At 43.9% G+C, this 110,213-nt stretch overlaps 2 protein-coding genes and 4 pseudogenes across 2 annotated transcripts; 4 read left to right on the forward strand and 2 right to left on the reverse strand.

Moving 5' to 3' along the window:
* Positions 1–4,321: 4,321 nt before the first annotated feature.
* Positions 4,322–5,266, reverse strand: LOC140897235 (olfactory receptor 5V1-like; annotated as a pseudogene).
* Positions 5,267–29,208: 23,942 nt separating this feature from the next.
* On the reverse strand, positions 29,209–29,988 carry LOC140897236 (olfactory receptor 10A5-like; annotated as a pseudogene).
* Positions 29,989–37,236: 7,248 nt separating this feature from the next.
* Positions 37,237–38,016, forward strand: LOC140897237 (olfactory receptor 10A7-like). The gene has a single exon (XM_073309627.1). It carries the CDS (start codon positions 37,237–37,239, stop codon positions 38,014–38,016), a length of 780 nt encoding a protein of 259 aa, XP_073165728.1.
* A 15,989-nt stretch (positions 38,017–54,005) lies between these two features.
* Positions 54,006–54,956, forward strand: LOC140897238 (olfactory receptor 11A1-like; annotated as a pseudogene).
* Positions 54,957–84,584: 29,628 nt separating this feature from the next.
* LOC140897239 (olfactory receptor 5V1-like) lies at positions 84,585–85,512 on the forward strand (annotated as a pseudogene).
* A 10,734-nt stretch (positions 85,513–96,246) lies between these two features.
* LOC140897240 (olfactory receptor 5V1-like) lies at positions 96,247–98,340 on the forward strand. The gene is given in 5 exon segments (XM_073309629.1): positions 96,247–96,285; positions 97,515–97,747; positions 97,749–97,884; positions 97,886–97,982; positions 97,985–98,340. Coding segments are annotated over 5 exon segments (861 nt in total).
* The last annotated feature ends 11,873 nt before the right edge of the window (positions 98,341–110,213 follow it).

The raw sequence follows: 110,213 nt of genomic DNA on the forward strand, positions 1-110,213 counted from the left end.
TTGGATGAGTTCTCTAACCACTGGGATAAAGTTTATGAAGGAAGTTGCCTTCCCTTCCCTTCTCCCCACCCTAGCTATTCTGTGTGGAGTTAGGCGTGGTATCAGATTGGGCCCTGCAGGCCAGATAGGAATGGCAATGCCTATCACCACCCGGTGGAAGCAGCATGCTGGGGCTTAGGCATGAGACAAGAGTCCAGGTGTCTGCTTGACGCAGCAGTGTGCATGCTCGGAAGCGTAAGTACCTAGAGGACTTTCACAGCAAAAATGTAGGTGTTGCATGTGTTTAGGCACCTACAGAGTTGGGTGGCAGCCAAGTGTGTGTGTGTGTGTGGGGGGGATATGGATCACACCAGTGCCTAAAATCCTTGGTCACCTACATCCCTTTTTTGGATCTGGATGCATGTGTCTCGAAGATAATTGCTAGAAAACATGGCTGCCATTAATGGCCTGAAGGGACATTTAGCCTGGGATTCCCAAAGGAGGCTAACACTTAGGCCCCATTGAATATTCTATCCTTACAATTATCTTCCAAATTGCTGTGTACTGCCCTGAGCAATTCTTCCCTTATTAATATCTAGGGGCAAGATTTTACACAACAGCAGCAACATCTTTGTCCTCATTCAATTATGATTCTTTGCGTTGTGACAGTGACAAAAAATCCCCATCAGCATCAGGGGCCCATTGTTCTGGCCACTATACAAATATATAACAGGACATAGTCCATTATTACACGTATTACACTAGTGCCTAGTTGCCCCAATTCAGAACAGGACCCTGTTGTGCTGGACAAACACATAGGAAGAAACACTTTCTACCCCAAGCTGTTAATAATCTAAATAGCCAAGACAAAGGTTGAGGGGGAAACTGGCACAGAGAGAAAGTCACTGTCTCTAGGCCACAGAGCTGGTCAGTAGCAGAACCCAGGAGTAGAAGCTAGGTCTTCTGTGTTCTATTTACTAGACCACACTGTATCTTAATAAATGTTGCTTCAAGCAAGTCACACAATAGGCCATTTGTAGCACAGACGAAAGACTGTAAGAATTGGATCAGGCCCTAAGTAGACAAAGAATTAAAATATATCTAGGTATGCTTCTGGAATACTGTTCCCATTTCTGGTGCCCACAATTCAAGAAGGATGTTGATAAATGAGAGCAGGTTCAGAGAAGAGTCACGAGAGGGATTAAAGGAATGGAATATGTGGTGTATACTGATAGACACAAGGAGCTCTGTCTATTTAGTTGAAGAAAAAAGATTAAGAGGTGACTTTATTACAGTCTACGTGTATCTACACAGGGAACACATATTTAATAATGGGATAGTCTATCTGTTAGAGAAGGGTGCAACATGATCCAATGGCTGGAAGTTGAAGCTAAACAAATTCAGACTAGTAGAAGTAAAATGTAAGATTTAATAGAGAAAGTAATTAACCATTGGGACAATATACCAAGGGTTATGGAATTTCTGAATCTAGATTGGATGACTTTCTAAAAAGATCTGCTCTAGGAATTATTTTGCGTCTGAAGCTGAACAAATCACAGAGATCTGTTAAAGTCATGGATTCCATGACATCCATGACCAAATTGTATAGTTAGTCTAGATGTCCCAATTTTATAGGGACAGTCCTGATTTTTGGGTCTTTTTCTTATATAAGCTCCTATTACCCCCCACACTCTGTCCTGATTTTTCACACTTGCTGTCTGGTCACCCTAGCTTAGTCATTAGTTCCTTTAAATATAATGATACTATCCTCAGTTGCCCACGTATCCATATATTAGCTCTCCTCTATTACAACTTTCACTTTTAGCATCTCTCTTACATTAAGCCACAGCCTAAGACCTACTTCATAATTACCTATTGGTTAACGAATGACATTTATTTGCTCTCTTATGCGTAAGCCTGACCAAAACTTGCAAACAAAACTCTCAGTGCCCACTAACATAATCAATCCCACGCTCAGCGATAGGGCTGTCAATGTTTCTGTCAGTCCCTGGAAATGAGCTGAAAATCTCTGGCCTCATGGTGGGTGGATCCCCAGGCCACAATCCCTTTCCTGGTGTCTAGCCCCTCCTCCTCAGGAAGTGGAGGTGCTTCCTACCCCAGGTGGGCAGTGGTGGATGTCCCAGCTAGGACTGGTCTACGGGGCTTTAATTCCTTACTCCAATGGTTAGGCTTGAGAGGAACCGCTGCTCTGGTTGTTGCTAGGTGGACTCTCCTTCCTCCCACTGGCTGACCTCAGGGAATGAGTGGAAGTTTCAAAAGCATCTACATTGTTAGGAGCACAAGTCCCATCACCTGTCAATGGCAGTCCTCCTCCTGACTCACGGAAGAACTTTTGAAAACCCCACCCTACATCACTCTAACTCCACTAACCTCTCCATTCACTTCAATTCAGTTACTCTGGATTTAGACTGGAATACACTGAGAAGCTAGTTTCTGACCCAGAGCTACTTAGCCTCTGCTTAAGATTTCTGCAGCATTCATCAAGATGCTCCTTTCTTCCCTTCAAAGGAGAGGTGCTAAGATACAACATATGGTATTCACAGAACGAACAGAATTTGAGCTCCATTTCTTCTCTTCAGTTGGTTGATGGTTTCCACCTAGACAAGTCTACGCATTTGTCTGGCACCTGCTTCCTTTATTGTAATATCCAGTCCCCTATTTCAGCACCTAACACCTTTAGGAAGTATGTGTTTGTGGTTAAGGCCCTGGAGTAATACATGCTTGCTAAACCCAATCTAACCTTGACCTTTTTCCTTGTGTAGATGCAGGGTAAAATCATGTCACTTGATTTATCTGGTTGACTTACAGCTAGGCTAAGAATCAGGCTAAAGTTTGGGTTTACTAAACATGCCTTCATTCAAACTAAACTCAGCCCCTTTCTGAAGCCAGTCCAAGTCCCAAGCATTGGGTCTTTTCACGTGATGATTTTCCAGTTCAACACCACTCAAACCCCAAAGCTTATATTGATTTAAGTAGAAATAAATCAAGTATGGATATCAATTTCATGAGCCAGATCCTCAGCTGGTGTAAACTGAGATAGTTCCTTGAAAGACAACTGAGCTATATCTATTTACGTCACAGAAATTTTGGCCTTAGAAGCTGTTTACACTAGTGCTTTTATTTAGACTAAATCGATTGCCAGTTGTGTACCCGTGTCAACCAGTTGCATGAACAGAATAGATAGTCCAGTCCTTGCAACTTTTGATATATATTATAATTTTATTTAAAATGATAAAATCTTGATATGGTTACATTCAGAGGTGAGCTGGAGCCAGTTCGCACTGGTTCGCTAGAACCGGTTGTTAAATTTAGAAGCCCTTTTAGAACTGGTTGTTCCGCAAGGGACAACCAGTTTTAAAAAGTCTTCTAAATTTAACCGGCCAAAAGTGGCACCTTAGGTGCCGACTCCATGGGTGCTCCAGCCCTGGAGCACCACCGCCAGCTCCCTGCCCCACCCCCAGCTGCAGCTCACCTCCGCTCCACCTCCTCCCCTGAACACGCCACCTCACTCTGCTTCTCCGCCCCCACCCCAGGTTTCCTGCAAATCAGCTGTTGGCTCGGGAAGCCGGGGCAGGCTGAGAAGCAGGTGGCGGCTTTGCACTCAGGCCCAGGGAGGCAGAGGTGAGCTGGGGCGGGGGGGGCGAGGAAGGCCACCCATGCTGCAGCAGGTAACTGGGGGGCGGCACCACTCACCTCCGCCAACCTCGGCCTGAGCGGGAAGCTGCTGCCTGCTTCTCAGCCGTCCCCGGCTTCCCACCAAATAGCTGATTCGTGGGAAGCCGAGGGAGGGGGCGTGGTGAAGCAGAGCGGGGCGGTGCATTCAGGGGTGGAGGCGGAGCGGAGGTGAGCTGGGTCCGGGCACGGGGTGGGGCAGGGAGCTGCCAGTGGGTGCTTTGCACCCACCAAATTTTCCCCAGGGGTGCTCCAGGGCTGGAGCACCCACGGAGTCGGTGCCTAAGGTGCCACTTTTGATGTGATCAGTGGGGGGAGTGGCCGCTCCCCCTGCTCCCCCCACACCACCCCTAGCTATGCTCCCTCACCCCTAGGAGCCAGAGGGACCTGCCGGATGCTTCCTGGGAGCTGCCCCAGGTAAGCTCTGCCGGGACTCCCCACTTTGCCCCCCAGCAGGCCCCTGTGGCTCTTAGGGGTGGGGTGGGCACCCACTACGGTGGCCCACGAGACCCTCCTGCCTAGTTCTGGGGGCAGTCAGGGGACAGGGGGGGTGGATGGGGCAGGAGTCCCGGGGAGCGGGGGTGGGCAACGACCCCATCGTGGGGTGAGGAGGGAACTGGTTGTTAAGATTTTGGCAGCTCATCACTGGTTACATTACATGAGATACTTGAATTTTCCCTAATATTCTTGCCATAGCTGTTTTCATATCTTTATTTTTCAAACTGTAGATGATTGGGTTTAACATGGGGGTCAAAATGCTGTACTGAATGGAGAAGAGTTCATCTAGAACCAGGGAAGAGACTGAGCTGGGTTTCATGTACTGGGAAAGAGCTGTCAGAAACAATAAACCCACCACAATGAGTTGGGAGCTGCAGGTAGAGAAGGCTTTACGTTGTCCCTCTATGGAATGCATCTGGAAGATAGTGGAGATGATGTAAATATAGGAGACCAGAGTAAGGAGGAAGGAGCTGAAACCAAATATCACTGCAGAAGAAAGAAGAACTGTTTTATTGGTGAAGGTCACAGTGCAAGATAGTTGTCGTTGCGGAGGAAGCTCACACCTGAAATGTCTGATTTTACTGGGCCCACAGAAGTGCAACTTTGACACTGGGACAGTATTTACCAGTGAATATAAGAGCCCCACTGTCCATGAACCATGCACCAATTGGCTGCTGACTCATTTGTTCATGGTCCCCGCATAATGCAATGGGTGACTTATGGCAGCATATCGGTCATAAGCCATCACTGAGAGTATGAAAACTTCAGTACCAGATGAGAAGAAGATGATGAACATCTGGGCAATTTAGCCACTGACAGAAATGGTTGTGTGCTTTGTCTGGAAATTTACCAACATCTCAGGGACAATGGCTGAGGAATAACAAATATCAACAAAGGCCAAATGAGACAGGAAGAAGTACAATGGAGTGTTGAGGAGAGGATCTACCCTTATCACCAGCATGATCATCATGTTCCCCACCAGGGTGATTAGGTAAATAATTAAAAACACCAGGAAGAGGAAAATTTAGAGTTGTGGGTCATTCGAAAGTCCCACAAGAATGAACTCAGTCACACTGGTTTGGTTTTCCATTCACATTTAGTGACCTGTAAGAAGAGAAAAAGAAAATAAATTAACCAATAACAGGTTTATGGAAATGCCGAGAGAGAAAGAGAGAGAGAGAGAAAATACCCAGGTGATATTTTGAAAGCCAACTGGACTTAGATGCACAAATTCACATTTCTAATTCAGCACTCTAAGTTGGATAAAAATTAAATGGGTCCTATTCCATGTAGTTTTACACAGGTATTTTCTTTAATTACACAGAGATCAACACCTCGTCCATCTTGTCTCAAACATTTCTCATGTATAACCTCCTGCATAACCCTTTCTTCTAAACATATCCTATCTCATCCATCCTGTGCACTGCGTTAGGGTACAGGTTGAAAAATATTAAAGTATTAAGAAGCAAAATTGAAAAATACTTTCCAGTCAGTGCTGTGTTCGTCCAGATAAATTTGTAAAAGTGGCATAGTGAATATTTGTTTCAATTGTCTGTCAGTGATTGGTATAAATAGATCTCATAACTCTTGTGTTACTCTAGCTTTACCCCAGAATGACTACAATGATTTAAGTAGAATTATCCCATCAGAAAAGTGGAGTGGGCAATGGTGAATTGAGTCCCATATGTGACAGGTTTGCAAGTCAAAGATTTTTTTTTCCAAAATCAGGAAGCGTTCTCTCCTTCTAGCATAATGTTCTAGGCCAAGATTTGTAAAGTAGGTGGTGATTTTGATTTTTTCAATTTTTGGATTGTTAACTTGAGAAACTTCAGCACCCTGGTCTGAAAATCACACGTTATTAAAGTATCTAAAACCTAAGGCACTCAACACCTTCCCCATCAGCAATACAGGTTCATCAGACCAAATTCTGACACCTATATGACCCCATTCTCTACCCACAATCAAACCTGTGTAACCCTATTGACTTCTAAAATCAATCTCAATGCAAATTAGTAGATTTTGATTGATGACACACAAGAGGGAGATTTCAGAGTAGCAGCCATGTTAGTCTGTATTCGCAAAAAGAAAAGGAGTACTTGTGGCACCTTAGAGACTAACCAATTTATTTGAGCATAAGCTTTCGTGAGCTACAGCTCACATCCGATGAAGTGAGCTGTAGCTCACGAAAGCTTATGCTCAGATAAATTGGTTAGTCTCTAAGGTGCCACAAGTACTCCTTTTCTTTTTACAAGAGGGAGAAGAATTTATCTCGAACTCCCTTAGCATCACTGTCTCTCGGTCTCATTTTTGGTCGGTAACCTCAGCAGATGCTAAGAGATTGGAGATGAAGTGAGCTGAAGGACAGGATTAGTTGAAGAGTAAGTGTCATTGTTACATAAGCAAATTGCAGAATAGAACAGCACTTCACAGCCCATTTCACTGAACAGGATCTGCATGGATAGACCCCTACACCCATGCGGAGTCCCAATGAGGTAAATGGGGTTCCTCACAGATACAGGAGTCCATTCATACAGATCTGATTGCAGCACCAGGGCCAAAACCCGTTGTTCTGTGACCAGGTATGAATGCCTCTCAAAGCGCTCTGTTTAGAAAATTGATTATGAAAATCCTCAGCACACACATATGAAAATCCTCAGCACACTTACTAACAAAAGCAACCATGCATTCATCCTATTACAGTCATTGTCTTCCCTTCCATTCACAGCAGAGAATACCATTTCTCATCATGTCCTAACTTGGACTGTAAACTCTTCAGGATAGAGCATTTGCCTTTTGAATAGTCCCTAAAGCCATACTGATGACACTGCACAAATAGTAGTCATTTCTTATAAATGATTGACTAACTTTTAAACTTGGGTGCCCACAGCTAGGCATTGAAACCTGCATTTAGGCAACAAAAAAAAACAAACAAACAAACAAACAGAAAACAAAGAAAACAGGCAAACCCTCAACAGATTAGTTTTTTTTTTGTTTGTTTTTTTGTTTTTTTTACAAAATTTCCTTGAAAAAACAGCTGTCCATTTTTGACCAGCCCTGAGTATTATTACTTGTGTTGATGGTGGCAATTTGGAAACTGGCTGTTTCCAACATGCTTTTTGAGTTGCCCTAGATTAGAAACATTTTAGGAGCAAGTTCTAAATCCTTGTGCCATTCACTTCCATGATAAAAATTCCCATTGACAGAAATAAGATTTGACCCTGTGTGCTCAGACAAAGCAGGCTTCTTGTAAAGCGCTTTTGGATCTGCTAACAGAGAGTGCTAGACAAGATCTAATTACTTCCGGATTCTATACTGTCTTGTACCTTGTGTAGTGACTCACAGCTACATAAACTGGATCCAGAGGCGAGTGAAAATGATCAAAGGGATAGAATGCAAGCCATGTGAGCAAAGGCTAAAGGAACTGGGTATGTTTAGTTTAGAAAAGACAAGATTAAGGTGGGCAAGATAGCGATCTTCAAATACTTGAAAGGCTGTTCTCTTTTTCCACAGAGGGCAGGACAAGAGGCAATGGGCTCAAACTACAGCATAGCAGATGTAGATTAAATATCAGGAAAAACTTCCTAACTGTAAGAACAATAGAACAGGCTGGCTAAGGAGGTTGTGGAAGCTCCTTCACTGGAGGTTTTCAAAAGGAGGCTGCATAGCCACCTGTCTTGGATGGTTTAGACACACCAAATCCTGCATCTTGCCAGGGATTAGCCTAGATGACCCTTGTGGTCCCTTTTAAGCCTATGGGTCTATGATTCTATACAAAGCACAATCAAATCTGAATGTTATCATTTTCCACCCATTTTGTTCTGAGTATGCACAGGAATAAATTCTGTGGTAGAAGCTTGAAGGCAGGACAGACACAATGATTCAGATTCTCAGGTCAATGGAACTGCACCAATTTACACCAGCGGAGGAATCTGCCCAATATATTTACTGAAATACTTGGTGTGCATAAATGTCTGCTCACCAAAAAAGTAAATCCTGTCTTGATGATTTCTCTCGACTTGTTATCAAACTTCTGTGACACAATCACTGTGTCCTAACTGTGGGGACTAGTACTATAAAGCATGAGTGAATTGGTAAGTAGAAAGATAACTTGCCTACAATGTGATAATAATCAGCCAAGGGTGTGTGTTTTGGCTACATTTTCTGAAGCAAATAGAAGGACAGTGAAAGCATCTAATTTAGGACCTGATCCAAAGCGTTCTATATAAGTTTGTTCTGTCTTTCTTTGCTGTACTACCCCTCTGAGATAATCTCTTCATTATAAAAGAAAATTTGCTTATATTTTATGGTTTCTAATCTTTGGCCTTTAATTTTTCTGCATTCCTTTTCAAGAAAGCTTGTCATTTCCTGCCCAAATAACCAGAGAAAGAAAAGGTTATTACCCAGTTTTACAGACATGAAACTCTGATACATAAAGAAGGCAATTACAGGACAAGACAAACTTTCCCTAGTAGGAAGAGGTCTGTCTCAGAATCAGAAGCCCTTTGCCAATAAATCCAAGGATATCTGTCCAAGAATCTGCAGGCTGCTGCCTTGTCTGGCTCTGATGGTTTTTGTTATACTAGGTGGCCATTTTTTGTGTGTATTACATCATAAGAACATAAGAACGACCATACTGGGTAAGACCAATGGTCCATCTAACCCAGTATCCTGTTTTCTGACAGTGGCCAATGCCAGGTGCTTCAGAGGGAATAAACAGAACCGGTAATTATCATGTGATCCATCCCCTGTTGCCCATTCCCAGCTTCTGCCAAACAGAGTCTAGGGTCACTCTACTAGTGTTACATTCCTGCCCATCCACCCTGTAGTGGGGCAGGTGCCCCACTCCCTCAGAACAGGGGTTACAAGGAGTCCTGGAGAGGGATGTGTCTGGGCAAAGCTGAGTGGGGAAGCAGCCACAGCTGTGGCCAGCTCATTCAGGGCCCAGCTGGCCCTAACTAATCTAATTGCCTTCTATGACGAGATAACTGGTTCTGTGGATGAAGGGAAAGCAGTGGACGTGTTGTTCCTTGACTTTAGCAAAGCTTTTGACACTGTCTCCCACAGTGTTCTTGCCAGCAAGTTAAAGTATGGGCTGGACGAATGGACTATAAGGTGGATAGAAAGCTGGCTAGATTGTCAGGCTCAGCGGGTAGTGATCAATGGCTCCATGTCTAGTTGGCAGCTGGTATCAAGTGGAGTGCTCCAAGGGTCGGTCCTGGGGCCAGTTTTGTTCAATATCTTCATAAATGATCTGGAGGATGGTGTGGATTGCACCCTCAGCAAGTTTGCAGATGACACTAAACTGGGAGAAGAGGTAGATATGCTGGAGGGTAGGGATAGGATACAGAGGGACCTAGACAAATTGGAGGATTGGGCCAAAAGAAATCTGATGAGGTTCAACAAGGACAAGTGCAGAGTCCTGCACTTAGGACGGAAGAATCCAATGCACCGCTACAGACTAGGGACCGAATGGCTAGGCAGCAGTTCTGCAGAAAAGGACCTAGGGGTTACAGTGGATGAGAAGCTGGATATGAGTCAACAGAGTGCCCTTATTGCCAAGAAGGCCAATGACATTTTGGGATGTATAAGTAGGGGCATTGCCAGCAGATCAAGGGACATAATCGTTCCCCTCTATTCGACATTGGTGAGGCCTCATCTGGAGTACTGTGTCCAGTTTTGGGCCCCACACTACAAGAAGGATGTGGAAAAATTGGAAAGAGTCCAGCGGAGGGCAACAAAAATGTTTAGGGGACTGGAACACATGACTTATGAGGTGAGGCTGAGGGAACTGGGGATGTTTAGTCTACGGAAGAGAAGAATGAGGGGGGATTTGATAGCTGCTTTCAACTACCTGAAAGGGGGTTCCAAAAAGGATGGCTCTTGAATGTTCTCAGTGGTAGCAGATGACAGGACAAGGAGTAATGGTCTCAAGTTGCAGTGGGGGAGGTTTAGGTTGGATATTAGGAAAAAACTTTCACTAGGAGGGTGGTGAAACACAGGAATGCATTACCTAGGGAGGTGGTGGAATCTCCTTCCTTAGGAGTTTTTAAGGTCACGCTTGACAAAGCCCTGGCTGGGATGATTTAATTGGGGATTGGTCTTGCTTTGAGCAGGGGGTTGGACTAGATGACCTCCTGAGGTCCCTTTGAACCACGATATTCTATGATACTATGATTCTTATAAGAGGGCTGTGGGCCAGGAGCTTGAAGGAGGCTCTGTCTAGCTGTAGAGAAAAAGGACCTGGCTGCCTGGGAGACCAAGGTACCTAAAGTAGAGCTGGGTAGGGCTGGGGGAAGGCAAGAGGAGCTGGGGAACTCCAGCCTCGTAAACCCCTAGGCTGTGGGCCTTGTTAAAGGCCCAAAAAGGGACTACTGGAGCAGTGCTGGGGAATCGGTTAAGAAGAGCTGGGGAGCTTCAGCCTGGCAACTCCCCAGACTGCAGGCCTTGTGCAGGGCCTAACACAGGTACTGGGGTTGCAAAGGTGCAGCCTGGGGTTAGGCAGAGCCAGCTGGTCCAAAACCCCCTTGCCAATGATGAGTGGCCATTACAGACTGCAGTCTGCGCCAGTGAACGGGGGCAAGGTGATGACTGGCAGCAGCCACTGAGGCAAGGTGGGGTTTAGAGGGTTGAGGGTTCCGCTGGGAGGGGAAACCCAGAGTAAGGGGGTACTGCTGGGGGCAGAACCCTGAGGGAAAGAGGCACCGGGGTCCGGGAGGGCAGCAGCAATTGAGACACAGGCCTAGTGGGTGCTCCATTTGCTGGAAAGAGCTAATTCCCAGACAACCAGCAGGAGGCGCTGCAGTAGTGAGTCCTCGCTTCACTACACTCACGAATCGCCATTCATGGACCTATCCTCCATGAATTTATCTAGTTCTTTTTTGAACCCTGATATAGTGTTGGCCTACACAACATCCTCTGGCAAAGAGTTCAACAGTTTTTCTTTTTGTTGTGTGAAGAAATATTTCCTTTTGTTTTAAACCTGCTACCTGTTAATTTCATTGGGTGACCCCTAGTTCTTGTGTTATGAGAAGTAGTAAACAACACTTCCTTATTTACTTTCTCCACACCAGTCATGATTTTATAGACCTCTCTCATATTTCCCATTAGTCATCTCTTTTCCAAGTTGAAAAATCCCAGTCTTATTAATCTCTCCTCATGTGGAAGCTGTTCCATACCCCTAATCATTTTGTTATCCTTTTCTGTACCTTTTCCAACTCTAATATATTGTTTTTGAGATGGGGCAACCAGGTCTTCATGCAGTATTCAAGATGTGGGCATACTATGCATTTATATAGAAGCAATATATTTTCTGTCGTATTATCTATCCCTTTCCTAATGATTCCCAACATTCTGTTAACATTTTGCCACCTCTGTACATTGAGTGGATGTTTTCAGAGAACTATCCACAATGATTCCAAGATCTCCTTCTTGAGTGGTGTCAGCTAATTTAGACCCCATCATTTTATATGTACAGTTGGGATTGCATTTTCTGATGTGCATAACTTTGCATTTATCAAACATTAATTTAACACATACGGATTGGCTTTGCAGTCCTGATTGGTTCCTGACTTCTCAGGCTGAGGATCTGCAGACCCATATAGATTCTCAGCATTTTTCAAGATAAGATTCAATATTCACAGATATATTTTCTATATGCCCACAACAGACTAAAGAGGAGTAAAATAAGAGGGAGCTCACCAATCTTCCATAAAGAGATCACGGACATTCAGAATTTTAGTGCACACTCCCCAACATAGATAAATAGACTGATTGTGAGACCATATACTGAACAGCGCTTTAGTCAGTTTATGATACTGAAGTTAATGGAACTATTGTGGGAGGAAAGTACTAGTTGAATTGAATGTTATCACAGTGTAGCTCTGAGAGATGAATCTCTCTCTCTATCCCTAAACGCATCTATCTAGTTAATATCTCCCTCCCTCTGTCTCCTTCTCTCTCTTTCTCACTCTGTCTCACCAGTACAATATGTAAGAATGTCAGCTACATTTTACCCTGAAAAGTCAGTTCCTGCCAGTTGAGGGGGGGCATACGTGGGTGTTGATCTAATTTATATATTTCCCTCTCTGCCCCTCTCATTTTGGAAAATAAAATCCTTTATTTTTCTGGCTCTAAGAGCAAGAGTTAATTACTTCTGGGAGTCTGAATACTTTCTGGTTTCCTCTGGGACAAGTATCTCTTGTGTAGAAAGCTAACAGTGTTCTGGGTGAATAATGAATGAGTATTTTGCAATGGGTAATATGACAGACCCAGAAAGCTCAATCTGCTTTAATTTATTGATTCATTTCTAGATACTGAACTAGATCCTTAGATAATGTAAATCACTGCCACTACAGTGAAGTCAATGGCCCTACACTGGATTACACCAGCTGAGTCTTTGGCCCATGTTTCTATTAAAAATTATGCATTATCACAGGGAATCTGCTCTGGGTAGTGGACACTGGTTGTGAGGTAAGACAGTGCTATTATTTCCCATTTACAGATGGAGATTTGGGCCTCATGATGGATAATCAGCTGAACATGAGCTGCCAGTGTGATGCTCTGGCTGGAAGAGCTAATGCAATCCCAGGATGCATAAACAAGTGAATTTTGAGTAGGAGTAAGAGGTTATTTTAATTCTATATTTGATACTTTTGGGAACACTGTCCAGTTTTGGTGCCCACTATTTGAGAAGGATGTTGATAAATTTTAGAGGGGTGAGAGAAGAGCTACAAGAATAACTAAAGTATTAGATTTCAGAGTAACAGCCGTGTTAGTCTGTATTCGCAAAAAGAAAAGGAGTACTTGTGGCACCTTAGAGACTAACCAATTTATTTGAGCATGAGCTTTCGTGAGCTACAGCTCACTTCAATCGGATGCATATCGTGGAAACTGCAGCAGACTTTATATACACACAGAGAATATGAAACAATACCTCCTCCCACCCCACTGTCCTGCTGGTAATAGATCACTTTAGATAAGCATCAAGTTGGGCCATTTCCAGCACAAATCCAGGTTTTCTCGCCCTCCACCCCCGCACACAAATTCACTCTCCTGCTGGTGATAGCCCATCCAAAGTGACAACTCTCCACACAATGTGCATGACAATCAAGTTGGGCCATTTCCTGCACAAATCCAGGTTCTCTCACCCCCCCAGCCCCCTCCCAAAAACCACACACACAAACTCACTATCCCGCTGGCAATAGCTCATCCAAAGTGACCACTCTCCCCACAATGCGCATGATAATCAAGGTGGGCCACCCCCAGCACAAATCCAGGCCTTCTCACCCCCCCCACCTCCATACACACACAAACTCACTTTCCTGCTGGCAATAGCTCATCCAAACTGACCACTCTTGAGACCACTTTTGAGAGTGGTCAGTTTGGATGAGCTATTGCCAGCAGGAAAGTGAGTTTGTGTGTGTATGGAGGTGGGGGGGGTGAGAAGGCCAGGATTTGTGCTGGGGGTGGCCCACCTTGATTATCATGCGCATTGTGGGGAGAGTGGTCACTTTGGATGAGCTATTGCCAGCGGGATAGTGAGTTTGTGTGTGTGGTTTTTGGGAGGGGGGTGGGGGGGTGAGAGAACCTGGATTTGTGCAGGAAATGGCCCAACTTGATTGTCATGCACATTGTGTGGAGAGTTGTCACTTTGGATGGGCTATCACCAGCAGAAGAGTGAATTTGTGTGTGGGGGGGGTGGAGGGCGAGAAAACCTGGATTTGTGCTGGAAATGGCCCAACTTGATGATCACTTTAGATAAGCTATTACCAGCAGGACAGTGGGGTGGGAGGAGGTATTGTTTCATATTCTCTGTGTGTATATAAAGTCTGCTGCAGTTTCCACGGTATGCATCCGATGAAGTGAGCTGTAGCTCACAAAAGCTCATGCTCAAATAAATTGGTTAGTCTCTAAGGTGCCACAAGTACTCCTTTTCTTTTTGTAAAGTATTAGAAAACATGCCCTATAATGAAAAACTCAAGGAACTCAATCTATTTATCTTAACAAACAGAATATTAAGGGGTGACATGATTACTGTCTATAAGTACCTACATGGTGAAGAAAAATGTAATTGTGTCACCAGGAAACCCAGGTGCCATTTCTTGCCAAATCTGTAGCTGAACATTGACAAATTCATAGCTGCGAACCAGACCAGCTCACCTGCATGCTAAAAGTTCAAGATAGGTGTTAGACTTGTAAAGATATGTTTAGACTCTATAAAATGCTTGTCAGTTGCTGCCTGTATTAGTCTTTCTTGTAATGTTTTCATCTGGTGCAATAAGGGAATATATAAGTTTTGCTTTTTAATTGTGAAGCTAGCCAGGCTGAGTGGTTCCCCCACTCATCAAGAGGGACAATCAGACTATGTGAGCCATTGTAGGACAAAGATTTGTTGATTGCCCCATCCACCCATGAAGATGTTATGTGAAGGAGATCTCTTCTTATCAGTTTGAATTCTGGAGGAAGGGCATATAAAGATGCTCACAAAAAGAAATGGTTCTTTTTGCTGTTTGGACTCTTACAATGGCTAGAGTTAAGGAACAACAAGCAGAGACCCCCAGGGTCAGCCTAGCTCTAAAAAACATTCAGTGGACAGTTTACTACATCTCTATCACCTTTTGGAACCACAGACTGTTACTCACCTGTGCCTATATGCTGCCTCCTTTAACCTGTAAATAACTCATTTCTTTTTCCTAGCTAATAAATCCTTAGTTTACTATAGGATCGGCTGCTAGTGTTGTCTTTGGTGCGAGATCTAACATACAAATTGATCTGGGGTAAGTGACTGGTCTCTTGGGACTGGGAGCAACCTGATTATTTTCTGATTTTTGGTGTAAGTGATCATTTATCACTAAGTCCAGCTTGCCTGGTTAGGAAGATATACTGGAGTGCCCAAGGGGACTGTCTGTGACTCCGTGACAAGATGCTTAGAGTGATATGGGAGTTCAATTTGTTACTGGATTGGTAAAATGTAATTCTGGAACACACCACCAGTTTGGGATGTCTGCCCTGGTTGCACTCATGGTTGTGAACTACTCCAGACAGCATGGCAATGAGCTCTTCAGTCTAGCAGAGAAAAGTCTAACAGATCCAATGGCTGGAAGTTGAAGCTAGACAAATTCAGACTGGAAATAAACACATAATTTTTTAACAGTGAGAGTAGTTAAACACTGGAACAATTTAGCAAGGGTGGTGGTGGATTTTTGCTCACTGACAATTTTTAAATCAAGATTGGATGTTTATCTAAAAGATCTGATCTATCAATTATTCTGAAGAAGTTCTATGGCCTGTGTTACACAGAACATTGGACTAGATAATGAGAATGGTACCTTCTGACATTGGAATCTATGAATTTGAGCCAAAGAGAGGATCAATGACATGTGCTGCTTCCTGTAACTATGTTGCTGCTATTCCCTGGGCCACTTCCCATATATCCCCTTCCTCTTACCCCTTACCTCAGGGCTGAAGTTCTTCCTCATAAACTGCCAATGTCACCAGCACCCATCTTCTGGCACACCCTTGAGCTCCAGGCACCAGCCAGGAACACCTTTCTCGCTCATCTGGTCCCTGCCAGGGACTGACTCACTCAGGTCCTGCAGCTCCTTTTATCTGAGCCTGCTGAGCTTTGATTGGTTGCTTCCCTGCAGTCTTTCTAGGCAGTCCTGGAAGACCCACCTTCACTGCTCCTCTTCTGGGGCAGGGTGTAGTAGGACTGCAAGGCTCCAGCAGGGGGCCTCAAATTCACCAAACACAACTGTCTGCAGAATTATTTCTTCATATAATGCATAGGGTCACATATGGCAGTGTAGCGGTCATAAGCCACCTCTGCAAGAATGAAAACTTTGGCACCAAAGAATAAAGAACATCTGGGTGTCACCATGCCTCAGTGGGTCACAGCTGAGAATACCAGATTCAGGACAAACTGCTGAGAAATAGGGTAGACAGACCACAAATTGGTGGTTATTCTATCATTAGATATACCAAACCAGTAACATAAGTAAACTTCTATCTCACCACATTGGTTAACAAGAAGTCAAAAATGCAGTCTCCTTAGGCATTCCAGCCCCTTTTTCACCATCCAGACACTAGACTTTATGATGAGTGGTGACTGAAAACCAATTTAATCAAACAAAGGTTTCTTCTGATCTCAAGAGATCAGCCACATAGCCAGCTCAATATAGAACTCAGATCTTACCCAATAATCATGCTGCTGCCAATCCATTAGTAACTAAAATCTAAAGGTTTATTAAGAAAAGAAAAGTAGAACAGAGTTAATGGTGTTAATATATCATATACATACAATAATGGCAATATTCTTATATCAGGTTTATAGCAGTGATGTTATAGACTCGTGACTTGTAAAGTCTCTGGTAATTTCCAAAAGATTGGAAGGTCCTCAGTCCATAGTCCAAGATACTCCTTTGAATTGTAAATTCACAGTCCAGAGACTCAGAGCAGGAAAGAGGCAAAATGGAGTCATTCCAGGAGTCTTTTATACCCTTTGCCATGTGCATGGAGATTTTCCATTTCAAACAAAGTTCACAGTCTCAGCTGGTGGAAAGTTACTGTCCTAAGATGGAATCCAGGGTGACATGAGCATATCACATGTCCTTACATGCTTTGATGACTCACAGGGGCAGCCATTACCCATATACTTGCTAAGAGTCCACAGGAAAGGCTCTGTAGACAGGCTCCCTGCGCAGCATGAATTTCTTCAATTGTCCATTGTTAGAGGGAAATGTCCTTAATGGGCCATAAAGCTTGAATAGTCCATTCACAATGAGCTGGTGAAACTGGATGTAAACTAACTTGTGGGGGTTACCCCAGGAACAAACACATTTGAGATACAGACGTGAAGCCAAACTTCATAACTTCAGATATAGGGATGATACATGGTGTCAAGGTTCCTTCCCCACTCTGAACTTTAGGGTACAGATGTGGGGACCTGCATGGAAGACCCCCTTAGCTTATTCTTACCAGCTTAGGTTAAAAACTTCCCCAAGGTACAAACTTTGTCTTGTCCTGGAACCGTATGCTGCCACCACCAAGCGTTTAAACAAAGAACTGGGAAAGAGCCCCCTTGGAGACATCTTCCCCCCAAAATATCCCCGCAAGCCCTACACACCCTTTCCTGGGGAGGGCTTGATAAGAATCCTCATCAATTTGTACAGGTGAACACAGACCCTTGGATCTTAAGAACAATGAAAAATCAATCAGGTTCTTAAAAGAAGAATTTTAATGAAAGTTAAATGAAGTTTAATGAAGTTAAAAGAATCACCTCTGTAAAATCAGGATGGTAAATACCTTACAGGGTAATTAGATTCAAAACACAGAGAATCCCTTTAGGCAAGTTACAAAAAGATACAAAAACTGGAATATACATTCCATGCAGCACAGCTTATTTTACCAGCCATTAAACAAAAGGAAATCTAATGCATTTCTAGCTAGGTTACTTACTAACTTAACAGGAGTTGTGAGTCTGCATTCCTGATCTGTTCCCGGCAAAAGCATTACACAGACAGACAGAAGCCTTTGTTCCCCCCACTCCAGATTTGAAAGTTTCTTGTCCCCTCATTGGTCATTTTGGGTCAGATGCCAATGGGGTTATCTTAGCTTCTTAACCCTTTACAGGAGAAAGTATTTTGCCTCTGGCCAGGAGGGATTTTACAGCACTATATACAGAAAGGTGGTTACCCTTCCCGTTATATTTATGACACATGGATTTAAACAGGATCATCTTATTTAGAAAAATATAACTTTTGCATTGACACCTTACATGATATACTGTGTACAAGATTTGTTGCAATTGTATAACAGTGGCAATTTCAGTGATGTAAATGGTCATATTCAATAATACAGCATCACACGCCACTTCTTTATTTTAAAAATCTATCATTTTTACAGCATACACACCATGGCAAATTCAACCTCATTAACATGCTTGCACACATCAGTAAATGACATAAAATGCATGTCTAATACAGTATGTATACACACATTACATTACTGTACATAATAATATAATATATAGAGCAGTCTAAACAAGTCACTGTCCTTATGAAATTTTAGTTTGTACCGATTTCACTCATGCTTTTTCTGTAGCCTGTTGTAAAACTAGGCAAATATCTAGATGAATTGACGTACCCCCTGGAAAACCCCTGCATACCCCCAGGGGTACCCATACCCCTGGTTGACAACCGCTGCTCTATACCACTTACCTAGACAGCAATTCACTTCTAGAAACTTCTTCCTTCTGTCTTCCTTCACTCGTGGGACAAGAAGGATCTCAGAAATGATTGCTTAGACATTTTTCTTCTTCAGCACACTTCCCAGTTACTTGAACTCACCTGCTATCTGTGAGATATCTTGAGATGCAGTGTCACTGGCTCTTTTATGGATCCTTGCCTGTTGACTTCAGCAACCTATACAAACTTACATTGATGTCTTGTATGTTGGCTCTGGGAGGGCAGTACACCATACTCGGTTTTCCACATGTGCCTTGCAAAATGTTCTTTCAATTCTTCTGGGTATTGAATCCCAATAAGGATTGTCTGTCTTTCTTACGCTGTTGGAGAACTCTTTGTAGGCAGATTTGATTTGCTTATGGATTGGGCTGAGCTGCCATCCACAGGTGTGTCCTGTACATCTAGGAATTATTTTGGGGAAATTCTATGGCCCTGTGCTATGGAGGATGTCAGACTAGATAGTTCTGCTTGGCCATGAAATCTATGAATCTGTGAATATGAATCTCTCTCTTCCCTTGGGCCAGCTGGATCTTGAGAGATCTCTTCCACAGTTTCCACATTGAGGTCCTGGTATTGATTGGAAACTTGTAGTTGTGCAGTATTCCTCCTGGTCCTCTTCTCTCTGGTGGCCACAGCCTGTCCATCCTCATCTATCTCCAGCTCCACAGAATGCCACTGTGACATCTTGCACTTGGTGGTTATGAACTGCCAGGTCTCCTCTATGCCATCCTCTATCTCTGACTCTTTGCTGGCCAGCTCCATTCTTCCTTGAACCTGGGCTACTGGTGTTTCCGGAATCTGGTTGTCTAGGAACATCTCTGCTTCTCTGATTCTCAGTAGTATCTGTTCTTGTCTCTCCAATTCCCATTGAAAGGAATAGAAATCCCCATCCAAAGGCCTTGGCAATTTGAAAACCTAAGTTTTAATGTTTCTATTTAAACCTGATATTTTCAGGATTTCTGGGCAGCCGTAAGTCCCAAACCTGTTACTGAGCAAAGCAGATGCTCCCTGTGTTGAAGGGAAGGCTACTCTGATTAATATGGATTTTTGCTGGCTGCCTTTAGGTGACTGTGTTTGCAACCATTTTTCCTAAGTGATTTCCCTAAGCTCACGAAGGAAGACAGGGCCATCTCTGATATTAAAACAGAGGTTAAGTGTAAACTGTGTGTATCTTGATTAGCTCCAGTTAAAGAAAAGGAGATACTTTAGATTTACACTATGAAGGATCAGAACAATAAAAGCAGAATATTAAGTACTTTGGGTATTTTTCCCAGCTTAGGATAAAACTTCCCCAAGGTACCAACTATTTTACCTTTTGTCCCTGGACGTCATTGCTGCCACCACCAAGCATCTAACAAATATAACCGGGAAAAAGCCCACTTGGAAATGTCTTTCCCCCCAAGCCCTACACCCCCTTTCCTGGGGAAGGCTTGATTAAAAATCCTCACCAATTTGCATAGGTGAACACAGACCCAAACCCTTGGATCTTAAGAACAAGGAAAAAGCAATCAGGTTCTTAAAAGAAGAATTTTAATTGAAGAAAAAGTAAAAGAATCACCTCTGTAAAATAAGGATGGTAAATACCTTACAGGGTAATCAGATTCAAAACATAGAGAATCCCTCTCAGCAAAACCTTAAGTTACAAAAAGGCACAAAAACAGGAATATACATTCCATTCAGCACAACTTATTTTATAAGCCATTTAAACAAAACAATCTAATGCATATCTAACTAGATTGCTTATTAACCCTTTACAGGATTTCTGACCTGCATTCCTGCTCTGGTCCCGGCAAAAGCAACACACAGACAGAGAGAACCCTTTGTTCCCTCCCCCCTCCCCCCAGCTTTGAAAGTGTCTTGTCTCCTCATTGGTCATTTTGGTCAGGTGCCAGCGAGGTTATCTTTAGCTTCTTAGCCCTTTACAGGAGAAAGGGTTTTTCCTCTGGCCAGGAGGGATTTAAAAATGGTTTGCCTTCCCTTTATATTTATGACAAAGATGTTGAACAAAACCGGTCCCAGGACCAAGCCCTGGGGCACTCCACTTGTTACGAGCTACCAACTAGACATTGAGCTGTTGATAACTACCTGTTGATCCCAATGATCTAGCCAGCTTTCTATCCAACTTACAGTCCATTCATCCAGCCCATACTGCTTTAACTTGCTGGCAAGAATACTGTGGGAGACCGTATCAAAAGCTTTGCTAAAGTCAAGTTATACCACTGCTTTCCCATATATACAGAGCCAGTTATCTCATAATAGAAGGCAATTAGGTTTGTCAGGCAAGACTTGCCCTGATGTGACCCCTGATGGAATTCGTGCCTGTGAGAGAGAGAAAAAAAGAGAGCAAGAGAGTGAGCTTTGGCTGTCTGCTAGAAAGAGTGAGGTCTGCTCCATCTCCATATTTGTGTATATGTGTCACTGTTACCCACTGCTGGAGGGAAGGAGACCTGGTCCTGATGCATGTTTTCATAGATGCCAAGGCTTGAAGGAACCGTTGTGATCACCTAATCTAACCCTGTGTATAGCACAGGTGAGACGACATCCCCCAAATAATTCCTAGAACAGATCATTTAGAAAAACATCTAATCTTGGTTGAAAAATTGCCAGTGATGGAGAATCCAACATGACCCTTGGTAAATTGTTCCAATGATTAATTAGTCTCATAGTTAAAAACGTATACCTTATTTCCCGTCTGAATTTATCTAGCTTCAACCTCCAGCCATTGGATCATATTATACCTTTCCCTGCTAGACTGAAAAGCCCATTATTAAATTTTGTTCCCCATGTAAATACCAATAGACTGTGATCAAGCCACCCCTTAAATTTCTCTTTCTTAAGTTAAATAGATTAAACTCCTATAAGGCATGTTTCCTAATCCTTTAATTCATTCTCATGACTCTCCTTTGAACCCTCTCCAAATAATCAACATCCTTCTTGAACTGGATACAGTATTCCAGCAGTGATCAGCACCAAATACAGAGGTAAAATAGAATCATAGAATCATAGAATCATAGAATATCAGGGTTGGAAGGGACCCCAGAAGGTCATCTAGTCCAACCCCCTGCTCAAAGCAGGACCAATTCCCAGTTAAATCATCCCAGCCAGGGCTTTGTCAAGCCTGACCTTAAAAACCTCGAAGGAAGGAGATTCTACCACCTCCCTAGGTAACGCATTCCAGTGTTTCACCACCCTCTTAGTGAAAAAGTTTTTCCTAATATCCAATCTAAACCTCCCCCACTGCAACTTGAGACCATTACTCCTCGTTCTGTCATCTGCTACCATTGAGAACAGTCTAGAGCCATCCTCTTTGGAACCCCCTTTCAGGTAGTTGAAAGCAGCTATCAAATCCCCCCTCATTCTTCTCTTCTGCAGGCTAAACAATCCCAGCTCCCTCAGCCTCTCCTCATAACTCATGTGTTCCAGTCCCCTAATCATTTTTGTTGCCCTTCGCTGGACTCTCTCCAATTTATCCACATCCTTCTTGAAGTGTGGGGCCCAAAACTGGACACAGTACTCCAGATGAGGCCTCACCAATGTCGAATAGAGGGGAACGATCACGTCCCTCGATCTGCTCGCTATGCCCCTACTTATACATCCCAAAATGCCATTGGCCTTCTTGGCAACAAGGGCACACTGCTGACTCATATCCAGCTTCTCGTCCACTGTCACCCCTAGGTCCTTTTCTGCAGAACTGCTGCCTAGCCATTCGGTCCCTAGTCTGTAGCTGTGCATTGGGTTCTTCCGTCCTAAGTGCAGGACCCTGCACTTATCCTTATTGAACCTCATCAGATTCCTTTTGGCCCAATCCTCCAATTTGTCTAGGTCCTTCTGTATCCTATCCCTCCCCTCCAGCGTATCTACCACTCCTCCCAGTTTAGTATCATCCGCAAATTTGCTGAGAGTGCAATCCACACCATCCTCCAGATCATTTATGAAGATATTGAATAAAAAGATATTAAATAACCTCTCTACTCCTACTTGAGAGTCCTATTTATGCATCCAAGGACCACATTGGACTTTTTTGGCCACAGAGTCACACTGATTATCCACCTGAACGCCCAGATCTTTCTCAGAGTCACTATTTCCCAGGATAAAGTCCCCCAACATGTAAGCATGGCCTCCATATGTGTTCTTAGATGTATACATTAACATTTAGCCATATTGATTGTGTACATGTTTGTGTGTGATTTTTGCTCTCTAGAGGAGAAAAAGAACCCTGTTCAGTGTGTATGTGTGTTTGTCGTGTATATATGTGTGTCCCTACTACCTCGTTCAGGAGGAAATGAGACTTTGTGTGCATGTGTGGTTAAAGGTGTGTATGTAACTGCTTCCACCTCATGAAGAGAATGAGACCTGCTTTGTGTGTGTGTGTCTGTGTGTGTGTTCCTGGTACTCCCTTCAGGAAGGAATGAAACTTAGTGTGTGGGCCAGTGTACGTTTGTCACTGCTTGCCCCTTATGAAGAGAATGAGCTGTGCTTATTGTGTGAGTGTGTTTTTGCATGTGTGTGCACATGTATGCCCTTCCCTTATGGAAGGAATGAATCCGTGTGTGTGAAGGGGCTGGGGAGTTTGAGATGTTTTTGATGAATTGCCAGAGCTCAGTTCTTGCCCGGTGCTGCATGTCAGAATTAAGCAGAAATACCCGTGTTCCGAGGATGCCAGGCATGGGCCAGCAAGGGCTCTCTGGGTATGGCAGAGTTGTGTGTGAGACAGAGATGTAACAGCAGAGGGCTGCAGTTTAGAATTCATGGGCACTGACAGAGCTGTGGGGGTGGGAGCCCAGGGTTGGGATCCTCTGTTCCCAGGGGTGCTCGACCCCCGCTTCATCCCAGACCCCACACCTACTCCAACCCTTCCCCCAAGTCCCCACCCCACCTCTTTCTGCCCCTGCTCTGCCTCCGCAGCACCCCCACTCCTGCCCACTTATGCTAAGTATCCCATAACCCCTTGCATTCACTGAAGTAAGTTTTGGCTTGTGCAATTAGAGAAGCTGTCAAGATCAGGACAGATAGTGCTTTATCAGAGCAGCAGACTGGGAGTTGCTCTGACAGCTGGGACTGAAATGTCCCAAAGTAAGAGGATTGTCTAGGCCTAGTACAAACCTAAGAGGTGCCTTTGTACCCTTTGGTACCTGAAATACATGTTGTCAAAACAAAGAGATATGGGATACACCATGCTGCCGGAAGAACAAGGTAGAAAGCTGATTGGTTAAATGTAATTTCAGATGACTTACACAGTACCTTGTACTTGCAAACAGGTTGGGTATAAAAAGATGGCTTTAGGATTACAACTTTGACAGCACAGCTTCTGCGTAAGGTGAATGTAACAGTGCTGTGTGATACGGCTTCCTGGAGACTGGTATTGTATTGAACCTTTGTCCTGTATTTTATTATTAATTTATAGCAATCAACCTAACTGGTGTTGCTGAGTTGGTCTCTTGAATATATTGCATACCAAACTAAAATGTGGTCAAGCAGCTGAATGAACAATTTATTCCCAGGCACTGGCAGAGTTCGAGGGTGTGTGATAGGGGGCAGGGCTGGGACAGCAGAGTGTCTGTGGGTTGGGATTGAGATACAGCAGCAGAGCTCTGTGTGTTAGCCCAAAAATGGGATAGAAGGCAGGGGCTGCAAATCAGGATTAATGGGCACTGGCAGAGCTTTTGGGGGCATCGAGGAGCCCAGGACTGGGACCACAAGAGGCTGTGGATCGGGATTGAGGGGAACTGGCAGAGCTGTGGGGTGGGGGCTTCGCAGGGCTGCCACAACCAGGGGACTATAGGGTCAGGATTGAGGTGCATGTGTGTGTGCATGTGAGCCCAGAGATGAATAGCATTAGGTGGAGTGGGACAGTGGGTTAGGACTGAGGGCAGAACTGGGGTTCATGGTGGGCAGAACAGCAAAGCTTGTCACAGTTCAGGTAGGTTTGCTGATCTCTGTCACTGAGGCCTAGAATCCTGCAATTATCTTTCACTCACTGCACCTAGGCCCTTTTGCCTTGGCTAACCCAGTGGGAATCTCCAGTTTGTTTACATGTTGTTTTCACAGTGCTCCCTCCTTCCCTTGCATCCCCTCACTAGGTGAGACTCTGGTGGAATTTATGAAGGAAGGGATCACCTGTCACAGGAGCTGGCTTGACCCCTTTCACTTTACATATCAGGGGGCTACTTGACATAGGAACAAACCCTCCCCTTCCTTTGTTTAACTTTAATCAAAGCCTCTGACTTTCCTTGCTTAGCAACCCTGCTGGGACTGCCACCGCAACCTGCATTTTCCAACAGCGTTTCCAGTCTAACAGCCCTCCACAGGACCCCTTAAAATGACTAGTAACTTTGCTTCTGCCACTGTCTCTTAATTCCATGAGAGGTTTGACAAATCTCCAGGCAGTGCCCAGATCTCAACTGAGAATTTCTCAGAGTCCAGATTAAGGCATGTGAAATGATAACAACCTGTGTGTCCTCTTGTAAATCTCTACAGAGTCATGGCTGCTGCATGGCTAATTGGAGTGATTTCTTTTTGGTGCTGTGTTGCTAACAGGGATGGTTTTAATGAGCACACAATCAAGGATTTTATATCTATCTATCTATCTATCTATCTATCTATCTATCTATCTATCTATCTATCTATCTATCTATCTATCTATCTATCTATCTATCTATCTATCTATCCTAAGCAAGAGTCAACAAAATTAACATGTTTCAAATGAAATTGATCAGGGTTCCTTCATGTTGCCAGCTGTCACTCCAGATCTGGGATCAGACATATAGAAACAGTGTCATCCTTAAGGTCAAGCACCTTACACCCTATGGACAGATTCTTCATTGCCACTTCTTTGATCAGCCAGCAGGGACCAAAATAACTGTTGTTAAAGTTTATCCCCTTGCACTGTTGTCCTTAGCAGAACGTTATAGTCATACTGAAAGCCTCTTGTCAGCTCCAATTGCCATATACTTTGACTGTGCAATAAGCTGCAAATGGAGTGAGAAGGAATATATGTCACTTACCAAAAATCATAATATGTATTTTTCAATTAAATTTAATGCCTGACTGTGAAATGTACCCGCTCAGTAGCCCCTGCCTACATAAGAACGGCCAAACTGGGTCAGACCAGTGGCCCATCTAGACCAGTATCCTGTCTTCCAGCAGTGGCCAGTACCAGATGGATAAGAGGGACTTTAACAGAACAGGGACATCCAGAGCATGGGGTTGCATCACTGACCATCTTGGATAATAGCCATTGATTGTCCTATCCTCCATGAACTTAAATAATTCTTTTTTGAACCCTATTATTGTCTTGGCCTTCACAACATCCTCTGGCAACAAGTTCCATGGGTTGACTGCGTGTTGTGTGAAGAAGTACTTCCTTTTGTTTGTTGTAAATCTGCTGCCTATTAATTTAATTGGATGATCCCTGATTTTTGTGTTATGTGCAGGGGTAAATAACACTTCCTGATTCACTTTCTTCTCACCATTCACAATTTTATAGACCTCTATCATATTCCCACCTTTTCCAAGCTGAAAAGGCCCAGTCTTTTTAATTTCTCCTCATATGGAAGCTCTTTCATACCCTAATCATTTTTTGTTTCCCATATCTGTACCTTTTCCAATTCTAATATAACTTTTTTTTATATGGGTGTGATGCTGGCAGACCAGGTGCCAGCTCATGCCCAAGCCTCAGGTCAATTCATTTGTGTATTAGTATAGATCAAAGTAATTGTTAAATGTATCTGAGTGTATTTGGTGTTTAAACTTCATGAAAACATGCATTGTTTTCACTTATCTGAATCCTGTTATAATGTAGTAGCAAACATTTACACTGTGTATACCCCTGTAACTAAATAACCTATCAAGCAAGAAAGAAGCCTTGTGGAATGCAAATGAAGAACTTTAATAGAAAAGTGCTAATTTCCTTTGTGATCACTGTATGTAATGATCAGAGGTCAAAGACTCAAAATGCATTCCTCGCTCTCTGTCATCAAAGGAAAAGCCCACACTGTCAGCTTCTTTTCTGTGAGAAGAATCTATAAGAATGAATTAAAGGAAAGATATTTAATCTCTGGCTTATTTGGATTCTAAAAGGGCAGAATAACTGAACGAGAAGATGGAGATTATTCTGAGTAGCCCAGAGAAACTTTTGGGAAATTTGCAGATTACTACATCTCTGCTACCATTTGGAATTACAAACTGTGATTCACCTGTGCCTATATTTTACCTGCTTTAACCTCTCAATAATTCTCATTCCTTTTTCTTAGCTAATAAACCTTTAGTTAGTTTACTATAGAGTTGTCTACCAGCATTGTCTTTGGTGTGATATCTAAAGAACCAATTGATCTGGGGTAAGTGACTGGTCTCTTGGGACTGGCAGCAACCTGAATATTTTGTGATTTTTTGGTTTAAGTGACCATTTATCACTAAGTCCAGTTTGTCTGGGTGGCAAGATAGACTAGAGCATCTAAAGAGACTATCTGTGACTCCATGGTAAAACTTGTATAGTGATCAAGGAGTTCATATTTGTTAATGGCTTGGTGGAATTTAATTATAGATCACACCACCAATTTGGGGCCTCTGACCTGTTTTCTGATAGTCTGCCCTGTGATAGGCACTCACACTTGTGAGCCAATCCAGACATTGTGACAATGCGGAAACCAGAATTGCACATAGTATTCAAGATGATGGGGTATCACGTATTTGTATAGTGACACTATAATATTTACTGTCTTATTATCTACCCCTTTCCTAATCGTTCTTAACATTCTGTTAGTTTTTTGTTTTTTTTTACTGTTGTTGCACATTGAGCAGATGTTTTCATTGAGCTATCCACAATGACGCCAAGTTCTCTTTCTTGACTGCCAGCCTAGCAACTGGCAGGCAAGCTGCCAGGCACAATACCTGTCCAGGTCCCAGGAAACTTGCTGGAAATTCAGCCTCACCGGCTCCACAGCACCCCACTTGGTGGGCTGACACTCCCCAACTCTCTGGACATCCACCTCCTTGACTACCTGGGTAGCCAACAATTTGACTCCTTGGACTACCAGCTCCTCACTTCCCTGGACAGCTCAGTGAGCCAGTAGGAAATTTCCCCTTTGTTTTCCTGAAGAGGAATATGTTTGATACGTTCCCTCCTGTGAACACTTTTTGTCCCTGTTCCCTGTTGACTTGGGATGCAAATTTGTTCAAACAGCCACAGGAGGAAAATTCTGTTTTCCAGGCAGCTCTAACCACTGCCTCTTTCATTTCAGAAGCTGGAAAGAGTGTAGTCAATGGTGCATAGGCCTACCGGAAGAAAAGGGTCTGTCTGGTGGTGTCAGGGCAAGGAAAACTAGCTTCTAGTCCTGGTTCTGCTATAGATTTCAGAATGTCTGTTGAGTCACTTCCATCAGAATTTTCCTGGGTGACCACTAACTGGGTGCTCCTCATATTCTAGTTACCCAACTTGAAAAACAGAAGGGTTGAGTACTGATAATAACAGCAGAGGTCACTGGGATTACCAGGCCAACCTCAGAAATCAAGCCCTAAGAGTCTCAGCTCAGTCACTAAGGAAGCCATAACTAATGGGTATTTCTGCAAATTCTCCTACCCCAGCAGTGTGATTATTCAACAAGTAACATTCTCCGAGGCAGAACAGGCTGGAAAATCTGTTTGCCACTCAGCGCTAGCAAGGAACCATTTTGTGCCACATATGTCTCCTCAGGGCTATTTGGATTTCCCTGTTCCTTAGGCTGTAGATGAAAGGGTTCAACATGGCAGGAAAAACAGTGTAAAACAGGGAGAGAAGTTTACCGCTGTCTGGAAACTCACTGGACCTGGGTTGTAAATAAAGGATAATGCCAGAACCATAGAATAAAGCCACAACGATGAGGTGGGAGGAGCAGGTGGAGAAGATTTTCCTCTTGCCCTCAGCTGATGTCATCTTGATGATGGTGGCAATGATCCGGATGTAGAACAACAGGATCAGGGCAAAGGCCACCATTCCAAAGAAAGTGACCACGATGTTGTCATAAATATAAAGGGAAGGGTAAACCCCTTTAAAATCCCTCCTGGCTAGTGGAAAAATCCTCTCACCTGTAAAGGGTTAAGAAGCTAAAGGTAACCTCGCCGGCACCTGACCAAAATGACCAATGAGGAGACAACATACTTTCAAAAGCTGGGAGGAGGGAGAAAAACAAAGGGTCTGGATCTGTCTGGGTGATGCTTTTGCCGGTGACAGAACAGGAATGGAGTCTTAGAACTTAGTAAGTAATCTAGCTAGATATGCGTTAGATTATGATTTCTTTAAATGGCTGAGAAAATAAGTTGTGCTGAATAGAATGAATATTCCTGTCTGTGTGTCTTTTTGTAACCTAAGATTTTGCCTAGAGGGATTCTCTATGTTTTAAATCTAATTACCCTGTAAGGTATTTACCATCCTGATCTTACAGAGGTGATCCTTTTTCTTTTTACAATTTCTTCTATTAAAATATTTCTTTTCAAGAACTGAATGCTTTTTTTCATTGTCTAAGATCCAAGGGCTTGGGTCTGTGTTCACCTATGCAAATTGGTGAGGATTTTTACCAAACCTTCCCCAAGAAGTAGAGTGCAAGGGTTGGGAGGATTTTTTTGGGGAAAGACGTTTCCAAACAATGCTTTCTCAGGAACCCAGAGAAACGTTTGGTGGTGGCAGTGGAAAACCAAGGGCAAAGGGTAAAATAGTTTGTACCTTGGGGAAGTTTTAACCTAAGCTGGTATAAGTAAGCTTAGGAGGTTTTCATGCAGGTCCCCACATTTGTACCCTAGAGTTCAAAGTGGGTAAGGAACCTTAACAGATGTAAGTCAAGGTTTCATTCATAGAGGTGTCAGCAAAGGCCAGCAACAGCAGAGGGGCCGAGTCACAGAAGAAATGGTTGATCTTTTTGGAGCTGCAGAAGGGTAAGGTGAACACCAAACTTGTCTGCACTACCTCGGCCAGGATGCCGATAGTCCAGGAAGTGGCTGCCAGCAGGACACACACCTCTTGTTCATAATCATGGGATAACACAGCAGGTTGCATATTGCCACGTAGCGATCATACGCCATGATGGCCAGAAAAGAAGATTCTGTGATCCCAAAGGAAAGGAAGAAGCACTTTTGCATGTCACAGCCGGCAAAGGAGATGCGTTTATCCCCTGAGATGAGGCTCACCAGCATTATGGAGACAGTGACTGAGGTATAACCGACCTCTAAGGCAGATAAATTAGAGAGGAAAAAGTACATGTTGTGAAGGCCAAGACCATATTAGGGTTCAAAAAAGAATTATTTAAGTTCATGGAGGATAGGACAATCAATGGCTATTATCCAAGATGGTCAGTGATGCAATCCCATGCTCTGGATGTCACTGTTCTGTTAAAGTCCCTCTGATCCATCTGGTATTGGCCACTGTTGGAAGATACTGGTCTAGAAAGTTGGGATCTACCAATGTTACAAGCATAATGAGGAGGTTTCCCACCACAGTGACCAAATAAACGGCTAACACTGCAACAAAGAGTAAAATCTGCCTCTCTGGAGGGGTAGAAAATCCCAGGAGAAGGAACTCAGTCATCACCGTTTGATTCAAGCTCATTGTTTCTTCATAGATTTTTCAACTGGAAGACAGAGACAGGTATTACATGGTGTATCCTTCATTTCCAGCTCGTATATCAATCAAAACTGGACACCTTTCTGGAAGACAGGTGGGAAACCTAGAGTTCAATGGTCTGTCGCTCTAGGACAGCCTAATGGGGCACGCTGCCCTAAAACTGGGGCTCCATTCCCTTCCACAGAAAATGTCAAAAATGGTGATTTTCATTCAACCCACTTTTGAAATATTGAAATCTTTCATGAAGCAGGATCACGATTCTCTGGCATAACTAGAGCTGGCAAAAGTATTTGTTTTAAATCACACTCGTTACAAATGGGCATGAAAGAAGAGGGGGGAAAAAGGAGCAAGTATCAGATTCTACCACTGTGGTCAATAGTACCGTAGTCACCGATGGGTGCCACTGATTTCAAAAGAGAGATTCCATTACCCTTTCTCTCAGGCTGGGATTTTCAATGGAACCTAAGAGGTTTATGCTTGTAAATTTCAATGAGATTTAGAGACCTTATTCCTTTATGCACTTGAAAATTCCAGTCACATGCTGATTTAAATGAGACCATTCAAACATGGAGGCACCAACTCAACATGAATAAGAATGCCAGCCTTTGTGATCAAGATTACTTGAGACAAAAATCCCATTGTCTTGGATCATTATTTTCTTGAGTCTAATACCAGAAAAATCATAAATTTTTCACACTAAATGTACATACACTCCATTTCTCAGACCATGATTTTATAATCAGATTCATGTGGATTTTCCTGTATGCCCATGTGGAGATCACTAAAGTAAATGTTTTCTCCCTTTCCCCTGAATTTTATCTGTCTTGTCTAATTAGATTAAAAGTTCTTTGGAGCAGGGACTTTCTTTTATTCTATGTTTATACAGTATCTAGCACTATAGGGCCTGATCTAGGTTGACCCCTAGGTAGTAGCATAACAAATATGGCAATTGTTACTAACAATAATGTTACTCTGCACCGGCACAAGAGAGTGTCTGCATGAATCCTGTTTCAGAAGTAGAGTCATAGCTTCAGCTAGATGGTTTGATAAAAACCATTAGGAAAAAATGATCCATTAACAATGATAGTCACAGTTCAGGGATAGCTGTATTTCGCAGACCTCTCAACGTCTCCATGAGTGCAGCCCATTTTGGAGACAGGCCTCTTGCCTTCACCTGTCTGGTGTGGAATCCTACAATTAACCCACTCTCAAACAAAGCTACAGCCTGATGGGTACCAAATGTGTTTGCTCCTGTCCAAATATAAAGGGAAGGCTAACCATCTTTAAATCCCTCCTGGCCAGAGGAAAAACCCTTTCACCTGTACAGGGTTAAGAAGCTAGGATAACCTCGCTGGCACCTGACCAAAATGACCAATGAGGAGACAAGATACTTTCAAAAGCTGGAGGGAGGGAGGTAATCTAGCTAGATATGCGTTAGATTCTGTTTGTTTAAATGGCTGAGAAAATAAGCTGTGCTGAATGGAATGGATATTCCTGTCTGTGTGTCTTTTTGTAACTTAAGATTTTGCCTAGAGGGATTCTCTATGTTTTGAATCTAATTACCCTGTAAGGTATTTACCATCCTGATTTAACAGAGGTGATTCTTTTTACTTTTTCTTCTATGAAAATTCTTCTTTTAAGAACCTGATTGCTTTTTCCATTGTTCTTGAGATCCAAGGGTTTGGGTCTGTGTTCACCTATGCAAATTGGTGAGGATTTTTATCAAGCCTTCCCCAGGAAAGGGGTGTAGGGTTTGGGGAGGATTCTGGGGGGAAAGACGTTTCCAAGTGGGCTCTTTCCCGGTTATATATCTGTTCGACGCTTGGTGGTGGCAGCGATAAAGTACAAGGGCAAAAGGGAAAATAGTTTGTACCTTGGGGAAGTTTTAACCTAAGCTCACAGATTTGGGATAATCTGCCCTATAGCAGAGTCTATAATTGTAAGAGTTTGGTTGAAGCTGATATTTAATATCCCTTCAAAAAATCTTATGCTAAAGAATGATGATAGCTCTGGCTATTTTTCTTGTGCAATCCCTTTCTGATTCTTCCTACATTTATGGTTTCAATGTCTCCCTCTGGCATGGAGTTCCACAGTCTAAGTATGTGTCTTATTGGAGCCATCTGCATATGCATAGGACACCTTCCCAACAGTGGGTCAAACAGCCACCCTCACCTTATGCAAACCTAAGAAAGAAAGAAAGAAAGAAAGAAAGAAAGAAAGAAAGAAAGAAAGAAAGAAAGAAAGAAAGAAAGAAAGAAAGAAAGAAAGACTTGGTTGAACGGGCTTTTAAATTTTATCCATTATGTTTATGTGCCTCTCTTCATCTCAATAGACATGATACTGCATACATTTGAGTGTTTAGACTAAGTGGACATATCCCTACAGTTTGTCTGCATTCAGAACTCCAACAGAGGCAAACAATACATCCTCTTTTAGATGTCTTGCAGGATTGAGCCCAATGAAGATTGTGTATGATGCTAATTCTGCAGACAGATTCACGTGCTTGCTAGTGGTACATAGTCACACTTAATTGCAATATTATTGATAAAAAGAAAAGGAGGACTTGTGGCACCTTAGAGACTAACCAATTTATTTGAGCATAAGCTTTCGTGAGCTACAGCACGGTTGCATCCGATGAAGTGAGCTATGGCCCGGCTTGACAATGCCCTGGCTGGGATGATTTAACTGGGGTTGGTCCTGCTTTGAGCAGGGGAGTGGACTAGATTTCCGGAGGTCTCTTCCAACCCTAATCTTCCATGAGTCTGTGATTCTACAATTTCTCTGCTTCAGATGTGCTGTGAGAAGAAGTGTAGGAGCTTAAGTGAGTACTCATCTGGAGTACTGTGTCCAGTTTTCGGCCCCACACTACAAGAAGGATGTGGAAATATTGGAAAATGTCCAGCGGAGGGCAACAAAAATGATTAGGGGACTAGAACACATGACTTATGAGGAGAGGCTGAGGGAACTGGGATTGTTTAGTCTGCGGAAGAGAAGAATGGTGGGGGGGGATTTGATAGCTCCTTTCAACTACCTGAAAGGGGGTTCCAAAGAGGATGGATCTAGACTGTTCTCAGTGGTAGCAGATGACAGAACGAGGAGTAATGGTGTCAAGTTGCAGTGGGGGAGGTTTAGGTTGGATATTAGGAAAAACTTTTTCACTCGGAGGGTGGTGAAACACTGGAATGCGTTACCTTGGGAGGTGGTGGAATCTCCTTCCTTAGAAGTTTTTAAGGTCAGGCTTGACAAAGCTCTGGCTGGGATAATTTAGTTGGGGATTGGTCCTGCTTTGAGCAGGGGGTTGGACTAGATGACCTCCTGAGGTCCCTTCCAACCCTGATATTCTATGATTCTATGATTAACTCAAGGAGAGAGATGCCACCTGTAAATTCTGAATTGAGCGAAATGCCTCTCAGCATCCCAGACTTGGGAACCTAACTCAATTTGTGGGGGGAGACTTAGATCACATCCCTATCCCGGCCATTTCCCATTGGCTGGTTAGGTGGCCATCTCTCCCCAGGGATTGTATTGCGAGACGGGGCACCAAATTCAGGCCTGTGGATTCCACTAGCTGCCATAGCACATTAACAATGTTGCGTCTATGTCCTCTTTGTGGATCTAGCCCGAGGTCAGTGACTAAAGGTGATATTTTCAAATTGGTGTGCAAAAATCATCCTTCCCCCCCATCAAAGTTCTAGTAATCTTTTCACCAATGTTTGTAAAGTTGAGATTTTCAGCTGGAAAAATCAGATGAACTTTTCATGAACATGTTCAGGAAAAGTTATTTCGATTTATTTTTATTAACATTTCACATTTAATGAAAAATTGGAATAATCCCTTCCTGTCTCCCTCAAAAATGCAGACTATTTCAACAGGCTCTACACTGAGCATAAAATGTGTGTTTGCGAGTATGTGGGGATTTTGATCTCAGACATGCTCTCCTCTTTTTTTACTTTCCCCTTGAGATCTGAAATCTAATCCCCATGCTGTTTGCACTGTTTTGAGAATAGACATGTTATTAACAGTCCCCTTGTTATTAATTTGAAAAGTCCAGCAGCAAAGGAACCAAGGGAGATTCATCTTCATATAGGAAGGCTCGATAGTGAGTCAAGAAAGACACTCATTTCCTAACACTGTGTATACAATGTGAAACATAAAATGTAAGAGACCAGAACCAGGTCTCCTTCCTGAGAGAACTGAAACATCAGAAGCAGGTGGGGATTTCAGACAGCCTGTGGAAACAGTTTCCACAATACTGAGTGAAAGTATCAGATCAGAGTGTTTCAATACTACACCCATCATTCTTAAAGGTAACGTAACCTTTTTAATCACTCCTATTTTTCAGCATCCACTAGAGTCGATACTGGGATTTCCAAAGACAACAAATGAAGCGCATCTGCAATTTTGGCACTGAACTCTCAGTAAAACCATTATACTTCCATTGAAATCATTCCCTGCAATCATTAGCATTAGATCCAGGACATGCATAGGCCTTTTTGTAAAGGCCCCTAGGAGCCTCTTTAGACACCTAACTACCATTGGAAATCTGGTCCATAGGTGCCTAACTCCCCTAGGCTTCTTTGAAATTCTTAGTCGCTCTGTGGTGAAAGCTGCTGGGAGCTGAAATCTTTTTAAAATCTAGTCAGTTATTTGGGTACCTGAATGCAGCTTTTTCTCTGTCTCTGTCTCTCTCCCTTTTATCATCTATCTATCTATGATGGGAGAAAGAACGGCTCATGGAAATATGTGGTTTATGATAGCAGGCAGCAAATTAGGTATTGAAATCCTTAGTGAAAAAATAAATGACACTTTCAAGTTGTCCTCTCCTCTAACTCCTTTGTATAATTCAGCTGTAGCTGTCATAAAAACTAATGTATGCAGTGTTGTTGTAGCCAGGATATTAGCGGGACAAGCTGGGTGAGATAATATATTTTATTGGACCACTTCTATTGGTCAGAAAGACAAGCTTTCAAGCTTACACAGAGCTGAAGTTGGTCCAATAAAAGATATTACCTCACTCATCTTGTCTCATGAAAATTCATGATAGAGATCAACTTCCTTGACTTAAACTGAAGGATATGTGCATTAAAAAATGTGTATAATCCCTTTGGAGTCTATGCCTTATTTTGTACTGACTCATGAGAAGCGTGGGCTGAATCTCTTCTCACTCACATAGTGTAAATCAGGAGTAACTCCACTGGAGTCACTTGGGTTCATTTTCCCCTCACACTGGTGTAAATTAATGTCTCTTGTTCCTTCATTGGAAGCATCTAGCTCTGGCCATGGTGGGGGAACTTCATGATTTATGTCATAAGACTAGCGATTATACAGTCACGGAGAAATGCATATCGGACAGTGAGGGTGGGATTATTAGGAGCTAAGGCGATCCTAAGATGCATGAACAGGAGAATGCCAAGTCGGAGTAGAGTGGTTATTTTACCACTGTATTTGGCACTGGTGTGACCGCTGCCAGAAAATTATATCAAGTTCTGATGCCCATAATTCCAGAAGAATATTGATAAATTGGAGAGGGTTCAGAGAAGAGCCACAAGAATGATTAAAGGATTAGAAAATATGCCTTGCAGTGAAAGGCTTGAGGAGATCAATCTATTTACCTTAAGAAATAGAAGGTAAAGGGGTAACATAATTACAGTCTATAAGTATCTACAAGGGGAACAAATATTTAATAACAGTCTCTTCAATCTAGCAGACTGAGGTCTAACACCATCCAATGGTGGGAAGTTGGAGCTAGACAAATTCAGATTGGAAATAATTAATTTTTTAATAGTGAGTGTAATTAACCATTGAAACAATTTACTAAGATTCGTGGTTGAATCTATCTCCATCCCGGGAAATTTTTAAACCAAGATTGGATGTTCTAAAACAGGTTCTCAAACTGTGGTCCATGGACCACCAGTGGTCCGTGAGCTCCGTTCAGATGGTCCGCGGATAGTTCCCTCTAAGATGCATGCCTGGGAGGCCGCACATAAGAGAATGAAGGGCCACCCACCTAATTAGTGGAGCTGCTCCGGCGTGGCTCCACTAATTAAGTGCCTGGACCCTGGAAAAGACACACATGTAAGGTGGTGGCCTTGGGAAGAATAGGGGGTGAGTGGGAGGGGGAAGTGGGGTGAGAAGAGGGGATGGGGGAATTTGGGATATGCAGGACTGTGGCAGCCAGAGAAAGGGGCAACTTTCCCCAGCCCCAGTTTGGGGCTGCTGTGGTGTGGGAGAGAGTGAGAGACCCCCACTCCTTTCCAGCCCCAGTTTGGGGGCTGCCATGGCTGGGGAGAGAGGGCACATCCATCACTTTATAAAGGTAAGACTACTAATATTAAAATATGAGTTGTGTGCTTTTGTTTGTAGAACAAATACAAATTCATTATTACTAAGGTGTTTTTTTATATAGTGCTTTTATCCAAAGTGCTTTGGCTAGCTAATAGTACAAGCAACATTTGGAAAGATCATTAAGTGGTCTGCTGAGACCCTCAGCAATTCTGAAGTGGTCCGTGAAAAAAAGATTGAGAACCACTGTTCTAAAAGATCTATTCTAGGAATTGTTTTGGGGAAGTTCTATGCCCCGTGTTATACAGAGATCAGACTGGATGATCATAGTGGTCCCTTCGGGCTTTGGAATCTATGAATCTATTTTAAAAGTGTCTAAGTCAGTAAGGTGCCCATATTCCACTGAGTAGCAGGAGGTAGGACACCAGCTAAGATGGCAGCAGCTGGATCTGTGGATAAACAGAATAATCGCATCAACTCTCATAAGAGGAGGTGGGTTACCAGCATAAAAATGAATTTGTATACTAGGCAAATCAGACATTGAGACTGATGAGGACTAAATAAAAGGCTATATAGATAGAGAAATAATGTTGGCTATACAGTTGAAATGCAAATCATTTTGCTCATCAGGATTCTAGACCCAGCTCTTGGGCAGCTAAATAGCAGAGAGAAGGGAATATCAATAACTCTAGAATTAAATATAAGATATTAGCTACAAAGTTAAGTTATGTTAAAATTGCCAAGTTTTCTCTCCCTTAGATGCAATCAATAGAAAACACAGAGTGGGAAAATCAAACCACCATCACAAAATTCATCCTCCTTGGATTCAGAAATCTCCCTGAACTGCAGATACTTCTCTTACTGCTGTTTTTAGTTAGCTACTTTGTGACAGTGGCTGGGAACATCCTCATCTTTGCTCTAGTTGTGGGTGATCAACAACTTCACACTCCCATGTACTTCTTCCTTGGGAACTTGTCCTGCTTGGAGACCTGCTACACCTCAACCATCCTGCCCAGGATTCTGGCCAGTCTCCTAACTGGTGACAAAACTATTTCTTTTAGGGGCTGCATGGTACAAATGTATTTCTTTGGTTCTCTGGGAGCTACAGAATGTTACCTCCTGGCAGCAATGTCTTATGATCGGTATTTAGCAATATGTAAACCCCTGCACTATGCAACCCTTATGAATAGCAGGTTCTGTTTACTGCTAGCAGCTGGCTCTTGGATAAGTGCATTTCTAGCTATTAGCATAATAGTATTGTTGGTGTCACAATTAACTTTCTGTGGCCCCAATGAAATTGACCATTTCTTCTGTGATCTCACCCCTGTGTTAAAACTCTCCAGAACTGACACCCGCCTGATGGAACTTACAGCTTTCATATTCGCCTCAATTTTTACTCTCCCCCCATTTCTATTAACTGTTATATCGTATGTTGCTATTATAGCCACCATCCTGAGAATCTCGTCTGCCACTGGGAAACAAAAGGCCTTCTCTACCTGCTCCTCTCACCTCATGGTGGTTACAGTTTTCTATGGGTCCCTAACGATTGTTTATGTCTTACCCAAAAATGATAACCTGAGGGACCTGAACAAAGTGTTCTCTGTCTTCTACACAGTCCTGACTCCCCTGCTCAATCCCCTCATCTACAGCCTGAGAAACCGGGAGGTAAAAGAGAGCCTTAGAAAGGGGTTTAGTAAATTTCTGCTTTGCACAACAATGCAGACACTGTGAGCCATTTATTAGGACAAAAATGAAACTGAGAGCATCTATGGTTCCATTGGAACCACGGAGAGTTAAGCATCTAGATACTATTGAAAGCTCCATTAGGTGCCTAAATATCTGTATCCTAAGTTGCTCACAGGTAATCAAAGTTGAATTTAACCTTACTAATAGAGAAAAATGATTTTAAAAAAACCTTTAAAAAAGGCCTTATTTTGCAAGAAAAGTTTTACATCAAACTGTTTAAAACCTTTTTTTTAAAAAAAATATATTTTTTAATTAAATCAGATTTTTTTTATAAATGATTTATTTCCTCCTTCCATCCTTTTTGCCCCCTTTATCTGTTTTTTCCGTGGCAAAATGGAAAGAGGAAAAAAAGGTATGTGTGACTGTCATAAATATAAAGGGAAGGGTAAACACCTTTAAAATCCCTCCTGGCTAGAGGAAAAATCCTCTCACCTGTAAAGGGTTAAGAAGCTAAAGGTAACCTCGCTGGCACCTGACCAAAATGACCAATGAGGAGACAAGATACTTTCAAAAGCTGGGAGGAGGGAGAAAAACAAAGGGTCTGTGTCTGTCTGTGTGATGCTTTTGCCGGGATCAGAACAGGAATGGAGTCTTAGAATTTAATAAGTAATCTAGCTAGATATGCGTTAGATTATGATTTCTTTAAATGGCTGAGAAAATATTCTGTGCTGAATAGAATGGATATTCCTGTCTGTGTGTCTTTTTGTAACTTAAGGTTTTGCCTAGAGGGATTCTCTATGTTTTGAATCTAATTACCCTGTAAGGTATTTACCATCCTGATTTTACAGAGGTGATTCTTGTTTACTTTTTACTTCTTCTATTAAAATCCTTCTTTTCAGAAACTGAATGCTTTTTCATTGTTCTTAAGATCCAAGGGTTTGGGTCTGTGGTCACCTATGCAAATTGGTGAGGATTTTTACCAAACCTTCCCCAGGAAGTGGGGTGCAAGGGTTGGGAGGATTTTGGGGGGAAAGACGTTTCCAAACGGGCTCTTTCCTAATAAAATAAACCCGATCAGACGTTGGGTGGTGGCAGTGGAAGTCCAAGGGCAAAGGGTAAAATAGTTTGTACCTTGGGGAAGTTTAACCTAAGCTGGTAAAAGAAAGCTTAGGAGGTTTTCATGCAAGTCCCCACATCTGTACCCTAGAGTTCAGAGTGGGGAAGGAACCTTGACAGTGACCATTTGGGGGAAATCTTTCCACGTACATCTTATGAATTCTGGTGGATACTGGGAATTCTCCATGCTTGTCTGTGTCAGACTGCACAATTTATTTTGATGGTAAAGCTGGTCTTTGCCTTACTGCTGTCTTTTTACCTCCACCCTGGACTAACATTCCAAGTGGAGGTAGTGCAGGGCTAACAACAAAAGGGCATGTAGGAATGTTATCAGGAGGGCCAAATCGCACCTGGAGCTGCAGCTAGCCAGAGATGTCAAGAGTAACAAGAAGGGTTTCTTCAGGTATGTTGGCAACAAGAAGAAAGCCAAGGAAAGTGTGGGCCCCTTACTGAATGAGGGAGGCAACCTAGTGACAGAGGATGTGGAAAAAGCTAATGTACTCAATGCATTTTTTTGCCTCTGTCTTCACTAACAAGGTCAGCTCCCAGACTGCTGCGCTGGGCATCACAAAATGGGGAAGAGATGGCCAGCCCTCTGTGGAGATAGAGGTGGTTAGGGACTATTTAGAAAAGCTGGACGTGCACAAGTCCATGGGGCCGGACGAGTTGCATCCGAGAGTGCTGAAGGAATTGGCGGCTGTGATTGCAGAGCCATTGGCCATTATCTTTGAAAACTTGTGGCGAACCGGGGAAGTCCCGGATGACTGGAAAAAGGCTAATGTAGTGCCAATCTTTAAAAAAGGGAAGAAGGAGGATCCTGGGAACTACAGGCCAGTCAGCCTCACCTCAGTCCCTGGAAAAATCATGGAGCAGGTCCTCAAAGAATCAATCCTGATGCACTTGCATGAGAGGAAAGTGATCAGGAACAGCCAGCATGGATTCACCAAGGGAAGGTCATGCCTGACTAATCTAATCGCCTTTTATGATGAGATTACTGGTTCTGTGGATGAAGGGAAAGCAGTGGATGTATTGTTTCTTGACTTTAGCAAAGCTTTTGACACGGTCTCCCACAGTATTCTTGTCAGCAAGTTAAGGAAGTATGGGCTGGATGAATGCACTATAAGGTGGGTAGAAAGCTGGCTAGATTGTCGGGCTCAACGGGTAGTGATCAATGGCTCCATGTCTAGTTGGCAGCCGGTATCAAGTGGAGTGCCCCAAGGGTCGGTCCTGGGGCCAGTTTTGTTCAATATCTTCATAAATGATCTGGAGGATGGTGTGCATTGCACTCTCAGCAAATTTGCGGATGATACTAAACTGGGAGGAGTGGTAGATACGCTGGAGGGGAGGGATAGGATACAGAAGGACCTAGACAAATTGGAGGATTGGGCCAAAAGAAATCTGATAAGGTTGAATAAGGATAAGTGCAGGGTCCTGCACTTAGGATGGAAGAATCCAATGCACCGCTACAGACTAGGGACCGAATGGCTAGGCAGCAGTTCTGCGGAAAAGGACCTAGGGGTGACAGTGGACGAGAAGCTGGATATGAGTCAGCAGTGTACCCTTGTTGCCAAGAAGGCCAATGGCATTTTGGGATGTATAAGTAGGGGCATAGCGAGCAGATCGAGGGACGTGATCGTTCCCCTCTATTCAACATTGGTGAGGCCTCATCTGGAGTACTGTATCCAGTTTTGGGCCCCACACTACAAGAAGGATGTGGATAAATTGGAGAGAGTCCAGCGAAGGGCAACAAAAATGATTAGGGGTCTAGAACACATGACTTATGAGGAGAGGCTGAGGGAGCTGGGATTGTTTAGCCTGCAGAAGAGAAGAATGAGGGGGGATTTGATAGCTGCTTTCAACTACCTGAAAGGGGGTTCCAAAGAGGATAGCTCTAGACTGTTCTCAATGGTAGCAGATGACAGAACGAGGAGTAATGGTCTCAAGTTGCAGGGGGGGAGGTTTAGATTGGATATTAGGAAAAACTTTTTCACTAAGAGGGTGGTGAAACACTGGAATGCGTTACCTAGGGAGGTGGTAGAATCTCCTTCCTTAGGGGTTTTTAAGGTCAGGCTTGACAAAGCCCTGGCTGGGATGATTTAATTGGGAATTGGTCCTGGTTCGAGCAGGGGGTTGGACTAGATGACCTTCAGGGGTCCCTTCCAACCCTGATATTCTATGGTTCTATGATTCTATGATTCTATGATTCATTAAACTTTGATGATCATACATCCAAATGGTGCACTTGCTGTGATGGGATGAATAAATCCCACACTAGATTAAGGGGAGCTGGAGAGCACAATTGGTGCACCTGGTTGTACCTGAAGTGTGTAGCAGACAATTAAAGATGAGGCCCAGTGCGGAGCAGGCTATTATAAAGGAAGGACTTCAGGGCAATAAGAGGGAAGAGAGTGAGCGGCTAGGAGTCCTGATTGCCTCTCCTAGTAAAGGAGACTGAGGGGGAGAATAAGGATTGGTATTCTCTCCTGAGATGGGAGCTCTGTCAGAAAGGCCAGCAGCAGTAAAGGCTACAGAGGGAGTTTGTACTCTGGCATTGGCCCTGAAGGTGGAAGGGCAACAGGGGTGAAGAAACTCCTGAAGAATGCCTGGGAGAAGGATTCTAGGAAACATTCCTGAGGGTCAGCAACTTTGGAGGAGCTGGGCCTCCAGAAATAAAGCCCTGGGAGCAGGTGCTTTGTAGTAGATCAGGCCATAATTTTCCAGAGCCTGGAGAGGTGATGAAGAGTTTGCTAAGGATTGGGCCCATGGAGGGCAGAAAAAATTGTTTCTTTGTATTTTTCTGGACTCTTTGTTTTACCCCTGAAGGGATGGGACAGAAAGTCTCCTGATGAGTGGGCCAAATCACAAAATGAATGGTTCACTAACAGGCCTGAATTGTGTCTTGTGGAGGTGACCGGGGAAAGGTCCCTGCAACAACACACAAGCCATAAGGGGGCTTCCATGCTGGTGAGACACCCTTCCACAATCCCCCTTTCACAACAGCCCTGCTACCTGGGTCAAATGTCTTGTCTTCTTTGGGTCATTGCAGTGCAGGCCTGTGAAAATAACTCTGTACCTATCGCCATGGTAAAATAATCAAATATCCTGATCTGGGCAACTATCCAATCTACTTTAGCCAAAGCTGACTTCAGGTAATTCAAGGTGTTATGGGATACTTAGCATAAGAGAATAGGACTATAATTAAGGTACAGGCCAATTTACAGGTACTTGGTACAGGCCCCAAGTGACTCCCATCCCCTTTGTTAGGTGACCCCTTCCAAAGTCCATAGCCTAAATTGGCCTGTACTTTAATTATAGTCCTATTCTCTTATGCTAAGTATCCCATAACACCTTGAATTACCTGAAGTCAGCTTTGGCTAAAGTAGATTGGAAGTTGCCCAGATCAGGATATTTGATTATTTTACCATGGCGATAGGTACAGAGTTATTTTCACAGGCCTGCACTGCAATGACCCAAAGAAGACAAGACATTTGATTGTTCTGCCCTAGCATGTGCTTTCATGCCCTTTGGTGCTTGAAATGGATCTGTTCAGACCAAGGAGATAATGATACACAATGATACCAAAAACCAAGGTATAATGCTGATTAGTTTCAAATGATGTACACAGTATCTTATACGTGTAAACAGGACAGGTGTAAAAAGATGGCTTTAGGAGAATAACTTTGGGAGCACACCTTCTGTGTTAGGTGAATATAACATGACTCTATGAGATGGCTTCTTGGAGATTGGTATAGTACAGGAAAAAGTTTCTGTATGACTGACATTGGTTATTTGGTCCTTTGAATATATTTTATAATGAACCCACGTGGGTGAAGCGATTTACCATTCAGTTAGTTAACACTCAATTCATTACCATTCAATTCGTTAAGCAGCATTGCATTGGTTGCAGTATAATTAAAGAGAAAATGGTATCTATTGGACTGGTTTGTGACCATCATCAGATCAATACTTCCGCACGGGTCAACTTCCCCACGAGTCACCAACCAGCCCCCTACTGTATAAGTGTTCATCACCCTGTTAGTAGATACAAAATAGGGGCCAAAACATTCTTGATCTCACTATGGCTCATATACTCCAACATCTTGCATCTTTTAATAATGAGCCAGAGCCAAAGTCGTTTGTAGTTAAGGGAAAGACTCAGTCATTGACTACAAAGGGGTTTGTATCAGGCCCCATATAGGGCGAAGTAAACAATTATTGTCTCTATGTCTGATGTGGACCAGGATCCATGTCTCCCCTGCCCACTCTCAAAGTAAACAGTTGCAGGCTACATACCTGTTTTACAATCCAACAATCCATCTCCACCTTTTCAGTTCCACTTACACAGCATATTCCCTTGCACTGTGGGAGAACGAACCCCTCACTCTTTCAGCATTGAACAGAAGGATGGGAGTAAGGCCATCAGGAATCCAAATGGGAATTTTCAAAGGAGGTAATTCAAAGGCAGTTGGTTGCCTAACTCCCTTAGGTTCCCTTAAAAATAATAGCCACTGTGAACAAGATTACAACTTTGTTCATGTGGCAGCTTAGGGGTCTTCCTGGCCTGCATTTGGAGTTCCAGGTACGGAGATCAGACTGACCTGGGAGCTTTATCCAAGGATAGTTTATCTTGGTAGCATTTAATTTTCTTCTTCCTCTAAAATATAATTGACATTGGTTCCTTTTCTCTATTATTCTAGCAGAACTATTCATCTTATATGTCAGATGAACAGAGATTTCCATTGAGACCAGAAATACTCTCTGTGTTAATTTCCTTTGAAATCAGACATTCCCTTTTTTCTATTGCTATGTCTTTTGAGTCAACAATTCTTCTGTCACCGTTATTTTCCCTTTTGAATCAATTGTTTTCCAGGACTTCCACTTTGACATTAGTAAAAAGACTGTCCTTGTACCATTCTTTTTCCTTTCTAACAATAAATTTTAACCTTCCTCTATGCAATAATTTCAAAGTCCCACCAGCAGAAATATCAAGTGAGATGACAAAAATGATTAGGGGACTGGAACACATGAGTTATGAGAAGAGGCTGAAGGAACTGGGATTGTTTAGTCTGTGGAAGAGAAGAGTCAGGGGGGATTTGATAGCTGCTTTCAACTACCTAAAAGGGGGTTCCAAAGAGGATGGCTCTAGACTGTTTTCAGTGGTAGCAGATGACAGAACAAGGAGTAATGGTCTCAAGTTGCAGTAGGGAAGGTTTAGGTTGGATATTAGGAAAAAACTTTTTCACTAGGAGGGTGGTGAAACACTGGAATGTGTTACCTAGGGAGGTGGTGGAATCTCTTTCCCTAGAAGTGTTTAAGGTCAGGCTTGACAAAGCCCTGGCTGGGATGATTTAGTTTGGGATTGGTCCTGCTTTGAGCAGGGGGTTGGACTAGATGACCTCCTGAGGTCCCTTCCAACCCTGATATTATATGATTCTATGATTACATCATCTCATATGACAGAGAAATTATGACGCAGGAGAGACATTAATTTCTGTGAAAGGGAATAACAACAACATGCACCAAGAAGCGCTGTGGGATCCAACCATCCAAATAGGAACCCATAGCTCAGTTCACTGTGATAATTGAAGACTAGCAATAGTAGAAGAGAATGGAAAATGTAGTGCAAAGACTATAAGCTTATCTCAGAACATCTGAAGGAAGGGTAAGGGTTAGGTATTAGGCAATAGATCATCAGTGTGAAAGGTAAAGCATCACAGTTAAAATGAAACAATTTGACACAGATGCTCCCCTAGGTACGTAAACCCGACGTACACAAATCCGAGGTTACGGAAAAAGAGTAAAAGAAAAATAGGAGATTTTTGTTTGGTTTTGGTTTTTTTGCACGTAATGGTTGGACATACGTTTCCGACTTACGCAACATTCGAGTTATGCAAGGCATTTCGGAACGGAACGCTTGCGTAAGTTGGGAGTGTCTGTTTAAAAAAGAAAAATACCTTCTCAGGCATCCACCATGTCAGAAAGAATGTGATTGCTTGTTCAATCCACGGGAAAAGTAAATTAATGTAGATGGGGTGACACTGCACACCATGTTCTTCATAGTGATATTATTATGATATGATCATTGCATAATTATGATGCATTTTATGAAAGTCGGGTCATTTAAAGTGTCATTGGAAAAGTTATGATTTGCTGAATTTGATTATCCTATTTGTATGCATGTGTCATTTTTGTGTCTGAAGTTATGAATATTGACTATGTATCTGTATTTCAAATGTATTAAACCTGGGTAATGCCCACTAGGCAAAATGTTTTGTGTCTAGATAGCTGGTTGGCAAGGGCCTGTTCTGTGTACTGAGCCATTAGAGAAAACAAGAGCTGTTAGGAGAAAGTTATCTCCAACCTGATGAGGATTCCTGAGAAAGCTCCAGACAGCCTGTATGTAATAGCTGCTGTGGTCGGTGAACAAAGGCCAGTGAACAGGCCACATGACTCAGGACTGCATCTTGGAATATCTATATGTTTACACAAACTGGTCTGGACTAGGAACCAAGTTCTGAAGGAAGCTGTTCCTGCGATATGCTAAGGCTCTGTAAGGCAGGGAGTGACATCATCGATTCTTCTTCACGCCCCACACAGTGGAACTCCTGAAAAGACCTGAGGAACAAAGACTGAACTGTGGGAAGTCCTGGACCCAGGCTAAAGGGATTTCTAACCTGTTTATTGAAACCTGAGAAACCCAAGCTGCAAAGCAAATGCAGCTTGTGCCTTGAGAATCTACCAGAAGTGCTGGTATCTCAGCTAGGGTGAGACACTGCTAACTCATAGTCAATCTAACTAGTGTGTTAATCTTAGTTTGTGTTTTTGTTTATTTGCTAGGTAGTCTGGTTTGATCTGTTTGCTATCCCTTCTAATCACTTAAAATCTATCTTTTTAACTTAAACCTGCGTGCTTTTCAGTTAAGGGTCTGGGTGGAAATCTCAGCTTGGTTACCACAACTGTGCATATTCCTCTCCACATTGAGGGAGAGGAGAACCAGGTAATAAATTCATACTGGTTGGTGTTTTGACAAGGGCCGGACAGTATATCTCTGGGGTCCTTGGCTAGGAACATCATGGCTTCTCTGTAGTTGGCTCATGCAGTCGCTGGCCAGGGCCTGCATGCAACTGCAGTTGGGTGTGTCCCTACCTGTGTGAAAGCAGGAGAAAGTATAGGAAAGGGATGGGATCTGCATCTTGCCACAGCAGCACAATGTGAGTGGGAGCCCAGACTGGTGGGTTAGAAATGAGACATTCCCTTTTTTCAATTACTTTGTCTTTTGTGTCAACAAGTCTCCTGTCTCTGTTATTTTCTCTTTTGAATTAGTTGTTTTCCATGACTTCCCCTTTGAGGTTAGTAATAAGACTGTCCTTGTTTTTCCTTTCTAAAAATAAATATTACCTTTCCTCTATGGAATAATTTCAAATTCCCACCAGCAGAAATATCAAGGGAGATTACATCATCTCATATGAAGGAGAAATTACCAAGCAGGAGAAATTTCTGTGAAAGGGAAAACCAAATAAATACACGAAGAAGCATTGTATGATCCAGACATCCAGGTAGGCACCCAAAGCTCAGTTTACTGAGATAATTGAAGACTATCAATAGTAGAAGACAATGGAAAATGTAGTGCAAATACTATAAACTTATCTCTGAAAATTTGAAGGAAGATTTAGGGTTAGGGGGAAGCTTGGAATAGATTATCAGTGTGAAAGGTAAAGCAGCATCGTTAAAATGAAATAATCTGATTTAGAAAAGAGAAATAACTGCTCAGGCATCCACCAAGTCATAAAAGAATATGATTACTTGTTCAATCCAGGGGAAAAGTAAATGAAGGTAGATGCATTATAGCAAAACATTCATAAGAGAGAAAAATGAATGGTTGTCAGATTTAGGCCATAAGAATGGCTGCACTGGGTCAGATCACAGGTCCAGTTAGCCTAGTATCCTGTCTTCTGACAGTGGCCAATGCCAGGTGCTTCAGAGGGAATGAACAGAACAGGTAATCATCCAGCCCCTGTTGCTCATAGCCAGCTTTTGGCAAACAGAGGCTCGGGACATTATCCCTGCCCATCCTGGCTAATAGCCATTGGTGGACCTATCCTCCACGAATGTATCTAGTCTATTGGCTCCTTGTGTGCGTATTTTATTTTTCACCACAAGATTCTGTTTCTTTTCCTCAAACTTGATTTTTATTGCTCACAAACATTTTGATACAAACAAAAATAGTCTCTCTTCTCTCTGTGTGTGTACGTTTTTCTGGATTTTTTGTTTTTCTGTCATACTTTGATGTTACACCAGTGTCAATGCACCATTGCCACTCCCGATGTAGACATAGTTTATATGGGTGTATCCCCTCACCACCCTTCCTGAGATAAGCCCTGCATAAAACATATTTCCACAGCCTTTTTTATTTAACGTTTTACCAAAAATTGACTTTTAATTTAAGTTTTATAAAGGAATAAACACTTAAAAGTAAATCTATTTGTAGAAAATTTTCCTCATTAACTTTTACTTCATTTAGTACTTTTACATATGTGTTTCAATTAAAAATATGAGCATTCAGAAACACCCCCAGGTTTAAAACCACATACCCTTAGCAACACCAGTTTATAAAAGTGATAAAAAGTGTTCCTCCTATGTTTTATAGTAACATTGGTTATTTTTTAGTGAGGACAGTTTGAAGCTGCAGCAAAAGCAGTACCGAAAGCAAGTTTTGAAAGAGATAAGAAGACTGTTACATGACCAGAACATAATATGAAACCATAGGTTTGCTTGTAATAGTTTTTCCTAAAGGAAAACTTTTGAAAAGAAATTATACAAAGCATAGGTTGATTTAAAAGAGTTAACCCTTTAAACCAGAGATAAGAATTTTGTTTTCTTCAGCTTTGGAAAGGATGAATATTATTTGCAATACAAGTTAAAAGGAGTAAGATAAATAATTCCCTTATTTTGTAAACCATTGGATAAGAGAGAAGAAGTTTGTTTTTTTCCACTTTGCTAACTTTTTAGACATTAGTTTTGCCTGAAGCCTTTAGATTTATACAAGGCATACACAGGTTGACTTAACCCTTTTTACCAGGGATAAGAAATTTTGTTTTCTTGAGCTTTGTAAAGGCTGAATGTTATTTACAATATAACAAAATATTTTTATTAAAAATAATGTTATATAAAATATAAAAGACTTGTATGGTTGCTTTACTCATTAGTTTAATTAACTGCAGAGCATGCTAACACAACCTTAGATTTATAAAAAACACACAAGAAAACCAGTTTATGTGAAAAAGTTAACACCGAGATAAGGAGTCTCCTTTTTCCTGCGACACATATACACACATTTTTCTTTTTAATGTTTTTTTCATATTTAAACCAAGGATAAACAAACTTGCTATAGGAATGTCATATTCAAGCACTGCATAAAGCAGCGAGATAAACATCCTTCCTTTTATTTGAAGAAGCCATTGCTTTGTGACTACATGAAGCTCTGTTTATAAAAGTGATAAAAAGAGTTTTTTAGTAAGCACAATTTGAAGTTGCAGCAAAAGCAGTTACCAAACGCGGTTTTTGTTACAGCTAAGATGACTGCTCCTCTCCTCTACACCCTCCCCCTCAATCTCTAACTTTTTAACAAATACAGGTGAAAGTTATATTAAACTTTCATTTTCTTTGGGATTTTAGTGTGAATTTTTTGTTGCATTATCAAAAGTTAAAAATTTTATTAAAATGATACATCAAAGGCTGGAGCTGTGGATCTCTCTACATTTTAAAAACAGATAAGACTGATAAAACTAGCCAGGGACCCATGCCCGGATGCTGTGTAAAATACAAAAGGCTTGTATCGGTGCTTTACATATTACTTTGATTAAAGGAAACAGCAGTATGCTTTTTAAAGTGTTGCCTAAGGTGACACCTTTTCTAACTTTTTAACAATGTAAAATAAGGTGTGTGTGGGGGGCATCCCAAGGTTAAAACCACAGGTCCTTAGTAAAAAAATCAACATTTTTAATGAGGCTTATTTGAACCAGCAAGCTTGTTTTAAAAATCTGTTTAGTTACCATTAAACAAAAGCCACAGTCATCAAGTTAATGAAATGGTGTAGATTTCAAAACCTTCTGATGACAAAAATGTAAATGGTAAAAAGTAACAACATTACCATTCAAAAGTTTTAAAACTTTTTAAACAGATTTAATATAAAACTGTTTCACAATTTTATGCTAAGAAAGAGAGAGGGTATTTTTTATGTTTGTAAAAGCTTTGTGATATAAAAATGTGTAAGCTACACTAGCCTATCTTTTTTAAAACAATGTTTTTAAAGTATCAAAACAAGAACTGAGTAAAGTATGAAAACTGTCAATAAAAATTAGCCTTTAGCCAAAAAATTTTACTAAACACACAAAGATTTTAATTTGGTAAGATCAAGCCCTGTTTACAGAAATGTCAATTGTAAAGAAATAGCACAGTTACCCTTTATAATGTATTTGGTATTGTTTTTCATATAAAATAAACGCTTAAAAAGTTGTTTTACAATAAAGGAGGAAAAATATGTAGCAACACGTCACACTCCCTCCCCCAACTCCTGTTTATAGACAGGACCTTAAGCATAGCTTCCCCCACCCCCTGCTCTCCTGAATCCCAAAAGAATTTATTAAGTTTGTTTTGTGAAACCTATTAGCTCTAAACTGCACAATTATATTACTGTGAGCTTTGAATCAGTTTATGGTAATTTTTCTATACCGGCTGCTAGAATTTATATTCCTTGATGTCAATTCACCTAAAAGTTATTAGTATTTAACCAACATCAGGAGACTAGTACTTGCTGAAGCACTGAACAGCAATAAAATAAGAGAGTATACTCTTCTAAAGGCATTTGAAAGGAGACAAAAAGAAACAAAACAATCAAACTTGTCTTTCATGTATGCAAGGGTGACCTGAATTACTTTCTTTCTTTCCTGGTTTGCAATGTGTTTGGCTATAACACCATTGACTATGTTTCTTTATTCAGTGGACACACAGGGTCTGATTTTCCACCCCCAGATAAGTGTGCCTGTGCACACACACTTGACAGCATGCACTTCCACTTTCTCTCTTATCCACTGGTTTACAAAACAAAGGAAATATTTATCTACTCCTTTTAACGTGTATTGCAAATAATATTCACCTTTATAAAGCTTTACCAGCAGCTCTGAAGAGCAAATGGATTGAACTTGATCTCTTTTTACTCAGACCCAAAGCCATATGCTCAACAGGACATCAAAGAAGAGGAGGATGCTTATGCTAAAGGCCAGTACTATCTCAGGTTGAGGGAGAAATTCGGTATTGAGCCTTTGCAAGTTCATAACCATAAAACTGTTATGCGTGCACTTGTACGACTTGCTGTGCACTGAAGCATCAAGCACTACCTGAAAGAGAAACAAATTGAGGATTGCCCCAGGTGTGTCATAGATACCCCTGGTCAGAGTTCTCACGACTGCGGGAACAGGACTGTAGATGATGTAAACTGTAAAATTGAACAAATTAGTGGTAGCTTGTGTATGGAGGGTGTGTTAAATACGATCGTCACATTGGGATATGCACTGCAGTGCCTCTGTTTAACCCAGGAATATTTAGCTCTAGGGGTAGAGCTGGTGGATAAAATGACAAAGGTGAGGACCCAAAAAGTGTTTTAGATTAAATAATCAAACTAAAGGATCACTATTTAATGCAAAATGTTGAACATCTTATTTTTTTCAGCAAATTACAAAATCCTGTTATGAAAAAGAACTAGAAGTTAGAGCATGTTTTGGGGGGAGAAGTACAGAAAAGGAGCCCAGGAAGCAGGTCCGTTGTGGGAGCAGCGTGACAGAAGCAGCCCAGGGGGAGCAGGTCCGTGCTGGAAGCAGCGTGACAGAAGCAGCCCAGGGGGAGCAGGTCCGTTGTGGGAGCAGCGTGACAGAAGCAGCCCAGGGGGAGCAGGTCCGTTGTGGGAGCAGCGTGACAGAAGCAGCCCAGGGGGAGCAGGTCCGTGCTGGAAGCAGCGTGACAGAAGCAGCCCAGGGGGAGCAGGTCCGTGCTGGAAGCAGCGTGACAGAAGCAGCCCAGGGGGAGCAGGTCCGTGCTGGAAGCAGCGTGACAGAAGCAGCCCAGGGGGAGCAGGTCCGTGCTGGAAGCAGCGTGACAGAAGCAGCCCAGGGGGAGCAGGTCCGTGCTGGAAGCAGCGTGACAGAAGCAGCCCAGGGGGAGCAGGTCCGTTGTGGGAGCAGCGTGACAGAAGCAGCCCAGGGGGAGCAGGTCCGTGCTGGAAGCAGCGTGACAGAAGCAGCCCAGGGGGAGCAGGTCCGTGCTGGAAGCAGCGTGACAGAAGCAGCCCAGGGGGAGCAGGTCCGTGCTGGAAGCAGCGTGACAGAAGCAGCCCAGGGGGAGCAGGTCCGTGCTGGGAGCAGCGTGACAGAAGCAGCCCAGGGGGAGCAGACCTGTGCTGGGAGCAGAGCTGCAGCAAGCAGAGCCAGGGGGGCCAGAGAAGCAGCCCAGGGGGAGCAGGTCCGTGCTGGAAGCAGCGTGACAGAAGCAGCCCAGGGGGAGCAGGTCCGTGCTGGGAGCAGCGTGACAGAAGCAGCCCAGGGGGAGCAGACCTGTGCTGGGAGCAGAGCTGCAGCAAGCAGAGCCAGGGGGGCCAGAGAAGCAGCCCAGGGAGCTGGAGGCAGGGCAGCAGGGTGGAGCGGGAGCTGAGGGAGAGTGGTGGAGCAGGAGCTAGGGCTGGAGTTCAGAGAGAGCTGGAGTGGGGACACCCTACCCCTGCCCTAAGTGACCACAACAAGGCTCGGGGTCGAGCCCCGCAAGAATCCTGGGCCCAGCCTTGTTAGCGTTACAAGGACTCTGGCACACAGGAAAGTGAAAGGGGAGACCTTGAGGTCAGGCCGGCCTCTGGGTATAGGAAGTGGGAGTGAGGACTCAGATCCTATCACTAGCCCATTTAGTAGTGAAAGGGAAAATAGGGGTAGTGTATAAGCCAGGAAAGTTCCCCACAATAGCGGGACCATTCCCATGCTTACACAATACCTCATGGGACCAAAACATTGTCACAGGGGAGAATAGGAACATTGCATCAGCATCCCATGATGCACTGTGTTCCCTCCCTCATATGAACGGCAAACAACCCAATGGTTTTCACACCATAAAACTGCCATGTGTACGCCATAACCCCAGAAGCATGGAGCCTACTCTGTGTGCATCTCAAACACCTCACGCCTTCTTCTGCAGTATTTCGAGAGCTGAAGTAGGGCCCACCGTGCGGAACACAGCGCTGTCCTTCAAGCGGCCCTGCTGCAAGCCATTGACAAAAACAATTTACAGTTGCTGCTGGCAGTCACAGAGCAGCTGCAGTCTGTTGAGCGCCGTTTCTGGTCCTGTGAAACAAGCACTGACTGGAGGGTCTGCATTGCTTTGCATGTATGGGATGATGAGCAGTGGCTGCAGAACTTTTGAATGCAGAAAGCCAGCTTCCAGGAACTTTGTGAAGAGTTTTTCCCTGCCCTGCAGTTCAGCAACACAAAAATGAGAGCTGCTCTGACAGTGGAGAAGCGAGTGGTGATTGCTATTTGGAAGCTTGCAACGCCAGACAGTTACCGGTCAGTGGGGAATCAATTTGGAGTAGGTAAATCAAGTGTGGGAGCTGCTGTGTTTCAAGTGTGCAGGGCCATTAATCAGGCTTGCAGGACTTGAGCTACCATGCTAAAAATATCTGTTTAGATAGTGATTTCCAGTTGTGGCTCAGGTTCTGGAGCCCACCACACTCCCAAGGCTTCAGAACTCATGTCAGAATGTCTACCCAGCTATTTGGAGTGCAGAAGCTAGAGCCCAGCAAGCCCAAGTCTGTTAACTCAAGCTGGGTGGCTCACTGCCATGGGCTGTGCAGACATACCCACAGAAAACATCTCAATCACCAGGTCAACATAGAGTATCCATCAGTTCTTACACGGCAGCTCCAACTCCATTACAAATGTATTACATTTTACAGCTGGGAAAAAATGTTGGTGGAGCATTTTTCAATTTTTCAGTTTTGTCAAAATCAAAAGGTTTTACAAGGTGTCAATTTTGTCACCATTTTCTAAGGAAGAAAAGACAAAGCATTTCATTTTTATTTTATCACAGGGTGGCCAAACTTACTGACCCTTCAAGTCACATATAATAATCTTCAGAAGTTCGAGAACCATCGGGCATGCCTGTTAGGGCTCTGGGCTTCTGCCCCGTGGGGTGCACCTGCCGGGCCATCGGCCCCACTTCTTCTGAAGCCCTGAGCCCAGCAGGTGTGCCCTGAGCCTCAGTGCCCCCTGTGGGGCTAAACCCCTGAGACCACCCCGCCACAGGGCAGAAGCTCCCCTTCCCCCTGTCTGGTAGGTGGAGAATGGTTGGGGGGGTGGAATCTGCGAGCTGCACTTTACCTGTAAAAGAGTCGCATGCAACACATGAACCGCAGTCTGATCATGCCTGCTTTATCATTTCAATTCATTTTGTTTTGAGTTTTATATTATATTAAAACAGTCATGTTAATATTCTATTCTATTTATATATTATATTTAATATTATTCATACAATATTATATTTAATATTTTAATATAATAGAAGAGTCTAAACAAAATAAAACCACATTATCAAAAGGCAACAGTGTTACCTTATCTCAGGGAAATGTTTTGACATTATCAAAATGAAATGAATCAATATTATCAAAATATAATATTTTTATGTTTCCAAATCCAAAACTTTCAGAATCTTTGTTCCATGGGAAATTTAATATTTAATTCCAATTTGGAAAAAAATTGTTTTGAAATTTCAGAATTTCCCATAGAATGGAAATTCCAGTCTCTAACTGGCTCCATTAAACTTTAAATATATATATTGTCCAGGTTCTCCTTCAGGTTTTGTTGGATTTTCTCTAGATACAATCCATGGCAAATGCAGACTTGGGAAATCAAACATCCATCACACTATTCATCCTCCTGGGATTTGGGAACCTCCAGGAACTGCACTTTCTTCTCTTCCTGCTGTTTCTCGTAACATTGCGACCATGGTGGGGAATATCCTCATCGTTGTGTTAGTTGTGGCTGATCAGCACCTTCACATGCCCATGTACTTCTTCCTGGGGAACTTGTCCTGCTTGGACACCTGCTGCACCTCCACCATCCTGTCCAGGGTGCTGGCCAGTCTCCTGACTGGAGACAGAACCATTTCTGTTAGCGGTTGCATCACACAATTTTATTTCTTTTGTTCTCTGGCAGCTACATAAAGTTATCTCCTTGCCATAATCTTATGACCGGTATTTAGCAATTTGTAACCCCCTGCATTATGCAGCCCTTATGAACAGCAAATGTTGCCTTCAGCTAATGGCTGGTTCTTGAATAAGTGCTTTCTTGGCCAATTGGTTAGTGATATTTTTGGCATCACAATTAACTTTTTGCAACTCCAATGAAATTCCCCATTTCTTTTGTGACTTCTCCCCAACTGTAAAACTCTCCTGCAGTGACACCACCATCATTGAACTTCTGACTTTCATCATGGCCTTTATATTCACAGTGACACCATTTCTGTTAACCCTGACATCCTATGTTTGCATCATCACCACCATCCTGAGAATCCCATCCACCAGGGGGAGGCAGAAGGCATTTTCCATCTGTTCCTCTCACCTCATTGTGGTGACCATTTTCTATGGAACCATAATCATTGTCTACATGCTCCCAGACACCAATACACTGCGAGACCTGAACAAAGTGTTCTCTGTCTTCTACACAGTCCTGACTCCTCTTGTCAAATCTCTCATCTACAGCATGAGAAACAAAGAAGTACACAAAGCCCTGAGGAGAAAGACTGCCAATAAACAGAGAGCTTTTTGCAAGAGCTAAGATGATCTTATCTCATTCCATTAGGTTCAACTGAAATAGGAGTAAATTTACATGCTTGAATGAGTGAGAACAGCACATTCTAGGTAGCCTGAGGCTGGCAACTGGAATTCCACTATACAGAGTGATGGCACACTGTGGTTATCAACAGCTACAGAGGAAGAGTCCAGTGGCTGAGGTGCTACCCTGCGTTCTGGTCTTTGCTTTCCTCAGAGACCTTTGTGATCATGAATTTAGTCTCTCTGAGCCAGATTTTTTAAAGGATTTAGGAGCCTAAAGATGCAGATAGGTGCTATGGTTAGAGTATCATAGAATATCAGGGCTGGAAGGGACCTCAGGAGGTCATCTAGTCCAACCCCCTGCTCAAAGCAGGACCAATCCCCAATTTTTGCCCCAGATCCCAAATGGCCCCCTCAAGGATTAAACTCACAACTCTGGGTTTAGCAGGCCAATGCTCAAACCACTGAGCTATCCCTCCCCCGAAAGTACTCAAGCTCTATTACAGAGGAGGCCTCGAACCCGCAGGCTTAACGTACCTAAACTGCGTCTAACTCGCTGCTCCCCCAGGCTGGGCCACACACTTCTTACAGAGTAGTGTGCCTCTGCTTAAAAATAAGAGGAACCTAGGCACTTTGGGAGACCATTAGAAGTGTAAGTTTAAAAGTTAAGAAACGGACAGGCTATATGACAGGTTTCAGAGTAGCAGCCGTGTTAGTCTGTATTCACAAAAAGTAAAGGAGGACTTGTGGCACCTTAGAGACTAACAAATTTATTTGAGCTTAAGCTTTCGAGCTGTAGCTCACGAAAGCTCATGCTCAAATAAATTTGTTAGTCTCTAAGGTGCCACAGCACAGACAGTCTACATGTAATCAGCCATCAATAATAACAATAATAAATGGTACCTTTCTTCTATAAATAAACTGGGCACCACAAGTATCAATGATAATGATAATAATTACACTTAGGGACAGATTTTTAAAGGAATTTAGGCACCTAGTAGGACTGTTAAAAGCACCAAGCACCATTGAAATGGGTGAGGTTTAAAGTTGAAGCTAGACAAATTCAGCCTGAAAATAACGCTCATATTTTTAACTGTGAACTCATGAGATACAATGTGATGGGAGCCAGATCAGAAAGTCAGGTAGACTGGCCACACGCACTTCAAATTGTTCGCCCTCTATAACACTGATAGAGGGATATGCACAGCTGTTTGTCCCCTCCCCCCATGTATTAATACATACTCTGGGTTAATTAATAAGTAAAAAGTGATTTTATTACATACTAAAAGTAGGATTTAAGCGGTTCAAAGTATTAACAGACAGAACAAAGTGAATTACCAAGCAAAATACATGTCTCTCTCATCTGTTTCAGAACTGAAGACAAAATGGTTGTGTTCCCATAGCGTCTCTGTCCGCTTGCTTTTCAGAGCAAGATACCAGTTCCAAACAGTTAAGCTCCCATGTCAGGCTCCCTCCACTATCATTGCTGTCCCACTTTGGCAGGCTTATGCATTTTAAAAGTTTACTTTTTGCGCATGGAGTCCTTGCAATAGTTTTAAACCAATAGTTTTTTGACCAAACCCCAGTGACTGCAGATGCATGAAAGTCAATAACACTTGGCACTCAGGGGCACGGGGAATAACTCAGTGGTTTGAGCTTTGGTCTGCTAAGCTCAGGGTTGTGAGCTCAATCCTTCAGGGGCCTGTCAAGGGCCTGAATTTTAGGGTACAGATGTGGGGACTTGCATGAAAGACCCCCTAAGCTTATTTCTACCAGCTTAGGTTAAAACTTCCCCAAGGCGCAAAGTGGATTAGGCTAAACGCTGTCACCACCAAGTGCTTTAACAAAGAACTGGGAAAAAGAACACTTGGAGTTCCTATTTCCCCAAAATATCCCTCCAAGCCTTTACACCCCCTTTCCTGGGGAGGTGTGAGAATAAACCTGATGAGCACAAACCCCTTGGAATTTTAAGACCCAAAAAACCCAATCAGATTCTTAAAAATCAGAACTTTATTAGAAGAACTTAAAAAGATAAGAGAGCAACTCTGTAAGATCAGAATGGAAGATAATCTTACAGGCCATCAGATTCAAAACATAGAGAATCCCTCTAGGCAAAACCTTAAGTTACAAAAAGATTCAAAAACAGGAATACACATTTCCTCCAGCACAGCAAATTTACAAGTCAAAACAAAGAAAACCTAACGCATTTTCTAGCTAGATTACTTACTAACTTTACAGGAGTTGGAGAGCTTGCATCCTTGATCTCTTCCCAGCAAAGGTCTCACACAGACAGACAGACAAAAGCCTTTTTCCCCCGCCTCCAGATCTTGTCCCCTCATTGGTCGTTTTGGGTCACAGCGAGGTTACCTTAGCTTCTTAACCCTTTACAGGTGAAAGGATTTTGCCTCTGGCCAGGAGGGATTTTATAGCACTGTGTACAGAAAGGTGTGATACCTTTGCCCCCCAGATTTTTGGCATGGTTCACACCAGAATGTGGCCAGCAGCAGCCTTTCGGCACTGTGTGGTAGGGAAGGGATGGGATCTGCTACCAGCCGCCGGGGAGGAAGAGGGGGAGGGTTTACCTGGCCCATGTCTTTGCAGAGCACATCAGGGCCTGGCTAGATATGTATCCGGGTGGCCAAAGTACTTCAAGCTGTAGGTAGAGAGTGCTCCGTTTGACAGAACACTTCAGGCCCTAACTAAATATTGATTTGGGAGGCTAGAGCACTTCAGGACCTAGCTAGAGATTGATGTGGATGGTGCTCAATTCGCAAGGAGTCTCTGTGCACCTTGTGAGATTGTTATTCTGATGCTAAAAATGTTCTGTCCCCCCAAAAAATCACACCTACCAATCCCCCCGAAAGAAAACTAAATCTAAAAGTTTCAACCCACTGTACCAAAGCAGAGTTTTTCCACCCCGAAAGGGGAAAAGAACTGGAAACTTCATGATGTCTATGAGGAGCTTCCTTATTGTCATCCATTTTACATGGACGGTGCTTAGGTACTACATTGAAGGGCAGCTTTATAAGTCCCTGAGATAACCTTTAAAGATTTCCATATGTAATAGACTAAGGGTGTTGGAGTGTGTGGTCCAGATCAGTGCATTTTGACAGAGGAAGTCTGGGTCAAAGTGCCGAATTCCTGGGTATGCCAAGGGTGGGTTACATTTGGGAATTATCTCCCTTCTCTTTGCCTCAGTTTTCTCTCCTGTGAAATGAGGATGATGTCACTTGATATTCTTTGCGATGTGCTTTGACATCCATGGCTGGAAAGTGGTATGTAGGAGTTCCATATGATCATTAAAGGGACTGTAACTAATTTCCCATTCACTTGGGCTCTTCACCCACACAGCACTTTTGCAAACGGGAGATTTCCCTGGGGATTAGGATGCCAATTGCAGCTGTCTTGCTGTTACACTGTTTGAACAAGTAACACAACATCAACTCCCCTCTGAAGGGAACCCAGAGCATCACAGGCATTAGTCCTTAGGGAGATCCCAGCAGCAGCAGCAAGGGCCAGGGGTCAGCTGCTTTCCCTGATAAAACCTGTAGGAACCCATAGCAGGAGGCACTAAGGGTCTGTGTGATGTCAGCAGTCAGCCTGGGCAGCAAGAGGCACCTGTCCCAGCAGCCACACACAGGGGCTTCCCAGGACCTAAGACAAGAAGGGTGTCTGACACCAGCCCCAGTCCCTGGCCTTGGAGGGCACACTGCTGCATACCGAGGATTGAAGGTGAGTATCACTAGCCTTGGGTCAGATCCTCAGGTCCTTGTTCTTATGCAGCCCTTGCTCTGAGACACCCTCTTGGACGGTGTCCCCACATGCTGGGAGCTGTGCCAGAGGAAGGACTTCAGAGTCGGTTTCTCTGTGGTTTGCAGCTAGAGCCATGGATGGATCAGAAAGGAGACCCAGCTCTCATCTCTGCCCTTACACACTGTGTGTCTGTCTTCCCTGCACTATCGTGCTCTCTGGCTGGCTGTTCCCTCTCTCTCTCCGACAACTCATTGTTTGCTCAGGGACCTTGCCCCTCAGGTTCTCAGCTGCCTCTACAGACTTTTCTGGGGTGCAGATTCCAATGCACCTTCCCAGCCCAGTGCTGAGATGCTGAGTGTCTCCTGCTGAGTGTCTCCTCTATGGGTTTCAGTGGGAAGCAGAGAGGCTACCAACGTTTCTTGGGTGGTACTGAGCTTCCCCTAGGAAAGTGTGTATTTTAGAAACATACTGAATGGAGGCTGGAATCCTTACAGATTAGGAAACATCGACCTGTGTCTGTGTCACAACCTTTGCAAAAGCACTGACTGCTCTACCTTAATTTTTGCAGACAATGAGTATTAACAGCTGTTAGGGCACCAGCCTGCAACTTTGAAGACCTGGGGGGTGTAGGATTCATACAAGGTTCATGCGCTTGGCAACATTCAGGGCACACCCGGAGTGTTGTGCTGGACCTGTGCACACACGGCTCCTTTCAAGGGCATCAACCTTGGAATCTCGCCCAGATGTTGTGAATCGTGGGAAGCCTCCCAGGACTGGGCTCAAGGCCCGAGAGCAAGGAATGCGGTAGATAGAAATTGGTAAATAAGAATGTTAAACAAAGCCAGTGTATTCCTTTTATCTGTTGGAGAATGTAATGCGCGGGGGGAGAGAAAGAATAAAGGGGGAAGGTGGAAAGCTGATAGGCAGAAGCCTGTTGGCAGACCAGCCGCTTGCTTGCTAAAAGCTCTGTGCTGTCTTGTCATTGAACCGCCACAACTGGCACCCAAACATGGGGCCCTCAGCACTCACCTCGCCTGGCAAGGGTTTCAGACGCGTCACTCATCCACTTCGTGGATCCCGGTGAGTATTTTTCGTTGTGGTAAGTATAGGAAGCTCCCTCTCTGCTTTGCAAGTGCAACACCGCAGTGAGCTACAGTATTTGCTGCGTAAGGCTCAGCACGACTGCCCCACTCGAGAACTCACTCTCCTGCTACAGGAGGTGAGTGCCCAATGCCCGTGGTACCCTGAAGCTGGAACCCTTAAGCTAGCGGACTGGGAGCAGTTGGGCCAGATATTGCACGAAGAGCCTCGGGCACCCGTGCAGGCTTTACAAGCCTGGCACCTCTGCCGCGACGCGATACAGCATGTCGCCTCGGACAGGCCCTCCCTCGCGAGGCTGGTGCTCTCACCACTCCCATCCGCTCCTGCAGCCATCCCCCCTCCTGGTGATGCAACACAGTGTGTCGCCTCGGAAAGACCCTCTCCTGCGCCAACAGAGGGGCTGCCGATCCCGCCACCCCGTCCGCTCCTGCAACCATCCATCCCCCTGCTTCGCCCCCAGTGCCTCTATTACCACAACCTCCCTGGCCTTCCCCACCGGAGCCGGTGTGTGATCACCATCCCCACCATGCTCCGGGGCCCCCTGGGGCGTCGTCCGCGTCTGCTCAGGGGCTTTCGCTGGTGCAAGAAATGGTTCACGCAGCGAAGACTCGCTCAGATATTACAGCGGAGGAGCTGGCTGATCTGGTCTCAGTTTGTCCGGTGACCTGACAGGATGATGGCCAGGGCAACCAGGTTGCAAACTGGGTCAGTTTGCCTTACTCGGTGATCAGAGAGGTAAAGAAAGCGATTCGTGAGTTTGGCCTCACTAGCACCTATGTACGTGGTCTCCTTGAAGGGCTAGGTACTGGGTACACCCTGATCCCTGAAGATTGGAAGGCGCTGTTGCGCATGATGCTGACACCCAGTCAGTATGTTATTTGGCTTAGTGAGTATCGGCAGATGGCGGAACGCCAAGCCCAGGTATATAGACAGCAAGGTATCATTTATGAGCACTTGGCAGGGGAGGGCCAGTTTGCTACCGTTCAGATGCAGTCTCAACTCCCTCAGGCCGTCTTCTCCATTATTTCCACCTGTGCCCAGCATGCTTTCTGGAAGGCCCCAGATTCAGGCAAGCCTACCAAAAGCTTTGCCAGTATCCATCAGGGTGCATCAGAGTCCTTTATGGATTTTACCAACAGATTGCAGGAGGCTATCCTCCGACAGGTGGATAGCCCTGCAGCAGCTCAGGAGATCCTGTTAAAAATGGTGGTTGAAAATGCGAACGAGGATTGCCGCCGTGCTCTCCAGGCGGCACAAGCCTCTGGAATTCTAGAGCTGTCAGACATGCTGCGGGCGTGCCAAAACATCAGCACACAAGCACATAAAGCTGGGGTTATGGCCGCCGCCCTGCGAAAAAGCGGGAAGGAGGGGAAGCGTTGTTACCACTGTGGTAAGGAGGGTCACTTTCAGCGGGAGTGCCGCTCATCGACGGCACCTGCCCGCCCCTCAAAGAAGTGCCCCAAGTGTCGGAAGGGCTATCACTGGGCTAATCAGTGTCATAGCGGGTCGGGAAACCGCACAACAGGTCTCCCCCGAACCCAGGGCCAAACGGGGGAGTTTCCCACTCAGACAACTGTTCCTCTGCTTTAAAATCCATAGACTCCATGAGGGCAGCGACTGCCGGAAGTGCAGGGCTTGATTTGATTATGCAGGAGGACGCTGATTTTCAGTTGCCAGGGGAGGTTTGCACCATACCTACCCAGGTGACGGGACCTCTCCCTGACAGATTTGTGGGTCTGGTTCTCCCTCGCTCACACGCTGGGAAACAGGGTTTTTTTTGTCATCCCAGGAGTCATTGACGCCGATTACAACGGCGTTATTAAGGTTCAGGTATGGACCCATCTTCCGCAGTCGCTCCTGCGTGGACGGTCACTTGCACAATTGATTTTAGTCCCCATCAGGTGCCAGCCGCAGAGGATCAAGCCCGGGGCAGAGGCGGCTTTGGATCGACGCTGTCTCAGTTGCCGTCTCACAACACGTCCTCTCCACTTGTTGCTCTAACAATGTCGGTCCGCCCCTCGAAACCTCAGTTAACACTTCTCTTAAATAATGTTCCTTTTACAGGGCTGGTGGACACTGGAGCTGACGTTACGGTGATTCATGATCTGGAATGGCTGGTCGGTTGGCCAACAGTTCCTTCTAAAGAGTTGTGGGGGATTGGGGGTAGCAAACCCGGGCACCAAAGTTTGTCTTGGGTCATGGTCTCTAAACCAGGAGGCCGTGCCCTTGCTACAATCTGCCCTTTTGTACTCCCTGTCCACCTCAATATTTGGGGCCATGACTTACTTGTAAAGCTGGACACCACCCTCGATATTAATATATAATGGCCCAAAATCCTCCCTCACGCACCTTGCCATCCGCATTACCATTAGTATGGCAATCCTTAGAGCCCGTATGGATTGACCAGTGGCCCCTCCCCTTAGAAAAGCTGAAAGCGCTTCATTCACTTGTACAATAACATTTGCATGCACAGCGCTTGAAGACCTTTACTAGTCCTTGGAACTAGCTGCTGTTATTTTGGCCTTTCAACTTTTTGCTGATTGTCCCTTTAGTTTGATCGTGGACATGCATTATGTTTATCAGGTAATTGATCATTTACCCCTTGCCCTTATTACCCCTCAGGTCGATGCAGACCTTCTTCGCCTGTTTTTGTCCTTACAGTATCTCATCACCACTCGAAATTTCCCTTATTTTGTTGCTCAGATTCGCAGTCATACCCCTCTGCCTGGGCTACTTACTGAGGGCAATGCGCGCGCTGATCGCGCGTTACGTGGTCAGGTAAATTCCCTTTTTTTGACCCCATTGAAAGCCAGGCCTTTTTTCATCAGTCTGCCTCTGTTTTGGCCCGACAGTTTCATATTCCTGCTGATCATGCACGTTCTATTGTTTGTTCCTGCCCCCACTGTGCCGCTGCTGCCCCTACCTTTTCTTATGCCGTTAACCCCAGAGGTACCGCAGCGAATCAGCTGTGGCAAATGGATGTCACTCACGTGCCACAATTCCGCCCCTATTCATTTTTACATGTTTCCATTGATACCTATTTGGGATTCCTCTGGGTGACCCCACAGCATGGGGAAGCCACTACCAAAGTTATTCACCATTTGCTAGCCTGTTTTGCTGTTATGGGTCGCCCGAGCCAGATAAAAACGGATAATGCCCCAGCCTACTGCTCCACAGCCCTTTCCACCTTTTGTTCCCAATGGGACATCCGTCTCAAACACAGGATCCCTTATAATTCCACAGGCCAAGCTATTGTTGAACGTGCAAATCGCACGCTAAAAACCTTGCTCGACAAACAATTAAAACAAGGGGAGCTGCGTCTCCAAACCTTAGGAGACATTCAGCAACAAATGCATATCCTTTTGTTTACTTTAAATAATTTAATGCTGAACGCAGATCAGCAGACCCCCGCGGATCGGCATTTTCACAAATCCGAGGTACTGAAAAGACTGCGTGTCTATTACCATCAGCTGCCCGATGCGCAATGGCTGGGCCCAGTACCTCTAATCACTTGGGGTCGGAGATATGCTGCTGTGTCTCTCCCTGCAGGACCGTTGTGGGTTCCGGCCCGGTGTGTGCGACCGGCACTTAAACAACATGGCATGGCACCAGGGGCTGTCGAACCCCATACCGGAGTTTCAGCTGACCTTGGAGGAGAACGCGGTGCCTCCCGGGTTGACAACGGCGGGACGGAAACGGAGGAGGCGTAGCGTCCCAAGCCAGCCCGTGACATGGGGAGCAGTAAAAGCATTGGTTGCTGCGGCTCAACGAAGACTGGCAGCAAACCAACAGCCAGAGACTCCTGAGACTTTGTTTGTGGCAATTCTCACCCAAATTACTGCTAATTTTGTATTGATTGTATGCCTTTTGTGCCTTCTATTTCCTATAGGGGTTGGCTCGGGAGCGCTTCCTCCGTTACGAGCCCGAATGACATATAATCTATGGGAAAGATTGGCTTCAATAGCAAATGTTACCCACTTTTGTTTATCTGATTTTGTAGCAGCTGAAGAATTGTTAGGTACGTGCCTTATTTTAGTATGTCATCACCCTGAGGAAATTGGGAATGAGATGATGCTCGCTGCTTACGTGAACCTTTCTTCCCAGTACTCTAGCATGGCTGATTGGGACCCGGCCAATTACACTTTACCTTCTTAAGCTTATTTTTTGCTGTTGCTGTGTGCAATGTATTTCCTTTTTGTTAAGGCTTTGTCGAGACCCGCCCTGGCAGGCTCCACGAGTTATGTCCTTGTCTGTCCGGGAGTTAATTGGCTTGCAAAAGCAAATTGATGGCTACCATGAGATGGCCGTGCACAAATAAATAAAAAAAGGAGGGGATGTAGGATTCATACAAGGTTCATGCGCTTGGCAACATTCAGGGCACACCCGGAGTGTTGTGCTGGAGCTGTGCACACACAGCTCCTCTCAAGGGCATCAACCTTGGAATCTCGCCCAGATGACATGAACCGTGGGAAGCCTCCCAGGACTGGGCTCAAGGTCCGAGAGCAAGGAATGCGGTAGATAGAAATTGGTAAATAAGAATGTTAAACAAAGCCAGTGTATTCCTTTTATCTGTTGGAGAATGTAATGTGCGGGGGGAGAGAAAGAATAAAGGGGGAAGGTGGAAAGCTGACAGGGAGAAGTCGGTTGGCAGACCAGCTTGCTTGCTTGCTTAAAGCTCTGTGCTGTCTTGTCATTGAACTGCAACAGGGGGGTCTCTTCTCTGCTCAGCCGCAGCCTTTCTTCCACTGGACAACCGCCCGCCGAAATGCTGCCAAGAAGCGTTGCCGTTTCTCAGCAGCATTTTGGCGGCGATGCTTCTTGCTGCCCACAGTCTTCTGGGAATAGGAATATGCTATTCCCACAGAAAGGTTGGGGACCACTGATCTAATGACTTATAGCCTTTAAGGTCAGAAGGGACTCTCGTGATCATCTAGTCTGACCTCCTGCACGATGCAGGCCATAGAACCTCTGTAATAGACCCCTAAACTCTGGCTGAGCTACTGGAATCCTCAAATCGTGCTTTAAATACTTCAAGTTACACAGAATCCACCATTTATGCTAGCGGCCCATGTCCCAGAGGAAGGCAAAAAACTCCCAGGGTCCCTGCCAATCTGACCCAGAGGAAAATTCCTTCCTGACCCCAAATATGGTGACCAGTTAGACCCTGAGCACGAGGCCAAGATCCACCAGCCAGACACCTGGGGGAGAATTCTTTGCAGTAACTCAGAGCTCTTCCCATCTAGTGTCGCATATCACCAGCCATTGGAGATGGTTGCTGCTAGCAGTCATAGATCGGCCACGTGCCATTGTAGACAGTCCTATCATATCATCCCCTCCATAAACTTATCAAACTCAGTGTTGAAGCCAGTTAAGTTTTTTGTACCCTCTGTTCCTCTGAGAAGGTTGTTCCAGAATTCATTCCTATGATAGTTAGAAACTTTCACCTAATTTTGAGACTAAACTTGTTGATGGACAGTTTATCTCCATTTGTTTTTGTGTCAACATTGGTACTTAAATAACTTCTCTCCCTCCCTGGTATTTGTCCCTCTAATATATATATAGAGAGCAATCATATCTTCCCCCAGCCTTCTTTGGACTAGGATAAACAAACAAAGCTGTTTGAGTCTCCTCTCATAAAATAGGTTTTCCATTCCTTTGATCATTTTAGTAGCCTTTTTCTGCACCTGTTCCAGTTTGAATTCATCTTTCTTAAGCATGGGAGACCAGAATTGCACACAATACTCCAGATGAGGTCTCACCAGTGCCTTGTATAATGGCACTAACACTTCCCTGTCTCTGCTGGAAATACTTCACCTGATGCATCCTAGGACTGTAGTAGCCTTTTTCACAGCCACATCACATCACATTGGTGGCTCATAGTCATTCTGTAATCAACCAATACACCCAGATCTTTCTCTCCCTCTGTCACTTCCAACTGATACATCCCCAGTTTATAGCAAAAATTATTGTTGTGAGTCCCTAAATTCATGACCTTGCACTTTGCACTATAAATTTCATCTCATTTCTATTACTCCAGTTTACAAGGTTATCCAGTTCTTCTTGTGTGATATTCCAGTCCTCCTTCATATTGGCAATCCCTCCCAACTTTGTGTCATCCATAAATTGTATTAGCACACTCCCGCTTTTTGTGCCAAGATCAGTCATAAAAATGTTAAATAAAATTGGTCCCAAGACTGATCCCTGGGGAACTTCAGTAGTAACCGCCCTCCAGCCTAACAGTTCACCTTTCAGTACGACCCGTTGTTGTCTCCCTTTTAACCAGTTCCTTATCCACCTTTCAATTCTCATATTAATCTCCTTCTTCTCCAATTTAACCAATAATTTCCCATGTGGAACTGTAACAAATATCTTAATGAAATCCAGGTAGACTAAATCTACTACATTTCCTTTGTCTAAAAAATCAGTTAGCTTCTCAAAGAAAGAGATCAAGTTGGTCTGGTATGATCTACCTTTTGTAAAACCATGTTGTATTTTATCCCAGTTGTTCACCTCTATGTCCTTAATTACTTTCTGTTCAAAATTTGTTCTAAGACCTTGCATACAATTGAGGTCAAACTAGGAAGCCAGTAGTTTTTTGCCCTTTCTTAAAAATAGGAACTATATTAGCAATTCTCCAGTCATAGGGTGTGACCCACCAAATTTACAGATGCATTAAAAATCCTTGTTATTGGGCTTGCAATTTCATGTGCCAGTTCCTTTAATATTCTTGGGTGGATATTATCCAGGCCCACAGTTTGGTCCCATTAAGCTGAGTTTGACTTCCACTTTGGATGTGGTAATTTCTACCTCCATATCCTCGTTCCCATTAGCCATCCTGCCACTACCCATAATCTCTTCATTGGATGTAAAGACTAAGGCAAAGTATTTGTTTAGGTGTCGGGCCATGCCTAGATTATTTTTGATCTCCACCCTATCCTCAGTGCTTAGTGGTCCCACTTCTTTCCTTATTTTCTTCTTCTTTATATGGCTATAGAACCTTTCACTATTGGTTTTAATTTCCTTTGCAGGGTCCAACTCTGCTTGGTTTTTGGCAGTTCTCATTTTATCCCTTCATTTTCTGACCTCCAAGAGGTAGCCTTCCTTGCTGATTCCTCCTATCTTCCATTCCTTGTAGGCTTTCTGCTTTCTCTTAATCACCTGTTTGAGATGCTTCCTCATCCAGCTTGATCTTCAACCCTTCCCTACAATTTTTTTCCCCTTGCTTAGGATGTAGGCTTCAGATGGGTTCTTCAACTTTGACTTAAAGTAACTCCAAGCCTCTTCCACATTCAGATCCTTCAGTTCTTCAGTCCAGTCCCCTTCCCTAACTAATTCCCTTACTTTTTGAAAGTTTTCCCTTTTGAAATCAAGGACACTAGTTGAAGATCTATTTTTGTTTATCCTCCCATTTAATTTAAACTGAATTAGCTCATGATCATTCAAACCAAGGTTGTCCCCTACAACCAGTTCTTCTATGCAGTCCTCATTACTCACCAATCCCAAATCTAAAATGGCATCACCTCTTGTTGGTTTGGCAACTATTTGATGAATAAATCTGTCATCTCTGACAGCCAGGAAAATCTGGGCCCTACTATTATTAGTAGCACTTGTCCTCCGATCTATATCTGGGAAGTTAAAGTTCTTCTTCGAGAGCTTGTTTATGTCTATTCCAACCAGGTGTGTGCACAGCAGCCAGAAGTATTTCCCTTAGCAGCATCTGTAGGGTCGGCCTGGGCACTCCCTGGAGTCGCGCCTTCATGGTGCCCAATATAGCGCCCTGCCGAACCCCCACCCTCCAGTTCCTTCTTACCGCTGGTGATGGCTAGCTGGAACTTTTCTCGCCCTTGTGGCAAGTGCTTTGGCAGTGTCTTCTGTAGTTTTTTGTACCTACAGTGTAAATAGTTCTTTAGTTAGTTAGTAGTTAGATACAGTTGTAGTAGTTTAGTTTTGTTTGGAGGCGTTCCCTTCCAATGTTTCCCCACCTCTGGGCTATGCCTGGGTCTCCAGGGTTTAAGCTCTGTGAGGACTATGGCAAATTTATGCCCAAGAGTGACCCTCACTCTTCCTGTCTGCAGTGCCTCGGAGAGAGTCACCAGAAAGAAAGGTGAAGGATCTGTAAGGGTTTCCGACCCAGAACTCTTAAAGACCAGGAGCAGAGACTTAAAATCCTGCTAATGGAGGTGGTGCTATGACCACAGTCTAATCCCAGATCCACCGAACCTGAGCTGAGTACCTCTTCATCTGTGCACAGTGCTCCAGCATCCACAGTGTGTGAACCGGTGCCAACTAAGGACCCTAAGGCTCCTCGGCACCGTCATGGCTTGGGTCATAAGAAGCCATCCTCAGTGCGGCACTGCTCTGAATCCCCGGTGCCATTAAAGAAGAAGAGGCTGGGGAGGGGTCGGGCCCCCCCACGAAAGCCTAAAGGGTCGGTGGCGTCCACGAATGCCTCGGGACAGACTGTCTTGTCCCTACACCCCTTCAGGGTCTCGTCAACTCCAGCCCCGGCTGGGGTCCAGTCGAGTCCGAATACCCCACGGTCCCCGGATTGCCAAGGCAACCACTTCCAGCTCCCATCAAGGCCAGAGGCACTTGAGGCGACCAAGGACATGCTGCACTTCCCAGTACCGACCTCCCCACAGAGGAGGGACAAGTCGCCAGTGACTGCGTGGCCCCACTTCCAATCCAGGGTCAAAATAGCGCTGATGGTGCACCAATCTTCATCCCCGACACACCTCTCCCCAGCATGGCCAGTACATGTAGAGAGCTGCACTGATCCCTGGCCTCTCGGCACCGGTCGCCGGCAGCCCAGGGCACAGCTCCTCTGTGGTCCTCCTACTCGGAGACCTCAGAGTTGGAGGTGGACTCCTATCACTCCAACAGGTCCAGGAGTAGGAGGTCCAGATCGCTCCAGAATCATCAACCCTACCCAGCAGTGGCAGCCATCATCCCAATGGCCCTTTTGGAAACCCTGAAATTGCTGGGGCACATGGCTGTGTGCACCTATGTAGTACAGCATGTCAGACTCAGACTTTGCCCAGTTCAGTCATGGCTGGCATCGGTTTATCGACCAGCCCAGGACGCTCTGGACAGCATCGTAACCCTGCCCCACCCTGTACTGGACTCCCTCCTGTGGTGGCTCAACCCACAGGTGGTTTGTGTGTGAGTACTTTTCACCAGCCCCCAGCCATCTAACTTTCATTAATTACAGATAACTCGGATCTGGGCTGGGGGCATATCAATGTCAGAGAGGTGAGAGCAGTGCACCTGGCGTGCCAGGTTTTCAGAGCCCACATATCAGGCAGATGCATATCAGTCCTCACGGACAATACCATGGTGATGTTTCATATCAACAAACAGGGTGGTGCATGCTCCTCTCCCCTGTGCAGGGAAGCCCTCACACTATGGGACTTCTGTTTAGAGCATTCGATACACCTGCAGGCTTCATATCTCTCCGGCGTACAGAACGAGCTGGCGGACAGTCTCAGCCAAACTTTTCATGGCCATGAGTGGTCCCTCGGGACAGATGTGGTGAGCTCAATTTTCCATCCCCAGATAGACCTGTTCACCGCACACGGCAACAGGATGTGTCAATTATTTTTCTCCTTCATGAATCACAGCCCATGTTCCATCACGGATGCCTTCCTTCTCCAGTGGGGGGACCATCTGCTCTACATGTTCCCACTTATACTGCTGGTCCACAAGGTTCTCCTGAAGGTCCACAGGAACCGGGACTGGGTCATATTGATAGCTCCAGCATAGTCACACCAGCACTGGTTCACATCGCTCCTGGAAATGTCCATGGCAACCCCACTCACCTTACCACTGGTCCCATACCTGATCACGCAGGATCACGGCCGCCTCCAGCACCTCACAGCTTGGATGCTCCATGGCTAAATGCCATGGAACTGTCCTGTTCTGATCAAGTCAGACAAGTTCTCCTTGGCAGTAGGAAGCCCTCTACAAGGGCAATGTACCTTGCCAAGTGGAGGAGGTTCTCTCTCTGGTTGGAGCAACACCATCAGTCACCGACCCTTTCATACTGGACTACCTCCTCCATCTTAAACAACAGGCTCTGTCCTTGTCATCAGTAAGGGTCCACTTGGCCATCATCTCCGCCTTCCATCCGAGTGCAGATGGCGTCTCAGTCTTTGCGAACCCTATGGTTAGCCGTTTCCTCAAAGGCCTCAACAGGCTCTACCCACAAACTCATCAGCCTGTCCCAGTTTGGGACCTTAACCTGGTCCTCACCAGACTTACGGGTCCTCCATTTGAGCCACTAGTGACATACTCCCTGCTTTCTCTCTCTTACAATGTGGCATTCCTGGTGGCTATAACCTCAGCTAAGAGAGTGTCGGAGCTCAGGGCACTTACATCTGAGCCCCTTTACACAGTATTTCATAAGGACAAGGTTCAGCTCAGACCACACCCAGATTTTCTTCATAAAGTTGTCTCCCAGTTTCACATGAGCCAGGACATCTTCCTCCCAGTGTTTTATCCTAAGCCGCATTCCTGCAACAAGGAGCATAGGCTTTACTCATTGGATGTCTGCAGAGCGCTGGCCTGCTATATAGAGAGAACTAAGCCATTCTGAAAGTCCATGCAGTTATTTATAGAGGTGGTGGACAGGATGAAGGGCCTCTGCGTCTCATCCCAGCACATCTCGTCGTGGATCACATCATACATTCGGGAGTCTTATGGCCTGGTAAAGGTGCTGGCTCCACCATTCACTCCACCAGGGCTCAGGCCTCCTCAGCTGCATTCCTGGTGCAGGGCCCCACCCAGGAGATCTGCAGAGCGGCAACATGGTCCTCAATACACAAGTTTATGATACACTTTTTGATCATACAACAGGCCCGAAACGGGACATGAACAAGCACTTGAAGAAGAAAAAAATGGTTGCTCACCTTCTTGTAACTGTTATTCTTCGAGATGTGTTGTTCATGTCCATTCCAATACCCACCCTCCTACCCCTCTGTCGGAGTAGCCAGCAAGAAGGAACTTAGGGGTGGGGAGTCGTCAGGGCACTATATTGGGGGCCAGGAAGTTGTGACTTCTGGGGGGTGTCCAGGCCAACCCTACGGATGCTGCTAAGGGAAAATCTTCTGACTGGCCTGCACGCGGCGCGTGCACACACCTGGTTGGAATGGACTTAAACACCACATCTCAAAGAACAACAATTACGAGAAGCTGAGTAATTGTTTTTTTTTCCCATAACCACACAATTCCTAGTAGTATTTTTTTCATTAAAACCATTAAAAAGGTCTCTGTCCATATTCAGATCATATCCTTGAGGTCTGCAGCACACCCCAAGCACTATCCCAGGGATACCTATAAGTAACTTTCTTCTCCAAAGTGATTTTGATCCAAACAAACTCTATCTTATCTAAGCTATCACTTCTAATTTCTTTACAGTCTACCTCAGCATTCATATGCAATGCTACTCCACCACCTTTGCCTTTATTTCTGTCTTTCCTGAACAGCCCTTCAATACCTCTATTACAATCATGACTACTATTCCACCATGTTTCTGTTATCCCAAAAATATCTGGCTTCATTTCATGCACCAGTAGTTCTAGTTCCTCCATTTTGTTACCCAGGCTCCTTGCACTGGTGTACAAACATTGTAGTTATTGCTGCTTGGCTTCACCCAGTTGGATACAGTCATTCTACTGCCAGTATCACCTGTCTGATTGGTATCAGCACTATCCTTCCTCTTAAAGTCCATTCTCCTACCCTCTGCTGTTCCTTTCTCCACTTCTGTATCCTTTCTCACTTGATTTTCCTCCATCTCAAGGTTAAAATATTGTGTGGAGATTACATGAGCATCTCCCAACCATCTCCTCTAAGTTCCTAGTTTAAAGCTCTTTTAATCAATTGTGCCAAACTCCAGCCCAGAATGGTCCCTTTTGATCTTAAATCTAAGAATAGATTAATGAAAAAAGTTGGGGTGTGGGGCAGAAGAGTGGAAAACGAACCGGGTGGCAGCTCGTTGGTTGGGTGGGAAATTTTATTCAAAAGTCTCAAAGTAAAGAAGTTTCTCTGGTATGAGAGAATATAAAACCAGCTCTCAGTTTGCAGTTGGAACCCTTATGGAATCAAATTATGGAAATCTGCCTAATTTCATGGTACACCCAAATCTTTAGATGCTCATTACTTTTTCACTGTCACACGATACAGCTCATGGAGAAAGGAGAAGGAGAAAATCCAACAGCCGTCACAGAATTCATCCTCCTAAGGTTTGGGGATCTCCCTGAACTGCCGACCCTTCTCTTCCTGGTCTTCCTAGTGATCTACATTGTGACCGTGGCTGCCAGTCTCCTCATTATTGCTCTAGTTGTGATTGATCAACACCTTCACACTCCCATGTACTTCTTCCTGGGGAACTTGTCCTTTTTGGAGACCTGCTACACCTCCACCATCCTGCCTAGGATGCTGGCCAGTCTCCTGACTGGGGACAGAATCATTTCTGTGGGGGGCTGCATGACACAGTTTTTTTTCTTTTGTTTTCTAGCAACTACAGAGTGTTATCTCCTGGCAGCAATGTCTTATGATTGGTATTTAGCCATATGCAAACCATTGCACCATGGAACCCATATGAACAGCAGGCTGTGCCTCCAACTAGCAGCGGGGTATTGGATAAGTGGATTTCTACCTTGTACAATAATGATGTATTTTATGTCACAATTAATTTTCTGTGGCCCCAATGAAATGGACCACTTTTTTTGTGATTTCACTCCAATGCTAAAGCTCTCCTGCAGTGACACCAGCCTCATCACATTGGTCAGTCTGCTCTGGCTGCCCTGCTGGCTGGAGTTCCCTCCCTGGACGGCTGCTGCTACTGCTGAGTGTGTGTGTGGGGGCATTGCAGATCTGCCCCTCCCCCCGCCTGCGGAGAGAGAAGCAAGGACCCCGCCACCACCACCTATGGGTCCCTCCTGCTTGGCCGGCTGCTGCGTCAGAGCCACTGCTGCCGTTGAGAAGGAGGAAGAGGAGGATTCCTGCTGAGGGACGTTGTGGAGGGGCTTTGTTCACAAAGGGAGTGACTTTTAACATCTCTGCTCCTGGGGTGGTGGCGACTTTCATTGCTGTTGTGGTGAGCAAGGGGGAGAGGCATGGAGCCCTTCCTTACATCCATCTGCTCCCCTGTACCTCCACCCCCACTGCCAACACTGCCCTCTCCACCACCCCGCATACCAACTAGACCCGCTCTTCACTCCTTACCATGCTGTTCGTTCTCCCCCTTTCACCACCTGGGACGGTTCGCAGCAGTGAGCAGCAATGACTGAGTTACACAAGCACAATGTGCACACGTGCCTCCCCACCTTGGACTTATCCTCCCCCCAGCTGCGTTTGGCTGGTGGGCCCCCCTCCCTGCTGTGCCCCCCAGCCTCCCTGTGTTAGTTTGCCCCTTCTCCCTTGCAGCCTGCCCCACCTGCCACTTTCTGTGACCCTCTGGGAGTTTCCCTTATTGTTAGTTTGCCTGTCCCGCCGCAGTCCTTTGGTGTTTGCTCCCTGCCCCGCCCCAAACTTTGGGTTTTGGTTTGGTTACCCTTACACTTGAAGCTCCCTCCTGTGATTTGCCTGGCCCTACTTTTTCCTGTGCCCTGCCTTGCTCCCCCCAGCTCAGGCCCTCTTCCCTGTGCGCCCATGCCCCCTCCGTCAGTGCTTGTGCCCCCTTTCAGTCCCCCCCCACTATTCACAGCCTTCCTGATGATACTGTAGTTCCTCCCCTTCCCAGTGCAGTCAGAAGAGCCGGTATCCCTACCTTGTAACTGTGCCCCATTTTTGCCCCTGCATCCCCGCAGGTGCCCTCCTCCCCTGCCTGCAGCCTAGCGGGGAGGAGTGGTTGCTTCTTCGCTTTACCCTGGTGCCCCTGTAGTCCCCCACACTGATTCCCTCCTTACCTGAACACAGCCTAGCAGGGAGGAGTGGTTACTCTGTTCCCCATCTACGCACCCCTCCCACTGGACCCTCCTCCTGTTTCTGCTCCTACCCCTGCTCCTGCTGACCCTTTAGTCCCCACTTTCCCACTGTCCCTGCCCACTTCTGCCGCTGACTTCTAGGCCACCACCGGTCCAGACTCCACCACTGCCATGGTCTCACTTCCACTGGCAAAAAGGGCCATGGGAACAAGAAGGGCAAAGGCCCTGCCCAGAAAGCAAAATCTCCTGCGGGTGGCACTTTCCTCCCCGCTGTGGCCCCGACACCTGCCACAACCCCTCCATCCCCTGCCATTCCTTCCACCACCTTGGGGCGCTCCATCTCAAGTCCCCAGAGCGAACACGCAGGTGGCTGATGTCCCTCCATGCACCACTGCATCATCCATCCCAACTGCCAGCTCTGGTACCATCCCTGGTGGCCGGGGTCCTTTCCCCTTGCTGACCCTCCCCCAATCGCCATGAATTTTCAAAGATAATGGCCAATGGCTCTGCAATCACATCAGTCAACTCCCTCAGCACCCTTGGATGCATTAGATCTGGACCCATGGACTTTTGCATGTCCAGCATTTCTAAATAGTCCTTAACCTGTTCCTTCACCACTGAGGGCTGCTCACCTCCTTCCCACACTGTGTTGCCCAGTTCAGCAGTCTGGGAGCTGACCTTGTGTGTGTGAAGACCGAGGCAAAAAAAGCATTGAGTACTTCAGTTTTTTCCACATCATGTGTCACTAGGTTGCCTCCCCCATTCAGTAAGGGTCCCATACTTTCCCTGATGGTCTTCTTGTTGCTAAGATACCTGTAGAAACCCTTTTTGTTATCATTCACATGCCTTGCTAGCTGCAACTCCAGTTGTGCCTTGGCCTTCCTGATTACATCCCTGCATGCTCGAGCAATATTTTTATACTCCTCCCTAGTCATCTGTCAAAATTTCCACTCCTTGTAAGCTTTCTTTTTGAGTTTAAGTTCACTGAAGATTTCACTCTTAAGCCAAGCTGATCACCTGCCACGTTTGCTATTCTTTCTGCGCATCAGGATGGTTTGTTCCTGCGCCCTCAATAAGACTTCTTTAAAATACAGCCAGCTCTTCTGGACCACCTTCCCCCTCATATTAACCTCCCAGGTGATCCTGCCTATCAGTTCCCTAAGGGAGTCAAAGTCTGCTTTTCTGAAGTCCAGGGTCTGTATTTTGCTACTCTCCTTTCTCCCTTTTTTAAGGATCCTGAACTCAATCATCTGATGGTCACCGCTACTTAGTTTGCCACCCACTTCTACTTCCCCTACCAATTCTTCCCTGTTTGTAAGCAGCAGGTCAAGAGAAGCACGGCCCCTAGTCGGTTCCTTGAGCACTTGTACCAGCAAGTTGTCCCCAACACTCTCCAAAAACTTTGTGGATTGTCTGTGCATTGCTGTATTGCTCTCCCAGCAATTACAAATATGAGGGTGCATTTACACTTTGTAAATCAAATGGGAAGCTTGTTACCCAAAAACAGATCAAATTCACCTGCTCATCTCTTCAGGTAACTGCAGGTTTGGTCACAGAGAGACTCCAGTTTCTGCAGAGAGACATGAACCTCAGCTGAAGAACGCAAGTCCGGGCAGCCAAACACTGAGACATAAGAGCTCATTGCTACAAGCTTGGGCAATCCTGTGATTACAGGTGAGCACCATTTTCCTGACTGTCTTTCTATTGCACCCTGCAGACAGGGGCATCAATGTTTTTCGAGAATATTGGCAGGACAAGGTTTTAATGCACCAACTTCTCTTGGTGAGGGAGAGAAACTTTTGAGCTACACAGAGATCATCCTGAGGTGAATATTGACAATTTTAGCCTCACTTCAGACAGCCGTGCCAGTCAGTGTTCACAGCACCATTTAATAGGGATGGAGCTTGAGATCCATGTCTGGTGTAAGGCCTTCAGTTGGGGATCAGCCCCATGGACACAAATGGAGCTACATGGATTCACATCAACTGATGATCTGACTGTGTGTGTTCCAAATGGGTGATGAGTGGTGACAGAGTCTTACTAGCCCCGATCACACAGGCCAGATTGTTTCTAGACTCCAAGTTCAGAGACAGCTTCCTCCCCATCCCAGTACCATTTTGTTTCGTATTATCATCCCACAGTCATTATGGAGGGCAGAGAGTCACTCCCCAGCTAGGGCTGCACATCAGCCCAGTTCTCTGTCTTACTAAGAGCCATCATCCAAAGAGCTGTATTTTATTACTGCTACATAGTGAACATCGGGAAACAGAAAAGGTGTTGCCAGTCCCTCAACACATCACCGTCACCACCTCATGAATGAAGGAAGAATTTACTCCACTTCATAATTTATGGCATAAACTGATCTCTTTTGAGGGGGTGAAAAGTGTTCCTTTTCATCCCAGGATAGTGAAATACTGAATATATCAGGATATATGATTTGATTAATATAAGATAATTGTAGTAGAAGAATTAAGGACACCAGACTGCACTGAACATCTCAGTTCAAGATTTTCAGTACATGTATTTATTGTTTTTGACCCGTAAAATATGGCATGATTCTAGCCATTGCCAGAAGTGAAACACAGCATTTATGCATCATTGTTAAGCTCCAGCATGTCACTAGATTAGACATGATAGTAGCTAAAGAAATTGTCTGATTTCTCCCATCGGTACTCAGCTACCAGAGAAATGGAATGGTCATTGCTGTGATATGGGAATGGGTGGTCTGCAAGACTACCAATGACCTGTTCTTGGAGAGAGACCCCCCCCGGCATTTAGCTCTGAAATCTACATTTAACCTTAAAACTTCAGGATGTAGCCAGGAGAGGAAGGGGAGTTTCTGAATATTTATGGAATTAATTCAAGATTTGATAAACTTTTAACTCTATGTTCTTCTGATTCAATTGCAGTGTTATTCTTCCTATGCTAAACCCATGGCAGATGCACATTAGAGAAACACTGTGTACATGCTACCTAAAAGCGGTACACTGAGAGACCTAAACAAACTGCTCTCTCTTTGCTTCACAGCCCTTGATTCATCCAAATCCTGAGAAACAGAGAGGTCACAGGAGCCTTGTGCAAAGCAATCAGTAAATGTGACTTTTACAAAACCATGAAGAGACTCTGAGATACTAATGTAACCCTTCTGCCCATCAGAGTTGGCAGCAAGAAGGGCGGGGTTCAGTATCTAGAGGTTCCATTCCAATAGCATAATGTGTCAAGGTTCCTTCACCACTCTGAACTCTAGGGTACAGATGTGGGGACCCACATGAAAGACCCCCTAACCTTATTTCTGCCAGCTTAGGTTAAAACTTCCCAAGGCACAAAGTCTTTGCCCTTGGATTAGGTAAAATGCTGCCACCACCAAGTGTTTTAGATAAATAACAGAGAAAAGACCACCTGGAGTTCCTATTTCCCAAAAATATCCCCCCAAGCCTTCACACCCCTTTTCCTGGGTAGGTTTTTGAATAAACAAGATGAGCACAACCCCTTGGATTTTTAAGACCCAAAAAAACCCAATCAGATTCTTAAAAATCAGAACTTTATTAGAAGAACAAAAAAAAGATAAGAGAACAAATCTGTAAAATCAGAATGGAAGATAATCTCACAGGCAGTCAGATTCAAAACATAGAGAATCCCTCTAGGCAAAACCTTAAGTTACAAAAAGACACAAAAACAGGAATACACATTTCCTCTAGCACAGCAACTTTACAAGCCAAAAGAAAAGAAAAGAAGAAAAGAAAAGAAAGAAAGAAAACCTAACACATTTTCTAGCTAGATTACTTACTAACTTTACAGAGGTTGGAGAGCTTGCATCCTTGATCTGTTCCTGGCAAAGGTATCACACAGACAGGAAAAAAACTTTCCCCCTGCCCTCCAGATTTGAAAGTATCTAGTCCCCTCATTGGTCATTTTGGTTCAGGTACCAGCGAGGTTACATTAGCTTCTTAACCCATTACAGATGAAAGGATTTTGCCTCTGGCCAGGAGGGATTTTATAGCACTGTATACAGAAAGGTGGTTACCCTTCCCTTTATATTTATGACACACACCCCAAATCACAGATCGGGTGAAACACTGGCTGTGATTTCTTCCTGGAGCTCTAGGAGAAAACAGAGTTAATAAGACACATGCATCTCTAAATATACTACTAACTGTATAAAGACTAACAATATTTTCCACATCTCAAGGATGATTTTAACCAGTTGATTCTGGGAAACTTTCACGGGAGAGTGCATCAGCCACTTTGTTAGAAGCTCCTGAAATGTGTTGTATGTCAAAATCAAAATCTTGGAGAGCTAAACTCCATCAAATAATTTTTTTGTTATCTCCCTTCATGGTATGAAGTCACTGTAGTGCAGCATGGTCGGTTTACAGGTGGAAATGCCGCCCCCAAACGTGTGGGTGTAGCTTTTCCAGAGTGTAGACAATGGCAAAACGTTCCTTTTCATTGATTGACCAGTGGCTTTCCCTCTCAGACAGCTTCTTGCTGAGAAACACAACAGGATGGAATTCTTAATCCGGTCCTTCCTGCATTAAGACTGCTCCGACACCACGCTCGGAGGCATCTGTGGTTACTAGGAATGGTTTGTCAAAGTCTGGGACCCTTAGTACAGGTTCAGACATGAGGGTCACTTTAAGCTGGTTAAAGGCCTTCTGACACTCTTCAGTCCACTGAACTGCATTTGGCTGTTTCATTTTGGTTAGGTCTGTCAGTGGGGCGGCGATTTGGCTGTATTGCAGTACAAATTGCCTGTAATATCCGGCCAAGCCTAAGAAGGATTGAACCTGTTTCTTTGACTTTGGGACAGGCCACTTTTGATAGCATTCACTTTGGCCAGTAGGGGCTTGATAGTTCCTTGACACATCTGGTGTCCAAGGTAAGTCACTCTGTTTAGGACTTAACAGTTAGTCCTGCCTCCCTTATGCGCTCAAAGACTTTTTGTAGATGTTCCAGGTGTTCTGCCCAGGAATCTGAAAATATGGCCACATCGTCAAGGTGCAGTCTACCTTGACGATGTGGCCATATTTTCAGATTCCTGGGCATAACACCTGGAACATCTACAAAATCCCACTAGGAGACCATCTACAAGTTTTTGGAAGGTGGTGGTGCATTCTGCATCCAGAAAGGGAGCACATAAAATTCATACAGCCCGACATGTGTGATGAAGGCTGACCTTTCCTTGGCGGATTCATCTAGCGGTACCTGCCAGTACCCCTTGGTTAAGTCCAAGGTAGGGATGAACTGGGCCCATCCCAGTTTCTCCAATAGTTCATCTGTTCATGGCATTGGATAGTTGTCTGGGCGAGTTACAGCATTTAGCTTATAGTAGTCCACGCAAAAATGTATCTCCCCATCTGATTTGGGAACTAGAACCACTGGAGATGCCCATGCACTTCCAGAAGGGCGGATTACACCCATCTGTAGCATATCTTGTATCTCCGGTTCTAAGCAGTTTTAGCTTGAGGAGACACCTGGTAAGGTTGGGCTCTAATTAGGTGAGCATTACCTGTGTCAATGAAGTGGTATGCCTGTTCAGTCAGTCCTGGGGTTGCTGAGAACATCGGCACGTAGCTAGTGCACAGCTCCTTGATCTGCTGTCGCTGCATATACCCAAGGGTCATGGAGAAGTTCACCTCTTCCACACCACCAGCACTTTCCCCTTCGTATAGACACCTTCAGGCCAATCAGCGTCATCTCCTCCGTGGGCTGTAAACTGACAAATCTTTAATTCTCTGGAATAAAAGGGCTTTAGAGAATTAATATGGTACACCTTAGGCTTTCGGTCTTAGGTGGGGAATGCGATGCGAATTAACAGTTCTGAGGCACTCTTGGACCGTGATGGCCCTTCCCACGACGCTTCCATCCTATGGGCCTGGAGCTCCTTTGAGACCATGATGAGGTCCCCTATTTGAAGGACTGCTCTCTGGCATGTTTATCACACCAGGCTTTTTGCTCTTTTTGAGCATCCTTTAAGTTTTCTTTAGCAAGGGCTAAAGAGGTTTGGAGGGTGGTTTGTAGGTTGGTTACAAAGTCCAGAATGTTAGTTCCTGGAGAAGGTGTAAACACCTCCCATTGCAGCTTCACCAACTGTAATGGCCCCTTAACCTCACGGCCATATACAAGTTCAAATGGTGAAAACCCTAAACCGGGATGTGGTACAGCTCTGTCGGCAAAAAGCAACTGCTGCAACACTAGGTCCCAATCAAAGGAGTGCTCATTTACGAATTTACGTATCATGGCCCCCAAAGTTCCATTAAACTTCTCCACCATGCCATTTGTTTGATGATGGTAAAGGGTGGCATCCGAGTGATTCACCCCATGAGCCTCCCACAAGCTTTTCATGGTCTCTGCCAGGAAATTAGTCCCTGCATCTGTGAGGATGTTGGAGGGCCAATCTACCCTGGCAAAAATGTCTGCTAGTGCCTGGCACACAAGTTTAGCCCTGGTGTTGCTTAGAGCTACTGCTTCCGGCCATCGGGTGGAAAAATCCATGAAAGTCAGTATGTACTACTTTCCTCTGGGTGTCTTTTCTGAAAAGTACTCAGAATATCCACAGCTACTCGCTGAAATGGAACTTCAATGATGGGGACTGGAGAGGGGCTTTGACTTGGTCTTGGGGTTTTCCCACTCTTTGGCACACCTCACAAGACTGGACATGGGTAGAAACATCCTTGCCCATTCCCTCCCAGTGGAATGACTTTCCCAAATGGTCTTTGGTCCTGTTCACCCCAGCATGGCCACTAGGATGATCATGGGCTAAGCTCAAGAGCTTTACCCGGTACTTAGTTGGAACTACCAACTGTCTCTGAGGATGCCAGTCTTCCTGGTGTCCACCAGAAAGAGTTTCCTTGTATAAAAATCCTCTTTCTACAACAAACCTGTATTGATTAGAAGAGCTGAGAGGCGGTGGGTTGCTCCGTGCCACCGTCCAAGCTCTTTGGAGACTTTCATCTGCTTTCTGTTCGGTCTGGAACTGTTCCCTTGATGCTGGAGACATCAGTTCCTCATTGGATTGTGGACCTATGCTTGGTCCCTCTGGAAGCGATGCAGGCGATGGAGCTGTTTCCGTTGACTGTGAACCGCTCTCCGCTGGTGCACTATGTTTTTGTTCAGGCTCCGGCTGAGCCTTTTGTGTAGGGTTATCTGCTGCTGCCAGTTCAGGTTTGGTGGGGCCCTCTGGTGTTGGGGTTGCAAGCAGTGGATTCAGGGCTGGCAATGGGTCTGGTGCTGGTTGTTCCACCGGTTCCGGTTCTGGGACTGGCTCTGTCTGGGTCTCCATTTGTACTAAGAGAGACAGACCTTACAGAGATTTAACAATATGAAGGTCAGCCTTCACCACCCATACAGTGATGTATGAATTTAATGTGCTCCCTTTCCGGCTGTGAAATGCATCTGCCACCTTCCAGAAACTTTTAGATGGTTGTCTAGCAGGATTGGGAGAATCTACGGTCACCTACCTTGATGATGTGGACATTTTTTCTGATTCCTGGGCAGAACACCTGGATCATCTACAAAAAGTCTTTGAGTGCATAAGGGAGGCAGGACTAACTGTTAAGTCTAAAAATAGGCCTAAACAGAGTGACTTATCTTGGACACCAGGTGGGTCAAGTAACTATCAACCCCCTACAGGCCAAAGTGACTGTTATCCAAAAGTGGCCTGTCCCAATGACAAAGAAACAGGTCCAATCGTTCTTAGGCTTGGCCACATATTACAGGCGATTTGTACTGCAGTACAGCCAAATTGCCGCCCCACTACAGATCTAACCAAAAAAAGCAGACAAATGCAGTTCAGTGGACTGAAGAGTGTCAGAAGGCCTTTAACCAGCTGTGAAAGGGTCAGGACAGATGGCTATAAAGAAGAGATTATCCCAGAGGGGTAGTACAACCAAGAAAGACAGAGCAAACTTATATAGAACTCTTTGGATCAGGTCCTAAATTAGGTGCTTTCACTGTCCTTCTATTTGCTTCAGAAAATGTAGCCAAAACACAAACCCTTGGCTGATTTTTATCACATTGTAGGCAAGTTATCTTTCTACTTACCTATTCACTCATGCTTTATAGTACTAGTCCCCACAGTTAGGACACAGTGATTGTGTCATAGAAGTTTGATAACAAGTCGAGAGAAATCATCAAGACAGGATTTACTTTTTTGGTGAGCAGACATTTACGCACACCAAGTATTTCAGTAAATATATTGGGCAGATTCCTCCGCTGATGTAAATTGGTGCAGTTCCATTGACCTGAGAATCTGAATCATTGTGGCTGTCCTGCCTTCAAGCTTCTGCCACAGAATTTATTCCTATGCATACTCAGAACAAAATGGGTGGAAAATGATAACATTCAGATTTGATTGTGCTTTGTATAGAATCATAGACCCATAGGCTTAAAAGGGACCACAAGGGTCATCTAGGCTAATCCCTGGCAAGATGCAGGATTTGGTGTGTCTAAACCATCCAAGACAGGTGGCTATGCAGCCTCCTTTTGAAAACCTCCAGTGAAGGAGCTTCCACAACCTCCTTAGCCAGCCTGTTCCATTGTCCTATTGTTCTTACAGTTAGGAAGTTTTTCCTGATATTTAATCTACATCTGCTATGCTGTAGTTTGAGCCCATTGCCTCTTGTCCTGCCCTCTGTGGAAAAAGAGAGCAGACTTTCAAGTATTTGAAGATCGCTATCTTGCCCACCTTAATCTTGTCTTTTCTAAACTAAACATACCCAGTTCCTTTAGCCTTTGCTCACATGGCTTGCATTCCATCCCATTTTTACTCACCTCTGGATCCAGTTTATGTAGCTGTGAGTCACTACACAAGATACAAGACAGTATAGAATCAGGAAGTAACTAGATCTTGTCTAGCACTCTCTGTTGCAGATCCAAAAGCGCTTTACAAGAAGGCTGCTTTGTCTGAGCACACAGGGTCAAATCTTATTTCTGTCAATGGGAATTTTTATCATTGAAGTGAATAGCTCAAGGATTAGAACTTGTTCCTAAAATGTTTCTATTCTAGGGCAACTCAAAAAGCGTGTTGGAAACAGCCAGTTTCCAAATTGCCACCATCAACACTAGTAATAATGCTCAGAGCTTGTCAAAAATGGACAGCTGTTTTTTCAAGGGAAATTTTGTAAAAAAAAAAAAACTAATCTGTTGAGGGTTTGCCTGTTTTCTTTGTTTTCTGTTTGTTTGTTTTTTTGTTGCAGGATTCAATGCCTAGCTGTGAGCACCCAAGTTTAAAAGTGTTAGTCAATCATTTATAAGACATGACTAATATTTGTGCAGTGTCATCAGTATGGCTTTAGGGACTATTCCAAAGGCAAATGCTCTGTCCTAAAGAGTTTACAGTCCAAGTTAGGACATGATGAGAAATGGTATTCTCTGCTGTGAATGGAAGGGAAGACAATGACTGTAATAGGATGAATGCATGGTTGCTTTTGTTAGTAATGTGTGTGCTGAGGATTTTCATAATCAATCAGCTAAACAGAAAGAGCGCTTTCATAGGCATTCATACCTGGTCACAGAACAACGGGTTTTGGCCCTGGTGCTGCAATCAGATCTGTACGAATGGACTCCTGTACCCCTGAGGAACCCCATTTACCTCACTGGGACTCCGCATGGGTGCAGGGGTCCATCCATGCAGATCCAGTTCAATGAAATGGGCTGTGAAGTGTTGTTTTGTTCTGCAATTTGCTTATGTAACAATGACACTTACTCTTCAACTAATCCTGTCCTTCAGCTCACTTCATCTCCAATCTCTTAGCATCTGCTGAGGTTACCGACCAAAAATGAGACCGAGAGACAGTGATGCTAAGAGAGTTCGAGATAGATTCTTCTCCCTCTTGTGTGTCATCAACCAAAATCTACTAATTTGCATTGAGATTGATTTTAGAAGTCAATGGGGTTACACAGATTTGATTGAGGGCAGAAAGTGGGTAGACAATGGGGTCAAATAGGTGTCAGAATTTGGCCTGATGAACCTGTATTGCTGATGGGGAAGGTGTTGGGTGCCTAAGATTTTAGACACCTTAATAGTATGTGATTTTCAGACCAGGGTGCTCAGTAATTCCTGGAAATCAAGTCCATTTATGGTTTCTCAAGTTAACAATCCAAAAATTGAAAAAATCAAAATCACCACCTACTTTACAAATCTTGGCCTATAACATTATGCTAGAAGGAGAGAACATTTCCTGATTTTGGAAAAAAAAAACATCTTTGACTTGCAAACCTGTCACGTATGGGACTCAATTCACCACTGCCCACTCCTCTTTTCTGATGGGATAATTCTACTTTAATCATTGTAGTCATTCTGGGGGTAAAGCTAGAGTAACACAAGAGTTATGAGATCTATTTATACCAATTTATACCAATCACTGACAGACAATTGAAACAAATATTTACTATGCCACTTTTACAAGTTATCTGGCCAAACACAGCACTGACTCGAAAGCATTTTTCAATTTTGCTTCTTAATACTTTAATATTTTTCAACCTGTACCTTACCACAGTGCACAGGATGAATGATACGGGTTATGTTCAGAAGAAAGGGTTACACAGGAGGTTATACATGAGAAATGCTTGAGACAACACGGACAAGCTGTTGATTTCTGTGTAATTAAAGAAAATACCTGTGTAAAACTACATGGAATAGGACCCACTTAATTTTTATCCAACTGAGAGTGCTGAATTAGAAATGTGAATTTGTGCATCTAAGTCCACTTGGCTTTCAAAATATCACCTGGGTTTTATCTCTCTCTCTCTCTCTCTCTCTCTCTCTCTCTCTCTCTCTCTCTCATTATTTCCATAAACCTGTTATTATATTGGTTAATTTATTTTCTTTTTCTCTTCTTACAGGTCATTAAATGTGAATGGAAAACCAAACCAGTGTGACTGAGTTCATTCTTGTGGGACTTTCGAATGACCCACAACTCCAAATTTTCCTCTTCCTGGTGTTTTTAATTACTTACCTAATCACCCTGGTGGAGAACATGATGATCATGCTGGTGATAAGGGTAGATCCTCACCTCAACACCCCTGTCTCATTTGGCCTTTGTTGATATCTGTTATTCCTCAGCCATTGTCCCTGAGATGTTGGTATTTCCAAGCAAAGCACACAACCATTTCTGTCAATGGCTGCATTGCCCAGATGTTCATCATCTTCCTTTCATCTGGTGCTAAAGTTTTCATACTCTCAGCAATGGCTTATGACCGATATTCTGCCATATGTCACCCATTGCATTATGCAGGGACCATGAACAAACGAGTCAGCAGCCAGTTGGTGCATGGTTCATGGACAGTGGAGCTCTTGTATAAACTGGTAAATACTATCCCAGTGTCAAAGTTGCACTTCTGTGGTCTGAAATCAGACATTTCAGATGTGAGCTCCCTCCGCTACGACAACTGTCTTGCACTGTGACCTTCACCAATAAAATAGTTCTTCTTTCTTCTGCAGTGCTATTTGGTTTCAGCTCCTTCCTCCTTACCCTGGTCTCCTATATTTACATCATCTCCACTATCCTCCAGATGCGCTCCACAGAGGGAAGACGTAAAGCCTTCTCTACCTGCAGCTCCCACCTCATTGTGGTGGGTTTATTATTTCTGACAGCTCTTTCCCAGTACATGAAACCCAGCTGAGTCTCTTCCCTGATTCTAGATGAACTCTTCTCCATTCAGTATGGTATTTTGACCCCCCCCATGTTAAACCCAATCATCTATAGTTTGAAAAATAAAGATGTAAAAACAGCTCTGGCAAGAATATTAGCGAAAATTCAAGTATCTCATGTAATATAACCATATCTAGGTTTTATCATTTTAAATAAAATTATAGTATATATCAAAAGTTGCAAGGACTGGACTATCTATTTAGTTCATGCAACTGGTTGACACTGGTACACAACTGGCAATCTATTTAGTCTAAATAAAAGCACTATTGTAAACAGCTTCTAAGGCCAAAATTTCTGTGATGTAAATAGATATAGCTCAGTTGTCTTTGAAGGAACTATCTCATAGATATTTTACAGAATAACTGGCTGTATTTTAAAGAATCTTTATTGAGGTTACAGGGACAAACCATCCCGATGTGTAGAAAGAATAGTAAATATGGCAGGCGACCAGCTTGGCTTAACAGTGAAATCCTTGCTGATCTTGAACACAAAAAAGAAGCTTACAAGAAGTGGAAGATTGGACAAATGACCAGGGATGAGTATAAAAATATTGCTCGGGCTTGCAGGAGTGAAATCAGGAAGGCCAAATCACACCTGGAGTTGCAGCTAGCAAGAGATGTTAAGAGTAACAAGAAGGGTTTCTTCAGGTATGTTAGCAACAAGAAGAAAGTCAAGGAAAGTGTGAGCCCCTTACTGAATGATGGAGGCAACCTAGTGACAGAGGATGTGGAAAAAGCTAATATACTCAATGCTTTTTTTGCCTCTGTCATAAATATAAAGGGAAGGGTAAACACCTTTTAAATCCCTCCTGGCCAGAGGAAAAAATCCTCTCACCTGTAAAGGGTTAAGAAGCTAAAGGTAACCTCGCAGGCACCTGACCAAAATGACTAATGAGGAGACAGGATACTTTCAAAAGCTGGGAGGAGGGAGAAAAAAACAAAGGGTCTGTGTCTGTCGGTGTGATGCTTTTGCTGGGGACAGAACAGGAATGGAGTCTTAGAATTTAGTAAATAATTTAGCTAGGTATGTGTTAGATTATGATTTCTTTAAATGGCTGAGAAAATAGCTGTGCTGAATAGAATGAATATTCCTGTCTGTGTGTCTTTTTTGTAACTTATGGTTTTGCCTAGAGGGATTCTCTATGTTTTGAATCTAATTACCTTGTAAGATATTTACTATCCTGATTTTACCGAGGTGATTCCTTTTTACTTCTATTAAAAGTCTTCTTGTAAGAAAACTGAGTGCTTTTTCATTGTTCTAAGGTCCAAGGGTTTGGGTCTGTGGTCACCTATGCAAATTTGGTGAGGATTTTTACCAAACCTTCCCCAGGAAGTGGGGTGCAAGGGTTGGGAGGATTTTGGGGGGAAAGACGTGTCCAAACTATGTTTTTTCAGGAACCCAGATAAAGTTTGGTGGTGGCAGTGGAAGTCCAAGGGCAAAGGGTAAAATAGTTTGTACCTTGGGGAAGTTTTAACCTAAGCTGGTAAAAGTAAGCTTAGGAGGTTTTCATGCAGGTCCCCAAATCTGTACTCTAGAGTTCAGAGTGGGGAAGGAACCTTGACAGCCTCTGTCTTCATGAACAAGGTCAGCTCCCAGACTACTGCACTGGGCAGCACAGCATGGGGAGGAGGTGACCAGCCCTCTGTGGAGAAAGAAGTGGTTCTGGACTATTTAGAAAAGCTGGACAAGCACAAGTCCATGGGGCCGGATGCGCTGCATCCGAGAGTGCTAAAGGAGTTGGCGGATGTAATTGCAGAACCATTGGCCCATATCTTTGAAAACTCATGGCGATCCAGGGAAGTCCCAGACGACTGGAAAAAGGCTAATGTAGTGCCCATCTTTAAAAAACGGAAGAAGGAGGATCCTGGGAACTACAGGCCAGTAAGCCTCACCTCAGTCCCTGGAGAAATCATGGAGCAGGTCCTCAAGGAATCAATTCTGAAGCACTTAGAGGAGAGGAAAGTGATCAGGAACAGTCAGCATGGATTCACCAAGGGCAAGTCATGCCTGACTAATCTAATTGCCTTCTATGATGAGATAACTGGCTCTGTGGATGAGGGGAAAGCGGTGGATGTGTTGTTCCTTGACTTTAGCAAAGCTTTTGACATGGTCTCCCACAGTATTCTTGCCAGCAAGTTAAAGCAGTATGGGCTGGATTTATGGACTATAAGGTGGATAGAAAGCTGGCTAGATTGTCGGGCTCAACGGGTACTGATCAATGGCTCTGTGTCTAGTTGGCAGCCGGTATCAAGTGGAGTGCCCCAATGGCCGGTTTTGTTCAATATCTTCATAAATGATCTGGAGGATGGTGTGGATTGCACCCTCAGCAAGTTTGCCAATGACACTAAACTGGGAGGAGGGGTAGATACACTGGAGGGTAGGGATAGGATACAGAGGGACCTAGACAAATTGGAGGATTGGGCCAAAAAAATCTGATGAGGTTCAACAAGGACAAGTGCAGAGTCCTGCACTTAGGACGGAAGAACCCCATGCACCGCTACAGACTAGGGACCAAATGGCTAGGCAGCAGTTCTGCAGAAAAGGACCTAGGGGTTACAGTGGATGAGAAGCTGGATATAAGTCAACAGTGTGCCCTTGTTGCCAAGAAGGCCAATGGCATTTTGGGCTGTATAAGTAGGGGCATTGCCAGCAGATCGAGGGATGTGATCGTTCCCTTCTACACTACAAGAAGTATGTGGAAAAATTGGAAAGAGTCCAGTGGAGGGCAAAAAAATGATTAGGGGACTGGAGCACATGATTTATGAGGAGAGGCTGAGGGAACTGGGGATGTTTAGTCTACGGAAGAAAAGAATGAGGGGGGATTTGATAGCTGCTTTCAACTACCTGAAAGGGGGTTCCAAAAAGGATGGATCTAGACTGGTCTCAGTGGTAGCAGATGACAGAACAAGGAGTGATGGTCTCAAGTTGCAGTGGGGGAGATTTAGGTTGGATATTAGGAAAAACTTTTTCACTAGGAGGGTGGTGAAACACTGGAATGTGTTACCTCGGGAGGTGGTGGAATCTCCTTCCTTAGAAGTTTTTAAGGTCAGGCTTGACAAAGCCCTGGCTGGGATGATTTAATTGGGGATCGGTCCTGCTTTGAGCAGGGGTTTGGACTAGATGACCTCCTGAGGTCCCTTCCAACCCTGATATTCTATGATTCTATGATTCTATGATTCTATGAAAAGATCCAACACATGGGATTTGGACTGACTTCAGAAAGGGGCTGAGTTTAATCTGAATGAAGGCATGCTTGGTAAACCCAAACTTTAGCTTGATTTTTAGCCTAGCTGTATGTCAACCAGATAAATCAAGTGACATGATTTTACCCTGCATCTACACGAGGAAAAAGGTCAAGGTTAGAATGGGTATAGCAAGCATGTTTTATTCCAGGGCCTTAACTGCAAAGACATACTTCCTAAAGGGCCTAAAGGCGTTAGGTGCTGAAATAGGGGACTGGATATTACAGTGAAGGAAGCAGGTGCCAGACAAATGCATAGACTTGACTAGGTGGAAACCATCAACCAACTGAAGAGAAGAAATGGAGCTCAAATTCTGTTCATTTTGTGAATACCATATGTTGTATCTTAGCACCTCTCCTTTGAAGGGAAGAAAGGAGCATCTTGATGGATGCTGCAGAAATCTTAAGCAGAGGCTAAGTAGCTCTGGGTCAGAATCTATCTCTCAATTTATTCCAGTCTAAATCCAGAGTAACTGAATTGAAATGAATGGAGAGGTTAGTGGAGTTAGAGTGATGTAGGGTGGGGTTTTCAAAAGTTCTTCCGTGAGTCAGGAGGAGGACTGCCATTGACAGGTGATGGGACTTGTGCTCCTAACAATGTAGATGCTTTTGAGACTTCCACTCATTCCCTGAGGTCAGCCAGTGGGAGGAAGGAGAGTCCACCTAGCAACAACCAGAGCAGCGGTTCCTCTCAAGCCTACCATTGGAGTAAGGAATTAAGGCCCCGTAGACCAGTCCTAGCTGGGACATCCACCACTGCCCACCTCGGGTAGCTAGCACCTCCACTTCCTGAGGAGGAGGGGCTAGACACCAGGAAAGGGATTGTGAACTGAGGATCCACCCACCATGAGGCCAGAGATATTCAGCTCATTTTCTGTGACTGACAGAAACATTGACAACCCTTACACTGAGTGTGGGACTGATTATGTTTGTGGGCATAGAGAGTTTTGTTTGCAAGTTTTGGTCAGGCTTACGCATAAGAGAGCAAATAAATGTCATTTGTTAACCAATGAGTAGATGTGAAGTAGGTCTTAGGCTGTGGTTAATGTAAGAGAGATGCTAAAAGTGAAAGTTAACATTGTAATAGAGGGGAGCTAATATATGGATAGTATCATTATATTTAAAGGAACTAATTACTAAGCATACAATTTGGTCATGGATGTCATGGATTCCATGACTTTATCAGATCTCTGTGATTTGTTCAGCTTCAGCTTCAGATGCAAAATAATTCCTAGAGCTGATCTTTTTAGAAAGTCATCCAATCTAGATTCAAAAATTCCATAACCTTTGGTATATTGTCCCAGTGGTTAATTACTTTCTGTATTAAATCTTACATGTTACTTCTAGTATGAATTTGTCTAGCTTCAAGTTCCAGCCATTGGATCATGTTGCACCCTTCTCTGATAGATAGACTATCCCATTATTAAATATGTGTGCCCTGTGTAGATACACAGAGACTGTAATCAAGTCACCTCTTAATCTTTTCTTTGTTAAACTAAATAGACAGAGCTCCTTGAGTCTATCACTATACACCACATATTCCAATCCTTTAATTGCTCTCGTGACTCTTCTCTAAACCTGCTTTCATTTATCAACATCCTTCTTGAATTGTGGGCACCAGAAATGGGTACAGTATTCCAGAAGCATACCTAGATACATTTTAATTCTTTGTCTACTTAGGGTCTGATCCAATTCTCAGAGTCTTTCGTCTCTGGCCTATTGTGTGACTTGCTTGAAGCAACATTTATTAAGATACAGTGTGATCTAGTAAATAGAACACAGAAGACCTAGCTTCTACTCCTGGGTTCTGCTACTGACCAGCTCTGTGGCCTAGAGACAGTGACTTTCTCTCTCTGTGCCAGTTTCCCCCCTCAGCCTTTGCCTTGGCTATTTAGATTGTTAACAGCTTCGGGTAGAAAATGTTTCTTCCTATGTGTTTATCCAGCACAACAGGGTCCTGTTCTGAATTGGGGCAACTAGGCACTAGTGTAATACGTGTAATAATGGACTATGTCCTGTTATATATTTGTATAGTGGCCAGAACAATGCGCCCCTGATGCTGATGGGGATTTTTTGTCACTGTCACAATGCAAAGAATCATAATTGAATGAGGACAAAGATGTTGCTGCTGTTGTGTAAAATCTTGCCCCTAGATATTAATAAGGGAAGAATTGCTCAGTGCAGTACACAGCAATTTGGAAGATAATTGTAAGGATAGAATGTTCAATGAGGCCTAAGTGTGTTAGCCTCCTTTGAGAATCCCAGGCTAAATGTCCCTTCAGGCCATTAATGGCAGCCATGTATTCTAGCAATTATCTTTGAGACACATGCATCCAGATCCACAAAGGGAAGTAGGTGCCCAAGGATTTTAGGCACTGGTGTGATCCATATCCCCCCCCCGCCACACACACACACACTTGGCTGCCACCCAACTCTGTAGGTGCCTAAACACATGCAGCACCTACATTTTTGCTGTGAAAGTCCTCTAGGTACTTACGCTTCCGAGCATGCACACTGCTGCGTCAAGCAGACACCTGGACTCTTGTCTCATGCCTAAGCCCCAGCATGCTGCTTCCACCGGGTGGTGATAGGCATTGCCATTCCTATCTGGCCTGCAGGGCCCGATCTGATACCACGCCTAACTCCACACAAAATAGCTAGGGTGGGGAGAAGGGAAGGGAAGGCAACTTTCTTCATAAACTTTATCCCAGTGGTTAGGGAACTCATCCAAGATGTTGGCTACTCCAGCTGAATTCCTCACTCTGCCTGAGGAGGAGAAGCCATTTGAATAATAGTCCTAACCACTGGGCTCTGGAATACCCTGGTGGGGGTATCTTGCAATTTCTCTGATTGAAACTGTTCCACTTTGGATATATTATTAAATATGCATTGAGCCAGAAGGATGCTGGGAATGATTCTATAGTCCAGTGCAGTATAGCCAACATTTATGTCATTTCCCTGCTGACCTTGACCTACTTAGTGATCTAACCTACTGAGACTGAAGAATTGAGCACTTGGTATCATTAGCTACCTAACCACAGCCTAAATAATGAATGTAAATAACATGAAGCAAAGAACAGAACTTTATTTAGGATCTTCCTCAGTTAACTTAGTAGATTAATAGATTTAAAGCCAGAAAGAAACATTATGATCATCTTCTCTGATCTCCAGCATAACACGGCCCATTTTATTTTACCCAGTCATTCCTGCCCCGAACTTAACTTCCACATGATAAAAGTGAGTTCTTAAACTTCTCTTTAGTAAGATAAATAGATTGGGTTCCTTTAGTCTCTCATTATAAGGCACGTTTTCCAGGCCTCTGTTCATTCTTGTAGCTCTTTTCTGAAGCTGGTGGGTACCAAAGGAGGATCTGTGTCTTACTGTAGACAAACATATATGGTATTAAGTGTTGATTAATTAGTGACACAGATTGTTAGGCGGGCTAAACTTCAGGGATCAAGTCCCAAAGGAGACAGGATATTATATCAACAATTATCCTGGTATAAGTGAGTCCTGTTTGACTAAAATAAATGAAGAATCTTATTCATCTCAATAAATATCAAGTCTTCCGGTCAGATCCTACAGCCATTCCTATCCCTTCATATTAATCAGGATTTGCCTATTTAGGGTTAGACTTATTCATCGTGCTTTTTTCGGGCTAGAAGATCTTGTTATTTGCATGTATCCAAAAGCTGAACCTCAGTTTGAAATCCTCACATGATCTGCACTTGACAAAAGGACTTCAGGTGAGTTTAGTATTCTTTCACAACTGATTAATCTATTGTTTCATTTCTTTTCTTTTTTTTTTTAAAGCCGTGATTGTTCCTGCCTTGTGTTTTCTTGTCATGCCTGTGCAAGGTGAATGCAAACTGTGTGAGAGATGCTTCCATTTGGATCCAGCAGCATCATGCACCCACTATGCACACATCCTTTGCTGATATTGGGCACCTTAGGTTCTGAGTACCAAACTTCATACACAGCTCCCACTGGCTTCAGCTAGATGCACTGGTGCTCAGCAACCCTGAAAATCAGACTCACAGCTGGGTACCATAAATTTATGGATAATTGTAAATCTGGGGCAATGCCATTGGGTTAATAAATCCCTAATGGATCTCCTTCCATGGAATTCCACTGGAAATACATTTTGTCCATTCATTTAAAATCTCTGGATTATTGTGTGGTTTCCCACACTTCCTGTACTCACTCTGCCACTTGGTTGTGTATATCCTACCACAGAAGCCACCAGATCGATGGTAGTTGTGGTCATCAGAGACACCCACACTGCTTCCCCCTCATTCTAAAAGAGAGGGGGGGTGTTGGCAGGGGGTTCTCTGTGAAAACTCCAAGACTTTAGCACTTGTTCCCGACCTTGTCCAAAAGAACCCAAATTGGGTGATCTTCCGGGCATACTCCAAAAGACACTAGTTTGATGGGTGATGAAGAGATGGACAGGCAGAGAAGTTGCTGGCTGACTTCATGTTGAAAGGATCACTTGATGCTGCTAGGATTTTACTGTAGTATTCAATGGGTGTGGGTTGCATAGATGCTTTTGAAAATCCCACTAGTGCCTAAATGTGTTGAAAAATTAGGCCCTTAGGCACTTGGATAGGTGTCTTTCTTGTTTAAATCTGAATCAATTAATTAATCAATAGCTCAGATCAATCATAACATCCCCTAATCTTAGCCCTCCCTGGGAAAGTATTTTATACTGCCAGGCAAAGAGCTCTGCCAGCATCCCCAACTTCAATAGGATTTGGAGTCACTTGCAGCATCTACTAACTTGTAAGAAAGGCTGGAGGTCAAAACAGCTGGAATCTTTGCTTTCCCCTACATGAGAGGTCACCTACACTCAACCATGACACTACCTTGGCAGCCAGTTGGGACTACTGATCCCCTGAAGGCTTCTGCCTGGAGTCACGCCCACAGAGAGCTGGCAAGAAGGAAGCCGAGCAGTGGAACATGAGCTAGGACAAAGATATTTAATAGTGCTATTTCCTTCCTTTGGCATGGATCAATTAATTATCAAGGGGAATTATCTGGTGTTGTTAGGGGGCTTATTCCTTCACCCACTTACTTCCCTGGTCCTTCTCACATGAACAGAGAGCAACAATACCCGAAGTCCAAAGGTGCAAACAATTCGATGTTTATTGGGGTGAACTTCCAGCAAGCATGATTCCAGTTTCCTTCCTTAGTATCCTCCTTCCCAGCTCTGACACCACAGAGCCTTACACCTATGTCCCTGTTCCGATTCCTGCCCTTAGCCAAGCATGATTCCAACTTCCTTACTCCCATTCCCTGTTCCCATTTCCCCCTTTAGCAAAACATGATTCCAATTTTCTTACCCCCATTCCCTGTTCCCATCTCCCCCTTTAGCAAAACATGATTCCAATTTTCTTACCCCCATTCCCTGTTCCCATCTCACACACCCACATGCCCACCCCCACCCACACCCCCACCCCCCATTGACTACAGATTATATAGTAAAACTTGAGTTCTGCTTAGCTATACCTTAACCAATCATTTTCCTGAAATTTAACTAACCAATCCTAACATATTGTAACATGATTATGTAACCAATTATATCCCACCACCTCAATTAGTTTACACCTAGCAAAATTAATTATACAGCAGACAGGAACAATCACAGAACCAGACAGAGATTATACAGACAAACAACAGCAAAGTGGGAACTATAATGACAAAACAATACAGAAGTGAGGATTTCACATCCCAGCTATTGATAAGTGAGTTCTTGCCAGACAGGATGCTATCAAACTAAGTTTCCTTTTACATTTTCTAGGCACTTCCCTTTCTCTGGAGGTGATAGGAATACAATCCTGTCCTGATAGTGCCTAACAGCCCAATAGCACCTTATTTCAATGTGACTAGTTTGGAATGTGAGGATGTGACCGTTCGCTTCCCAGCTTATGGCTGCCTCTGCTGCTTAGCCAAAGGCCTTAGCCTAAGAACAGGGCCTCAGACTGTCACAGTAAGAGAAGGCCCTTACACCAGCAGACAGTGATTTTGATTCTTTCTTTTATACCTCTATCACTAGCCAAGTGATAAGAATACACCTAAATTCTTAGAGTATAGGCCTTTACAGACAGGCCTGAATATCTATATCCTAACAGGTGTCATGCTTCAAGATGGGATTTTCAAAGGGTCCTAAAGGCCTTAGGCGCACAACTTAATTTGAAATTCAATGGGAGTTGTGTACGTATCGCCTTTCTGCTTTTTAAAAAAATCTCAGTTTCATTGCCTGCTTTCCTGAACTCCTTCAGTTTTTAAACTGCATCAATTTCAGCCATTGTCCCCAAAGCACTTGGAGCAGTAGCCGGTAGCAGAATAATAGGGATTCAAGGCTGTTTCACTGAGGATTCTGCATTCTGATCTGCCAGCAAAAATATATAAGGATTTAAAAAATATAGGGAACAATACTGTTTTTCCTACTAGTTGTAGTTTCTCAGCTTTGGAGAAAAGCCACAAGGTGATATAAAGAGACTTTTAGGCAATATCTTGGTGGGGATCTGCATCCTTGTTTGTTGCTAGAACCCTTAGGAACAGCACTGGCCAAATGTGAGTTGTTAGGGTTCCTTTTCCTCCCCCCAAGAACACAGAGTCATAGAAATATAGGACTTTGATAGGTCATTTAGTCCAGTCCCCTGTACAGAGGCAGCACTAAGTATTATCTAGACCATCCCTGATAGGTGTTTGTTTAACCTGTTCTTAAAAACCTCCAATGACAGAGATCCCACAGCCTCCCTCGGAAATTTGTTCCAGTGCTTAACCACACTGACAGTTACAAAGCTTTTTTTAAATCTAAATCTAACCTAAATCCTCCTTGCTGCAATTTAAGCTCATTGTTTCTTGTCCTATCCTGATTGGATAAGAAGAACAATGTATCATACTCCTCTTTATAATCATCTTTTACAGACTTGAAGACTGTTATCATGTCCTCACTCTGTCTCCTCTTCTCCAGACTAAACAAACCCAATTTTTTCATTTTTGTCTTGTAGGTCTCATTTTCTAAACCTTTAACATAACAATGTAAAGACTAGATCAGACCAATAATCTATCTTCTCCTCTCTCTGATATAGGTCAGTAGCAGATGAAGGTGTGAGAAAGTATGAAGTGGTTAATTATGAAACAACCTGCACACTGGGGGAATCTGATGCTAGCCTCCGTCAGTCAGAGGTTTATGTATCCTCTGAAGCAGAAAGGTTTCTTTACCTTCCAAGCTAAGATCACTTATGATCTGAACTATCAAGATTTATGTATATTACAAATTTCATGGGCTTTTATTGTCAGTTTCTTTTTTAATCCGTATTGGCCCCTTATTCAGATGGCTGTCCAGTACTTTCTGAATCCCTCTAAACTCATTGGTATCTTATTGCAAGTAGTTCCAATAACTAATCTGAATTACTGATATTAATGTTAACAACACACTCTCTCTCTCTCCCCCCCCCCCAACTTCCCCATGACTATTTTAGTATTTACCCATAGTGGAATAGTCAGTGGGCCATAGAGATAGAAAGAGAGTGAGAATAACTCTGTATGCCCATGGTTAGGGTGCACATCTCTGTGGTGAGAGACCATAGGTCCAGTGCCTCTGTTCTAATTATGTATCCAGAGGGCAACAGCATCCACAAGAGAGACTGGGTAAGACCCACATCAGAATATTCCATAGTCTGGTGGTTAGATAATTTTCCTAAAAAGAGGGAGACAGCTGTTGGAATCCTTTCTCCCCTGTGCCCAAGGGCGGACTTTAACCTAGCTCTCCCACATCCCAGGTCAATGCTCTGACCACTGGGCTAAAAGTTATAAAACGGTTTGGCAGGTTTAGATTTTTATTGGTAAATGTTGGTAAACATCAATTTCACTACACACACACAAACTAATGAACACCTTTTTCCATCCATGGTCATCAAAATGTGCAGGGAGGCAAAGTAAGGAAAACGCGGCTTAAGAATTTATTAGAGTTTCATTTGAGGATATTTACTTTGATTATTTTGACATGATGTTGACAATTTGTGTGTTATTAGTTATAAAGCTTCAACTTTTTTGAATCTCAAAAATCTACTCTCATTTAGTAATTATTGTCTGACCCCCCGACCACTGCCTGACCCCACAATTACCTGTGAAAATTTAAATAAAAATAAAAATGGTAAAAAATGCTTAAAAGTAAACATTGGTGTTGGCAGTCAAAATTATAAAATATAAAAAGTGAATTCTGCCAAGCCTAGCTACAAGGTGAATGCGGCATATCCCCTACCCCCAGACCTGGATTTTGAATGGGACCCAATCCAGTTAGCAGCCACTGAGCCCACCTACCAGATCAGCTACCACATGCAACTGAGTCAGCAGAATGCCTGACTGTCCCTGGGTCACGAATCGCTCTGAGGCTTAGGTGGGAGATATGGATGCCAGCATGAGGCAGCAGTGCCCATGCCCAGAGGCAGGAGCATAGGTGCCTACAGAAGTTTTACTTTGAAAAACATAGGAGCCAACTGCCTTTCAGAGCCTACAAGGTTTGGCAGGAGTTTGGTGGATTGCTTAGGAGCTAAAACAGGGATTTACAGGCCTAACTAATTTCACAGATCCCACACAGGTTACTAGCTGTCATATATTCTTTATGGTGATGGGCTCTATAGAGTGCCCTAAAATGGATCTCTCTCTCTCTCTCTCTCTCTCTCAGATCTTACTATGTTCTGGCATTTCCATTTAGTTTAGTGATGTCTGTTAACATCCATCTTTCTATCCTGACAGCTCACAGTTTTCCTGATTTTAGGAATATGAAAAATCAAACCATAGTAACAGAGTTTATTCTCTTGGGACTGTCAAGCAACCCACACCTCCAGATTTTCCTGTTTAGGTAAATAAATAAAAAGACCACAATCACCCTGATAGGGAATATGGTGATCATGCTAGTGATAAACATTGATTCTCGCCTTCACACCCCTATGTACATTTTCCTATTCCATTTATCCTTTGTTGATCTCTGCTATTCCTCAGGCACGGTGCCTAACATGTTGAAGAACTCCCTCTCGAGGCACAAAACAATTTCCTTCAATGGCTGCATTGCTCAGATGTTCGTCTTCATTCTGTTAGCTGCAACTGAAGTTTTCACTCTCAGCAATGGCTTATGACCGATACGCTGCCATATGTGACCCTCTGCATTATGTGGAGACCATGAACAGAGAAGTCTGCAGGATGCTGGTAGCTAGCTCCTGGGGGATCAGTTTTTTTCTACTTTCTGTTAAATACTCTTTCAGTATTAAAGTTACACTTCTGTGGGCCCAATGAAATTGGCCATTTCAGCTGTGAGCTCCCTCTACTACTAGTCCTGTCCTGCACTGAAGCACTTTCAGTCAGATGCTGATTCTTTCTTCCACAATGCTATTAGGCCTGAGCTCCTTCCTCCTTACCATGGGCTCCTACATTCGCATCATCTCCACCATCCTGCGGATACGCTCCACAGAGGGCTGGCGTAAAGCCTTCTCCACCTACAGCTCCCAGCTCATCGTGGTGGGTTTGTGCTATGGGCCTGGGGTGTGTAGATACCTGCAACCCAGTTCACTCTCATCAGTGGTTCTAGACAGACTGTTCTCCATCCAGTATAGCATCTTAACACCCGTGTTAAACCCCCTCATCTACAGCCTGAAAAACAAGGAGGTAAAGACAGCTCTGAGGAAAACAATGGGAAAGAGCCCATAGGTTTGGAGGTGATGTAAAAAACTTTAGATTCTGTGTTTAATAAAGCTGATAATAAATATTGGCAACTGAGTGAAAACATGAGAATAATCTTTCTTCTTATCCCACCCACCCGGTCCTACCTCATGTATTGGACAGGCCTTGAATTAATGACTGATCATTTAGATGTTCACCCTTGTGCAAAGTAAGCATAAAATATAATCATAAACATATGTAAAATGCTATCACATCAGGAGCCAGATCTCCACGGGGTGTAAATCAGCTGTAGCTCCATTAGAGTCAATAGGCCAGATCCCCAGCTGGTTTAAATCATCATACCTCCATTTGAGTTCATGGACGAGGGCTGGATCCACAAAGGGACTTTTGTGTTGTGATGCTCAGCGTCACAATACCCAACTTTTAGGTGCCTAGAAAATCACAGGAACAACAGGGATCTACAAATCTGGGTTAGTCATCTAGGTTCCCTATACAAAGAATGGGGAGAGATAGGCACCCAAGAATGGGACCCACAAAAGCCAGTGTGCTTATTCATTTGTTGGCCTCCCTCAATCTCCCCTGTTGGAGCTGATCCACTTTGGATAAAGGCAATAAAAAGTCATTGGCTCAGAAACAGAAAAAGCAGTAGTCACTCTAGCCTGGTGGGTAGAGCACTCACCTATATGGTAGGGCACCCAGGATCTAGTCTGCCTGATCCAATGAAAAATTTGTTATTTATAGGCAGTGGAACATCTTCAAGAGGAGATATTGAGTGAGCCCCACATCTGAATAGTCCATAGCCCTGTTGCTAGGGCACTCTCCTGAGAGGTAGAAGACCTCTGGTCAAATAATTTCTTCCCCTTCAGGAAGAGGGGGAAATTGAGCATGGGCCTCTCACATCCCAGGTGAGTGCTCTAACCACTGGGCTAAACGTTATAAGGTGGGCACCACCTCCTCCTCCAGCTGGATTTTTGGAACGGAGCCTGATCCAGTAGGCACGCTCAGAGTGTGCCTTCCTGATCGGATCCCATAGGCAAGATAGGTAAGTAAACACTTGGCTTCCCCCTTTCTCAGACTGTGCTAAGGATTAGGCAGCAGAGACACGTCCAGACACCTAGAGCGGGGCAGCAGCACACATGCCTGGAGGCAGAAACTTAGGCCTCAAGGGAACTTTTACAGTGGAAATGTCGATGCTGACCAAGTTAAGGAAACAACAGGGTCAGGCAGCAGCTAAGTGGGGTTTTGTGGATCACAATGGTACCTAACACCAGGATGTAGGCACCCAAATCTGACATTTAGGTGCCTATGTACTTTTGTGGAACTGGACCAAGACCCCCAGTTGGTGTCAATTGCTATAGCTCCATTGAAATCAATGAGACAAGATCCCCAGCATCTGTAAGTAAGGTATAACTCCATTTAAGTCAATAGGGGTTTACTAATTTAAGACAGCTGAATCTCTATCCCAGTCATTATCCCGCTAATATATTGTATCTGAGAATTTCCTCCCTCCCCCTGATTTTCCATTCATTTAAACCACTTTTAGCATCTTGTACTTCGCTTTGCATGGGTGTGAAAGATCAGACAAGCTATAAGGCAATACAGTATCAGGTCCATAATATTTAATGAACTGCAGAGAAGTTAGCTACTCAGATCTGGAGTCTCAGAAGAGCCTAAAGTACTTTAGACATCCATCTCCATTGAAACTGTTTGGGAGCTTTGCACCTAACTCTCTCAGGCTCCTTTGAAAATCCCCACCTGACTGTTTAAATACTTTGAGCCAGACTATCAGATTACTAATACCATACAAAAATAATACTAATACTGAGGGAGTCAACAGGCATGTGGACAAGTGTTTGTTTGTTGAACCACTCAAAGAATTCTAATAAATGGATGAGGCATGATTTCCCTTAACATAAGCCATGTTGACAGTTCCCCAATGTATCATGTTCATCTATGTGTGTGATAAATCTGTTCTTTACTATAGTTTCAACTAATTTGCCTGGTACCGAAGTTAAGCTTACCAGCCGTTAATTGCCAGGTTAGCCTGTAGAGTCTTTTTTAAAAATCGGCATTACTTTAGCTACTCTCCAGTCATCTGGTCCAGAGGCTGATTTAAGCAATAGTTTACATACCACCATTCGTAGTTCTGCAATTTCATATTTGAGTTCCTTCAGAACTCTTGGGTGAATCCCATCTGGTCCTGGTGACTCATTACTGTTTAATTTAACAATTTGCTCCAGAGCCTCCTCAAAAGAATGCCTCAGGTCTGGGAACCTCCTTCACATCCTCTACCATAAAATCCAATACAAAGAATTCCTTTAGCTTCTCCACAATGGTCCTGTCTTCCTTGAGTGCTCCGTTAATACTTCAATCCTCCAGTGGCACCAGTGACTGTTTGGCAGGCTTCCTGCTTCTGATGTACTGATAAAAAAATTGCTGTTAGTTTGTGTGTCTTTTTCTAGCTGCTCTTCACATTCTTTTTTGGCCTGCCTAATTATCCTTTTACACTTGACTTGCCATAAGTTATGTTCCTTTCAACTTTCCTCAGTCAGATTTGACCTCCAATTTTTAAAGAATGTCTTCTTGCCTCAAACCACCTCTTTTTCTCTGTTTTTTAGCCATGGTGGCATTTTTGTACTCTTGGTGTTATTATTTATTTGGTGTATACATTTAGTTTGAATCTCTACTACAGTGTTTTTAAAAGTTTCCACACAGCTTGCAGGCATTTCACTTTTGTGACAGTTCCTTTCAATTTCTGTTTAACTAGCTTCCTCATTTTTGTGCAGTTCCCTTTTTGGAAGTTAAATGCTTCTTTGATTGGTTTCTTTAGCATTCTTTACGCCCCCCAAGGATGCTATATTAATTACTTTATGGTCATTATTACAGAGTAGTTCAGTTATATTCACCTCTTGGACCAGATCCTGTGTGCCAGTTGGTACTAAATCAGGAATTGCCTCTTTCATTGAGGGTTCCATGACTAGCTGCTCCAAGAATAAGACATTAATGGTGTCTAGAAATTTTATCTCTTCATTCTGTCTTGAGGTGACATGTACCTGGTTAATACGGGTATAGCTAAAATCCCCCATAATTGTTGAATTTTCTATTCTCTCTAATTCCCTGAGCATTTCACAATCACTGTCACCATCCTACTGCTATTGTCTTATTATTCTAGCATGGAATTTCTATCCATAGAGATTCTATGGTACAGTTTGAGACATTTAATCCTTTCAATTGTAGTGCTACTCACCCACCAACATGACCTACTCTGCCATTCGTATATATTTTGTAATCTGCTATTACTATAAAAACATAAGAACAGCCATGCTGGGTCAGACCAAAGTTGCATCTAGCCCAGTATCCTGTTGTCTGGCAGTGGCCAATGCCAGATGTTTCAGAGGGAATGAACAAAACAGCTAATTATCAAGTGATCCATCTCCTGTCACAAATTACCAGCTTCTGGCAAATGGAGGCTAGGGAAATCATCCCTGCCCATCCTGGCTAAGAGCCACTGATCCTCCATTAATCTATTTCTTTTTTTTAAAACCATGTTCCATTGATTATCATCATTCCACCAAGTTTCTGTGATGCCTGTTATATCAATATTCTCATTTAATACCAGTACTCAAGTTCACCCATCTTAGTATTTAGACTTCTAGAATTTGTATACAAGCACTTATCAAATTTGTCAATATTTAGTTGTCTGCCATTGTGTGGTGTTTTTGAAAGGCACTTTTTTTGTTTCACTGTTTCTTTTCAATTCCTGCCTGTACTTTATCAACTTTCTATTCTTTCCTGTTTACTAGGATATAGAGAATCCCATTTAATAAATCCTCTGCTAAGGAATGTCTACACAAATTGTATGCATCTCTGCACCTGTCGTCTTTCCTCCAGCCCTTAATTTAAATACTCCTCTATGAACTTTTTAATTTGACATGCCAGCCATCTGGTTCCATTTTGGATTAGGTGGAGCCCATCCTTCGTGTATAGGCTCTTCCTTCCCAGAAGGTTCCCCAGTTTCTAAGGTTGCTAAAATCCTTAACATTCTGACTAGGTGAAAATCACAAGTGGTCTAAACTGAAGCCAACTGAAGTCAATGGAAGCCTTTCCCCTAACTATTACAGGCTATGTATCAATCCCGCATTGAGGGATGTGATTTCTACACACAGGTTTGTATGGGGCTTATTATTAATTATTACTATAATTTATTTGTTATTTATTTCTTGTTTTTTTTATGTTAGATAAAGTTCTATTCTTGATTATAAAAAACCACAAATGAACAAAAAAATCCTCTGAGACAAAGATATAGTCCTGAAATCATAAACATCATCCTCTATTTTATTATTACAAACACGAAGTGGGCTTGACAAACACTTAGAAATTCATGCAGTGGAGGATGTCTGTTAGGATATAGATATTCAGGCCAGTCTGTAAAGGCCTATACTCTAAGCATTTAGGTGTATTCTTATCACTTAGCTAGTTATAGAGGTATAAAAGAAAGAATCAAAATCACTGTCTGCCGGTGTAAGGGCCTTCTCTTACTGTGACAGTCCAAGGCCCTGTGCTTAGGCTAAGGCCTTTGGCTAAGAAGCAGAGGCAGCCATAAGCTGAGAAGCGAATGATCACATCCTCACATTCCAACCTAGTCACATTGAAATAAGGTACTATTGGGCTGTTAGGAATACAATCCTGTCCTGATAATGCCTGTCATAAATATAAAGGGAAGGGTAAACACCTTTAAATCCTTCCTGGCCAGAGGAAAAAACCCTTTCACTTGTAAAGGGTTAAGAAGCTAAGACAACCTCGCTGGCACCTGACCAAAATGACCAATGAGGCGACAAGATAATTTCAAAGCTGGAGGGAGGGGAACAAAGGGTTCTCTCTGTCTGTGTGTGTCTTGGTTTTTGCCGGTTCCGGGACTGGCTCTGTCTGGGTCTCTGGGACTGGATCCGCTTCTGCTGTTGCAGACGTTGGCATGAGGTCCGGGTCCATCACCTCTGACCAGATCCTGGTAGAAATTTCTGGAACAGAGCTAGGTATGACACCTTGCTTAGCCTGTCTGCGGTTGACCATTCCCACCCTCTTGGCTAGCTTCACATGATTGGCCAAGTCTTCCCCCAACAGCATGGGGATGGGATAATCATCATAGATTGCAAAAGTCCACATTCCTGACCAGCCCTTGTACTGGACAGGCATCTTGGTTATAGGCAAATTGAAAGAGTTGGACTTGAAGGGTTGAATTGTCACTTGGATCTCTGGGTAGATTAAATTGGGGTCCACTAAGGAAGCATGGATAGCCGACACTTGTGCTCCGGTGTCCCTCCACGCGGTGACCTTCTTCCTGCCCACACTCACAGTTTCCCTCTGCTCCGAGTGTATCTGGGAGGTATCTGGGCCTGAGGACCTCTGGTGTGATGCCGGTAGAATGAACTGTAATCTGTTGGGGTTCTTGGGGCAGTTGGCCTTCACATACCCCGGGTCGTTACATTTAAAACATCGTCCAGCTGATGGGTCACTGGGGCGAGGTCGGTTGCTGGAGAATGGTGTGGCAGGACGATAAGGTGTCTGGAGTATTCCTTGGTGTGTAGTTGGGGCCTTGGGATTCCCCCATTAGTAGGGTGTGGTCTGAGGGTGTCCCTTCGGGCATCTGCTCCAACTGCGACCAGGGTTGTTTCTCTCTCCTCCCTCCACCCGTTTTGTTCCAGCTTGCCCCTCCTCTCTGGCGGTCTGGGACTGCTTGTATCGATCAGCATAAGAAGCAAGACTTTCTGCTGAGTCCATTTCCTTATCCCATAAACACTGTTTTATTTCCTCCTTGGACATATTCAGGAATTGCTCCTGAGCTATCAAATCCCGCATTCCATCAAAGCTAGTGACACCCCTTCCTTGCACCCATTTATCTAACAGATCCTTCACCTGGTTTAGATAAGCCTCATTACTTAGTCCAGGCCCTCTCTTAAGGTTTGAAATTTTACTCTGTACGTTTCAGATGTAATTTGAAATTGCTTTAAAACCAAATCCTTGAACTTATTATAGTCAGAAGCCTCATCAATAGGCATCTTATTGAATATGTCCAGAGCTCTTCCAGTTAATTTTGCGACGTCATCTTGTGAGCTTCAGGAATTTTATGGAGAGTGCACAGTCTCTCAAAGGTGAGAAAATATTCAGCAATATCACTGGATTCATCATACTGTGGACATAGTCACTCCCATTTGTGGATTGTGGGGGAAGGATGGTTAGGGTTATCCAGTAGATTTCACTCAGCCTTTGCCTTCTTCATCTCCAGTGCATGCTTCCTCTCTTTTTCCTTTTCCTCCATTTCTTTTTCCCTTGCCTCCATAGCTTTCCTGTGGGCAGCCTCTTGGGCTTTTTCCTTTTCTTCCATTTCTTTTTCCTTTTTCTCCATAGCTCTCCTGTGGGCAGCCTCTTTGGCTGTTTCTGCCTTGGGCTCTGTCATGTTTGCCTCTCTGTTTTTAACTAACTTTACACCCAAGAGTTAGAAATAAAACAAACAAACAAAAAAACTTGGCTTGTCAAAAAATATACATATATCAGTTGTGCTGTAACTGGATACCTATGTTCTCTGATAGTGATTGTCAGTCTACAGAAAAATCCTTTAAAAAAAAACCTAACACCTTTGTCTCCAGGCAAATAGACAGAAAAATCCTCTACTTACTCTTAGCTAAAAAAAAAAACCAATCTCTTCAGGTCTGTGAAGACTTGTAAATTTCTCTGCAGAAAGTTAACTACCCAGCCTTTAGGTAGAGAAAACTCCAGCTCACAAAAGACAATTCCCTTTTGTCTCTGCTCTGGCCACCATGTCAATGTTCCTTCCCCACTCTGAACTCTAGGGTACAGATGTGGGGACCTGCATGAAAACCCCCCTAAGCTTATTCTTACCATCTTAGGTTAAAACTTCCCCAAGGTACGAACTATTTTACCTTTTGTCCCTGGACTTTATTGCTGCCACCACCAAGCGTCTAACAAATATAACAGGGAAAAAGCCCACTTGGAAATGTCTTTCCCCCCAAAATCCCCTAAGCCCTACACCCCCTTTCCTGGGGAAGGCTTGATAAAAATCCTCCCCAATTTGCATAGGTGAACACAGACCCAAACCCTTGGATCTTAAGAACAAGGAAAAAAGCAATCAGGTTCTTAAAAGAAGAATTTTCATAGAAGAAAAAGTAAAAGACATCACCTCTGTAAAATCAGGATGGTAAATACCTTACAGGGTAATCAGATTCAAAACACAGAGAATCCCTCTAGGCAAAACCTTAAGTTACAAAAAGACACAAAAACAGGAATATACAATTCCATTCAGCACAACTTACTTTCTCAGCCATTTAAACAAAACAGAATCTAACACATATCTAACTAGATTACTTATTAACCCTTTACAGGAGTTCTGACCTGCATTGGTGCTCTGGTCCTGGCAAAAACCACACACACACAGACAGAGAGAACCCTTTGTTCCTCCCCGTCCAGCTTTGAAAGTATCTTGTCTCCTCAGGGGGGAGGGATAACTCTGTGGTTTGAGTATTGGCCTGCTAAACCCAGGGTTGTGAGTTCAATCCTTGAAGGGGCCATTTAGGGATCTGGGGCAAAAATTGGGGATTGGTCCTGTAGGGGGTTGGACTAGATGACCTCCTGAGGTCCCTTTCAACCCAAATATTTTATGGTCATTGGTCATTGGTCATTTTGGTCAGGTGCCAGCGAGGTTGTCTTAGCTTCTTAACCATTTACAGGTGAAAGTGTTTTTTCTCTGGCTAGGAGGGATTTAAAGGTGTTTACCCTTCCCTTTATATTTATGACAATGCCTATTACCTCCAGAGAAAGGGAAGTGCCTAGAAGATGTAAAAGGAAACTTAGTTTGATAGCATCCTGTCTGGCAAGAACTTACTTATCAATAACTGGGATGTGAAATCCTCATTTCTGTGTTTGTTCTATCACTGTAGTCCCCATTTCCCTATTGTTTGTCTGTATAATTTCTGTCTGGTTCTGTGATTGTTTCCGTCTGCTGTATAATTAATTTTGCTGGGTGTAAACTAATTAAGGAGGTGGGATATAATTGGTTACATAATCATGTTACAATATGTTAGGATTGGTTAGTTAAATTTCAGTAAAATGATTGGTTAAGGTATAGCTAAGCAGAACTCAAGTTTTACTATATAGTCTGCAGTCAATCGGGAAGGGAAGGGAAACTGGAATCATGTTTTGCTAAGGGGGAAATAGGAACATGAACACAGGTACGGCTCTGTGGTGTCAGAGCTGGGAAGGGGGACACTAAGGAAGGAAACTGGAATCATGCTTGCCTGAAGTTCACCCCAATAAACATCAAATTGTTTGCACCTTTGGACTTCAGGTATTGTTGCTCTCTGTTCATGCGAGAAGGACCAGGGAAGTAAGCGGGTGAAGGAATTAGCCCTTAACATCTTGGTGCCAGTGACTCGGATGGATCACATCAGATAGGTGAGTGGAAGCCTGTAAGTCCCCCTCCCCAACAGTCTGCACAGCTGCTTGGAGGGGGTATAGTGAACTCTCGTGATGGTAGTTGCGGGTTCTGGCAAGCCAGGGTAAAGGATTTTTTGGATAAATGGATAAGGAAGTACTAGGGCCCATACCAGGTGCAGGAGTCAACCTGGGATGAGATTAAAAAGGAAATGGAAGCAATGTTAGGGGATCCAGAAGGATGGGGGGTGGCTAAGGAGCCCACCATCCTTGGTATATGGGTAGTAGAAGAAGGTCCATGCCCATGGGAACTGGATGCCTTCCAGGGAAAGGAGGCACTTCAGTCTGCTTGTGAGAGGTTTGAAGTAAGGGCAGCATTATGGGAAGCTGCCAGTAATCTTTCAAGTTTGGTGCTGCTTCAGCATGGGCTGCTGAAGGGTTGTAAATTAGTTAGTGGTGGTTAAAGATGATTTGGCACAACAGGGTTTAAAGTCAAAAGCAGAGTTAACAGACTACCTTTAGAGACTGGAGCTGGGACTTGGTCCTGGGGGAGTGGAGAGAAAGAAGGGGAAGGGGAAAAAAAGTTTCAAAGTGCAAAATGGCAGGGTTTGCAGGAGCAGGTAACAACCCCTACTCTTCTCCCAGAGCCAGAATGAGAACCTGGGGATAAGGGTTCCCTAGTGTTTCAACCCAGGGAGCCTACTCTTGGCTCAGAGCTAGCTATGTCCTTTTCTTCTTTTCCTTCTTCTTTTTCTTGGTTTACTTAATTTGCTGCTGGTAGCCTATACTTTAAACTGACCTGACAGGCTTAATTGGTTTCTTTCCACCTCTTTCCCCTGCCTTTCCACACTTTTTTGTTTTTCTGAAGTTTTAATGGAGGGTATTTTGGATACTTATGTGAGATGTTTTTGGTTATTTTGGACAAAGTATGAGGGAGGTCTGCTGTATTCCACTGGAATTTTTGGAGTCAAAGATCCATGGGCATCCATGGAGACAAATGTTTTACTGCCTCTTTGAACAGTCTCAAGGTAAAGACAGCACAGGTTAAGGCAGCTGTGTGGCAATAATTGTACTTGGTGGCTAAGTTGTTACAGACAAATTGCACTACCTTAAAGAACTACATGTAGGAGTAAGTGATTTAGAGAAGTGAGTGAAAACTTACAAATAGCTTTTGCAAAAATTGATAATACAGGGTTTGGAGGAAAGTAAACATTTGGGAGTTGTGGAAATGGTAAAAGGTAACTGTTGTGAAGATGTTAAAAGAGTAACAGTTGTGGTGTTACAAGAAGGAGGTTTTTGTTTAATGATAAAACCCAGTTATATAAACGTAACTGTAGGTGCAACTCTGTGCAGTCACATTGGATAGAAGCTTGGTCATTAAATTATCCAAGGGGGTCAGGTAGAGTGGCTACTACCACCACTAGGCTTCTGTCCTCAGAAGCCTTTACAGCTATTCTGAGGAAAAATGGGCCCTTTTCCCACAGAAATGGTCTATAAGGGACTGCTGCAGGCAGCAGGTGGAGAGATAATCTGATCAAAATTATTTGACTATTGGGTAATGTAATCAAAATCACTAAAGGAATGTAAGGGGTTGCTATTGGAACTTAACTTGGCTGCCCCTGGTTGTGTCTAGTTGTACAAGATGGGAGTGTAATCAAGGTACAGTTGTGTAAAACAGTAATCGCAGTGCAAGGGATGTTAGGCAAAAGAGAATTGTGTGTGTGTGTGCACAGGAAAAAGAAAAGGAAAAGGGGAGGAATGATGGGAAAACTAAGCCTCGGGATGGCTCTGGGGGATCAGATTGTTGATTTGGTAAGTGTGCACAAAAACTCTGTGGGCATGGGGGAGGCAGTTACACCTTGTGTAAAATTAATATGGCTAATGTTATGGAGGTTAAACTATATGGAAGGAATGTGCATTTTCCCAGGACGTGTGCAATGTATATTGGAGAATGGAGGAAAAAATGCAAACAAAACATGGTACTTAGTTAAAATTCTATTAGGGCTCCAAAAGGAGCCACAATAGGTTGTGCTTTCTTTTTCAGATCTCTGTGTGATTTGGAGCAGGAGAGGAAAGTGGAAAGTAATCAGAACTCTAGTGGAAGTGGAATGTGTCCCTTTTAAGACAGTCTCTGAGCTGCTAATAGCTTTGGATCCAAAAGCAAGCTAGAAAGCCTCTGTGTAAATGCAAATTACCTAGCTGATGGGCACAAAGGAGCTACAAATAATGAATACATCTGGTCAGCAAACAAGCTACTAGAAGACTCTGATTATGGCCCTCCAGGAAAGGGAGGTGAAAAAACCAAATCAAGCTTGAAAATAAGGGGAACAGGTTAACCCTAAGGGGTGTGTGTGTGTGGGTACAGTGCTAAAATCTAAAGCTGTCTCTCAGCTATTACCTGAGAATAAACTTAAAGCTTGGTACAGCAGAGAAACTATTGCAAACCTAGTCAGTTGTACAAGAGGGGAAACTGAGGCACACCACCTCATGAATTTCATAAATGGCCAGTGAGTGGGGTAATTCACTAGCCTGACTATAGAACAAAATAAGGACAGCCTGAAAGTAATTCTTCTGTTTTTCCTGCAATTAGCAAGGAAATTTGTAAAAGAAAGTGGTATTGTTATTAAGCCATGATCTGTCCCCACCAGGGGGGTGGAAATTATTTCTTTTGTTTTTCAGACACTCTACAAGCAAGCTGGCTCCAGCAGAAGAATAATGAGAAGGGGAGGAGCTCACTGGGAATCAATGGAGGGGTGTGTAAAATAGTGTAAATCAAGAGAAGATGTTTGGATGTGCCCCTCTCATATGACTATGGAGGAGCAGGATCAATGGCCTATGCAAGGGGTAGACAATTGGGTGTATTGTGTATAAGGTGTTTTGCTGGGAATGTACATATTACTGGGGGCACAATTACATCAGCTCATAACCAAACTACACACATCTACTTGCTGCTATCTGAACTTTGGTGCACAAATGGATCTGTGAATCTTATTCCTGTGAATAATCAAACCAAGGCATACTGCCTGATTCCATACCAAGTAGTTAAGCTGGTTTGGACAATATCCCACTTCTCTGTGAACATTCAATGGACTTATGATATGGACAGAAGCACACAAAACCTGCAGGGGCAGCTTGTTGCAACTGCCAGCAACTGGACTCATAAGATCTTGACCCTGTCGAAGGAGGAGAGGCAGTGTTTTGGTGGTGGCTCGGATGTTGAGCCATACTGCAGTGGTCAGGACTCGGTATTGCTTTGGATTTTGTATTGTTAACTGTACTTGTGTTACGTTGCATATGGAGATAACCTATAAGTAATGTAATAAGCCCTCCAAACCCTACAGTGTACTAGACAACCTGGACCCAACCTTCTCGGGCCTGCTATAATGGGAAGTCTAATTGGAATAGGTGTGGTACACCCGTACGAGAGAAGGTGCAGGGCTCTATACTACACAAGG

Source organism: Lepidochelys kempii, chromosome 13 (assembly GCF_965140265.1).
Source record: "Lepidochelys kempii isolate rLepKem1 chromosome 13, rLepKem1.hap2, whole genome shotgun sequence".
Taxonomy (NCBI): Eukaryota; Metazoa; Chordata; order Testudines; family Cheloniidae; genus Lepidochelys; species Lepidochelys kempii.

Bases quoted from the DNA above. Each gene is read 5' to 3' on its own strand.
- LOC140897237 (XM_073309627.1), top strand. From the start codon at position 37,237: ATGTACTTCTTCCTTGGGAACTTGTCCTGCTTGGAGACCTGCTACACC.